Below are 144179 nucleotides of genomic sequence, written 5' to 3'. Positions count from 1 at the left end.
GTTAAAACAACATAAATACAATTTAATAAAGCATAGGATAAAACAACATAAATACAATTTAATAAAGCATAGGATAAAACAACATAAATACAATTTAATAAAGCATAGGATAAAACAACATAAATACAATTTAATAGAGCATAGGATAAAACAACATAAATACAATTTATAAAGCATAGGATAAAACAACATAAATACAATGTAATAAAGCATAGGATAAAACAACATAAATACAATTTAATAAAGCATAGGATAAAACATCATAAATACAATTTAATAAAGCATAGGATTAAACAACGTAAATACTATTTAAAAAAGCATAGGATAAAACCACATAAATACAATTTAATAAAGCACAGGATAAAACAACATAAATACAATTTAATAAAGCATAGGATACAACAACATAAATACAATTTAGTGAAGCATAGGTCAAAATAACATAAATACAATTTAATAAAGCATAGGATAAAACAACATGAATAAAATTTAATAAAGCATTGGATAAAACAACATAAATAAAATTTAATAAAGCATAGGATAAAACAACATAAATTCAATTTAATAAAGCATATTATAAAACAACATAAATACAATTTAATAAAGCATAGGATAAAACAACATGAATACAATTTAATAAAGCATAGGTTAAAACAACATAAATACAATTTAATAAAGCATAGGTTAAAACAACATAAATAAAAGTTAATAAAGCATAGGATAAAACAACATAAATACAATTTAATAAAGCATAGGATAAAACAACATAAATACAATTTATAAAGCATAGGATAAAACAACATAAATACAATTTAATAAAGCATAGGATAAAACAACATAAATACAATTTAATAAAGCATAGGATAAAACAACATAAATACAATTTAATAAAGCATAGGCTAAAACTACATAAATACAATTTAATAAAGCATAGGATAAAACAAATTAAATACAATTTAATAAAGCATAGGATAAAACAACATAAATTCAATTTAATAAAGCATAGGATAAAACAACATAAATACAATTTAATAAAGCATAGGTTAAAACAACATAAATACAATTTAATAAAGCATAGGATAAAACAACATAAATACAATTTAATAAAGCATAGGATAAAACAACATAAATAAAATTTAATAAAGCATAGGATAAAACAACATAAATACAATTTAATAAAGCATAGGATAAAACAACATAAATAAAATTTAATAAAGCATAGGATAAAACAACATAAATACAATTTATAAAGCATAGGTTAAAACAACATAAATACAAGTTAATAAAGCATAGGATAAAACAACATAAATACAATTTAATAAAGCATAGGATAAAACAACATAAATACAATTTAATAAAGCATAGGATAAAACAACATAAATACAATTTAATAAAGCATAGGTTAAAACAACATAAATACAATTTAATAAATCATAGGTTAAAACAACATAAATACAATTTAATAAAGCATAGGATAAAACAACATAAATTCAATTTAATAAAGCATAGGATAAAACAACATAAATACAATTTAATAAAGCACAGGATAAAAAAACATAAATAAATTTTAAAAAAGCATAGGATAAAACAAGATAAATAAAATTTAATAAAGCATAGGATAAAACAACATAAATACAATTTAATAAAGCATAGGATAAAACAACATAAATACAATTTAATAAAGCATAGGATAAAACAACATAAATACAATTTAATAAAGCATAGGATAAAACAACATAAATACAATTTAATAAAGCATAGGTTAAAACAACATAAATACAATTTAATAAAGCATAGGAAAAAACAACATAAATTCAATTTAATAAAGCATAGGATAAAACAACATAAATACAATTGAATAAAGCACAGGATAAAACAACATAAATAAAATTTAATAAAGCATAGGATAAAACAAGAAAAATAAAATTTAATAAAGCATAGGATAAAACAACATAAATACAATTTAATAAAGCATAGGATAAAACAACATAAATACAATTTAATAAAGCATAGGATAAAACAACATAAATACAACTTAATAAAGCATAGGTTAAAACAACATAAATACAATTTAATAAAGCATAGGATAAAACAACATAAATACAATTTAATAAAGCATAGGATAAAACAACATAAATAAAATTTAATAAAGCATAGGATAAAACAACATAAATACAATTTAATAAAGCATAGGATAAAACAACATACATAAAATTTAATAAAGCATAGGATAAAACAACATAAATACAATTTAATAAAGCATAGGAGAAAACAACATAAATCAAATTTAATAAAGCATAGGTTAAAACAACATAAATACAATTTAATAAAGCATAGGACAAAACAACATAAATACAATTTAATAAAGCATAGGATAAAACAACATAAATACAATTTAATAAAGCATAGGATAAAACAACATAAATACAATTTAATAAAGCATAGGATAAAACAACATAAATACAATTTATAAAGCATAGGATAAAACAACATAAATACAATTTAATAAAGCATAGGATAAAACAACATAAATACAATTTAATAAAGCATAGGATAAAACATCATAAATACAATTTAATAAAGCATAGGATTAAACAACGTAAATACTATTTAAAAAAGCATAGGATAAAACCACATAAATACAATTTAATAAAGCACAGGATAAAACAACATAAATACAATTTAATAAAGCATAGGATAAAACAAATTAAATACAATTTAATAAAGCATAGCATAAAACAACATAAATTCAATTTAATAAAGCATAGGATAAAACAACATAAATACAATTTAATAAAGCATATGATAAAACAACATAAATACAATTTAATAAAGCATAAGATAAAACAACATGAATACAATTTAATAAAGCATAGGTTAAAACAACATAAATATAATTTAATAAAGCATAGGATAAAACAACATAAATACAATTTAATAAAGCATAGGTTAAAACAACATAAATACAATTTAATAAAGCATAGGATAAAACAACATAAATACAATTTAATAAAGCATAGGACAAAACAACATAAATACAATTTAATAAAGCATAGGTTAAAGCAACATAAATACAATTTAATAAAGCATAGGTTAAAACAACATAAATACAATTTAATAAAGCATAGGATAAAACAACATAAATACAATTTAATAAAGCATAGGATAAAACAACATAAATACAATTTAATAAAGCATAGGATAAAACAACATAAATACAATTTAATAGAGCATAGGATAAAACAACATAAATACAATTTATAAAGCATAGGATAAAACAACATAAATACAATTTAATAAAGCATAGGATAAAACAACATAAATACAATTTAATAAAGCATAGGATAAAACATCATAAATACAATTTAATAAAGCATAGGATTAAACAACGTAAATACTATTTAAAAAAGCATAGGATAAAACCACATAAATACAATTTAATAAAGCACAGGATAAAACAACATAAATACAATTTAATAAAGCATAGGATAAAACAACATGAATAAAATTTAATAAAGCATAGGATAAAACAACATAAATAAAATTTAATAAAGCATAGGATAAAACAACATAAATTCAATTTAATAAAGCATATCATAAAACAACATAAATACAATTTAATAAAGCATAGGATAAAACAACATGAATACAATTTAATAAAGCATAGGTTAAAACAACATAAATACAATTTAATAAAGCATAGGTTAAAACAACATAAATAAAAGTTAATAAAGCATAGGATAAAACAACATAAATACAATTTAATAAAGCATAGGATAAAACAACATAAATACAATTGAATAAAGCACAGGATAAAACAACATAAATAAAATTTAATAAAGCATAGGATAAAACAAGATAAATAAAATTTAATAAAGCATAGGATAAAACAACATAAATACAATTTAATAAAGCATAGGATAAAACAACATAAATACAATTTAATAAAGCATAGGATAAAACAACATAAATACAACTTAATAAAGCATAGGTTAAAACAACATAAATACAATTTAATAAAGCATAGGATAAAACAACATAAATACAATTTAATAAAGCATAGGATAAAACAACATAAATAAAATTTAATAAAGCATAGGATAAAACAACATAAATACAATTTAATAAAGCATAGGATAAAACAACATACATAAAATTTAATAAAGCATAGGATAAAACAACATAAATACAATTTAATAAAGCATAGGAGAAAACAACATAAATCAAATTTAATAAAGCATAGGTTAAAACAACATAAATACAATTTAATAAAGCATAGGACAAAACAACATAAATACAATTTAATAAAGCATAGGATAAAACAACATAAATACAATTTAATAAAGCATAGGATAAAACAACATAAATACAATTTAATAAAGCATAGGATAAAACAACATAAATACAATTTATAAAGCATAGGATAAAACAACATAAATACAATTTAATAAAGCATAGGATAAAACAACATAAATACAATTTAATAAAGCATAGGACAAAACAACATAAATACAATTTAATAAAGCATAGGTTAAAGCAACATAAATACAATTTAATAAAGCATAGGTTAAAACAACATAAATACAATTTAATAAAGCATAGGACAAAACAACATAAATACAATTTAATAAAGCATAGGATAAAACAACATAAATACAATTTAATAAAGCATAGGATAAAACAACATAAATACAATTTAATAAAGCATAGGATAAAACAACATAAATACAATTTATAAAGCATAGGATAAAACAACATAAATACAATTTAATAAAGCATAGGATAAAACAACATAAATACAATTTAATAAAGCATAGGACAAAACAACATAAATACAATTTAATAAAGCATAGGTTAAAGCAACATAAATACAATTTAATAAAGCATAGGTTAAAACAACATAAATACAATTTAATAAAGCATAGGATAAAACAACATAAATACAATTTAATAAAGCATAGGATAAAACAACATAAATACAATTTAATAAAGCATAGGATAAAACAACATAAATACAATTTAATAGAGCATAGGATAAAACAACATAAATACAATTTATAAAGCATAGGATAAAACAACATAAATACAATTTAATAAAGCATAGGATAAAACAACATAAATACAATTTAATAAAGCATAGGATAAAACAACATAAATACAATTTAATAAAGCATAGGATAAAACAACATAAATAAAATTTAATAAAGCATAGGATAAAACAACATAAATACAATTTAATAAAGCATAGGATAAAACAACATAAATACAATTTAATAAAGCATAGGTTAAAACAACATAAATACAATTTAATAAAGCATAGGAAAAAACAACATAAATTCAATTTAATAAAGCATAGGATAAAACAACATAAATACAATTAAATAAAGCACAGGGTAAAACAACATAAATAAAATTTAATAAAGCATAGGATAAAACAAGATAAATAAAATTTAATAAAGCATAGGATAAAACAACATAAATACAATTTAATAAAGCATAGGATAAAACAACATAAATACAATTTAATAAAGCATAGGATAAAACAACATAAATACAACTTAATAAAGCATAGGTTAAAACAACATAAATACAATTTAATAAAGCATAGGATAAAACAACATAAATACAATTTAATAAAGCATAGGATAAAACAACATAAATAAAATTTAATAAAGCATAGGATAAAACAACATAAATACAATTTAATAAAGCATAGGATAAAACAACATACATAAAATTTAATAAAGCATAGGATAAAACAACATAAATACAATTTAATAAAGCATAGGAGAAAACAACATAAATCAAATTTAATAAAGCATAGGTTAAAACAACATAAATACAATTTAATAAAGCATAGGACAAAACAACATAAATACAATTTAATAAAGCATAGGATAAAACAACATAAATACAATTTAATAAAGCATAGGATAAAACAACATAAATACAATTTAATAAAGCATAGGATAAAACAACATAAATACAATTTATAAAGCATAGGATAAAACAACATAAATACAATTTAATAAAGCATAGGATAAAACAACATAAATACAATTTAATAAAGCATAGGATAAAACATCATAAATACAATTTAATAAAGCATAGGATTAAACAACGTAAATAATATTTAAAAAAGCATAGGATAAAACCACATAAATACAATTTAATAAAGCACAGGATAAAACAACATAAATACAATTTAATAAAGCATAGGATAAAACAAATTAAATACAATTTAATAAAGCATAGCATAAAACAACATAAATTCAATTTAATAAAGCATAAGATAAAACAACATAAATACAATTTAATAAAGCATAGGATAAAACAACATAAATACAATTTAATAAAGCATAAGATAAAACAACATGAATACAATTTAATAAAGCATAGGTTAAAACAACATAAATATAATTTAATAAAGCATAGGATAAAACAACATAAATACAATTTAATAAAGCATAGGTTAAAACAACATAAATACAATTTAATAAAGCATAGGATAAAACAACATAAATACAATTTAATAAAGCATAGGACAAAACAACATAAATACAATTTAATAAAGCATAGGTTAAAGCAACATAAATACAATTTAATAAAGCATAGGTTAAAACAACATAAATACAATTTAATAAAGCATAGGATAAAACAACATAAATACAATTTAATAAAGCATAGGATAAAACAACATAAATAAAATTTAATAAAGCATAGGATAAAACAACATAAATACAATTTAATAAAGCATAGGATAAAACAACATAAATCAAATTTAATAAAGCATAGGTTAAAACAACATAAATACAATTTAATAAAGCATAGGACAAAACAACATAAATAGAATTTAATAAAGCATAGCACAAAACAACATAAATTCAATTTAATAAAGCATAGGATAAAACAACATGAATACAATTTAATAAAGCATAGGATAAAACAACATAAATACAATTTAATAAAGCATAAGATAAAACAACATGAATACAATTTAATAAAGCATAGGTTAAAACAACATAAATATAATTTAATAAAGCATAGGATAAAACAACATAAATACAATTTAATAAAGCATAGGACAAAACAACATAAATACAATTTAATAAAGCATAGGTTAAAGCAACATAAATACAATTTAATAAAGCATAGGTTAAAACAACATAAATACAATTTAATAAAGCATAGGATAAAACAACATAAATACAATTTAATAAAGCATAGGATAAAACAACATAAATACAATTTAATAAAGCATAGGATAAAACAACATAAATACAATTTAATAGAGCATAGGATAAAACAACATAAATACAATTTAATAAAGCATAGGATAAAACAACATAAATACAATTTAATAAAGCATAGGATAAAACATCATAAATACAATTTAATAAAGCATAGGATTAAACAACGTAAATACTATTTAAAAAAGCATAGGATAAAACCACATAAATACAATTTAATAAAGCACAGGATAAAACAACATAAATACAATTTAATAAAGCATAGGATAAAACAAATTAAATACAATTTAATAAAGCATAGCATAAAACAACATAAATTCAATTTAATAAAGCATAGGATAAAACAACATAAATACAATTTAATAAAGCATAGGATAAAACAACATAAATACAATTTAATAAAGCATAAGATAAAACAACATGAATACAATTTAATAAAGCATATTTTAAAACAACATAAATATAATTTAATAAAGCATAGGATAAAACAACATAAATACAATTTAATAAAGCATAGGTTAAAACAACATAAATACAATTTAATAAAGCATAGGATAAAACAACATAAATACAATTTAATAAAGCATAGGACAAAACAACATAAATACAATTTAATAAAGCATAGGTTAAAGCAACATAAATACAATTTAATAAAGCATAGGTTAAAACAACATAAATACAATTTAATAAAGCATAGGATAAAACAACATAAATACAATTTAATAAAGCATAGGATAAAACAACATAAATACAATTTAATAAAGCATAGGATAAAACAACATAAATACAATTTAATAGAGCATAGGATAAAACAACATAAATACAATTTATAAAGCATAGGATAAAACAACATAAATACAATGTAATAAAGCATAGGATAAAACAACATAAATACAATTTAATAAAGCATAGGATAAAACATCATAAATACAATTTAATAAAGCATAGGATTAAACAACGTAAATACTATTTAAAAAAGCATAGGATAAAACCACATAAATACAATTTAATAAAGCACAGGATAAAACAACATAAATACAATTTAATAAAGCATAGGATACAACAACATAAATACAATTTAGTAAAGCATAGGTCAAAATAACATAAATACAATTTAATAAAGCATAGGATAAAACAACATGAATAAAATTTAATAAAGCATTGGATAAAACAACATAAATAAAATTTAATAAAGCATAGGATAAAACAACATAAATTCAATTTAATAAAGCATATTATAAAACAACATAAATACAATTTAATAAAGCATAGGATAAAACAACATGAATACAATTTAATAAAGCATAGGTTAAAACAACATAAATACAATTTAATAAAGCATAGGTTAAAACAACATAAATAAAAGTTAATAAAGCATAGGATAAAACAACATAAATACAATTTAATAAAGCATAGGATAAAACAACATAAATACAATTTATAAAGCATAGGATAAAACAACATAAATACAATTTAATAAAGCATAGGATAAAACAACATAAATACAATTTAATAAAGCATAGGATAAAACAACATAAATACAATTTAATAAAGCATAGGCTAAAACTACATAAATACAATTTAATAAAGCATAGGATAAAACAAATTAAATACAATTTAATAAAGCATAGGATAAAACAACATAAATTCAATTTAATAAAGCATAGGATAAAACAACATAAATACAATTTAATAAAGCATAGGTTAAAACAACATAAATACAATTTAATAAAGCATAGGATAAAACAACATAAATACAATTTAATAAAGCATAGGATAAAACAACATAAATAAAATTTAATAAAGCATAGGATAAAACAACATAAATACAATTTAATAAAGCATAGGATAAAACAACATAAATAAAATTTAATAAAGCATAGGATAAAACAACATAAATACAATTTATAAAGCATAGGTTAAAACAACATAAATACAAGTTAATAAAGCATAGGATAAAACAACATAAATACAATTTAATAAAGCATAGGATAAAACAACATAAATACAATTTAATAAAGCATAGGATAAAACAACATAAATACAATTTAATAAAGCATAGGTTAAAACAACATAAATACAATTTAATAAATCATAGGTTAAAACAACATAAATACAATTTAATAAAGCATAGGATAAAACAACATAAATTCAATTTAATAAAGCATAGGATAAAACAACATAAATACAATTTAATAAAGCACAGGATAAAACAACATAAATAAATTTTAAAAAAGCATAGGATAAAACAAGATAAATAAAATTTAAAAAAGCATAGGATAAAACAACATAAATACAATTGAATAAAGCACAGGATAAAACAACATAAATAAAATTTAATAAAGCATAGGATAAAACAAGATAAATAAAATTTAATAAAGCATAGGATAAAACAACATAAATACAATTTAATAAAGCATAGGATAAAACAACATAAATACAATTTAATAAAGCATAGGATAAAACAACATAAATACAACTTAATAAAGCATAGGTTAAAACAACATAAATACAATTTAATAAAGCATAGGATAAAACAACATAAATACAATTTAATAAAGCATAGGATAAAACAACATAAATAAAATTTAAAAAAGCATAGGATAAAACAAGATAAATAAAATTTAATAAAGCATAGGATAAAACAACATAAATACAATTGAATAAAGCACAGGATAAAACAACATAAATAAAATTTAATAAAGCATAGGATAAAACAAGATAAATAAAATTTAATAAAGCATAGGATAAAACAACATAAATACAATTTAATAAAGCATAGGATAAAACAACATAAATACAATTGAATAAAGCATAGGATAAAACAACATAAATACAACTTAATAAAGCATAGGTTAAAACAACATAAATACAATTTAATAAAGCATAGGATAAAACAACATAAATACAATTTAATAAAGCATAGGATAAAACAACATAAATAAAATTTAATAAAGCATAGGATAAAACAACATAAATACAATTTAATAAAGCATAGGATAAAACAACATACATAAAATTTAATAAAGCATAGGATAAAACAACATAAATACAATTTAATAAAGCATAGGAGAAAACAACATAAATCAAATTTAATAAAGCATAGGTTAAAACAACATAAATACAATTTAATAAAGCATAGGACAAAACAACATAAATACAATTTAATAAAGCATAGGATAAAACAACATAAATACAATTTAATAAAGCATAGGATAAAACAACATAAATACAATTTAATAAAGCATAGGATAAAACAAAATACATAAAATTTAATAAAGCATAGGATAAAACAACATAAATACAATTTAATAAAGCATAGGATAAAACAACATACATAAAATTTAATAAAGCATAGGATAAAACAACATAAATACAATTTAATAAAGCATAGGAGAAAACAACATAAATCAAATTTAATAAAGCATAGGTTAAAACAACATAAATACAATTTAATAAAGCATAGGACAAAACAACATAAATACAATTTAATAAAGCATAGGATAAAACAACATAAATACAATTTAATAAAGCATAGGATAAAACAACATAAATACAATTTAATAAAGCATAGGATAAAACAACATAAATACAATTTATAAAGCATAGGATAAAACAACATAAATACAATTTAATAAAGCATAGGATAAAACAACATAAATACAATTTAATAAAGCATAGGATAAAACATCATAAATACAATTTAATAAAGCATAGGATTAAACAACGTAAATACTATTTAAAAAAGCATAGGATAAAACCACATAAATACAATTTAATAAAGCACAGGATAAAACAACATAAATACAATTTAATAAAGCATAGGATAAAACAAATTAAATACAATTTAATAAAGCATAGCATAAAACAACATAAATTCAATTTAATAAAGCATAGGATAAAACAACATAAATACAATTTAATAAAGCATAGGATAAAACAACATAAATACAATTTAATAAAGCATAAGATAAAAAAACATGAATACAATTTAATAAAGCATAGGTTAAAACAACATAAATATAATTTAATAAAGCATAGGATAAAACAACATAAATACAATTTAATAAAGCATAGGTTAAAACAACATAAATACAATTTAATAAAGCATAGGATAAAACAACATAAATACAATTTAATAAAGCATAGGACAAAACAACATAAATACAATTTAATAAAGCATAGGTTAAAGCAACATAAATACAATTTAATAAAGCATAGGTTAAAACAACATAAATACAATTTAATAAAGCATAGGATAAAACAACATAAATACAATTTAATAAAGCATAGGATAAAACAACATAAATACAATTTAATAAAGCATAGGATAAAACAACATAAATACAATTTAATAGAGCATAGGATAAAACAACATAAATACAATTTATAAAGCATAGGATAAAACAACATAAATACAATTTAATAAAGCATAGGATAAAACAACATAAATACAATTTAATAAAGCATAGGATAAAACATCATAAATACAATTTAATAAAGCATAGGATTAAACAACGTAAATACTATTTAAAAAAGCATAGGATAAAACCACATAAATACAATTTAATAAAGCACAGGATAAAACAACATAAATACAATTTAATAAAGCATAGGATAAAACAACATGAATAAAATTTAATAAAGCATAGGATAAAACAACATAAATAAAATTTAATAAAGCATAGGATAAAACAACATAAATTCAATTTAATAAAGCATATCATAAAACAACATAAATACAATTTAATAAAGCATAGGATAAAACAACATGAATACAATTTAATAAAGCATAGGTTAAAACAACATAAATACAATTTAATAAAGCATAGGTTAAAACAACATAAATAAAAGTTAATAAAGCATAGGATAAAACAACATAAATACAATTTAATAAAGCATAGGATAAAACAACATAAATAAAATTTAATAAAGCATAGGATAAAACAACATAAATACAATTTAATAAAGCATAGGATAAAACAACATAAATACAATTTAATAAAGCATAGGTTAAAACAACATAAATACAATTTAATAAAGCATAGGAAAAAACAACATAAATTCAATTTAATAAAGCATAGGATAAAACAACATAAATACAATTGAATAAAGCACAGGATAAAACAACATAAATAAAATTTAATAAAGCATAGGATAAAACAAGATAAATAAAATTTAATAAAGCATAGGATAAAACAACATAAATACAATTTAATAAAGCATAGGATAAAACAACATAAATACAATTTAATAAAGCATAGGATAAAGCAACATAAATACAACTTAATAAAGCATAGGTTAAAACAACATAAATACAATTTAATAAAGCATAGGATAAAACAACATAAATACAATTTAATAAAGCATAGGATAAAACAACATAAATAAAATTTAATAAAGCATAGGATAAAACAACATAAATACAATTTAATAAAGCATAGGATAAAACAACATACATAAAATTTAATAAAGCATAGGATAAAACAACATAAATACAATTTAATAAAGCATAGGAGAAAACAACATAAATCAAATTTAATAAAGCATAGGTTAAAACAACATAAATACAATTTAATAAAGCATAGGACAAAACAACATAAATACAATTTAATAAAGCATAGGATAAAACAACATAAATACAATTTAATAAAGCATAGGATAAAACAACATAAATACAATTTAATAAAGCATAGGATAAAACAACATAAATACAATTTATAAAGCATAGGATAAAACAACATAAATACAATTTAATAAAGCATAGGATAAAACAACATAAATACAATTTAATAAAGCATAGGACAAAACAACATAAATACAATTTAATAAAGCATAGGTTAAAGCAACATAAATACAATTTAATAAAGCATAGGTTAAAACAACATAAATACAATTTAATAAAGCATAGGACAAAACAACATAAATACAATTTAATAAAGCATAGGATAAAACAACATAAATACAATTTAATAAAGCATAGGATAAAACAACATAAATACAATTTAATAAAGCATAGGATAAAACAACATAAATACAATTTATAAAGCATAGGATAAAACAACATAAATACAATTTAATAAAGCATAGGATAAAACAACATAAATACAATTTAATAAAGCATAGGACAAAACAACATAAATACAATTTAATAAAGCATAGGTTAAAGCAACATAAATACAATTTAATAAAGCATAGGTTAAAACAACATAAATACAATTTAATAAAGCATAGGATAAAACAACATAAATACAATTTAATAAAGCATAGGATAAAACAACATAAATACAATTTAATAAAGCATAGGATAAAACAACATAAATACAATTTAATAGAGCATAGGATAAAACAACATAAATACAATTTATAAAGCATAGGATAAAACAACATAAATACAATTTAATAAAGCATAGGATAAAACAACATAAATACAATTTAATAAAGCATAGGATAAAACATCATAAATACAATTTAATAAAGCATAGGATTAAACAACGTAAATACTATTTAAAAAAGCATAGGATAAAACCACATAAATACAATTTAATAAAGCACAGGATAAAACAACATAAATACAATTTAATAAAGCATAGGATAAAACAAATTAAATACAATTTAATAAAGCATAGCATAAAACAACATAAATTCAATTTAATAAAGCATAGGATAAAACAACATAAATACAATTTAATAAAGCATAGGATAAAACAACATAAATACAATTTAATAAAGCATAAGATAAAACAACATGAATACAATTTAATAAAGCATATTTTAAAACAACATAAATATAATTTAATAAAGCATAGGATAAAACAACATAAATACAATTTAATAAAGCATAGGATAAAACAACATAAATACAATTTAATAAAGCATAGGATAAAACAACATAAATACAATTTAATAAAGCATAGGCTAAAACTACATAAATACAATTTAATAAAGCATAGGATAAAACAACATAAATACAATTTAATAAAGCATAGGATAAAACAACATAAATACAATTTAATAAAGCATAGGTTAAAACAACATAAATACAATTTAATAAAGCATAGGAAAAAACAACATAAATTCAATTTAATAAAGCATAGGATAAAACAACATAAATACAATTGAATAAAGCACAGGATAAAACAACATAAATAAAATTTAATAAAGCATAGGATAAAACAAGATAAATAAAATTTAATAAAGCATAGGATAAAACAACATAAATACAATTTAATAAAGCATAGGATAAAACAACATAAATACAATTTAATAAAGCATAGGATAAAACAACATAAATACAACTTAATAAAGCATAGGTTAAAACAACATAAATACAATTTAATAAAGCATAGGATAAAACAACATAAATACAATTTAATAAAGCATAGGATAAAACAACATAAATAAAATTTAATAAAGCATAGGATAAAACAACATAAATACAATTTAATAAAGCATAGGATAAAACAACATACATAAAATTTAATAAAGCATAGGATAAAACAACATAAATACAATTTAATAAAGCATAGGAGAAAACAACATAAATCAAATTTAATAAAGCATAGGTTAAAACAACATAAATACAATTTAATAAAGCATAGGACAAAACAACATAAATACAATTTAGTAAAGCATAGGATAAAACAACATAAATACAATTTAATAAAGCATAGGATAAAACAACATAAATACAATTTAATAAAGCATAGGATAAAACAACATAAATACAATTTATAAAGCATAGGATAAAACAACATAAATACAATTTAATAAAGCATAGGATAAAACAACATAAATACAATTTAATAAAGCATAGGACAAAACAACATAAATACAATTTAATAAAGCATAGGTTAAAGCAACATAAATACAATTTAATAAAGCATAGGTTAAAACAACATAAATACAATTTAATAAAGCATAGGACAAAACAACATAAATACAATTTAATAAAGCATAGGATAAAACAACATAAATACAATTTAATAAAGCATAGGATAAAACAACATAAATACAATTTAATAAAGCATAGGATAAAACAACATAAATACAATTTATAAAGCATAGGATAAAACAACATAAATACAATTTAATAAAGCATAGGATAAAACAACATAAATACAATTTAATAAAGCATAGGACAAAACAACATAAATACAATTTAATAAAGCATAGGTTAAAGCAACATAAATACAATTTAATAAAGCATAGGTTAAAACAACATAAATACAATTTAATAAAGCATAGGATAAAACAACATAAATACAATTTAATAAAGCATAGGATAAAACAACATAAATACAATTTAATAAAGCATAGGATAAAACAACATAAATACAATTTAATAGAGCATAGGATAAAACAACATAAATACAATTTATAAAGCATAGGATAAAACAACATAAATACAATTTAATAAAGCATAGGATAAAACAACATAAATACAATTTAATAAAGCATAGGATAAAACATCATAAATACAATTTAATAAAGCATAGGATTAAACAACGTAAATACTATTTAAAAAAGCATAGGATAAAACCACATAAATACAATTTAATAAAGCACAGGATAAAACAACATAAATACAATTTAATAAAGCATAGGATAAAACAAATTAAATACAATTTAATAAAGCATAGCATAAAACAACATAAATTCAATTTAATAAAGCATAGGATAAAACAACATAAATACAATTTAATAAAGCATAGGATAAAACAACATAAATACAATTTAATAAAGCATAAGATAAAACAACATGAATACAATTTAATAAAGCATATTTTAAAACAACATAAATACAATTTAATAAAGCATAGGACAAAACAACATAAATACAATTTAATAAAGCATAGGATAAAACAACATAAATACAATTTAATAAAGCATAGGATAAAACAACATAAATACAATTTAATAAAGCATAGGATAAAACAACATAAATACAATTTATAAAGCATAGGATAAAACAACATAAATACAATTTAATAAAGCATAGGATAAAACAACATAAATACAATTTAATAAAGCATAGGACAAAACAACATAAATACAATTTAATAAAGCATAGGTTAAAGCAACATAAATACAATTTAATAAAGCATAGGTTAAAACAACATAAATACAATTTAATAAAGCATAGGACAAAACAACATAAATACAATTTAATAAAGCATAGGATAAAACAACATAAATACAATTTAATAAAGCATAGGATAAAACAACATAAATACAATTTAATAAAGCATAGGATAAAACAACATAAATACAATTTATAAAGCATAGGATAAAACAACATAAATACAATTTAATAAAGCATAGGATAAAACAACATAAATACAATTTAATAAAGCATAGGACAAAACAACATAAATACAATTTAATAAAGCATAGGTTAAAGCAACATAAATACAATTTAATAAAGCATAGGTTAAAACAACATAAATACAATTTAATAAAGCATAGGATAAAACAACATAAATACAATTTAATAAAGCATAGGATAAAACAACATAAATACAATTTAATAAAGCATAGGATAAAACAACATAAATACAATTTAATAGAGCATAGGATAAAACAACATAAATACAATTTATAAAGCATAGGATAAAACAACATAAATACAATTTAATAAAGCATAGGATAAAACAACATAAATACAATTTAATAAAGCATAGGATAAAACATCATAAATACAATTTAATAAAGCATAGGATTAAACAACGTAAATACTATTTAAAAAAGCATAGGATAAAACCACATAAATACAATTTAATAAAGCACAGGATAAAACAACATAAATACAATTTAATAAAGCATAGGATAAAACAAATTAAATACAATTTAATAAAGCATAGCATAAAACAACATAAATTCAATTTAATAAAGCATAGGATAAAACAACATAAATACAATTTAATAAAGCATAGGATAAAACAACATAAATACAATTTAATAAAGCATAAGATAAAACAACATGAATACAATTTAATAAAGCATATTTTAAAACAACATAAATATAATTTAATAAAGCATAGGATAAAACAACATAAATACAATTTAATAAAGCATAGGATAAAACAACATAAATACAATTTAATAAAGCATAGGATAAAACAACATAAATACAATTTAATAAAGCATAGGCTAAAACTACATAAATACAATTTAATAAAGCATAGGATAAAACAACATAAATACAATTTAATAAAGCATAGGATAAAACAACATAAATACAATTTAATAAAGCATAGGTTAAAACAACATAAATACAATTTAATAAAGCATAGGAAAAAACAACATAAATTCAATTTAATAAAGCATAGGATAAAACAACATAAATACAATTGAATAAAGCACAGGATAAAACAACATAAATAAAATTTAATAAAGCATAGGATAAAACAAGATAAATAAAATTTAATAAAGCATAGGATAAAACAACATAAATACAATTTAATAAAGCATAGGATAAAACAACATAAATACAATTTAATAAAGCATAGGATAAAACAACATAAATACAACTTAATAAAGCATAGGTTAAAACAACATAAATACAATTTAATAAAGCATAGGATAAAACAACATAAATACAATTTAATAAAGCATAGGATAAAACAACATAAATAAAATTTAATAAAGCATAGGATAAAACAACATAAATACAATTTAATAAAGCATAGGATAAAACAACATACATAAAATTTAATAAAGCATAGGATAAAACAACATAAATACAATTTAATAAAGCATAGGATAAAACAACATACATAAAATTTAATAAAGCATAGGATAAAACAACATAAATACAATTTAATAAAGCATAGGAGAAAACAACATAAATCAAATTTAATAAAGCATAGGTTAAAACAACATAAATACAATTTAATAAAGCATAGGACAAAACAACATAAATACAATTTAATAAAGCATAGGATAAAACAACATAAATACAATTTAATAAAGCATAGGATAAAACAACATAAATACAATTTAATAAAGCATAGGATAAAACAACATAAATACAATTTATAAAGCATAGGATAAAACAACATAAATACAATTTAATAAAGCATAGGATAAAACAACATAAATACAATTTAATAAAGCATAGGATAAAACATCATAAATACAATTTAATAAAGCATAGGATTAAACAACGTAAATACTATTTAAAAAAGCATAGGATAAAACCACATAAATACAATTTAATAAAGCACAGGATAAAACAACATAAATACAATTTAATAAAGCATAGGATAAAACAAATTAAATACAATTTAATAAAGCATAGCATAAAACAACATAAATTCAATTTAATAAAGCATAGGATAAAACAACATAAATACAATTTAATAAAGCATAGGATAAAACAACATAAATACAATTTAATAAAGCATAAGATAAAAAAACATGAATACAATTTAATAAAGCATAGGTTAAAACAACATAAATATAATTTAATAAAGCATAGGATAAAACAACATAAATACAATTTAATAAAGCATAGGTTAAAACAACATAAATACAATTTAATAAAGCATAGGATAAAACAACATAAATACAATTTAATAAAGCATAGGACAAAACAACATAAATACAATTTAATAAAGCATAGGTTAAAGCAACATAAATACAATTTAATAAAGCATAGGTTAAAACAACATAAATACAATTTAATAAAGCATAGGATAAAACAACATAAATACAATTTAATAAAGCATAGGATAAAACAACATAAATACAATTTAATAAAGCATAGGATAAAACAACATAAATACAATTTAATAGAGCATAGGATAAAACAACATAAATACAATTTATAAAGCATAGGATAAAACAACATAAATACAATTTAATAAAGCATAGGATAAAACAACATAAATACAATTTAATAAAGCATAGGATAAAACATCATAAATACAATTTAATAAAGCATAGGATTAAACAACGTAAATACTATTTAAAAAAGCATAGGATAAAACCACATAAATACAATTTAATAAAGCACAGGATAAAACAACATAAATACAATTTAATAAAGCATAGGATAAAACAACATGAATAAAATTTAATAAAGCATAGGATAAAACAACATAAATAAAATTTAATAAAGCATAGGATAAAACAACATAAATTCAATTTAATAAAGCATATCATAAAACAACATAAATACAATTTAATAAAGCATAGGATAAAACAACATGAATACAATTTAATAAAGCATAGGTTAAAACAACATAAATACAATTTAATAAAGCATAGGTTAAAACAACATAAATAAAAGTTAATAAAGCATAGGATAAAACAACATAAATACAATTTAATAAAGCATAGGATAAAACAACATAAATAAAATTTAATAAAGCATAGGATAAAACAACATAAATACAATTTAATAAAGCATAGGATAAAACAACATAAATACAATTTAATAAAGCATAGGTTAAAACAACATAAATACAATTTAATAAAGCATAGGAAAAAACAACATAAATTCAATTTAATAAAGCATAGGATAAAACAACATAAATACAATTGAATAAAGCACAGGATAAAACAACATAAATAAAATTTAATAAAGCATAGGATAAAACAAGATAAATAAAATTTAATAAAGCATAGGATAAAACAACATAAATACAATTTAATAAAGCATAGGATAAAACAACATAAATACAATTTAATAAAGCATAGGATAAAGCAACATAAATACAACTTAATAAAGCATAGGTTAAAACAACATAAATACAATTTAATAAAGCATAGGATAAAACAACATAAATACAATTTAATAAAGCATAGGATAAAACAACATAAATAAAATTTAATAAAGCATAGGATAAAACAACATAAATACAATTTAATAAAGCATAGGATAAAACAACATACATAAAATTTAATAAAGCATAGGATAAAACAACATAAATACAATTTAATAAAGCATAGGAGAAAACAACATAAATCAAATTTAATAAAGCATAGGTTAAAACAACATAAATACAATTTAATAAAGCATAGGACAAAACAACATAAATACAATTTAATAAAGCATAGGATAAAACAACATAAATACAATTTAATAAAGCATAGGATAAAACAACATAAATACAATTTAATAAAGCATAGGATAAAACAACATAAATACAATTTATAAAGCATAGGATAAAACAACATAAATACAATTTAATAAAGCATAGGATAAAACAACATAAATACAATTTAATAAAGCATAGGACAAAACAACATAAATACAATTTAATAAAGCATAGGTTAAAGCAACATAAATACAATTTAATAAAGCATAGGTTAAAACAACATAAATACAATTTAATAAAGCATAGGACAAAACAACATAAATACAATTTAATAAAGCATAGGATAAAACAACATAAATACAATTTAATAAAGCATAGGATAAAACAACATAAATACAATTTAATAAAGCATAGGATAAAACAACATAAATACAATTTATAAAGCATAGGATAAAACAACATAAATACAATTTAATAAAGCATAGGATAAAACAACATAAATACAATTTAATAAAGCATAGGACAAAACAACATAAATACAATTTAATAAAGCATAGGTTAAAGCAACATAAATACAATTTAATAAAGCATAGGTTAAAACAACATAAATACAATTTAATAAAGCATAGGATAAAACAACATAAATACAATTTAATAAAGCATAGGATAAAACAACATAAATACAATTTAATAAAGCATAGGATAAAACAACATAAATACAATTTAATAGAGCATAGGATAAAACAACATAAATACAATTTATAAAGCATAGGATAAAACAACATAAATACAATTTAATAAAGCATAGGATAAAACAACATAAATACAATTTAATAAAGCATAGGATAAAACATCATAAATACAATTTAATAAAGCATAGGATTAAACAACGTAAATACTATTTAAAAAAGCATAGGATAAAACCACATAAATACAATTTAATAAAGCACAGGATAAAACAACATAAATACAATTTAATAAAGCATAGGATAAAACAAATTAAATACAATTTAATAAAGCATAGCATAAAACAACATAAATTCAATTTAATAAAGCATAGGATAAAACAACATAAATACAATTTAATAAAGCATAGGATAAAACAACATAAATACAATTTAATAAAGCATAAGATAAAACAACATGAATACAATTTAATAAAGCATATTTTAAAACAACATAAATATAATTTAATAAAGCATAGGATAAAACAACATAAATACAATTTAATAAAGCATAGGATAAAACAACATAAATACAATTTAATAAAGCATAGGATAAAACAACATAAATACAATTTAATAAAGCATAGGCTAAAACTACATAAATACAATTTAATAAAGCATAGGATAAAACAACATAAATACAATTTAATAAAGCATAGGATAAAACAACATAAATACAATTTAATAAAGCATAGGTTAAAACAACATAAATACAATTTAATAAAGCATAGGAAAAAACAACATAAATTCAATTTAATAAAGCATAGGATAAAACAACATAAATACAATTGAATAAAGCACAGGATAAAACAACATAAATAAAATTTAATAAAGCATAGGATAAAACAAGATAAATAAAATTTAATAAAGCATAGGATAAAACAACATAAATACAATTTAATAAAGCATAGGATAAAACAACATAAATACAATTTAATAAAGCATAGGATAAAACAACATAAATACAACTTAATAAAGCATAGGTTAAAACAACATAAATACAATTTAATAAAGCATAGGATAAAACAACATAAATACAATTTAATAAAGCATAGGATAAAACAACATAAATAAAATTTAATAAAGCATAGGATAAAACAACATAAATACAATTTAATAAAGCATAGGATAAAACAACATACATAAAATTTAATAAAGCATAGGATAAAACAACATAAATACAATTTAATAAAGCATAGGAGAAAACAACATAAATCAAATTTAATAAAGCATAGGTTAAAACAACATAAATACAATTTAATAAAGCATAGGACAAAACAACATAAATACAATTTAGTAAAGCATAGGATAAAACAACATAAATACAATTTAATAAAGCATAGGATAAAACAACATAAATACAATTTAATAAAGCATAGGATAAAACAACATAAATACAATTTATAAAGCATAGGATAAAACAACATAAATACAATTTAATAAAGCATAGGATAAAACAACATAAATACAATTTAATAAAGCATAGGACAAAACAACATAAATACAATTTAATAAAGCATAGGTTAAAGCAACATAAATACAATTTAATAAAGCATAGGTTAAAACAACATAAATACAATTTAATAAAGCATAGGACAAAACAACATAAATACAATTTAATAAAGCATAGGATAAAACAACATAAATACAATTTAATAAAGCATAGGATAAAACAACATAAATACAATTTAATAAAGCATAGGATAAAACAACATAAATACAATTTATAAAGCATAGGATAAAACAACATAAATACAATTTAATAAAGCATAGGATAAAACAACATAAATACAATTTAATAAAGCATAGGACAAAACAACATAAATACAATTTAATAAAGCATAGGTTAAAGCAACATAAATACAATTTAATAAAGCATAGGTTAAAACAACATAAATACAATTTAATAAAGCATAGGATAAAACAACATAAATACAATTTAATAAAGCATAGGATAAAACAACATAAATACAATTTAATAAAGCATAGGATAAAACAACATAAATACAATTTAATAGAGCATAGGATAAAACAACATAAATACAATTTATAAAGCATAGGATAAAACAACATAAATACAATTTAATAAAGCATAGGATAAAACAACATAAATACAATTTAATAAAGCATAGGATAAAACATCATAAATACAATTTAATAAAGCATAGGATTAAACAACGTAAATACTATTTAAAAAAGCATAGGATAAAACCACATAAATACAATTTAATAAAGCACAGGATAAAACAACATAAATACAATTTAATAAAGCATAGGATAAAACAAATTAAATACAATTTAATAAAGCATAGCATAAAACAACATAAATTCAATTTAATAAAGCATAGGATAAAACAACATAAATACAATTTAATAAAGCATAGGATAAAACAACATAAATACAATTTAATAAAGCATAAGATAAAACAACATGAATACAATTTAATAAAGCATATTTTAAAACAACATAAATACAATTTAATAAAGCATAGGACAAAACAACATAAATACAATTTAATAAAGCATAGGATAAAACAACATAAATACAATTTAATAAAGCATAGGATAAAACAACATAAATACAATTTAATAAAGCATAGGATAAAACAACATAAATACAATTTATAAAGCATAGGATAAAACAACATAAATACAATTTAATAAAGCATAGGATAAAACAACATAAATACAATTTAATAAAGCATAGGACAAAACAACATAAATACAATTTAATAAAGCATAGGTTAAAGCAACATAAATACAATTTAATAAAGCATAGGTTAAAACAACATAAATACAATTTAATAAAGCATAGGACAAAACAACATAAATACAATTTAATAAAGCATAGGATAAAACAACATAAATACAATTTAATAAAGCATAGGATAAAACAACATAAATACAATTTAATAAAGCATAGGATAAAACAACATAAATACAATTTATAAAGCATAGGATAAAACAACATAAATACAATTTAATAAAGCATAGGATAAAACAACATAAATACAATTTAATAAAGCATAGGACAAAACAACATAAATACAATTTAATAAAGCATAGGTTAAAGCAACATAAATACAATTTAATAAAGCATAGGTTAAAACAACATAAATACAATTTAATAAAGCATAGGATAAAACAACATAAATACAATTTAATAAAGCATAGGATAAAACAACATAAATACAATTTAATAAAGCATAGGATAAAACAACATAAATACAATTTAATAGAGCATAGGATAAAACAACATAAATACAATTTATAAAGCATAGGATAAAACAACATAAATACAATTTAATAAAGCATAGGATAAAACAACATAAATACAATTTAATAAAGCATAGGATAAAACATCATAAATACAATTTAATAAAGCATAGGATTAAACAACGTAAATACTATTTAAAAAAGCATAGGATAAAACCACATAAATACAATTTAATAAAGCACAGGATAAAACAACATAAATACAATTTAATAAAGCATAGGATAAAACAAATTAAATACAATTTAATAAAGCATAGCATAAAACAACATAAATTCAATTTAATAAAGCATAGGATAAAACAACATAAATACAATTTAATAAAGCATAGGATAAAACAACATAAATACAATTTAATAAAGCATAAGATAAAACAACATGAATACAATTTAATAAAGCATATTTTAAAACAACATAAATATAATTTAATAAAGCATAGGATAAAACAACATAAATACAATTTAATAAAGCATAGGATAAAACAACATAAATACAATTTAATAAAGCATAGGATAAAACAACATAAATACAATTTAATAAAGCATAGGCTAAAACTACATAAATACAATTTAATAAAGCATAGGATAAAACAACATAAATACAATTTAATAAAGCATAGGATAAAACAACATAAATACAATTTAATAAAGCATAGGTTAAAACAACATAAATACAATTTAATAAAGCATAGGAAAAAACAACATAAATTCAATTTAATAAAGCATAGGATAAAACAACATAAATACAATTGAATAAAGCACAGGATAAAACAACATAAATAAAATTTAATAAAGCATAGGATAAAACAAGATAAATAAAATTTAATAAAGCATAGGATAAAACAACATAAATACAATTTAATAAAGCATAGGATAAAACAACATAAATACAATTTAATAAAGCATAGGATAAAACAACATAAATACAACTTAATAAAGCATAGGTTAAAACAACATAAATACAATTTAATAAAGCATAGGATAAAACAACATAAATACAATTTAATAAAGCATAGGATAAAACAACATAAATAAAATTTAATAAAGCATAGGATAAAACAACATAAATACAATTTAATAAAGCATAGGATAAAACAACATACATAAAATTTAATAAAGCATAGGATAAAACAACATGAATACAATTTAATAAAGCATAGGAGAAAACAACATAAATCAAATTTAATAAAGCATAGGTTAAAACAACATAAATACAATTTAATAAAGCATAGGACAAAACAACATAAATACAATTTAGTAAAGCATAGGATAAAACAACATAAATACAATTTAATAAAGCATAGGATAAAACAACATAAATACAATTTAATAAAGCATAGGATAAAACAACATAAATACAATTTATAAAGCATAGGATAAAACAACATAAATACAATTTAATAAAGCATAGGATAAAACAACATAAATACAATTTAATAAAGCATAGGACAAAACAACATAAATACAATTTAATAAAGCATAGGTTAAAGCAACATAAATACAATTTAATAAAGCATAGGTTAAAACAACATAAATACAATTTAATAAAGCATAGGACAAAACAACATAAATACAATTTAATAAAGCATAGGATAAAACAACATAAATACAATTTAATAAAGCATAGGATAAAACAACATAAATACAATTTAATAAAGCATAGGATAAAACAACATAAATACAATTTATAAAGCATAGGATAAAACAACATAAATACAATTTAATAAAGCATAGGATAAAACAACATAAATACAATTTAATAAAGCATAGGACAAAACAACATAAATACAATTTAATAAAGCATAGGTTAAAGCAACATAAATACAATTTAATAAAGCATAGGTTAAAACAACATAAATACAATTTAATAAAGCATAGGATAAAACAACATAAATACAATTTAATAAAGCATAGGATAAAACAACATAAATACAATTTAATAAAGCATAGGATAAAACAACATAAATACAATTTAATAGAGCATAGGATAAAACAACATAAATACAATTTATAAAGCATAGGATAAAACAACATAAATACAATTTAATAAAGCATAGGATAAAACAACATAAATACAATTTAATAAAGCATAGGATAAAACATCATAAATACAATTTAATAAAGCATAGGATTAAACAACGTAAATACTATTTAAAAAAGCATAGGATAAAACCACATAAATACAATTTAATAAAGCACAGGATAAAACAACATAAATACAATTTAATAAAGCATAGGATAAAACAAATTAAATACAATTTAATAAAGCATAGCATAAAACAACATAAATTCAATTTAATAAAGCATAGGATAAAACAACATAAATACAATTTAATAAAGCATAGGATAAAACAACATAAATACAATTTAATAAAGCATAAGATAAAACAACATGAATACAATTTAATAAAGCATATTTTAAAACAACATAAATATAATTTAATAAAGCATAGGATAAAACAACATAAATACAATTTAATAAAGCATAGGTTAAAACAACATAAATACAATTTAATAAAGCATAGGATAAAACAACATAAATACAATTTAATAAAGCATAGGACAAAACAACATAAATACAATTTAATAAAGCATAGGTTAAAGCAACATAAATACAATTTAATAAAGCATAGGTTAATACAACATAAATACAATTTAATAAAGCATAGGATAAAACAACATAAATACAATTTAATAAAGCATAGGATAAAACAACATAAATACAATTTACTAAAGCATAGGATAAAACAACATAAATACAATTTAATAGAGCATAGGATAAAACAACATAAATACAATTTATAAAGCATAGGATAAAACAACATAAATACAATTTAATAAAGCATAGGATAAAACAACATAAATACAATTTAATAAAGCATAGGATAAAACATCATAAATACAATTTAATAAAGCATAGGATTAAACAACGTAAATACTATTTAAAAAAGCATAGGATAAAACCACATAAATACAATTTAATAAAGCACAGGATAAAACAACATAAATACAATTTAATAAAGCATAGGATACAACAACATAAATACAATTTAGTAAAGCATAGGTCAAAATAACATAAATACAATTTAATAAAGCATAGGATAAAACAACATGAATAAAATTTAATAAAGCATTGGATAAAACAACATAAATAAAATTTAATAAAGCATAGGATAAAACAACATAAATTCAATTTAATAAAGCATATTATAAAACAACATAAATACAATTTAATAAAGCATAGGATAAAACAACATGAATACAATTTAATAAAGCGTAGGTTAAAACAACATAAATACAATTTAATAAAGCATAGGATAAAACAACATAAATACAATTTAATAAAGCATAGGCTAAAACTACATAAATACAATTTAATAAAGCATAGGATAAAACAAATTAAATACAATTTAATAAAGCATAGGATAAAACAACATAAATTCAATTTAATAAAGCATAGGATAAAACAACATAAATACAATTTAATAAAGCATAGGTTAAAACAACATAAATACAATTTAATAAAGCATAGGATAAAACAACATAAATACAATTTAATAAAGCATAGGATAAAACAACATAAATAAAATTTAATAAAGCATAGGATAAAACAACATAAATACAATTTAATAAAGCATAGGATAAAACAACATAAATAAAATTTAATAAAGCATAGGATAAAACAACATAAATACAATTTATAAAGCATAGGTTAAAACAACATAAATACAAGTTAATAAAGCATAGGATAAAACAACATAAATACAATTTAATAAAGCATAGGATAAAACAACATAAATACAATTTAATAAAGCATAGGATAAAACAACATAAATACAATTTAATAAAGCATAGGTTAAAACAACATAAATACAATTTAATAAATCATAGGTTAAAACAACATAAATACAATTTAATAAAGCATAGGATAAAACAACATAAATTCAATTTAATAAAGCATAGGATAAAACAACATAAATACAATTTAATAAAGCACAGGATAAAACAACATAAATAAATTTTAAAAAAGCATAGGATAAAACAAGATAAATAAAATTTAATAAAGCATAGGATAAAACAACATAAATACAATTTAATAAAGCATAGGATAAAACAACATAAATAAAATTTAATAAAGCATAGGATAAAACAACATAAATACAATTTAATAAAGCATAGGATAAAACAACATAAATACAATTTAATAAAGCATAGGTTAAAACAACATAAATACAATTTAATAAAGCATAGGAAAAAACAACATAAATTCAATTTAATAAAGCATAGGATAAAACAACATAAATACAATTGAATAAAGCACAGGATAAAACAACATAAATAAAATTTAATAAAGCATAGGATAAAACAAGATAAATAAAATTTAATAAAGCATAGGATAAAACAACATAAATACAATTTAATAAAGCATAGGATAAAACAACATAAATACAATTTAATAAAGCATAGGATAAAACAACATAAATACAATTTAATAAAGCATAGGATAAAACAACATAAATAAAATTTAATAAAGCATAGGATAAAACAACATAAATTCAATTTAATAAAGCATAGGATAAAACAACATAAATACAATTTAATAAAGCATAGGATAAAACAACATAAATACAATTTAATAAAGCATAGGATAAAACAACATAAATACAACTTAATAAAGCATAGGTTAAAACAACATAAATACAATTTAATAAAGCATAGGATAAAACAACATAAATACAATTTAATAAAGCATAGGATAAAACAACATAAATAAAATTTAATAAAGCATAGGATAAAACAACATAAATTCAATTTAATAAAGCATAGGATAAAACAACATACATAAAATTTAATAAAGCATAGGTTAAAACAACATAAATACAATTTAATAAAGCATAGGAGAAAACAACATAAATCAAATTTAATAAAGCATAGGTTAAAACAACATAAATACAATTTAATAAAGCATAGGACAAAACAACATAAATACAATTTAATAAAGCATAGGATAAAACAACATAAATACAATTTAATAAAGCATAGGATAAAACAACATAAATACAATTTAATAAAGCATAGGATAAAACAACATAAATACAATTTATAAAGCATAGGATAAAACAACATAAATACAATTTAATAAAGCATAGGATAAAACAACATAAATACAATTTAATAAAGCATAGGATAAAACATCATAAATACAATTTAATAAAGCATAGGATTAAACAACGTAAATACTATTTAAAAAAGCATAGGATAAAACCACATAAATACAATTTAATAAAGCACAGGATAAAACAACATAAATACAATTTAATAAAGCATAGGATAAAACAAATTAAATACAATTTAATAAAGCATAGCATAAAACAACATAAATTCAATTTAATAAAGCATAGGATAAAACAACATAAATACAATTTAATAAAGCATAGGATAAAACAACATAAATACAATTTAATAAAGCATAAGATAAAACAACATGAATACAATTTAATAAAGCATAGGTTAAAACAACATAAATATAATTTAATAAAGCATAGGATAAAACAACATAAATACAATTTAATAAAGCATAGGTTAAAACAACATAAATACAATTTAATAAAGCATAGGATAAAACAACATAAATACAATTTAATAAAGCATAGGACAAAACAACATAAATACAATTTAATAAAGCATAGGTTAAAGCAACATAAATACAATTTAATAAAGCATAGGTTAAAACAACATAAATACAATTTAATAAAGCATAGGATAAAACAACATAAATACAATTTAATAAAGCATAGGATAAAACAACATAAATACAATTTAATAAAGCATAGGATAAAACAACATAAATACAATTTAATAAAGCATAGGATAAAACAACATAAATACAATTTAATAAAGCATAGGATAAAACAACATAAATACAATTTAATAGAGCATAGGATAAAACAACATAAATACAATTTATAAAGCATAGGATAAAACAACATAAATACAATTTAATAAAGCATAGGATAAAACAACATAAATACAATTTAATAAAGCATAGGATAAAACATCATAAATACAATTTAATAAAGCATAGGATTAAACAACGTAAATACTATTTAAAAAAGCATAGGATAAAACCACATAAATACAATTTAATAAAGCACAGGATAAAACAACATAAATACAATTTAATAAAGCATAGGATAAAACAACATGAATAAAATTTAATAAAGCATAGGATAAAACAACATAAATAAAATTTAATAAAGCATAGGATAAAACAACATAAATTCAATTTAATAAAGCATATCATAAAACAACATAAATACAATTTAATAAAGCATAGGATAAAACAACATGAATACAATTTAATAAAGCATAGGTTAAAACAACATAAATACAATTTAATAAAGCATAGGTTAAAACAACATAAATAAAAGTTAATAAAGCATAGGATAAAACAACATAAATACAATTTAATAAAGCATAGGATAAAACAACATAAATACAATTTATAAAGCATAGGATAAAACAACATAAATACAATTTAATAAAGCATAGGATAAAACAACATAAATACAATTTAATAAAGCATAGGATAAAACAACATAAATACAATTTAATAAAGCATAGGCTAAAACTACATAAATACAATTTAATAAAGCATAGGATAAAACAAATTAAATACAATTTAATAAAGCATAGGATAAAACAACATAAATTCAATTTAATAAAGTATAGGATAAAACAACATAAATACAATTTAATAAAGCATAGGTTAAAACAACATAAATACAATTTAATAAAGCATAGGATAAAACAACATAAATACAATTTAATAAAGCATAGGATAAAACAACATAAATAAAATTTAATAAAGCATAGGATAAAACAACATAAATACAATTTAATAAAGCATAGGATAAAACAACATAAATAAAATTTAATAAAGCATAGGATAAAACAACATAAATACAATTTATAAAGCATAGGTTAAAACAACATAAATACAAGTTAATAAAGCATAGGATAAAACAACATAAATACAATTTAATAAAGCATAGGATAAAACAACATAAATACAATTTAATAAAGCATAGGATAAAACAACATAAATACAATTTAATAAAGCATAGGTTAAAACAACATAAATACAATTTAATAAATCATAGGTTAAAACAACATAAATACAATTTAATAAAGCATAGGATAAAACAACATAAATTCAATTTAATAAAGCATAGGATAAAACAACATAAATACAATTTAATAAAGCACAGGATAAAACAACATAAATAAATTTTAAAAAAGCATAGGATAAAACAAGATAAATAAAATGTAATAAAGCATAGGATAAAACAACATAAATACAATTTAATAAAGCACAGGATAAAACAACATAAATAAATTTTAAAAAAGCATAGGATAAAACAAGATAAATAAAATGTAATAAAGCATAGGTTAAAACAACATAAATACAATTTAATAAAGCATAGGTTAAAACAACATAAATAAAAGTTAATAAAGCATAGGATAAAACAACATAAATACAATTTAATAAAGCATAGGATAAAACAACATAAATAAAATTTAATAAAGCATAGGATAAAACAACATAAATACAATTTAATAAAGCATAGGCTAAAACTACATAAATACAATTTAATAAAGCATAGGATAAAACAACATAAATACAATTTAATAAAGCATAGGATAAAACAACATAAATACAATTTAATAAAGCATAGGTTAAAACAACATAAATACAATTTAATAAAGCATAGGAAAAAACAACATAAATTCAATTTAATAAAGCATAGGATAAAACAACATAAATACAATTGAATAAAGCACAGGATAAAACAACATAAATAAAATTTAATAAAGCATAGGATAAAACAAGATAAATAAAATTTAATAAAGCATAGGATAAAACAACATAAATACAATTTAATAAAGCATAGGATAAAACAACATAAATACAATTTAATAAAGCATAGGATAAAACAACATAAATACAACTTAATAAAGCATAGGTTAAAACAACATAAATACAATTTAATAAAGCATAGGATAAAACAACATAAATACAATTTAATAAAGCATAGGATAAAACAACATAAATAAAATTTAATAAAGCATAGGATAAAACAACATAAATACAATTTAATAAAGCATAGGATAAAACAACATACATAAAATTTAATAAAGCATAGGATAAAACAACATAAATACAATTTAATAAAGCATAGGAGAAAACAACATAAATCAAATTTAATAAAGCATAGGTTAAAACAACATAAATACAATTTAATAAAGCATAGGACAAAACAACATAAATACAATTTAATAAAGCATAGGATAAAACAACATAAATACAATTTAATAAAGCATAGGATAAAACAACATAAATACAATTTATAAAGCATAGGATAAAACAACATAAATACAATTTAATAAAGCATAGGATAAAACAACATAAATACAATTTAATAAAGCATAGGACAAAACAACATAAATACAATTTAATAAAGCATAGGTTAAAGCAACATAAATACAATTTAATAAAGCATAGGTTAAAACAACATAAATACAATTTAATAAAGCATAGGACAAAACAACATAAATACAATTTAATAAAGCATAGGATAAAACAACATAAATACAATTTAATAAAGCATAGGATAAAACAACATAAATACAATTTAATAAAGCATAGGCTAAAACTACATAAATACAATTTAATAAAGCATAGGATAAAACAAATTAAATACAATTTAATAAAGCATAGGATAAAACAACATAAATTCAATTTAATAAAGTATAGGATAAAACAACATAAATACAATTTAATAAAGCATAGGTTAAAACAACATAAATACAATTTAATAAAGCATAGGATAAAACAACATAAATACAATTTAATAAAGCATAGGATAAAACAACATAAATAAAATTTAATAAAGCATAGGATAAAACAACATAAATACAATTTAATAAAGCATAGGATAAAACAACATAAATAAAATTTAATAAAGCATAGGATAAAACAACATAAATACAATTTATAAAGCATAGGTTAAAACAACATAAATACAAGTTAATAAAGCATAGGATAAAACAACATAAATACAATTTAATAAAGCATAGGATAAAACAACATAAATACAATTTAATAAAGCATAGGATAAAACAACATAAATACAATTTAATAAAGCATAGGTTAAAACAACATAAATACAATTTAATAAATCATAGGTTAAAACAACATAAATACAATTTAATAAAGCATAGGATAAAACAACATAAATTCAATTTAATAAAGCATAGGATAAAACAACATAAATACAATTTAATAAAGCACAGGATAAAACAACATAAATAAATTTTAAAAAAGCATAGGATAAAACAAGATAAATAAAATGTAATAAAGCATAGGATAAAACAACATAAATACAATTTAATAAAGCATAGGATAAAACAACATAAATAAAATTTAATAAAGCATAGGATAAAACAACATAAATACAATTTAATAAAGCATAGGATAAAACAACATAAATACAATTTAATAAAGCATAGGTTAAAACAACATAAATACAATTTAATAAAGCATAGGAAAAAACAACATAAATTCAATTTAATAAAGCATAGGATAAAACAACATAAATACAATTGAATAAAGCACAGGATAAAACAACATAAATAAAATTTAATAAAGCATAGGATAAAACAAGTTAAATAAAATTTAATAAAGCATAGGATAAAACAACATAAATACAATTTAATAAAGCATAGGATAAAACAACATAAATACAATTTAATAAAGCATAGGATAAAACAACATAAATACAATTTAATAAAGCATAGGTTAAAACAACATAAATACAATTTAATAAAGCATAGGATAAAACAACATAAATACAATTTAATAAAGCATAGGATAAAACAACATAAATAAAATTTAATAAAGCATAGGATAAAACAACATAAATACAATTTAATAAAGCATAGGATAAAACAACATACATAAAATTTAATAAAGCATAGGATAAAACAACATAAATACAATTTAATAAAGCATAGGAGAAAACAACATAATTCAAATTTAATAAAGCATAGGTTAAAACAACATAAATACAATTTAATAAAGCATAGGACAAAACAACATAAATACAATTTAATAAAGCATAGTTTAAAACAACATAAATACAATTTAATAAAGCATAGGATAAAACCACAGAAATACAATTTAATAAAGCATAGGATAAAACCACAGAAATACAATTTAATAAAGCATAGGATAAAACAACATAAATACAATTTAATAAAGCATAGGACAAAACAACATAAATACAATTTAATAAAGCATAGGACAAAACAACATCAATACAATTTAATGAAACATAGGATAAACAACATAAATACAATTTAATAAAGCATAGGACAAAACAACATAAATACAATTTAATAAAGCATATGTTATAACAACATAAATACAATTTAATAAAGCATAGGTTAAAACAACATAAATACAATTTAAGAAAGCATAGGATAAAACTACATAAATACATTTTAATAAAGCATAGGATAAAACAACATAAATACAATTTAATAAAGCATAGGATAAAACAACATAAATACAATTTAATAAAGCATAGGATAAAACAACATAAATACAATTTAATAAAGCATAGGCTAAAACTACATAAATACAATTTAATAAAGCATAGGATAAAACAAATTAAATACAATTTAATAAAGCATAGCATAAAACAACATAAATTCAATTTAATAAAGCATAGGATAAAACAACATAAATACAATTTAATAAAGCATAGGATAAAACAACATAAATACAATTTAATAAAGCATAAGATAAAACAACATGAATACAATTTAATAAAGCATAGGTTAAAACAACATAAATATAATTTAATAAAGCATAGGATAAAACAACATAAATACAAGTTAATAAAGCATAGGATAAAACAACATAAATACAATTTAATAAAGCATAGGATAAAACAACATAAATACAATTTAATAAAGCATAGGATAAAACAACATAAATACAATTTAATAAAGCATAGGTTAAAACAACATAAATACAATTTAATAAATCATAGGTTAAAACAACATAAATACAATTTAATAAAGCATAGGATAAAACAACATAAATTCAATTTAATAAAGCATAGGATAAAACAACATAAATACAATTTAATAAAGCACAGGATAAAACAACATAAATAAATTTTAAAAAAGCATAGGATAAAACAAGATAAATAAAATTTAATAAAGCATAGGATAAAACAACATAAATACAATTTAATAAAGCATAGGATAAAACAACATAAATAAAATTTAATAAAGCATAGGCTAAAACTACATAAATACAATTTAATAAAGCATAGGATAAAACAAATTAAATACAATTTAATAAAGCATAGAATAAAACAACATAAATTCAATTTAATAAAGCATAGGATAAAACAACATAAATACAAGTTAATAAAGCATAGGATAAAACAACATAAATACAATTTAATAAAGCATAAGATAAAACAACATGAATACAATTTAATAAAGCATAGGTTAAAACAACATAAATATAATTTAATAAAGCATAGGATAAAACAACATAAATACAAGTTAATAAAGCATAGGATAAAACAACATAAATACAATTTAATAAAGCATAGGATAAAACAACATAAATACAATTTAATAAAGCATAGGATAAAACAACATAAATACAATTTAATAAAGCATAGGATAAAACAACATAAATACAATTTAATAAAGCACAGGATAAAACAACATAAATAAATTTTAAAAAAGCATAGGATAAAACAAGATAAATAAAATTTAATAAAGCATAGGATAAAACAACATAAATACAATTTAATAAAGCATAGGATAAAACAACATAAATAAAATTTAATAAAGCATAGGCTAAAACTACATAAATACAATTTAATAAAGCATAGGATAAAACAAATTAAATACAATTTAATAAAGCATAGAATAAAACAACATAAATTCAATTTAATAAAGCATAGGATAAAACAACATAAATACAAGTTAATAAAGCATAGGATAAAACAACATAAATACAATTTAATAAAGCATAAGATAAAACAACATGAATACAATTTAATAAAGCATAGGTTAAAACAACATAAATATAATTTAATAAAGCATAGGATAAAACAACATAAATACAAGTTAATAAAGCATAGGATAAAACAACATAAATACAATTTAATAAAGCATAGGATAAAACAACATAAATACAATTTAATAAAGCATAGGATAAAACAACATAAATACAATTTAATAAAGCATAGGTTAAAACAACATAAATACAATTTAATAAATCATAGGTTAAAACAACATAAATACAATTTAATAAAGCATAGGATAAAACAACATAAATTCAATTTAATAAAGCATATCATAAAACAACATAAATACAATTTAATAAAGCATAGGATAAAACAACATGAATACAATTTAATAAAGCATAGGTTAAAACAACATAAATACAATTTAATAAAGCATAGGTTAAAACAACATAAATAAAAGTTAATAAAGCATAGGATAAAACAACATAAATACAATTTAATAAAGCATAGGATAAAACAACATAAATACAATTTATAAAGCATAGGATAAAACAACATAAATACAATTTAATAAAGCATAGGATAAAACAACATAAATACAATTTAATAAAGCATAGGATAAAACAACATAAATACAATTTAATAAAGCATAGGCTAAAACTACATAAATACAATTTAATAAAGCATAGGATAAAACAAATTAAATACAATTTAATAAAGCATAGGATAAAACAACATAAATACAACTTAATAAAGCATAGGTTAAAACAACATAAATACAATTTAATAAAGCATAGGATAAAACAACATAAATACAATTTAATAAAGCATAGGATAAAACAACATAAATAAAATTTAATAAAGCATAGGATAAAACAACATAAATACAATTTAATAAAGCATAGGATAAAACAACATACATAAAATTTAATAAAGCATAGGATAAAACAACATAAATACAATTTAATAAAGCATAGGAGAAAACAACATAAATCAAATTTAATAAAGCATAGGTTAAAACAACATAAATACAATTTAATAAAGCATAGGATAAAACAACATAAATACAATTTAATAAAGCATAGGATAAAACATCATAAATACAATTTAATAAAGCATAGGATTAAACAACGTAAATACTATTTAAAAAAGCATAGGATAAAACCACATAAATACAATTTAATAAAGCACAGGATAAAACAACATAAATACAATTTAATAAAGCATAGGATAAAACAAATTAAATACAATTTAATAAAGCATAGCATAAAACAACATAAATTCAATTTAATAAAGCATAGGATAAAACAACATAAATACAATTTAATAAAGCATAGGATAAAACAACATAAATACAATTTAATAAAGCATAAGATAAAACAACATGAATACAATTTAATAAAGCATAGGTTAAAACAACATAAATATAATTTAATAAAGCATAGGATAAAACAACATCAATACAATTTAATAAAGCATAGGTTAAAACAACATAAATACAATTTAGTAAAGCATAGGATAAAACAACATAAATACAATTTAATAAAGCATAGGATAAAACAACATAAATACAATTTAATAAAGCATAGGATAAAACAACATAAATACAATTTAATAGAGCATAGGATAAAACAACATAAATACAATTTATAAAGCATAGGATAAAACAACATAAATACAATTTAATAAAGCATAGGATAAAACAACATAAATACAATTTAATAAAGCATAGGATAAAACATCATAAATACAATTTAATAAAGCATATCATAAAACAACATAAATACAATTTAATAGAGCATAGGATTAAACAACGTAAATACTATTTAAAAAAGCATAGGATAAAACCACATAAATACAATTTAATAAAGCACAGGATAAAACAACATAAATACAATTTAATAAAGCATAGGATAAAACAACATGAATAAAATTTAATAAAGCATAGGATAAAACAACATAAATAAAATTTAATAAAGCATAGGATAAAACAACATAAATTCAATTTAATAAAGCATATCATAAAACAACATAAATACAATTTAATAAAGCATAGGATAAAACAACATGAATACAATTTAATAAAGCATAGGTTAAAACAACATAAATACAATTTAATAAAGCATAGGTTAAAACAACATAAATAAAAGTTAATAAAGCATAGGATAAAACAACATAAATACAATTTAATAAAGCATAGGATAAAACAACATAAATACAATTTATAAAGCATAGGATAAAACAACATAAATACAATTTAATAAAGCATAGGATAAAACAACATAAATACAATTTAATAAAGCATAGGATAAAACAACATAAATACAATTTAATAAAGCATAGGCTAAAACTACATAAATACAATTTAATAAAGCATAGGATAAAACAAATTAAATACAATTTAATAAAGCATAGGATAAAACAACATAAATTCAATTTAATAAAGTATAGGATAAAACAACATAAATACAATTTATAAAGCATAGGATAAAACAACATAAATACAATTTAATAAAGCATAGGATAAAACAACATAAATACAATTTAATAAAGCATAGGATAAAACATCATAAATACAATTTAATAAAGCATAGGATTAAACAACGTAAATACTATTTAAAAAAGCATAGGATAAAACCACATAAATACAATTTAATAAAGCACAGGATAAAACAACATAAATACAATTTAATAAAGCATAGGATAAAACAACATGAATAAAATTTAATAAAGCATAGGATAAAACAACATAAATAAAATTTAATAAAGCATAGGATAAAACAACATAAATTCAATTTAATAAAGCATATCATAAAACAACATAAATACAATTTAATAAAGCATAGGATAAAACAACATGAATACAATTTAATAAAGCATAGGTTAAAACAACATAAATACAATTTAATAAAGCATAGGTTAAAACAACATAAATAAAAGTTAATAAAGCATAGGATAAAACAACATAAATACAATTTAATAAAGCATAGGATAAAACAACATAAATACAATTTATAAAGCATAGGATAAAACAACATAAATACAATTTAATAAAGCATAGGATAAAACAACATAAATACAATTTAATAAAGCATAGGATAAAACAACATAAATACAATTTAATAAAGCATAGGCTAAAACTACATAAATACAATTTAATAAAGCATAGGATAAAACAAATTAAATACAATTTAATAAAGCATAGGATAAAACAACATAAATTCAATTTAATAAAGTATAGGATAAAACAACATAAATACAATTTAATAAAGCATAGGTTAAAACAACATAAATACAATTTAATAAAGCATAGGATAAAACAACATAAATACAATTTAATAAAGCATAGGATAAAACAACATAAATAAAATTTAATAAAGCATAGGATAAAACAACATAAATACAATTTAATAAAGCATAGGATAAAACAACATAAATAAAATTTAATAAAGCATAGGATAAAACAACATAAATACAATTTATAAAGCATAGGTTAAAACAACATAAATACAAGTTAATAAAGCATAGGATAAAACAACATAAATACAATTTAATAAAGCATAGGATAAAACAACATAAATACAATTTAATAAAGCATAGGATAAAACAACATAAATACAATTTAATAAAGCATAGGTTAAAACAACATAAATACAATTTAATAAATCATAGGTTAAAACAACATAAATACAATTTAATAAAGCATAGGATAAAACAACATAAATTCAATTTAATAAAGCATAGGATAAAACAACATAAATACAATTTAATAAAGCACAGGATAAAACAACATAAATAAATTTTAAAAAAGCATAGGATAAAACAAGATAAATAAAATGTAATAAAGCATAGGATAAAACAACATAAATACAATTTAATAAAGCATAGGATAAAACAACATAAATAAAATTTAATAAAGCATAGGATAAAACAACATAAATACAATTTAATAAAGCATAGGATAAAACAACATAAATACAATTTAATAAAGCATAGGTTAAAACAACATAAATACAATTTAATAAAGCATAGGAAAAAACAACATAAATTCAATTTAATAAAGCATAGGATAAAACAACATAAATACAATTGAATAAAGCACAGGATAAAACAACATAAATAAAATTTAATAAAGCATAGGATAAAACAAGTTAAATAAAATTTAATAAAGCATAGGATAAAACAACATAAATACAATTTAATAAAGCATAGGATAAAACAACATAAATACAATTTAATAAAGCATAGGATAAAACAACATAAATACAATTTAATAAAGCATAGGTTAAAACAACATAAATACAATTTAATAAAGCATAGGATAAAACAACATAAATACAATTTAATAAAGCATAGGATAAAACAACATAAATAAAATTTAATAAAGCATAGGATAAAACAACATAAATACAATTTAATAAAGCATAGGATAAAACAACATACATAAAATTTAATAAAGCATAGGATAAAACAACATAAATACAATTTAATAAAGCATAGGAGAAAACAACATAATTCAAATTTAATAAAGCATAGGTTAAAACAACATAAATACAATTTAATAAAGCATAGGATAAAACAACATAAATACAATTTAATAAAGCATAGTTTAAAACAACATAAATACAATTTAATAAAGCATAGGATAAAACCACAGAAATACAATTTAATAAAGCATAGGATAAAACAACATAAATACAATTTAATAAAGCATAGGACAAAACAACATAAATACAATTTAATAAAGCATAGGACAAAACAACATCAATACAATTTAATGAAACATAGGATAAACAACATAAATACAATTTAATAAAGCATAGGACAAAACAACATAAATACAATTTAATAAAGCATATGTTATAACAACATAAATACAATTTAATAAAGCATAGGTTAAAACAACATAAATACAATTTAAGAAAGCATAGGATAAAACTACATAAATACATTTTAATAAAGCATAGGATAAAACAACATAAATACAATTTAATAAAGCATAGGATAAAACAACATAAATACAATTTAATAAAGCATAGGATAAAACAACATAAATACAATTTAATAAAGCATAGGCTAAAACTACATAAATACAATTTAATAAAGCATAGGATAAAACAACATAAATAAAATTTAATAAAGCATAGGATAAAACAACATAAATACAATTTAATAAAGCATAGGATAAAACAACATACATAAAATTTAATAAAGCATAGGATAAAACAACATAAATACAATTTAATAAAGCATAGGAGAAAACAACATAATTCAAATTTAATAAAGCATAGGTTAAAACAACATAAATACAATTTAATAAAGCATAGGACAAAACAACATAAATACAATTTAATAAAGCATAGTTTAAAACAACATAAATACAATTTAATAAAGCATAGGATAAAACCACAGAAATACAATTTAATAAAGCATAGGATAAAACAACATAAATACAATTTAATAAAGCATAGGACAAAACAACATAAATACAATTTAATAAAGCATAGGACAAAACAACATCAATACAATTTAATGAAACATAGGATAAACAACATAAATACAATTTAATAAAGCATAGGACAAAACAACATAAATACAATTTAATAAAGCATATGTTATAACAACATAAATACAATTTAATAAAGCATAGGTTAAAACAACATAAATACAATTTAAGAAAGCATAGGATAAAACTACATAAATACATTTTAATAAAGCATAGGATAAAACAACATAAATACAATTTAATAAAGCATAGGATAAAACAACATAAATACAATTTAATAAAGCATAGGATAAAACAACATAAATACAATTTAATAAAGCATAGGCTAAAACTACATAAATACAATTTAATAAAGCATAGGATAAAACAAATTAAATACAATTTAATAAAGCATAGCATAAAACAACATAAATTCAATTTAATAAAGCATAGGATAAAACAACATAAATACAATTTAATAAAGCATAGGATAAAACAACATAAATACAATTTAATAAAGCATAAGATAAAACAACATGAATACAATTTAATAAAGCATAGGTTAAAACAACATAAATATAATTTAATAAAGCATAGGATAAAACAACATAAATACAAGTTAATAAAGCATAGGATAAAACAACATAAATACAATTTAATAAAGCATAGGATAAAACAACATAAATACAATTTAATAAAGCATAGGATAAAACAACATAAATACAATTTAATAAAGCATAGGTTAAAACAACATAAATACAATTTAATAAATCATAGGTTAAAACAACATAAATACAATTTAATAAAGCATAGGATAAAACAACATAAATTCAATTTAATAAAGCATAGGATAAAACAACATAAATACAATTTAATAAAGCACAGGATAAAACAACATAAATAAATTTTAAAAAAGCATAGGATAAAACAAGATAAATAAAATTTAATAAAGCATAGGATAAAACAACATAAATACAATTTAATAAAGCATAGGATAAAACAACATAAATAAAATTTAATAAAGCATAGGCTAAAACTACATAAATACAATTTAATAAAGCATAGGATAAAACAAATTAAATACAATTTAATAAAGCATAGAATAAAACAACATAAATACAATTTAATAAAGCATAGGATAAAACAACATAAATACAATTTAATAGAGCATAGGATAAAACAACATAAATACAATTTATAAAGCATAGGATAAAACAACATAAATACAATTTAATAAAGCATAGGATAAAACATCATAAATACAATTTAATAAAGCATATCATAAAACAACATAAATACAATTTAATAGAGCATAGGATTAAACAACGTAAATACTATTTAAAAAAGCATAGGATAAAACCACATAAATACAATTTAATAAAGCACAGGATAAAACAACATAAATAAAATTTAATAAAGCATAGGATAAAACAACATAAATACAATTTAATAAAGCATAGGATAAAACAACATAAATAAAATTTAATAAAGCATAGGATAAAACAACATAAATACAATTGAATAAAGCACAGGATAAAACAACATAAATAAAATTTAATAAAGCATAGGATAAAACAAGTTAAATAAAATTTAATAAAGCATAGGATAAAACAACATAAATACAATTTAATAAAGCATAGGATAAAACAACATAAATACAATTTAATAAAGCATAGGATAAAACAACATAAATACAATTTAATAAAGCATAGGTTAAAACAACATAAATACAATTTAATAAAGCATAGGATAAAACAACATAAATACAATTTAATAAAGCATAGGATAAAACAACATAAATAAAATTTAATAAAGCATAGGATAAAACAACATAAATACAATTTAATAAAGCATAGGATAAAACAACATACATAAAATTTAATAAAGCATAGGATAAAACAACATAAATACAATTTAATAAAGCATAGGAGAAAACAACATAATTCAAATTTAATAAAGCATAGGTTAAAACAACATAAATACAATTTAATAAAGCATAGGATAAAACAACATAAATACAATTTAATAAAGCATAGTTTAAAACAACATAAATACAATTTAATAAAGCATAGGATAAAACCACAGAAATACAATTTAATAAAGCATAGGATAAAACAACATAAATACAATTTAATAAAGCATAGGACAAAACAACATAAATACAATTTAATAAAGCATAGGACAAAACAACATCAATACAATTTAATGAAACATAGGATAAACAACATAAATACAATTTAATAAAGCATAGGACAAAACAACATAAATACAATTTAATAAAGCATATGTTATAACAACATAAATACAATTTAATAAAGCATAGGTTAAAACAACATAAATACAATTTAAGAAAGCATAGGATAAAACTACATAAATACATTTTAATAAAGCATAGGATAAAACAACATAAATACAATTTAATAAAGCATAGGATAAAACAACATAAATACAATTTAATAAAGCATAGGATAAAACAACATAAATACAATTTAATAAAGCATAGGAGAAAACAACATAATTCAAATTTAATAAAGCATAGGTTAAAACAACATAAATACAATTTAATAAAGCATAGGATAAAACAACATAAATACAATTTAATAAAGCATAGTTTAAAACAACATAAATACAATTTAATAAAGCATAGGATAAAACCACAGAAATACAATTTAATAAAGCATAGGATAAAACAACATAAATACAATTTAATAAAGCATAGGACAAAACAACATAAATACAATTTAATAAAGCATAGGACAAAACAACATCAATACAATTTAATGAAACATAGGATAAACAACATAAATACAATTTAATAAAGCATAGGACAAAACAACATAAATACAATTTAATAAAGCATATGTTATAACAACATAAATACAATTTAATAAAGCATAGGTTAAAACAACATAAATACAATTTAAGAAAGCATAGGATAAAACTACATAAATACATTTTAATAAAGCATAGGATAAAACAACATAAATACAATTTAATAAAGCATAGGATAAAACAACATAAATACAATTTAATAAAGCATAGGATAAAACAACATAAATACAATTTAATAAAGCATAGGCTAAAACTACATAAATACAATTGAATAAAGCATAGGATAAAACAACATAAATAAAATTTAATAAAGCATAGGATAAAACAAGATAAATAAAATTTAATAAAGCATAGGATAAAACAACATAAATACAACTTAATAAAGCATAGGTTAAAACAACATAAATACAATTTAATAAAGCATAGGATAAAACAACATAAATACAATTTAATAAAGCATAGGATAAAACAACATAAATAAAATTTAATAAAGCATATTATAAAACAACATAAAAACAATTTAATAAAGCATAGGATAAAACAACATACATAAAATTTAATAAAGCATAGGATAAAACAACATAAATACAATTTAATAAAGCATAGGAGAAAACAACATAAATCAAATTTAATAAAGCATAGGTTAAAACAACATAAATACAATTTAATAAAGCATAGGACAAAACAACATAAATACAATTTAATAAAGCATAGGATAAAACAACATAAATACAATTTAATAAAGCATAGGATAAAACAACATAAATACAATTTAATAAAGCATAGGATAAAACAACATAAATACAATTTATAAAGCATAGGATAAAACAACATAAATACAATTTAATAAAGCATAGGATAAAACAACATAAATACAATTTAATAAAGCATAGGATAAAACATCATAAATACAATTTAATAAAGCATAGGATTAAACAACGTAAATACTATTTAAAAAAGCATAGGATAAAACCACATAAATACAATTTAATAAAGCACAGGATAAAACAACATAAATACAATTTAATAAAGCATAGGATAAAACAAATTAAATACAATTTAATAAAGCATAGCATAAAACAACATAAATTCAATTTAATAAAGCATAGGATAAAACAACATAAATACAATTTAATAAAGCATAAGATAAAACAACATGAATACAATTTAATAAAGCACAGGATAAAACAACATAAATAAATTTTAAAAAAGCATAGGATAAAACAAGATAAATAAAATTTAATAAAGCATAGGATAAAACAACATAAATACAATTTAATAAAGCATAGGATAAAACAACATAAATAAAATTTAATAAAGCATAGGTTAAAACAACATAAATACAATTTAATAAAGCATAGGACAAAACAACATAAATACAATTTAATAAAGCATATGTTATAACAACATAAATACAATTTAATAAAGCATAGGTTAAAACAACATAAATACAATTTAAGAAAGCATAGGATAAAACTACATAAATACATTTTAATAAAGCATAGGATAAAACAACATAAATACAATTTAATAAAGCATAGGATAAAACAACATAAATACAATTTAATAAAGCATAGCATAAAACAACATAAATTCAATTTAATAAAGCATAGGATAAAACAACATAAATACAATTTAATAAAGCATAGGATAAAACAACATAAATACAATTTAATAAAGCATAAGATAAAACAACATGAATACAATTTAATAAAGCATAGGTTAAAACAACATAAATATAATTTAATAAAGCATAGGATAAAACAACATAAATACAAGTTAATAAAGCATAGGATAAAACAACATAAATACAATTTAATAAAGCATAGGATAAAACAACATAAATACAATTTAATAAAGCATAGGATAAAACAACATAAATACAATTTAATAAAGCATAGGTTAAAACAACATAAATACAATTTAATAAATCATAGGTTAAAACAACATAAATACAATTTAATAAAGCATAGGATAAAACAACATAAATTCAATTTAATAAAGCATAGGATAAAACAACATAAATACAATTTAATAAAGCACAGGATAAAACAACATAAATAAATTTTAAAAAAGCATAGGATAAAACAAGATAAATAAAATTTAATAAAGCATAGGATAAAACAACATAAATACAATTTAATAAAGCATAGGATAAAACAACATAAATAAAATTTAATAAAGCATAGGCTAAAACTACATAAATACAATTTAATAAAGCATAGGATAAAACAAATTAAATACAATTTAATAAAGCATAGAATAAAACAACATAAATACAATTTAATAAAGCATAGGATAAAACAACATAAATACAATTTAATAGAGCATAGGATAAAACAACATAAATACAATTTATAAAGCATAGGATAAAACAACATAAATACAATTTAATAAAGCATAGGATAAAACAACATAAATACAATTTAATAAAGCATAGGATAAAACATCATAAATACAATTTAATAAAGCATATCATAAAACAACATAAATACAATTTAATAGAGCATAGGATTAAACAACGTAAATACTATTTAAAAAAGCATAGGATAAAACCACATAAATACAATTTAATAAAGCACAGGATAAAACAACATAAATAGAATTTAATAAAGCATAGGATAAAACAACATGAATAAAATTTAATAAAGCATAGGATAAAACAACATAAATAAAATTTAATAAAGCATAGGATAAAACAACATAAATTCAATTTAATAAAGCATATCATAAAACAACATAAATACAATTTAATAAAGCATAGGATAAAACAACATGAATACAATTTAATAAAGCATAGGTTAAAACAACATAAATACAATTTAATAAAGCATAGGTTAAAACAACATAAATAAAAGTTAATAAAGCATAGGATAAAACAACATAAATACAATTTAATAAAGCATAGGATAAAACAACATAAATACAATTTATAAAGCATAGGATAAAACAACATAAATACAATTTAATAAAGCATAGGATAAAACAACATAAATACAATTTAATAAAGCATAGGATAAAACAACATAAATACAATTTAATAAAGCATAGGCTAAAACTACATAAATACAATTTAATAAAGCATAGGATAAAACAAATTAAATACAATTTAATAAAGCATAGGATAAAACAACATAAATTCAATTTAATAAAGTATAGGATAAAACAACATAAATACAATTTATAAAGCATAGGATAAAACAACATAAATACAATTTAATAAAGCATAGGATAAAACAACATAAATACAATTTAATAAAGCATAGGATAAAACATCATAAATACAATTTAATAAAGCATAGGATTAAACAACGTAAATACTATTTAAAAAAGCATAGGATAAAACCACATAAATACAATTTAATAAAGCACAGGATAAAACAACATAAATACAATTTAATAAAGCATAGGATAAAACAACATGAATAAAATTTAATAAAGCATAGGATAAAACAACATAAATAAAATTTAATAAAGCATAGGATAAAACAACATAAATTCAATTTAATAAAGCATATCATAAAACAACATAAATACAATTTAATAAAGCATAGGATAAAACAACATGAATACAATTTAATAAAGCATAGGTTAAAACAACATAAATACAATTTAATAAAGCATAGGTTAAAACAACATAAATAAAAGTTAATAAAGCATAGGATAAAACAACATAAATACAATTTAATAAAGCATAGGATAAAACAACATAAATACAATTTATAAAGCATAGGATAAAACAACATAAATACAATTTAATAAAGCATAGGATAAAACAACATAAATACAATTTAATAAAGCATAGGATAAAACAACATAAATACAATTTAATAAAGCATAGGCTAAAACTACATAAATACAATTTAATAAAGCATAGGATAAAACAAATTAAATACAATTTAATAAAGCATAGGATAAAACAACATAAATTCAATTTAATAAAGTATAGGATAAAACAACATAAATACAATTTAATAAAGCATAGGTTAAAACAACATAAATACAATTTAATAAAGCATAGGATAAAACAACATAAATACAATTTAATAAAGCATAGGATAAAACAACATAAATAAAATTTAATAAAGCATAGGATAAAACAACATAAATACAATTTAATAAAGCATAGGATAAAACAACATAAATAAAATTTAATAAAGCATAGGATAAAACAACATAAATACAATTTATAAAGCATAGGTTAAAACAACATAAATACAAGTTAATAAAGCATAGGATAAAACAACATAAATACAATTTAATAAAGCATAGGATAAAACAACATAAATACAATTTAATAAAGCATAGGATAAAACAACATAAATACAATTTAATAAAGCATAGGTTAAAACAACATCAATACAATTTAATAAATCATAGGTTAAAACAACATAAATACAATTTAATAAAGCATAGGATAAAACAACATAAATACAATTTAATAAAGCATAGGTTAAAACAACATAAATACAATTTAATAAATCATAGGTTAAAACAACATAAATACAATTTAATAAAGCACAGGATAAAACAACATAAATAAATTTTAAAAAAGCATAGGATAAAACAAGATAAATAAAATGTAATAAAGCATAGGATAAAACAACATAAATTCAATTTAATAAAGCATAGGATAAAACAACATAAATACAATTGAATAAAGCACAGGATAAAACAACATAAATAAAATTTAATAAAGCATAGGATAAAACAAGTTAAATAAAATTTAATAAAGCATAGGATAAAACAACATAAATACAATTTAATAAAGCATAGGATAAAACAACATAAATACAATTTAATAAAGCATAGGATAAAACAACATAAATACAATTTAATAAAGCATAGGTTAAAACAACATAAATACAATTTAATAAAGCATAGGATAAAACAACATAAATACAATTTAATAAAGCATAGGATAAAACAACATAAATAAAATTTAATAAAGCATAGGATAAAACAACATAAATACAATTTAATAAAGCATAGGATAAAACAACATACATAAAATTTAATAAAGCATAGGATAAAACAACATAAATACAATTTAATAAAGCATAGGAGAAAACAACATAATTCAAATTTAATAAAGCATAGGTTAAAACAACATAAATACAATTTAATAAAGCATAGGACAAAACAACATAAATACAATTTAATAAAGCATAGTTTAAAACAACATAAATACAATTTAATAAAGCATAGGATAAAACCACAGAAATACAATTTAATAAAGCATAGGATAAAACAACATAAATACAATTTAATAAAGCATAGGACAAAACAACATAAATACAATTTAATAAAGCATAGGACAAAACAACATCAATACAATTTAATGAAACATAGGATAAACAACATAAATACAATTTAATAAAGCATAGGACAAAACAACATAAATACAATTTAATAAAGCATATGTTATAACAACATAAATACAATTTAATAAAGCATAGGTTAAAACAACATAAATACAATTTAAGAAAGCATAGGATAAAACTACATAAATACATTTTAATAAAGCATAGGATAAAACAACATAAATACAATTTAATAAAGCATAGGATAAAACAACATAAATACAATTTAATAAAGCATAGGATAAAACAACATAAATACAATTTAATAAAGCATAGGCTAAAACTACATAAATACAATTTAATAAAGCATAGGATAAAACAAATTAAATACAATTTAATAAAGCATAGCATAAAACAACATAAATTCAATTTAATAAAGCATAGGATAAAACAACATAAATACAATTTAATAAAGCATAGGATAAAACAACATAAATACAATTTAATAAAGCATAAGATAAAACAACATGAATACAATTTAATAAAGCATAGGTTAAAACAACATAAATATAATTTAATAAAGCATAGGATAAAACAACATAAATACAATTTAATAAAGCATAAGATAAAACAACATGAATACAATTTAATAAAGCACAGGATAAAACAACATAAATAAATTTTAAAAAAGCATAGGATAAAACAAGATAAATAAAATTTAATAAAGCATAGGATAAAACAACATAAATACAATTTAATAAAGCATAGGATAAAACAACATAAATAAAATTTAATAAAGCATAGGATAAAACAACATAAATACAATTTAATAAAGCATAGGATAAAACAACATAAATACAATTTAATAAAGCATAGGTTAAAACAACATAAATACAATTTAATAAAGCATAGGAAAAAACAACATAAATTCAATTTAATAAAGCATAGGATAAAACAACATAAATACAATTGAATAAAGCACAGGATAAAACAACATAAATAAAATTTAATAAAGCATAGGATAAAACAAGATAAATAAAATTTAATAAAGCATAGGATAAAACAACATAAATACAACTTAATAAAGCATAGGTTAAAACAACATAAATACAATTTAATAAAGCATAGGATAAAACAACATAAATACAATTTAATAAAGCATAGGATAAAACAACATAAATAAAATTTAATAAAGCATATTATAAAACAACATAAAAACAATTTAATAAAGCATAGGATAAAACAACATACATAAAATTTAATAAAGCATAGGATAAAACAACATAAATACAATTTAATAAAGCATAGGAGAAAACAACATAAATCAAATTTAATAAAGCATAGGTTAAAACAACATAAATACAATTTAATAAAGCATAGGACAAAACAACATAAATACAATTTAATAAAGCATAGGATAAAACAACATAAATACAATTTAATAAAGCATAGGATAAAACAACATAAATACAATTTAATAAAGCATAGGATAAAACAACATAAATACAATTTATAAAGCATAGGATAAAACAACATAAATACAATTTAATAAAGCATAGGATAAAACAACATAAATACAATTTAATAAAGCATAGGATAAAACATCATAAATACAATTTAATAAAGCATAGGATTAAACAACGTAAATACTATTTAAAAAAGCATAGGATAAAACCACATAAATACAATTTAATAAAGCACAGGATAAAACAACATAAATACAATTTAATAAAGCATAGGATAAAACAAATTAAATACAATTTAATAAAGCATAGCATAAAACAACATAAATTCAATTTAATAAAGCATAGGATAAAACAACATAAATACAATTTAATAAAGCATAGGATAAAACAACATAAATACAATTTAATAAAGCATAGGATAAAACCACAGAAATACAATTTAATAAAGCATAGGATAAAACAACATAAATACAATTTAATAAAGCATAGGACAAAACAACATAAATACAATTTAATAAAGCATAGGACAAAACAACATCAATACAATTTAATGAAACATAGGATAAACAACATAAATACAATTTAATAAAGCATAGGACAAAACAACATAAATACAATTTAATAAAGCATATGTTATAACAACATAAATACAATTTAATAAAGCATAGGTTAAAACAACATAAATACAATTTAAGAAAGCATAGGATAAAACTACATAAATACATTTTAATAAAGCATAGGATAAAACAACATAAATACAATTTAATAAAGCATAGGATAAAACAACATAAATACAATTTAATAAAGCATAGGATAAAACAACATAAATACAATTTAATAAAGCATAGGCTAAAACTACATAAATACAATTTAATAAAGCATAGGATAAAACAAATTAAATACAATTTAATAAAGCATAGCATAAAACAACATAAATTCAATTTAATAAAGCATAGGATAAAACAACATAAATACAATTTAATAAAGCATAGGATAAAACAACATAAATACAATTTAATAAAGCATAAGATAAAACAACATGAATACAATTTAATAAAGCATAGGTTAAAACAACATAAATATAATTTAATAAAGCATAGGATAAAACAACATAAATACAATTTAATAAAGCATAAGATAAAACAACATGAATACAATTTAATAAAGCACAGGATAAAACAACATAAATAAATTTTAAAAAAGCATAGGATAAAACAAGATAAATAAAATTTAATAAAGCATAGGATAAAACAACATAAATACAATTTAATAAAGCATAGGATAAAACAACATAAATAAAATTTAATAAAGCATAGGATAAAACAACATAAATACAATTTAATAAAGCATAGGATAAAACAACATAAATACAATTTAATAAAGCATAGGTTAAAACAACATAAATACAATTTAATAAAGCATAGGAAAAAACAACATAAATTCAATTTAATAAAGCATAGGATAAAACAACATAAATACAATTGAATAAAGCACAGGATAAAACAACATAAATAAAATTTAATAAAGCATAGGATAAAACAAGATAAATAAAATTTAATAAAGCATAGGATAAAACAACATAAATACAACTTAATAAAGCATAGGTTAAAACAACATAAATACAATTTAATAAAGCATAGGATAAAACAACATAAATACAATTTAATAAAGCATAGGATAAAACAACATAAATAAAATTTAATAAAGCATAGGATAAAACAACATAAAAACAATTTAATAAAGCATAGGATAAAACAACATACATAAAATTTAATAAAGCATAGGATAAAACAACATAAATACAATTTAATAAAGCATAGGAGAAAACAACATAAATCAAATTTAATAAAGCATAGGTTAAAACAACATAAATACAATTTAATAAAGCATAGGACAAAACAACATAAATACAATTTAATAAAGCATAGGATAAAACAACATAAATACAATTTAATAAAGCATAGGATAAAACAACATAAATACAATTTAATAAAGCATAGGATAAAACAACATAAATACAATTTATAAAGCATAGGATAAAACAACATAAATACAATTTAATAAAGCATAGGATAAAACAACATAAATACAATTTAATAAAGCATAGGATAAAACATCATAAATACAATTTAATAAAGCATAGGATTAAACAACGTAAATACTATTTAAAAAAGCATAGGATAAAACCACATAAATACAATTTAATAAAGCACAGGATAAAACAACATAAATACAATTTAATAAAGCATAGGATAAAACAAATTAAATACAATTTAATAAAGCATAGCATAAAACAACATAAATTCAATTTAATAAAGCATAGGATAAAACAACATAAATACAATTTAATAAAGCATAGGATAAAACAACATAAATACAATTTAATAAAGCATAAGATAAAACAACATGAATACAATTTAATAAAGCATAGGTTAAAACAACATAAATATAATTTAATAAAGCATAGGATAAAACAACATAAATACAATTTAATAAAGCATAGGATAAAACAACATAAATACAATTTAATAGAGCATAGGATAAAACAACATAAATACAATTTATAAAGCATAGGATAAAACAACATAAATACAATTTAATAAAGCATAGGATAAAACAACATAAATACAATTTAATAAAGCATAGGATAAAACATCATAAATACAATTTAATAAAGCATATCATAAAACAACATAAATACAATTTAATAGAGCATAGGATTAAACAACGTAAATACTATTTAAAAAAGCATAGGATAAAACCACATAAATACAATTTAATAAAGCACAGGATAAAACAACATAAATACAATTTAATAAAGCATAGGATAAAACAACATGAATAAAATTTAATAAAGCATAGGATAAAACAACATAAATAAAATTTAATAAAGCTTAGGATAAAACAACATAAATTCAATTTAATAAAGCATATCATAAAACAACATAAATACAATTTAATAAAGCATAGGATAAAACAACATGAATACAATTTAATAAAGCATAGGTTAAAACAACATAAATACAATTTAATAAAGCATAGGTTAAAACAACATAAATAAAAGTTAATAAAGCATAGGATAAAACAACATAAATACAATTTAATAAAGCATAGGTTAAAACAACATAAATAAAAGTTAATAAAGCATAGGATAAAACAACATAAATACAATTTAATAAAGCATAGGATAAAACAACATAAATACAATTTATAAAGCATAGGATAAAACAACATAAATACAATTTAATAAAGCATAGGATAAAACAACATAAATACAATTTAATAAAGCATAGGATAAAACATCATAAATACAATTTAATAAAGCATAGGATTAAACAACGTAAATACTATTTAAAAAAGCATAGGATAAAACCACATAAATACAATTTAATAAAGCACAGGATAAAACAACATAAATACAATTTAATAAAGCATAGGATAAAACAAATTAAATACAATTTAATAAAGCATAGCATAAAACAACATAAATTCAATTTAATAAAGCATAGGATAAAACAACATAAATACAATTTAATAAAGCATAGGATAAAACAACATAAATACAATTTAATAAAGCATAAGATAAAACAACATGAATACAATTTAATAAAGCATAGGTTAAAACAACATAAATATAATTTAATAAAGCATAGGATAAAACAACATAAATACAATTTAATAAAGCATAGGATAAAACAACATAAATACAATTTAATAGAGCATAGGATAAAACAACATAAATACAATTTATAAAGCATAGGATAAAACAACATAAATACAATTTAATAAAGCATAGGATAAAACAACATAAATACAATTTAATAAAGCATAGGATAAAACATCATAAATACAATTTAATAAAGCATATCATAAAACAACATAAATACAATTTAATAGAGCATAGGATTAAACAACGTAAATACTATTTAAAAAAGCATAGGATAAAACCACATAAATACAATTTAATAAAGCACAGGATAAAACAACATAAATACAATTTAATAAAGCATAGGATAAAACAACATGAATAAAATTTAATAAAGCATAGGATAAAACAACATAAATAAAATTTAATAAAGCTTAGGATAAAACAACATAAATTCAATTTAATAAAGCATATCATAAAACAACATAAATACAATTTAATAAAGCATAGGATAAAACAACATGAATACAATTTAATAAAGCATAGGTTAAAACAACATAAATACAATTTAATAAAGCATAGGTTAAAACAACATAAATAAAAGTTAATAAAGCATAGGATAAAACAACATAAATACAATTTAATAAAGCATAGGTTAAAACAACATAAATAAAAGTTAATAAAGCATAGGATAAAACAACATAAATACAATTTAATAAAGCATAGGATAAAACAACATAAATACAATTTATAAAGCATAGGATAAAACAACATAAATACAATTTAATAAAGCATAGGATAAAACAACATAAATACAATTTAATAAAGCATAGGATAAAACAACATAAATACAATTTATAAAGCATAGGATAAAACAACATAAATACAATTTAATAAAGCATAGGATAAAACAACATAAATACAATTTAATAAAGCATAGGATAAAACATCATAAATACAATTTAATAAAGCATAGGATTAAACAACGTAAATACTATTTAAAAAAGCATAGGATAAAACCACATAAATACAATTTAATAAAGCACAGGATAAAACAACATAAATACAATTTAATAAAGCATAGGATAAAACAAATTAAATACAATTTAATAAAGCATAGCATAAAACAACATAAATTCAATTTAATAAAGCATAGGATAAAACAACATAAATACAATTTAATAAAGCATAGGATAAAACAACATAAATACAATTTAATAAAGCATAAGATAAAACAACATGAATACAATTTAATAAAGCATAGGTTAAAACAACATAAATATAATTTAATAAAGCATAGGATAAAACAACATAAATACAATTTAATAAAGCATAGGTTAAAACAACATAAATACAATTTAGTAAAGCATAGGATAAAACAACATAAATACAATTTAATAAAGCATAGGACAAAACAACATAAATACAATTTAATAAAGCATAGGTTAAAGCAACATAAATACAATTTAATAAAGCATAGGTTAAAACAACATAAATACAATTTAATAAAGCATAGGATAAAACAACATAAATACAATTTAATAAAGCATAGGATAAAACAACATAAATACAATTTAATAAAGCATAGGATAAAACAACATAAATACAATTTAATAGAGCATAGGATAAAACAACATAAATACAATTTATAAAGCATAGGATAAAACAACATAAATACAATTTAATAAAGCATAGGATAAAACAACATAAATACAATTGAATAAAGCACAGGATAAAACAACATAAATAAAATTTAATAAAGCATAGGATAAAACAAGTTAAATAAAATTTAATAAAGCATAGGATAAAACAACATAAATACAATTTAATAAAGCATAGGATAAAACAACATAAATACAATTTAATAAAGCATAGGATAAAACAACATAAATACAATTTAATAAAGCATAGGTTAAAACAACATAAATACAATTTAATAAAGCATAGGATAAAACAACATAAATACAATTTAATAAAGCATAGGATAAAACAACATAAATAAAATTTAATAAAGCATAGGATAAAACAACATAAATACAATTTAATAAAGCATAGGATAAAACAACATACATAAAATTTAATAAAGCATAGGATAAAACAACATAAATACAATTTAATAAAGCATAGGAGAAAACAACATAATTCAAATTTAATAAAGCATAGGTTAAAACAACATAAATACAATTTAATAAAGCATAGGACAAAACAACATAAATACAATTTAATAAAGCATAGTTTAAAACAACATAAATACAATTTAATAAAGCATAGGATAAAACCACAGAAATACAATTTAATAAAGCATAGGATAAAACAACATAAATACAATTTAATAAAGCATAGGACAAAACAACATAAATACAATTTAATAAAGCATAGGACAAAACAACATCAATACAATTTAATGAAACATAGGATAAACAACATAAATACAATTTAATAAAGCATAGGACAAAACAACATAAATACAATTTAATAAAGCATATGTTATAACAACATAAATACAATTTAATAAAGCATAGGTTAAAACAACATAAATACAATTTAAGAAAGCATAGGATAAAACTACATAAATACATTTTAATAAAGCATAGGATAAAACAACATAAATACAATTTAATAAAGCATAGGATAAAACAACATAAATACAATTTAATAAAGCATAGGATAAAACAACATAAATACAATTTAATAAAGCATAGGCTAAAACTACATAAATACAATTTAATAAAGCATAGGATAAAACAAATTAAATACAATTTAATAAAGCATAGCATAAAACAACATAAATTCAATTTAATAAAGCATAGGATAAAACAACATAAATACAATTTAATAAAGCATAGGATAAAACAACATAAATACAATTTAATAAAGCATAAGATAAAACAACATGAATACAATTTAATAAAGCATAGGTTAAAACAACATAAATATAATTTAATAAAGCATAGGATAAAACAACATAAATACAATTTAATAAAGCATAAGATAAAACAACATGAATACAATTTAATAAAGCACAGGATAAAACAACATAAATAAATTTTAAAAAAGCATAGGATAAAACAAGATAAATAAAATTTAATAAAGCATAGGATAAAACAACATAAATACAATTTAATAAAGCATAGGATAAAACAACATAAATAAAATTTAATAAAGCATAGGATAAAACAACATAAATACAATTTAATAAAGCATAGGATAAAACAACATAAATACAATTTAATAAAGCATAGGTTAAAACAACATAAATACAATTTAATAAAGCATAGGAAAAAACAACATAAATTCAATTTAATAAAGCATAGGATAAAACAACATAAATACAATTGAATAAAGCACAGGATAAAACAACATAAATAAAATTTAATAAAGCATAGGATAAAACAAGATAAATAAAATTTAATAAAGCATAGGATAAAACAACATAAATACAACTTAATAAAGCATAGGTTAAAACAACATAAATACAATTTAATAAAGCATAGGATAAAACAACATAAATACAATTTAATAAAGCATAGGATAAAACAACATAAATAAAATTTAATAAAGCATAGGATAAAACAACATAAAAACAATTTAATAAAGCATAGGATAAAACAACATACATAAAATTTAATAAAGCATAGGATAAAACAACATAAATACAATTTAATAAAGCATAGGAGAAAACAACATAAATCAAATTTAATAAAGCATAGGTTAAAACAACATAAATACAATTTAATAAAGCATAGGACAAAACAACATAAATACAATTTAATAAAGCATAGGATAAAACAACATAAATACAATTTAATAAAGCATAGGATAAAACAACATAAATACAATTTAATAAAGCATAGGATAAAACAACATAAATACAATTTATAAAGCATAGGATAAAACAACATAAATACAATTTAATAAAGCATAGGATAAAACAACATAAATACAATTTAATAAAGCATAGGATAAAACATCATAAATACAATTTAATAAAGCATAGGATTAAACAACGTAAATACTATTTAAAAAAGCATAGGATAAAACCACATAAATACAATTTAATAAAGCACAGGATAAAACAACATAAATACAATTTAATAAAGCATAGGATAAAACAAATTAAATACAATTTAATAAAGCATAGCATAAAACAACATAAATTCAATTTAATAAAGCATAGGATAAAACAACATAAATACAATTTAATAAAGCATAGGATAAAACAACATAAATACAATTTAATAAAGCATAAGATAAAACAACATGAATACAATTTAATAAAGCATAGGTTAAAACAACATAAATATAATTTAATAAAGCATAGGATAAAACAACATAAATACAATTTAATAAAGCATAGGTTAAAACAACATAAATACAATTTAGTAAAGCATAGGATAAAACAACATAAATACAATTTAATAAAGCATAGGACAAAACAACATAAATACAATTTAATAAAGCATAGGTTAAAGCAACATAAATACAATTTAATAAAGCATAGGTTAAAACAACATAAATACAATTTAATAAAGCATAGGATAAAACAACATAAATACAATTTAATAAAGCATAGGATAAAACAACATAAATACAATTTAATAAAGCATAGGATAAAACAACATAAATACAATTTAATAGAGCATAGGATAAAACAACATAAATACAATTTATAAAGCATAGGATAAAACAACATAAATACAATTTAATAAAGCATAGGATAAAACAACATAAATACAATTTAATAAAGCATAGGATAAAACATCATAAATACAATTTAATAAAGCATATCATAAAACAACATAAATACAATTTAATAGAGCATAGGATTAAACAACGTAAATACTATTTAAAAAAGCATAGGATAAAACCACATAAATACAATTTAATAAAGCACAGGATAAAACAACATAAATACAATTTAATAAAGCATAGGATAAAACAACATGAATAAAATTTAATAAAGCATAGGATAAAACAACATAAATAAAATTTAATAAAGCATAGGATAAAACAACATAAATTCAATTTAATAAAGCATATCATAAAACAACATAAATACAATTTAATAAAGCATAGGATAAAACAACATGAATACAATTTAATAAAGCATAGGTTAAAACAACATAAATACAATTTAATAAAGCATAGGTTAAAACAACATAAATAAAAGTTAATAAAGCATAGGATAAAACAACATAAATACAATTTAATAAAGCATAGGATAAAACAACATAAATACAATTTATAAAGCATAGGATAAAACAACATAAATACAATTTAATAAAGCATAGGATAAAACAACATAAATACAATTTAATAAAGCATAGGATAAAACAACATAAATACAATTTAATAAAGCATAAGATAAAACAACATGAATACAATTTAATAAAGCATAGGTTAAAACAACATAAATATAATTTAATAAAGCATAGGATAAAACAACATAAATACAATTTAATAAAGCATAGGTTAAAACAACATAAATACAATTTAGTAAAGCATAGGATAAAACAACATAAATACAATTTAATAAAGCATAGGACAAAACAACATAAATACAATTTAATAAAGCATAGGATAAAACAACATAAATACAATTTAATAAAGCATAGGATAAAACAACATAAATACAATTTAATAGAGCATAGGATAAAACAACATAAATACAATTTATAAAGCATAGGATAAAACAACATAAATACAATTTAATAAAGCATAGGATAAAACAACATAAATACAATTTAATAAAGCATAGGATAAAACATCATAAATACAATTTAATAAAGCATATCATAAAACAACATAAATACAATTTAATAGAGCATAGGATTAAACAACGTAAATACTATTTAAAAAAGCATAGGATAAAACCACATAAATACAATTTAATAAAGCACAGGATAAAACAACATAAATACAATTTAATAAAGCATAGGATAAAACAACATGAATAAAATTTAATAAAGCATAGGATAAAACAACATAAATAAAATTTAATAAAGCATAGGATAAAACAACATAAATTCAATTTAATAAAGCATATCATAAAACAACATAAATACAATTTAATAAAGCATAGGATAAAACAACATGAATACAATTTAATAAAGCATAGGTTAAAACAACATAAATACAATTTAATAAAGCATAGGTTAAAACAACATAAATAAAAGTTAATAAAGCATAGGATAAAACAACATAAATACAATTTAATAAAGCATAGGATAAAACAACATAAATACAATTTATAAAGCATAGGATAAAACAACATAAATACAATTTAATAAAGCATAGGATAAAACAACATAAATACAATTTAATAAAGCATAGGATTAAACAACATAAATACAATTTAATAAAGCATAGGCTAAAACTACATAAATACAATTTAATAAAGCATAGGATAAAACAAATTAAATACAATTTAATAAAGCATAGGATAAAACAACATAAATTCAATTTAATAAAGTATAGGATAAAACAACATAAATACAATTTATAAAGCATTGGATAAAACAACATAAATACAATTTAATAAAGCATAGGATAAAACAACATAAATACAATTTAATAAAGCATAGGATAAAACATCATAAATACAATTTAATAAAGCATAGGATTAAACAACGTAAATACTATTTAAAAAAGCATAGGATAAAACCACATAAATACAATTTAATAAAGCACAGGATAAAACAACATAAATACAATTTAATAAAGCATAGGATAAAACAACATGAATAAAATTTAATAAAGCATAGGATAAAACAACATAAATAAAATTTAATAAAGCATAGGATAAAACAACATAAATTCAATTTAATAAAGCATATCATAAAACAACATAAATACAATTTAATAAAGCATAGGATAAAACAACATAAATAAAATTTAATAAAGCATAGGATAAAACAACATAAATACAATTTATAAAGCATAGGTTAAAACAACATAAATACAAGTTAATAAAGCATAGGATAAAACAACATAAATACAATTTAATAAAGCATAGGATAAAACAACATAAATACAATTTAATAAAGCATAGGATAAAACAACATAAATACAATTTAATAAAGCATAGGTTAAAACAACATAAATACAATTTAATAAAGCATAGGATAAAACAACATAAATACAATTTAATAAAGCATAGGATAAAACAACATAAATACAATTTAATAAAGCATAGGATAAAACAACATAAATACAATTTAATAAAGCATAGGATAAAACAACATAAATACAATTTAATAAAGCATAGGTTAAAACAACATAAATACAATTTAATAAAGCATAGGAAAAAACAACATAAATTCAATTTAATAAAGCATAGGATAAAACAACATAAATACAATTGAATAAAGCACAGGATAAAACAACATAAATAAAATTTAATAAAGCATAGGATAAAACAAGTTAAATAAAATTTAATAAAGCATAGGATAAAACAACATAAATACAATTTAATAAAGCATAGGATAAAACAACATAAATACAATTTAATAAAGCATAGGTTAAAACAACATAAATACAATTTAATAAAGCATAGGATAAAACAACATAAATACAATTTAATAAAGCATAGGATAAAACAACATAAATAAAATTTAATAAAGCATAGGATAAAACAACATAAATACAATTTAATAAAGCATAGGATAAAACAACATACATAAAATTTAATAAAGCATAGGATAAAACAACATAAATACAATTTAATAAAGCATAGGATAAAACAACATAAATACAAGTTAATAAAGCATAGGATAAAACAACATAAATACAATTTAATAAAGCATAGGATAAAACAACACAAATACAATTTAATAAAGCATAGGTTAAAACAACATAAATACAATTTAATAAATCATAGGTTAAAACAACATAAATACAATTTAATAAAGCATAGGATAAAACAACATAAATTCAATTTAATAAAGCATAGGATAAAACAACATAAATACAATTTAATAAAGCACAGGATAAAACAACATAAATAAATTTTAAAAAAGCATAGGATAAAACAAGATAAATAAAATTTAATAAAGCATAGGATAAAACAACATAAATACAATTTAATAAAGCATAGGATAAAACAACATAAATAAAATTTAATAAAGCATAGGCTAAAACTACATAAATACAATTTAATAAAGCATAGGATAAAACAAATTAAATACAATTTAATAAAGCATAGAATAAAACAACATAAATTCAATTTAATAAAGCATAGGATAAAACAACATAAATACAATTTAATAAAGCATAGGATAAAACAACATAAATACAATTTAATAAAGCATAAGATAAAACAACATGAATACAATTTAATAAAGCATAGGTTAAAACAACATAAATATAATTTAATAAAGCATAGGATAAAACAACATAAATACAAGTTAATAAAGCATAGGATAAAACAACATAAATACAATTTAATAAAGCATAGGATAAAACAACACAAATACAATTTAATAAAGCATAGGTTAAAACAACATAAATACAATTTAATAAATCATAGGTTAAAACAACATAAATACAATTTAATAAAGCATAGGATAAAACAACATAAATTCAATTTAATAAAGCATAGGATAAAACAACATAAATACAATTTAATAAAGCACAGGATAAAACAACATAAATAAATTTAAAAAAAGCATAGGATAAAACAAGATAAATAAAATTTAATAAAGCATAGGATAAAACAACATAAATACAATTTAATAAAGCATAGGATAAAACAACATAAATAAAATTTAATAAAGCATAGGCTAAAACTACATAAATACAATTTAATAAAGCATAGGATAAAACAAATTAAATACAATTTAATAAAGCATAGAATAAAACAACATAAATTCAATTTAATAAAGCATAGGATAAAACAACATAAATACAATTTAATAAAGCATAGGATAAAACAACATAAATACAATTTAATAAAGCATAAGATAAAACAACATGAATACAATTTAATAAAGCATAGGTTAAAACAACATAAATATAATTTAATAAAGCATAGGATAAAACAACATAAATACAAGTTAATAAAGCATAGGATAAAACAACATAAATACAATTTAATAAAGCATAGGATAAAACAACATAAATACAATTTAATAAAGCATAGGATAAAACAACATAAATACAATTTAATAAAGCATAGGTTAAAACAACATAAATACAATTTAATAAATCATAGGTTAAAACAACATAAATACAATTTAATAAAGCATAGGATAAAACAACATAAATTCAATTTAATAAAGCATAGGATAAAACAACATAAATACAATTTAATAAAGCACAGGATAAAACAACATAAATAAATTTTAAAAAAGCATAGGATAAAACAACATAAATACAACTTAATAAAGCATAGGTTAAAACAACATAAATACAATTTAATAAAGCATAGGATAAAACAACATAAATACAATTTAATAAAGCATAGGATAAAACAACATAAATAAAATTTAATAAAGCATAGGATAAAACAACATAAATACAATTTAATAAAGCATAGGATAAAACAACATACATAAAATTTAATAAAGCATAGGATAAAACAACATAAATACAATTTAATAAAGCATAGGAGAAAACAACATAAATCAAATTTAATAAAGCATAGGTTAAAACAACATAAATACAATTTAATAAAGCATAGGACAAAACAACATAAATACAATTTAATAAAGCATAGGATAAAACAACATAAATACAATTTAATAAAGCATAGGATAAAACAACATAAATACAATTTAATAAAGCATAGGCTAAAACTACATAAATACAATTTAATAAAGCATAGGATAAAACAAATTAAATACAATTTAATAAAGCATAGGATAAAACAACATAAATTCAATTTAATAAAGTATAGGATAAAACAACATAAATACAATTTATAAAGCATTGGATAAAACAACATAAATACAATTTAATAAAGCATAGGATAAAACAACATAAATACAATTTAATAAAGCATAGGATAAAACATCATAAATACAATTTAATAAAGCATAGGATTAAACAACGTAAATACTATTTAAAAAAGCATAGGATAAAACCACATAAATACAATTTAATAAAGCACAGGATAAAACAACATAAATACAATTTAATAAAGCATAGGATAAAACAACATGAATAAAATTTAATAAAGCATAGGATAAAACAACATAAATAAAATTTAATAAAGCATAGGATAAAACAACATAAATTCAATTTAATAAAGCATATCATAAAACAACATAAATACAATTTAATAAAGCATAGGATAAAACAACATAAATAAAATTTAATAAAGCATAGGATAAAACAACATAAATACAATTTATAAAGCATAGGTTAAAACAACATAAATACAAGTTAATAAAGCATAGGATAAAACAACATAAATACAATTTAATAAAGCATAGGATAAAACAACATAAATACAATTTAATAAAGCATAGGATAAAACAACATAAATACAATTTAATAAAGCATAGGTTAAAACAACATAAATACAATTTAATAAAGCATAGGATAAAACAACATAAATACAATTTAATAAAGCATAGGATAAAACAACATAAATAAAATTTAATAAAGCATAGGATAAAACAACATAAATACAATTTAATAAAGCATAGGATAAAACAACATAAATACAATTTAATAAAGCATAGGTTAAAACAACATAAATACAATTTAATAAAGCATAGGAAAAAACAACATAAATTCAATTTAATAAAGCATAGGATAAAACAACATAAATACAATTGAATAAAGCACAGGATAAAACAACATAAATAAAATTTAATAAAGCATAGGATAAAACAAGTTAAATAAAATTTAATAAAGCATAGGATAAAACAACATAAATACAATTTAATAAAGCATAGGATAAAACAACATAAATACAATTTAATAAAGCATAGGTTAAAACAACATAAATACAATTTAATAAAGCATAGGATAAAACAACATAAATACAATTTAATAAAGCATAGGATAAAACAACATAAATAAAATTTAATAAAGCATAGGATAAAACAACATAAATACAATTTAATAAAGCATAGGATAAAACAACATACATAAAATTTAATAAAGCATAGGATAAAACAACATAAATACAATTTAATAAAGCATAGGATAAAACAACATAAATACAAGTTAATAAAGCATAGGATAAAACAACATAAATACAATTTAATAAAGCATAGGATAAAACAACACAAATACAATTTAATAAAGCATAGGTTAAAACAACATAAATACAATTTAATAAATCATAGGTTAAAACAACATAAATACAATTTAATAAAGCATAGGATAAAACAACATAAATTCAATTTAATAAAGCATAGGATAAAACAACATAAATACAATTTAATAAAGCACAGGATAAAACAACATAAATAAATTTTAAAAAAGCATAGGATAAAACAAGATAAATAAAATTTAATAAAGCATAGGATAAAACAACATAAATACAATTTAATAAAGCATAGGATAAAACAACATAAATAAAATTTAATAAAGCATAGGCTAAAACTACATAAATACAATTTAATAAAGCATAGGATAAAACAAATTAAATACAATTTAATAAAGCATAGAATAAAACAACATAAATTCAATTTAATAAAGCATAGGATAAAACAACATAAATACAATTTAATAAAGCATAGGATAAAACAACATAAATACAATTTAATAAAGCATAAGATAAAACAACATGAATACAATTTAATAAAGCATAGGTTAAAACAACATAAATATAATTTAATAAAGCATAGGATAAAACAACATAAATACAAGTTAATAAAGCATAGGATAAAACAACATAAATACAATTTAATAAAGCATAGGATAAAACAACACAAATACAATTTAATAAAGCATAGGTTAAAACAACATAAATACAATTTAATAAATCATAGGTTAAAACAACATAAATACAATTTAATAAAGCATAGGATAAAACAACATAAATTCAATTTAATAAAGCATAGGATAAAACAACATAAATACAATTTAATAAAGCACAGGATAAAACAACATAAATAAATTTAAAAAAAGCATAGGATAAAACAAGATAAATAAAATTTAATAAAGCATAGGATAAAACAACATAAATACAATTTAATAAAGCATAGGATAAAACAACATAAATAAAATTTAATAAAGCATAGGCTAAAACTACATAAATACAATTTAATAAAGCATAGGATAAAACAAATTAAATACAATTTAATAAAGCATAGAATAAAACAACATAAATTCAATTTAATAAAGCATAGGATAAAACAACATAAATACAATTTAATAAAGCATAGGATAAAACAACATAAATACAATTTAATAAAGCATAAGATAAAACAACATGAATACAATTTAATAAAGCATAGGTTAAAACAACATAAATATAATTTAATAAAGCATAGGATAAAACAACATAAATACAAGTTAATAAAGCATAGGATAAAACAACATAAATACAATTTAATAAAGCATAGGATAAAACAACATAAATACAATTTAATAAAGCATAGGATAAAACAACATAAATACAATTTAATAAAGCATAGGTTAAAACAACATAAATACAATTTAATAAATCATAGGTTAAAACAACATAAATACAATTTAATAAAGCATAGGATAAAACAACATAAATTCAATTTAATAAAGCATAGGATAAAACAACATAAATACAATTTAATAAAGCACAGGATAAAACAACATAAATAAATTTTAAAAAAGCATAGGATAAAACAACATAAATACAACTTAATAAAGCATAGGTTAAAACAACATAAATACAATTTAATAAAGCATAGGATAAAACAACATAAATACAATTTAATAAAGCATAGGATAAAACAACATAAATAAAATTTAATAAAGCATAGGATAAAACAACATAAATACAATTTAATAAAGCATAGGATAAAACAACATACATAAAATTTAATAAAGCATAGGATAAAACAACATAAATACAATTGAATAAAGCATAGGAGAAAACAACATAAATCAAATTTAATAAAGCATAGGTTAAAACAACATAAATACAATTTAATAAAGCATAGGACAAAACAACATAAATACAATTTAATAAAGCATAGGATAAAACAACATAAATACAATTTAATAAAGCATAGGATAAAACAACATAAATACAATTTAATAAAGCATAGGATAAAACAACATAAATACAATTTATAAAGCATAGGATAAAACAACATAAATACAATTTAATAAAGCATAGGATAAAACAACATAAATACAATTTAATAAAGCATAGGATAAAACATCATAAATACAATTTAATAAAGCATAGGATTAAACAACGTAAATACTATTTAAAAAAGCATAGGATAAAACCACATAAATACAATTTAATAAAGCACAGGATAAAACAACATAAATACAATTTAATAAAGCATAGGATAAAACAAATTAAATACAATTTAATAAAGCATAGCATAAAACAACATAAATTCAATTTAATAAAGCATAGGATAAAACAACATAAATACAATTTAATAAAGCATAGGATAAAACAACATAAATACAATTTAATAAAGCATAAGATAAAACAACATGAATACAATTTAATAAAGCATAGGTTAAAACAACATAAATATAATTTAATAAAGCATAGGATAAAACAACATAAATACAATTTAATAAAGCATAGGTTAAAACAACATAAATACAATTTAATAAAGCATAGGTTAAAACAACATAAATACAATTTAGTAAAGCATAGGATAAAACAACATGAATAAAATTTAATAAAGCATAGGATAAAACAACATAAATAAAATTTAATAAAGCATAGGATAAAACAACATAAATTCAATTTAATAAAGCATATCATAAAACAACATAAATACAATTTAATAAAGCATAGGATAAAACAACATGAATACAATTTAATAAAGCATAGGTTAAAACAACATAAATACAATTTAATAAAGCATAGGTTAAAACAACATAAATAAAAGTTAATAAAGCATAGGATAAAACAACATAAATACAATTTAATAAAGCATAGGATAAAACCACATAAATACAATTTATAAAGCATAGGATAAAACAACATAAATACAATTTAATAAAGCATAGGATAAAACAACATAAATACAATTTAATAAAGCATAGGATAAAACAACATAAATACAATTTAATAAAGCATAGGCTAAAACTACATAAATACAATTTAATAAAGCATAGGTTAAAACAACATAAATACAATTTAATAAAGCATAGGATAAAACAACATAAATACAATTTAATAAAGCATAGTTTAAAACAACATAAATACAATTTAATAAAGCATAGGACAAAACAACATAAATACAATTTAATAAAGCATAGTTTAAAACAACATAAATACAATTTAATAAAGCATAGCATAAAACAACATAAATTCAATTTAATAAAGCATAGGATAAAACAACATAAATACAATTTAATAAAGCATAGGATAAAACAACATAAATACAATTTAATAAAGCATAAGATAAAACAACATGAATACAATTTAATAAAGCATAGGTTAAAACAACATAAATACAATTTAATAAAGCATAGGATAAAACAACATAAATAAAATTTAATAAAGCATAGGATAAAACAACATAAATACAATTTAATAAAGCATAGGATAAAACAACATACATAAAATTTAATAAAGCATAGGATAAAACAACATAAATACAATTTAATAAAGCATAGGAGAAAACAACATAAATCAAATTTAATAAAGCATAGGTTAAAACAACATAAATACAATTTAATAAAGCATAGGACAAAACAACATAAATACAATTTAATAAAGCATAGGATAAAACAACATAAATACAATTTAATAAAGCATAGGATAAAACAACATAAATTCAATTTAATAAAGCATATCATAAAACAACATAAATACAATTTAATAAAGCATAGGATAAAACAACATGAATACAATTTAATAAAGCATAGGTTAAAACAACATAAATACAATTTAATAAAGCATAGGTTAAAACAACATAAATAAAAGTTAATAAAGCATAGGATAAAACAACATAAATACAATTTAATAAAGTATAGGTTAAAACAACATAAATACAATTTAATAAAGCATAGGATAAAACAACATAAATACAATTTAATAAAGCATAGGATAAAACAACATAAATAAAATTTAATAAAGCATAGGATAAAACAACATAAATACAATTTAATAAAGCATAGGATAAAACAACATAAATAAAATTTAATAAAGCATAGGATAAAACAACATAAATACAATTTATAAAGCATAGGTTAAAACAACATAAATACAAGTTAATAAAGCATAGGATAAAACAACATAAATACAATTTAATAAAGCATAGGATAAAACAACATAAATACAATTTAATAAAGCATAGGATAAAACAACATAAATACAATTTAATAAAGCATAGGTTAAAACAACATAAATACAATTTAATAAATCATAGGTTAAAACAACATAAATACAATTTAATAAAGCATAGGATAAAACAACATAAATTCAATTTAATAAAGCATAGGATAAAACAACATAAATACAATTTAATAAAGCACAGGATAAAACAACATAAATAAATTTTAAAAAAGCATAGGATAAAACAAGATAAATAAAATGTAATAAAGCATAGGATAAAACAACATAAATACAATTTAATAAAGCATAGGATAAAACAACATAAATAAAATTTAATAAAGCATAGGATAAAACAACATAAATACAATTTAATAAAGCATAGGATAAAACAACATAAATACAATTTAATAAAGCATAGGTTAAAACAACATAAATACAATTTAATAAAGCATAGGAAAAAACAACATAAATTCAATTTAATAAAGCATAGGATAAAACAACATAAATACAATTGAATAAAGCACAGGATAAAACAACATAAATAAAATTTAATAAAGCATAGGATAAAACAAGTTAAATAAAATTTAATAAAGCATAGGATAAAACAACATAAATACAATTTAATAAAGCATAGGATAAAACAACATAAATACAATTTAATAAAGCATAGGATAAAACAACATAAATACAATTTAATAAAGCATAGGTTAAAACAACATAAATACAATTTAATAAAGCATAGGATAAAACAACATAAATACAATTTAATAAAGCATAGGATAAAACAACATAAATAAAATTTAATAAAGCATAGGATAAAACAACATAAATACAATTTAATAAAGCATAGGATAAAACAACATACATAAAATTTAATAAAGCATAGGATAAAACAACATAAATACAATTTAATAGAGCATAGGATAAAACAACATAAATACAATTTATAAAGCATAGGATAAAACAACATAAATACAATTTAATAAAGCATAGGATAAAACAACATAAATACAATTTAATAAAGCATAGGATAAAACATCATAAATACAATTTAATAAAGCATAGGATTAAACAACGTAAATACTATTTAAAAAAGCATAGGATAAAACCACATAAATACAATTTAATAAAGCACAGGATAAAACAACATAAATACAATTTAATAAAGCATAGGATAAAACAACATGAATAAAATTTAATAAAGCATAGGATAAAACAACATAAATAAAATTTAATAAAGCATAGGATAAAACAACATAAATTCAATTTAATAAAGCATATCATAAAACAACATAAATACAATTTAATAAAGCATAGGATAAAACAACATGAATACAATTTAATAAAGCATAGGTTAAAACAACATAAATACAATTTAATAAAGCATAGGTTAAAACAACATAAATAAAAGTTAATAAAGCATAGGATAAAACAACATAAATACAATTTAATAAAGCATAGGATAAAACAACATAAATACAATTTATAAAGCATAGGATAAAACAACATAAATGCAATTTAATAAAGCATAGGATAAAACAACATAAATACAATTTAATAAAGCATAGGATAAAACAACATAAATACAATTTAATAAAGCATAGGCTAAAACTACATAAATACAATTTAATAAAGCATAGGATAAAACAAATTAAATACAATTTAATAAAGCATAGGATAAAACAACATAAATTCAATTTAATAAAGTATAGGTTAAAACAACATAAATACAATTTAATAAAGCATAGGACAAAACAACATAAATACAATTTAATAAAGCATAGTTTAAAACAACATAAATACAATTTAATAAAGCATAGGATAAAACCACAGAAATACAATTTAATAAAGCATAGGATAAAACAACATAAATACAATTTAATAAAGCATAGGACAAAACAACATAAATACAATTTAATAAAGCATAGGACAAAACAACATCAATACAATTTAATGAAACATAGGATAAACAACATAAATACAATTTAATAAAGCATAGGAAAAAACAACATAAATTCAATTTAATAAAGCATAGGATAAAACAACATAAATACAATTGAATAAAGCACAGGATAAAACAACATAAATAAAATTTAATAAAGCATAGGATAAAACAAGATAAATAAAATTTAATAAAGCATAGGATAAAACAACATAAATACAACTTAATAAAGCATAGGTTAAAACAACATAAATACAATTTAATAAAGCATAGGATAAAACAACATAAATACAATTTAATAAAGCATAGGATAAAACAACATAAATAAAATTTAATAAAGCATAGGATAAAACAACATAAAAACAATTTAATAAAGCATAGGATAAAACAACATACATAAAATTTAATAAAGCATAGGATAAAACAACATAAATACAATTTAATAAAGCATAGGAGAAAACAACATAAATCAAATTTAATAAAGCATAGGTTAAAACAACATAAATACAATTTAATAAAGCATAGGACAAAACAACATAAATACAATTTAATAAAGCATAGGATAAAACAACATAAATACAATTTAATAAAGCATAGGATAAAACAACATAAATACAATTTAATAAAGCATAGGATAAAACAACATAAATACAATTTATAAAGCATAGGATAAAACAACATAAATACAATTTAATAAAGCATAGGATAAAACAACATAAATACAATTTAATAAAGCATAGGATAAAACATCATAAATACAATTTAATAAAGCATAGGATTAAACAACGTAAATACTATTTAAAAAAGCATAGGATAAAACCACATAAATACAATTTAATAAAGCACAGGATAAAACAACATAAATACAATTTAATAAAGCATAGGATAAAACAAATTAAATACAATTTAATAAAGCATAGCATAAAACAACATAAATTCAATTTAATAAAGCATAGGATAAAACAACATAAATACAATTTAATAAAGCATAGGATAAAACAACATAAATACAATTTAATAAAGCATAAGATAAAACAACATGAATACAATTTAATAAAGCATAGGTTAAAACAACATAAATATAATTTAATAAAGCATAGGATAAAACAACATAAATACAATTTAATAAAGCATAGGTTAAAACAACATAAATACAATTTAGTAAAGCATAGGATAAAACAACATAAATACAATTTAATAAAGCATAGGACAAAACAACATAAATACAATTTAATAAAGCATAGGTTAAAGCAACATAAATACAATTTAATAAAGCATAGGTTAAAACAACATAAATACAATTTAATAAAGCATAGGATAAAACAACATAAATACAATTTAATAAAGCATAGGATAAAACAACATAAATACAATTTAATAAAGCATAGGATAAAACAACATAAATACAATTTAATAGAGCATAGGATAAAACAACATAAATACAATTTATAAAGCATAGGATAAAACAACATAAATACAATTTAATAAAGCATAGGATAAAACAACATAAATACAATTTAATAAAGCATAGGATAAAACATCATAAATACAATTTAATAAAGCATATCATAAAACAACATAAATACAATTTAATAGAGCATAGGATTAAACAACGTAAATACTATTTAAAAAAGCATAGGATAAAACCACATAAATACAATTTAATAAAGCACAGGATAAAACAACATAAATACAATTTAATAAAGCATAGGATAAAACAACATGAATAAAATTTAATAAAGCATAGGATAAAACAACATAAATAAAATTTAATAAAGCATAGGATAAAACAACATAAATTCAATTTAATAAAGCATATCATAAAACAACATAAATACAATTTAATAAAGCATAGGATAAAACAACATGAATACAATTTAATAAAGCATAGGTTAAAACAACATAAATACAATTTAATAAAGCATAGGTTAAAACAACATAAATAAAAGTTAATAAAGCATAGGATAAAACAACATAAATACAATTTAATAAAGCATAGGATAAAACAACATAAATACAATTTATAAAGCATAGGATAAAACAACATAAATACAATTTAATAAAGCATAGGATAAAACAACATAAATACAATTTAATAAAGCATAGGATTAAACAACATAAATACAATTTAATAAAGCATAGGCTAAAACTACATAAATACAATTTAATAAAGCATAGGATAAAACAAATTAAATACAATTTAATAAAGCATAGGATAAAACAACATAAATTCAATTTAATAAAGTATAGGATAAAACAACATAAATACAATTTATAAAGCATAGGATAAAACAACATAAATACAATTTAATAAAGCATAGGATAAAACAACATAAATACAATTTAATAAAGCATAGGATAAAACATCATAAATACAATTTAATAAAGCATAGGATTAAACAACGTAAATACTATTTAAAAAAGCATAGGATAAAACCACATAAATACAATTTAATAAAGCACAGGATAAAACAACATAAATACAATTTAATAAAGCATAGGATAAAACAACATGAATAAAATTTAATAAAGCATAGGATAAAACAACATAAATAAAATTTAATAAAGCATAGGATAAAACAACATAAATTCAATTTAATAAAGCATATCATAAAACAACATAAATACAATTTAATAAAGCATAGGATAAAACAACATAAATAAAATTTAATAAAGCATAGGATAAAACAACATAAATACAATTTATAAAGCATAGGTTAAAACAACATAAATACAAGTTAATAAAGCATAGGATAAAACAACATAAATACAATTTAATAAAGCATAGGATAAAACAACATAAATACAATTTAATAAAGCATAGGATAAAACAACATAAATACAATTTAATAAAGCATAGGTTAAAACAACATAAATACAATTTAATAAAGCATAGGATAAAACAACATAAATACAATTTAATAAAGCATAGGATAAAACAACATAAATAAAATTTAATAAAGCATAGGATAAAACAACATAAATACAATTTAATAAAGCATAGGATAAAACAACATAAATACAATTTAATAAAGCATAGGTTAAAACAACATAAATACAATTTAATAAAGCATAGGAAAAAACAACATAAATTCAATTTAATAAAGCATAGGATAAAACAACATAAATACAATTGAATAAAGCACAGGATAAAACAACATAAATAAAATTTAATAAAGCATAGGATAAAACAAGTTAAATAAAATTAAATAAAGCATAGGATAAAACAACATAAATACAATTTAATAAAGCATAGGATAAAACAACATAAATACAATTTAATAAAGCATAGGTTAAAACAACATAAATACAATTTAATAAAGCATAGGATAAAACAACATAAATACAATTTAATAAAGCATAGGATAAAACAACATAAATAAAATTTAATAAAGCATAGGATAAAACAACATAAATACAATTTAATAAAGCATAGGATAAAACAACATACATAAAATTTAATAAAGCATAGGATAAAACAACATAAATACAATTTAATAAAGCATAGGATAAAACAACATAAATACAAGTTAATAAAGCATAGGATAAAACAACATAAATACAATTTAATAAAGCATAGGATAAAACAACACAAATACAATTTAATAAAGCATAGGTTAAAACAACATAAATACAATTTAATAAATCATAGGTTAAAACAACATAAATACAATTTAATAAAGCATAGGATAAAACAACATAAATTCAATTTAATAAAGCATAGGATAAAACAACATAAATACAATTTAATAAAGCACAGGATAAAACAACATAAATAAATTTTAAAAAAGCATAGGATAAAACAAGATAAATAAAATTTAATAAAGCATAGGATAAAACAACATAAATACAATTTAATAAAGCATAGGATAAAACAACATAAATAAAATTTAATAAAGCATAGGCTAAAACTACATAAATACAATTTAATAAAGCATAGGATAAAACAAATTAAATACAATTTAATAAAGCATAGAATAAAACAACATAAATTCAATTTAATAAAGCATAGGATAAAACAACATAAATACAATTTAATAAAGCATAGGATAAAACAACATAAATACAATTTAATAAAGCATAAGATAAAACAACATGAATACAATTTAATAAAGCATAGGTTAAAACAACATAAATATAATTTAATAAAGCATAGGATAAAACAACATAAATACAAGTTAATAAAGCATAGGATAAAACAACATAAATACAATTTAATAAAGCATAGGATAAAACAACACAAATACAATTTAATAAAGCATAGGTTAAAACAACATAAATACAATTTAATAAATCATAGGTTAAAACAACATAAATACAATTTAATAAAGCATAGGATAAAACAACATAAATTCAATTTAATAAAGCATAGGATAAAACAACATAAATACAATTTAATAAAGCACAGGATAAAACAACATAAATAAATTTAAAAAAAGCATAGGATAAAACAAGATAAATAAAATTTAATAAAGCATAGGATAAAACAACATAAATACAATTTAATAAAGCATAGGATAAAACAACATAAATAAAATTTAATAAAGCATAGGCTAAAACTACATAAATACAATTTAATAAAGCATAGGATAAAACAAATTAAATACAATTTAATAAAGCATAGAATAAAACAACATAAATTCAATTTAATAAAGCATAGGATAAAACAACATAAATACAATTTAATAAAGCATAGGATAAAACAACATAAATACAATTTAATAAAGCATAAGATAAAACAACATGAATACAATTTAATAAAGCATAGGTTAAAACAACATAAATATAATTTAATAAAGCATAGGATAAAACAACATAAATACAAGTTAATAAAGCATAGGATAAAACAACATAAATACAATTTAATAAAGCATAGGATAAAACAACATAAATACAATTTAATAAAGCATAGGATAAAACAACATAAATACAATTTAATAAAGCATAGGTTAAAACAACATAAATACAATTTAATAAATCATAGGTTAAAACAACATAAATACAATTTAATAAAGCATAGGATAAAACAACATAAATTCAATTTAATAAAGCATAGGATAAAACAACATAAATACAATTTAATAAAGCACAGGATAAAACAACATAAATAAATTTTAAAAAAGCATAGGATAAAACAACATAAATACAACTTAATAAAGCATAGGTTAAAACAACATAAATACAATTTAATAAAGCATAGGATAAAACAACATAAATACAATTTAATAAAGCATAGGATAAAACAACATAAATAAAATTTAATAAAGCATAGGATAAAACAACATAAATACAATTTAATAAAGCATAGGATAAAACAACATACATAAAATTTAATAAAGCATAGGATAAAACAACATAAATACAATTTAATAAAGCATAGGAGAAAACAACATAAATCAAATTTAATAAAGCATAGGTTAAAACAACATAAATACAATTTAATAAAGCATAGGACAAAACAACATAAATACAATTTAATAAAGCATAGGATAAAACAACATAAATACAATTTAATAAAGCATAGGATAAAACAACATAAATACAATTTAATAAAGCATAGGATAAAACAACATAAATACAATTTATAAAGCATAGGATAAAACAACATAAATACAATTTAATAAAGCATAGGATAAAACAACATAAATACAATTTAATAAAGCATAGGATAAAACATCATAAATACAATTTAATAAAGCATAGGATTAAACAACGTAAATACTATTTAAAAAAGCATAGGATAAAACCACATAAATACAATTTAATAAAGCACAGGATAAAACAACATAAATACAATTTAATAAAGCATAGGATAAAACAAATTAAATACAATTTAATAAAGCATAGCATAAAACAACATAAATTCAATTTAATAAAGCATAGGATAAAACAACATAAATACAATTTAATAAAGCATAGGATAAAACAACATAAATACAATTTAATAAAGCATAAGATAAAACAACATGAATACAATTTAATAAAGCATAGGTTAAAACAACATAAATATAATTTAATAAAGCATAGGATAAAACAACATAAATACAATTTAATAAAGCATAGGTTAAAACAACATAAATACAATTTAATAAAGCATAGGTTAAAACAACATAAATACAATTTAGTAAAGCATAGGATAAAACAACATGAATAAAATTTAATAAAGCATAGGATAAAACAACATAAATAAAATTTAATAAAGCATAGGATAAAACAACATAAATTCAATTTAATAAAGCATATCATAAAACAACATAAATACAATTTAATAAAGCATAGGATAAAACAACATGAATACAATTTAATAAAGCATAGGTTAAAACAACATAAATACAATTTAATAAAGCATAGGTTAAAACAACATAAATAAAAGTTAATAAAGCATAGGATAAAACAACATAAATACAATTTAATAAAGCATAGGATAAAACCACATAAATACAATTTATAAAGCATAGGATAAAACAACATAAATACAATTTAATAAAGCATAGGATAAAACAACATAAATACAATTTAATAAAGCATAGGATAAAACAACATAAATACAATTTAATAAAGCATAGGCTAAAACTACATAAATACAATTTAATAAAGCATAGGTTAAAACAACATAAATACAATTTAATAAAGCATAGGATAAAACAACATAAATACAATTTAATAAAGCATAGTTTAAAACAACATAAATACAATTTAATAAAGCATAGGACAAAACAACATAAATACAATTTAATAAAGCATAGTTTAAAACAACATAAATACAATTTAATAAAGCATAGCATAAAACAACATAAATTCAATTTAATAAAGCATAGGATAAAACAACATAAATACAATTTAATAAAGCATAGGATAAAACAACATAAATACAATTTAATAAAGCATAAGATAAAACAACATGAATACAATTTAATAAAGCATAGGTTAAAACAACATAAATACAATTTAATAAAGCATAGGATAAAACAACATAAATAAAATTTAATAAAGCATAGGATAAAACAACATAAATACAATTTAATAAAGCATAGGATAAAACAACATACATAAAATTTAATAAAGCATAGGATAAAACAACATAAATACAATTTAATAAAGCATAGGAGAAAACAACATAAATCAAATTTAATAAAGCATAGGTTAAAACAACATAAATACAATTTAATAAAGCATAGGACAAAACAACATAAATACAATTTAATAAAGCATAGGATAAAACAACATAAATACAATTTAATAAAGCATAGGATAAAACAACATAAATTCAATTTAATAAAGCATATCATAAAACAACATAAATACAATTTAATAAAGCATAGGATAAAACAACATGAATACAATTTAATAAAGCATAGGTTAAAACAACATAAATACAATTTAATAAAGCATAGGTTAAAACAACATAAATAAAAGTTAATAAAGCATAGGATAAAACAACATAAATACAATTTAATAAAGTATAGGTTAAAACAACATAAATACAATTTAATAAAGCATAGGATAAAACAACATAAATACAATTTAATAAAGCATAGGATAAAACAACATAAATAAAATTTAATAAAGCATAGGATAAAACAACATAAATACAATTTAATAAAGCATAGGATAAAACAACATAAATAAAATTTAATAAAGCATAGGATAAAACAACATAAATACAATTTATAAAGCATAGGTTAAAACAACATAAATACAAGTTAATAAAGCATAGGATAAAACAACATAAATACAATTTAATAAAGCATAGGATAAAACAACATAAATACAATTTAATAAAGCATAGGATAAAACAACATAAATACAATTTAATAAAGCATAGGTTAAAACAACATAAATACAATTTAATAAATCATAGGTTAAAACAACATAAATACAATTTAATAAAGCATAGGATAAAACAACATAAATTCAATTTAATAAAGCATAGGATAAAACAACATAAATACAATTTAATAAAGCACAGGATAAAACAACATAAATAAATTTTAAAAAAGCATAGGATAAAACAAGATAAATAAAATGTAATAAAGCATAGGATAAAACAACATAAATACAATTTAATAAAGCATAGGATAAAACAACATAAATAAAATTTAATAAAGCATAGGATAAAACAACATAAATACAATTTAATAAAGCATAGGATAAAACAACATAAATACAATTTAATAAAGCATAGGTTAAAACAACATAAATACAATTTAATAAAGCATAGGAAAAAACAACATAAATTCAATTTAATAAAGCATAGGATAAAACAACATAAATACAATTGAATAAAGCACAGGATAAAACAACATAAATAAAATTTAATAAAGCATAGGATAAAACAAGTTAAATAAAATTTAATAAAGCATAGGATAAAACAACATAAATACAATTTAATAAAGCATAGGATAAAACAACATAAATACAATTTAATAAAGCATAGGATAAAACAACATAAATACAATTTAATAAAGCATAGGTTAAAACAACATAAATACAATTTAATAAAGCATAGGATAAAACAACATAAATACAATTTAATAAAGCATAGGATAAAACAACATAAATAAAATTTAATAAAGCATAGGATAAAACAACATAAATACAATTTAATAAAGCATAGGATAAAACAACATACATAAAATTTAATAAAGCATAGGATAAAACAACATAAATACAATTTAATAGAGCATAGGATAAAACAACATAAATACAATTTATAAAGCATAGGATAAAACAACATAAATACAATTTAATAAAGCATAGGATAAAACAACATAAATACAATTTAATAAAGCATAGGATAAAACATCATAAATACAATTTAATAAAGCATAGGATTAAACAACGTAAATACTATTTAAAAAAGCATAGGATAAAACCACATAAATACAATTTAATAAAGCACAGGATAAAACAACATAAATACAATTTAATAAAGCATAGGATAAAACAACATGAATAAAATTTAATAAAGCATAGGATAAAACAACATAAATAAAATTTAATAAAGCATAGGATAAAACAACATAAATTCAATTTAATAAAGCATATCATAAAACAACATAAATACAATTTAATAAAGCATAGGATAAAACAACATGAATACAATTTAATAAAGCATAGGTTAAAACAACATAAATACAATTTAATAAAGCATAGGTTAAAACAACATAAATAAAAGTTAATAAAGCATAGGATAAAACAACATAAATACAATTTAATAAAGCATAGGATAAAACAACATAAATACAATTTATAAAGCATAGGATAAAACAACATAAATGCAATTTAATAAAGCATAGGATAAAACAACATAAATACAATTTAATAAAGCATAGGATAAAACAACATAAATACAATTTAATAAAGCATAGGCTAAAACTACATAAATACAATTTAATAAAGCATAGGATAAAACAAATTAAATACAATTTAATAAAGCATAGGATAAAACAACATAAATTCAATTTAATAAAGTATAGGTTAAAACAACATAAATACAATTTAATAAAGCATAGGATAAAACAACATAAATACAATTTAATAAAGCATAGGATAAAACAACATAAATAAAATTTAATAAAGCATAGGATAAAACAACATAAATACAATTTAATAAAGCATAGGATAAAACAACATAAATACAATTTAATAAAGCATAGGATAAAACAACATAAATACAATTTAATAAAGCATAGGATAAAACAACATAAATACAATTTAATAAAGCATAGGATAAAACAACATAAATACAATTTAATAAAGCATAGGATAAAACAACATAAATACAATTTATAAAGCATAGGATAAAACAACATAAATACAATTTAATAAAGCATAGGATAAAACAACATAAATACAATTTAATAAAGCATAGGATAAAACATCATAAATACAATTTAATAAAGCATAGGATTAAACAACGTAAATACTATTTAAAAAAGCATAGGATAAAACCACATAAATACAATTTAATAAAGCACAGGATAAAACAACACAAATACAATTTAATAAAGCATAGGATAAAACAAATTAAATACAATTTAATAAAGCATAGCATAAAACAACATAAATTCAATTTAATAAAGCATAGGATAAAACAACATAAATACAATTTAATAAAGCATAGGATAAAACAACATAAATACAATTTAATAAAGCATAAGATAAAACAACATGAATACAATTTAATAAAGCATAGGTTAAAACAACATAAATATAATTTAATAAAGCATAGGATAAAACAACATAAATACAATTTAATAAAGCATAGGTTAAAACAACATAAATACAATTTAATAAAGCATAGGATAAAACAACATAAATACAATTTAATAAAGCATAGGACAAAACAACATAAATACAATTTAATAAAGCATAGGTTAAAGCAACATAAATACAATTTAATAAAGCATAGGTTAAAACAACATAAATACAATTTAATAAAGCATAGGATAAAACAACATAAATACAATTTAATAAAGCATAGGATAAAACAACATAAATACAATTTAATAAAGCATAGGATAAAACAACATAAATACAATTTAATAGAGCATAGGATAAAACAACATAAATACAATTTATAAAGCATAGGATAAAACAACATAAATACAATTTAATAAAGCATAGGATAAAACAAAATAAATACAATTTAATAAAGCATAGGATAAAACATCATAAATACAATTTAATAAAGCATAGGATTAAACAACGTAAATACTATTTAAAAAAGCATAGGATAAAACCACATAAATACAATTTAATAAAGCACAGGATAAAACAACATAAATACAATTTAATAAAGCATAGGATAAAACAAATTAAATACAATTTAATAAAGCATAGCATAAAACAACATAAATTCAATTTAATAAAGCATAGGATAAAACAACATAAATACAATTTAATAAAGCATAGGATAAAACAACATAAATACAATTTAATAAAGCATAAGATAAAACAACATGAATACAATTTAATAAAGCATAGGTTAAAACAACATAAATATAATTTAATAAAGCATAGGATAAAACAACATAAATACAATTTAATAAAGCATAGGTTAAAACAACATAAATACAATTTAATAAAGCATAGGTTAAAACAACATAAATACAATTTAGTAAAGCATAGGATAAAACAACATGAATAAAATTTAATAAAGCATAGGATAAAACAACATAAATAAAATTTAATAAAGCATAGGATAAAACAACATAAATTCAATTTAATAAAGCATATCATAAAACAACATAAATACAATTTAATAAAGCATAGGATAAAACAACATGAATACAATTTAATAAAGCATAGGTTAAAACAACATAAATACAATTTAATAAAGCATAGGTTAAAACAACATAAATAAAAGTTAATAAAGCATAGGATAAAACAACATAAATACAATTTAATAAAGCATAGGATAAAACAACATAAATACAATTTATAAAGCATAGGATAAAACAACATAAATACAATTTAATAAAGCATAGGATAAAACAACATAAATACAATTTAATAAAGCATAGGATAAAACAACATAAATACAATTTAATAAAGCATAGGCTAAAACTACATAAATACAATTTAATAAAGCATAGGTTAAAACAACATAAATACAATTTAATAAAGCATAGGATAAAACAACATAAATACAATTTAATAAAGCATAGGATAAAACAACATAAATAAAATTTAATAAAGCATAGGATAAAACAACATAAATACAATTTAATAAAGCATAGGATAAAACAACATAAATAAAATTTAATAAAGCATAGGATAAAACAACATAAATACAATTTAATAAAGCATAGTTTAAAACAACATAAATACAATTTAATAAAGCATAGGACAAAACAACATAAATACAATTTAATAAAGCATAGTTTAAAACAACATAAATACAATTTAATAAAGCATAGCATAAAACAACATAAATTCAATTTAATAAAGCATAGGATAAAACAACATAAATACAATTTAATAAAGCATAGGATAAAACAACATAAATACAATTTAATAAAGCATAATATAAAACAACATGAATACAATTTAATAAAGCATAGGTTAAAACAACATAAATACAATTTAATAAAGCATAGGATAAAACAACATAAATAAAATTTAATAAAGCATAGGATAAAACAACATAAATACAATTTAATAAAGCATAGGATAAAACAACATACATAAAATTTAATAAAGCATAGGATAAAACAACATAAATACAATTTAATAAAGCATAGGAGAAAACAACATAAATCAAATTTAATAAAGCATAGGTTAAAACAACATAAATACAATTTAATAAAGCATAGGACAAAACAACATAAATACAATTTAATAAAGCATAGGATAAAACAACATAAATACAATTTAATAAAGCATAGGATAAAACAACATAAATTCAATTTAATAAAGCATATCATAAAACAACATAAATACAATTTAATAAAGCATAGGATAAAACAACATGAATACAATTTAATAAAGCATAGGTTAAAACAACATAAATACAATTTAATAAAGCATAGGTTAAAACAACATAAATAAAAGTTAATAAAGCATAGGATAAAACAACATAAATACAATTTAATAAAGCATAGGATAAAACAACATAAATACAATTTATAAAGCATAGGATAAAACAACATAAATACAATTTAATAAAGCATAGGATAAAACAACATAAATTCAATTTAATAAAGCATAGGATAAAACAACATAAATACAATTTAATAAAGCATAGGATAAAACAACATAAATACAATTTAATAAAGCATAGGATAAAACAACATAAATACAATTTAATAAAGCATAGGATAAAACAACATAAATACAATTTAATAAAGCATAGGATAAAACAACATAAATACAATTTAATAAAGCATAGGATAAAACAACATAAATACAATTTATAAAGCATAGGATAAAACAACATAAATACAATTTAATAAAGCATAGGATAAAACAACATAAATACAATTTAATAAAGCATAGGATAAAACATCATAAATACAATTTAATAAAGCATAGGATTAAACAACGTAAATACTATTTAAAAAAGCATAGGATAAAACCACATAAATACAATTTAATAAAGCACAGGATAAAACAACACAAATACAATTTAATAAAGCATAGGATAAAACAAATTAAATACAATTTAATAAAGCATAGCATAAAACAACATAAATTCAATTTAATAAAGCATAGGATAAAACAACATAAATACAATTTAATAAAGCATAGGATAAAACAACATAAATACAATTTAATAAAGCATAGGATAAAACAACATAAATACAATTTAATAAAGCATAGGATAAAACAACATAAATACAATTTAATAGAGCATAGGATAAAACAACATAAATACAATTTATAAAGCATAGGATAAAACAACATAAATACAATTTAATAAAGCATAGGATAAAACAACATAAATACAATTTAATAAAGCATAGGATAAAACATCATAAATACAATTTAATAAAGCATAGGATTAAACAACGTAAATACTATTTAAAAAAGCATAGGATAAAACCACATAAATACAATTTAATAAAGCACAGGATAAAACAACATAAATACAATTTAATAAAGCATAGGATAAAACAAATTAAATACAATTTAATAAAGCATAGCATAAAACAACATAAATTCAATTTAATAAAGCATAGGATAAAACAACATAAATACAATTTAATAAAGCATAGGATAAAACAACATAAATACAATTTAATAAAGCATAAGATAAAACAACATGAATACAATTTAATAAAGCATAGGTTAAAACAACATAAATATAATTTAATAAAGCATAGGATAAAACAACATAAATACAATTTAATAAAGCATAGGTTAAAACAACATAAATACAATTTAATAAAGCATAGGTTAAAACAACATAAATACAATTTAGTAAAGCATAGGATAAAACAACATGAATAAAATTTAATAAAGCATAGGATAAAACAACATAAATAAAATTTAATAAAGCATAGGATAAAACAACATAAATTCAATTTAATAAAGCATATCATAAAACAACATAAATACAATTTAATAAAGCATAGGATAAAACAACATGAATACAATTTAATAAAGCATAGGTTAAAACAACATAAATACAATTTAATAAAGCATAGGTTAAAACAACATAAATAAAAGTTAATAAAGCATAGGATAAAACAACATAAATACAATTTAATAAAGCATAGGATAAAACAACATAAATACAATTTATAAAGCATAGGATAAAACAACATAAATACAATTTAATAAAGCATAGGATAAAACAACATAAATACAATTTAATAAAGCATAGGATAAAACAACATAAATACAATTTAATAAAGCATAGGCTAAAACTACATAAATACAATTTAATAAAGCATAGGTTAAAACAACATAAATACAATTTAATAAAGCATAGGATAAAACAACATAAATACAATTTAATAAAGCATAGGATAAAACAACATAAATAAAATTTAATAAAGCATAGGATAAAACAACATAAATACAATTTAATAAAGCATAGGATAAAACAACATAAATAAAATTTAATAAAGCATAGGATAAAACAACATAAATACAATTTAATAAAGCATAGTTTAAAACAACATAAATACAATTTAATAAAGCATAGGACAAAACAACATAAATACAATTTAATAAAGCATAGTTTAAAACAACATAAATACAATTTAATAAAGCATAGCATAAAACAACATAAATTCAATTTAATAAAGCATAGGATAAAACAACATAAATACAATTTAATAAAGCATAGGATAAAACAACATAAATACAATTTAATAAAGCATAAGATAAAACAACATGAATACAATTTAATAAAGCATAGGTTAAAACAACATAAATACAATTTAATAAAGCATAGGATAAAACAACATAAATAAAATTTAATAAAGCATAGGATAAAACAACATAAATACAATTTAATAAAGCATAGGATAAAACAACATACATAAAATTTAATAAAGCATAGGATAAAACAACATAAATACAATTTAATAAAGCATAGGAGAAAACAACATAAATCAAATTTAATAAAGCATAGGTTAAAACAACATAAATACAATTTAATAAAGCATAGGACAAAACAACATAAATACAATTTAATAAAGCATAGGATAAAACAACATAAATACAATTTAATAAAGCATAGGATAAAACAACATAAATTCAATTTAATAAAGCATATCATAAAACAACATAAATACAATTTAATAAAGCATAGGATAAAACAACATGAATACAATTTAATAAAGCATAGGTTAAAACAACATAAATACAATTTAATAAAGCATAGGTTAAAACAACATAAATAAAAGTTAATAAAGCATAGGATAAAACAACATAAATACAATTTAATAAAGCATAGGATAAAACAACATAAATACAATTTATAAAGCATAGGATAAAACAACATAAATACAATTTAATAAAGCATAGGATAAAACAACATAAATTCAATTTAATAAAGCATAGGATAAAACAACATAAATACAATTTAATAAAGCATAGGATAAAACAACATAAATACAATTTAATAAAGCATAGGATAAAACAACATAAATACAATTTAATAAAGCATAGGATAAAACAACATAAATACAATTTAATAAAGCATAGGATAAAACAACATAAATACAATTTAATAAAGCATAGGATAAAACAACATAAATACAATTTATAAAGCATAGGATAAAACAACATAAATACAATTTAATAAAGCATAGGATAAAACAACATAAATACAATTTAATAAAGCATAGGATAAAACATCATAAATACAATTTAATAAAGCATAGGATTAAACAACGTAAATACTATTTAAAAAAGCATAGGATAAAACCACATAAATACAATTTAATAAAGCACAGGATAAAACAACACAAATACAATTTAATAAAGCATAGGATAAAACAAATTAAATACAATTTAATAAAGCATAGCATAAAACAACATAAATTCAATTTAATAAAGCATAGGATAAAACAACATAAATACAATTTAATAAAGCATAGGATAAAACAACATAAATACAATTTAATAAAGCATAAGATAAAACAACATGAATACAATTTAATAAAGCATAGGTTAAAACAACATAAATATAATTTAATAAAGCATAGGATAAAACAACATAAATACAATTTAATAAAGCATAGGTTAAAACAACATAAATACAATTTAATAAAGCATAGGATAAAACAACATAAATACAATTTAATAAAGCATAGGACAAAACAACATAAATACAATTTAATAAAGCATGGGTTAAAGCAACATAAATACAATTTAATAAAGCATAGGTTAAAACAACATAAATACAATTTAATAAAGCATAGGATAAAACAACATAAATACAATTTAATAAAGCATAGGATAAAACAACATAAATACAATTTAATAAAGCATAGGATAAAACAACATAAATACAATTTAATAGAGCATAGGATAAAACAACATAAATACAATTTATAAAGCATAGGATAAAACAACATAAATACAATTTAATAAAGCATAGGATAAAACAACATAAATACAATTTAATAAAGCATAGGATAAAACATCATAAATACAATTTAATAAAGCATAGGATTAAACAACGTAAATACTATTTAAAAAAGCATAGGATAAAACCACATAAATACAATTTAATAAAGCACAGGATAAAACAACATAAATACAATTTAATAAAGCATAGGATAAAACAAATTAAATACAATTTAATAAAGCATAGCATAAAACAACATAAATTCAATTTAATAAAGCATAGGATAAAACAACATGAATACAATTTAATAAAGCATAGGATAAAACAACATAAATACAATTTAATAAAGCATAAGATAAAACAACATGAATACAATTTAATAAAGCATAGGTTAAAACAACATAAATATAATTTAATAAAGCATAGGATAAAACAACATAAATACAATTTAATAAAGCATAGGTTAAAACAACATAAATACAATTTAATAAAGCATAGGTTAAAACAACATAAATACAATTTAGTAAAGCATAGGATAAAACAACATGAATAAAATTTAATAAAGCATAGGATAAAACAACATAAATAAAATTTAATAAAGCATAGGATAAAACAACATAAATTCAATTTAATAAAGCATATCATAAAAGAACATAAATACAATTTAATAAAGCATAGGATAAAACAACATGAATACAATTTAATAAAGCATAGGTTAAAACAACATAAATACAATTTAATAAAGCATAGGTTAAAACAACATAAATAAAAGTTAATAAAGCATAGGATAAAACAACATAAATACAATTTAATAAAGCATAGGATAAAACAACATAAATACAATTTATAAAGCATAGGATAAAACAACATAAATACAATTTAATAAAGCATAGGATAAAACAACATAAATACAATTTAATAAAGCATAGGATAAAACAACATAAATACAATTTAATAAAGCATAGGCTAAAACTACATAAATACAATTTAATAAAGCATAGGTTAAAACAACATAAATACAATTTAATAAAGCATAGGATAAAACAACATAAATACAATTTAATAAAGCATAGGATAAAACAACATAAATAAAATTTAATAAAGCATAGGATAAAACAACATAAATACAATTTAATAAAGCATAGGATAAAACAACATAAATAAAATTTAATAAAGCATAGGATAAAACAACATAAATACAATTTAATAAAGCATAGTTTAAAACAACATAAATACAATTTAATAAAGCATAGGACAAAACAACATAAATACAATTTAATAAAGCATAGTTTAAAACAACATAAATAAAATTTAATAAAGCATAGGATAAAACAACATAAATACAATTTAATAAAGCATAGGAGAAAACAACATAAATCAAATTTAATAAAGCATAGGTTAAAACAACATAAATACAATTTAATAAAGCATAGGACAAAACAACATAAATACAATTTAATAAAGCATAGGATAAAACAACATAAATACAATTTAATAAAGCATAGGATAAAACAACATAAATTCAATTTAATAAAGCATATCATAAAACAACATAAATACAATTTAATAAAGCATAGGATAAAACAACATGAATACAATTTAATAAAGCATAGGTTAAAACAACATAAATACAATTTAATAAAGCATAGGTTAAAACAACATAAATAAAAGTTAATAAAGCATAGGATAAAACAACATAAATACAATTTAATAAAGCATAGGATAAAACAACATAAATACAATTTATAAAGCATAGGATAAAACAACATAAATACAATTTAATAAAGCATAGGATAAAACAACATAAATACAATTTAATAAAGCATAGGATAAAACAACATAAATACAATTTAATAAAGCATAGGCTAAAACTACATAAATACAATTTAATAAAGCATAGGATAAAACAAATTAAATACAATTTAATAAAGCATAGGATAAAACAACATAAATTCAATTTAATAAAGTATAGGTTAAAACAACATAAATACAATTTAATAAAGCATAGGATAAAACAACATAAATACAATTTAATAAAGCATAGGATAAAACAACATAAATAAAATTTAATAAAGCATAGGATAAAACAACATAAATACAATTTAATAAAGCATAGGATAAAACAACATAAATAAAATTTAATAAAGCATAGGATAAAACAACATAAATACAATTTAATAAAGCATAGGATAAAACAACATAAATAAAATTTAATAAAGCATAGGATAAAACAACATAAATACAATTTAATAAAGCATAGGACAAAACAACATAAATACAATTTAATAAAGCATAGGATAAAACAACATACATAAAATTTAATAAAGCATAGGATAAAACAACATAAATACAATTTAATAAAGCATAGGAGAAAACAACATAAATCAAATTTAATAAAGCATAGGTTAAAACAACATAAATACAATTTAATAAAGCATAGGACAAAACAACATAAATACAATTTAATAAAGCATAGGATAAAACAACATAAATACAATTTAATAAAGCATAGGATAAAACAACATAAATTCAATTTAATAAAGCATATCATAAAACAACATAAATACAATTTAATAAAGCATAGGATAAAACAACATAAATACAATTTAATAAAGCATAGGATAAAACAACATAAATAAAATTTAATAAAGCATAGGATAAAACAACATAAATACAATTTAATAAAGCATAGGATAAAACAACATAAATAAAATTTAATAAAGCATAGGATAAAACAACATAAATACAATTTAATAAAGCATAGGATAAAACAACATAAATAAAATTTAATAAAGCATAGGATAAAACAACATAAATACAATTTAATAAAGCATAGGACAAAACAACATAAATACAATTTAATAAAGCATAGGATAAAACAACATACATAAAATTTAATAAAGCATAGGATAAAACAACATAAATACAATTTAATAAAGCATAGGAGAAAACAACATAAATCAAATTTAATAAAGCATAGGTTAAAACAACATAAATACAATTTAATAAAGCATAGGACAAAACAACATAAATACAATTTAATAAAGCATAGGATAAAACAACATAAATACAATTTAATAAAGCATAGGATAAAACAACATAAATTCAATTTAATAAAGCATATCATAAAACAACATAAATACAATTTAATAAAGCATAGGATAAAACAACATGAATACAATTTAATAAAGCATAGGTTAAAACAACATAAATACAATTTAATAAAGCATAGGTTAAAACAACATAAATAAAAGTTAATAAAGCATAGGATAAAACAACATAAATACAATTTAATAAAGCATAGGATAAAACAACATAAATACAATTTATAAAGCATAGGATAAAACAACATAAATACAATTTAATAAAGCATAGGATAAAACAACATAAATACAATTTAATAAAGCATAGGATAAAACAACATAAATACAATTTAATAAAGCATAGGCTAAAACTACATAAATACAATTTAATAAAGCATAGGATAAAACAAATTAAATACAATTTAATAAAGCATAGGATAAAACAACATAAATTCAATTTAATAAAGTATAGGTTAAAACAACATAAATACAATTTAATAAAGCATAGGATAAAACAACATAAATACAATTTAATAAAGCATAGGATAAAACAACATAAATAAAATTTAATAAAGCATAGGATAAAACAACATAAATACAATTTAATAAAGCATAGGATAAAACAACATAAATAAAATTTAATAAAGCATAGGATAAAACAACATAAATACAATTTAATAAAGCATAGGATAAAACAACATAAATAAAATTTAATAAAGCATAGGATAAAACAACATAAATAAAATTTAATAAAGCATAGGATAAAACAACATAAATTCAATTTAATAAAGCATATCATAAAACAACATAAATACAATTTAATAAAGCATAGGATAAAACAACATGAATACAATTTAATAAAGCATAGGTTAAAACAACATAAATACAATTTAATAAAGCATAGGTTAAAACAACATAAATAAAATTTAATAAAGCATAGGATAAAACAACATAAATACAATTTAATAAAGCATAGGATAAAACAACATACATAAAATTTAATAAAGCATAGGATAAAACAACATAAATACAATTTAATAAAGCATAGGAGAAAACAACATAAATCAAATTTAATAAAGCATAGGTTAAAACAACATAAATACAATTTAATAAAGCATAGGACAAAACAACATAAATACAATTTAATAAAGCATAGGATAAAACAACATAAATACAATTTAATAAAGCATAGGATAAAACAACATAAATTCAGTTTAATAAAGCATATCATAAAACAACATAAATACAATTTAATAAAGCATAGGATAAAACAACATGAATACAATTTAATAAAGCATAGGTTAAAACAACATAAATACAATTTAATAAAGCATAGGTTAAAACAACATAAATAAAAGTTAATAAAGCATAGGATAAAACAACATAAATACAATTTAATAAAGCATAGGATAAAACAACATAAATACAATTTATAAAGCATAGGATAAAACAACATAAATACAATTTAATAAAGCATAGGATAAAACAACATAAATACAATTTAATAAAGCATAGGATAAAACAACATAAATACAATTTAATAAAGCATAGGCTAAAACTACATAAATACAATTTAATAAAGCATAGGATAAAACAAATTAAATACAATTTAATAAAGCATAGGATAAAACAACATAAATTCAATTTAATAAAGTATAGGTTAAAACAACATAAATACAATTTAATAAAGCATAGGATAAAACAACATAAATACAATTTAATAAAGCATAGGATAAAACAACATAAATAAAATTTAATAAAGCATAGGATAAAACAACATAAATACAATTTAATAAAGCATAGGATAAAACAACATAAATAAAATTTAATAAAGCATAGGATAAAACAACATAAATACAATTTATAAAGCATAGGTTAAAACAACATAAATACAAGTTAATAAAGCATAGGATAAAACAACATAAATACAATTTAATAAAGCATAGGATAAAACAACATAAATACAATTTAATAAAGCATAGGATAAAACAACATAAATACAATTTAATAAAGCATAGGTTAAAACAACATAAATACAATTTAATAAATCATAGGTTAAAACAACATAAATACAATTTAATAAAGCATAGGATAAAACAACATAAATTCAATTTAATAAAGCATAGGATAAAACAACATAAATACAATTTAATAAAGCACAGGATAAAACAACATAAATAAATTTTAAAAAAGCATAGGATAAAACAAGATAAATAAAATGTAATAAAGCATAGGATAAAACAACATAAATACAATTTAATAAAGCATAGGATAAAACAACATAAATAAAATTTAATAAAGCATAGGATAAAACAACATAAATACAATTTAATAAAGCATAGGATAAAACAACATAAATACAATTTAATAAAGCATAGGTTAAAACAACATAAATACAATTTAATAAAGCATAGGAAAAAACAACATAAATTCAATTTAATAAAGCATAGGATAAAACAACATAAATACAATTGAATAAAGCACAGGATAAAACAACATAAATAAAATTTAATAAAGCATAGGATAAAACAAGTTAAATAAAATTTAATAAAGCATAGGATAAAACAACATAAATACAATTTAATAAAGCATAGGATAAAACAACATAAATACAATTTAATAAAGCATAGGATAAAACAACATAAATACAATTTAATAAAGCATAGGTTAAAACAACATAAATACAATTTAATAAAGCATAGGATAAAACAACATAAATACAATTTAATAAAGCATAGGATAAAACAACATAAATAAAATTTAATAAAGCATAGGATAAAACAACATAAATACAATTTAATAAAGCATAGGATAAAACAACATACATAAAATTTAATAAAGCATAGGATAAAACAACATAAATACAATTTAATAGAGCATAGGATAAAACAACATAAATACAATTTATAAAGCATAGGATAAAACAACATAAATACAATTTAATAAAGCATAGGATAAAACAACATAAATACAATTTAATAAAGCATAGGATAAAACATCATAAATACAATTTAATAAAGCATAGGATTAAACAACGTAAATACTATTTAAAAAAGCATAGGATAAAACCACATAAATACAATTTAATAAAGCACAGGATAAAACAACATAAATACAATTTAATAAAGCATAGGATAAAACAACATGAATAAAATTTAATAAAGCATAGGATAAAACAACATAAATAAAATTTAATAAAGCATAGGATAAAACAACATAAATTCAATTTAATAAAGCATATCATAAAACAACATAAATACAATTTAATAAAGCATAGGATAAAACAACATGAATACAATTTAATAAAGCATAGGTTAAAACAACATAAATACAATTTAATAAAGCATAGGTTAAAACAACATAAATAAAAGTTAATAAAGCATAGGATAAAACAACATAAATACAATTTAATAAAGCATAGGATAAAACAACATAAATACAATTTATAAAGCATAGGATAAAACAACATAAATACAATTTAATAAAGCATAGGATAAAACAACATAAATACAATTTAATAAAGCATAGGATAAAACAACATAAATACAATTTAATAAAGCATAGGCTAAAACTACATAAATACAATTTAATAAAGCATAGGATAAAACAAATTAAATACAATTTAATAAAGCATAGGATAAAACAACATAAATTCAATTTAATAAAGTATAGGTTAAAACAACATAAATACAATTTAATAAAGCATAGGATAAAACAACATAAATACAATTTAATAAAGCATAGGATAAAACAACATAAATAAAATTTAATAAAGCATAGGATAAAACAACATAAATACAATTTAATAAAGCATAGGATAAAACAACATAAATAAAATTTAATAAAGCATAGGATAAAACAACATAAATACAATTTATAAAGCATAGGTTAAAACAACATAAATACAAGTTAATAAAGCATAGGATAAAACAACATAAATACAATTTAATAAAGCATAGGATAAAACAACATAAATACAATTTAATAAAGCATAGGATAAAACAACATAAATACAATTTAATAAAGCATAGGTTAAAACAACATAAATACAATTTAATAAATCATAGGTTAAAACAACATAAATACAATTTAATAAAGCATAGGATAAAACAACATAAATTCAATTTAATAAAGCATAGGATAAAACAACATAAATACAATTTAATAAAGCATAGGATAAAACAACATAAATACAATTTAATAAAGCATAGGATAAAACAACATAAATACAATTTAATAAAGCATAGGATAAAACAACATAAATACAATTTAATAAAGCATAGGATAAAACAACATAAATACAATTTAATAAAGCATAGGATAAAACAACATAAATACAATTTATAAAGCATAGGATAAAACAACATAAATACAATTTAATAAAGCATAGGATAAAACAACATAAATACAATTTAATAAAGCATAGGATAAAACATCATAAATACAATTTAATAAAGCATAGGATTAAACAACGTAAATACTATTTAAAAAAGCATAGGATAAAACCACATAAATACAATTTAATAAAGCACAGGATAAAACAACACAAATACAATTTAATAAAGCATAGGATAAAACAAATTAAATACAATTTAATAAAGCATAGCATAAAACAACATAAATTCAATTTAATAAAGCATAGGATAAAACAACATAAATACAATTTAATAAAGCATAGGATAAAACAACATAAATACAATTTAATAAAGCATAGGATAAAACAACATAAATACTATTTAATAAAGCATAGGATAAAACAACATAAATAAAATTTAATAAAGCATAGGATAAAACAACATAAATACAATTTAATAAAGCATAGGATAAAACAACATAAATAAAATTTAATAAAGCATAGGATAAAACAACATAAATACAATTTAATAAAGCATAGTTTAAAACAACATAAATACAATTTAATAAAGCATAGGATAAAACAACATGAATACAATTTAATAAAGCATAGGATAAAACAACATAAATACAATTTATAAAGCATAGGATAAAACAACATAAATACAATTTAATAAAGCATAGGATAAAACAACATAAATACAATTTAATAAAGCATAGGATAAAACATCATAAATACAATTTAATAAAGCATAGGATTAAACAACGTAAATACTATTTAAAAAAGCATAGGATAAAACCACATAAATACAATTTAATAAAGCACAGGATAAAACAACACAAATACAATTTAATAAAGCATAGGATAAAACAAATTAAATACAATTTAATAAAGCATAGCATAAAACAACATAAATTCAATTTAATAAAGCATAGGATAAAACAACATAAATACAATTTAATAAAGCATAGGATAAAACAACATAAATACAATTTAATAAAGCATAGGATAAAACAACATAAATACTATTTAATAAAGCATAGGATAAAACAACATAAATAAAATTTAATAAAGCATAGGATAAAACAACATAAATACAATTTAATAAAGCATAGGATAAAACAACATAAATAAAATTTAATAAAGCATAGGATAAAACAACATAAATACAATTTAATAAAGCATAGTTTAAAACAACATAAATACAATTTAATAAAGCATAGGACAAAACAACATAAATACAATTTAATAAAGCATAGTTTAAAACAACATAAATACAATTTAATAAAGCATAGCATAAAACAACATAAATTCAATTTAATAAAGCATAGGATAAAACAACATAAATACAATTTAATAAAGCATAGGATAAAACAACATAAATACAATTTAATAAAGCATAAGATAAAACAACATGAATACAATTTAATAAAGCATAGGTTAAAACAACATAAATACAATTTAATAAAGCATAGGATAAAACAACATAAATAAAATTTAATAAAGCATAGGATAAAACAACATAAATACAATTTAATAAAGCATAGGATAAAACAACATACATAAAATTTAATAAAGCATAGGATAAAACAACATAAATACAATTTAATAAAGCATAGGAGAAAACAACATAAATCAAATTTAATAAAGCATAGGTTAAAACAACATAAATACAATTTAATAAAGCATAGGACAAAACAACATAAATACAATTTAATAAAGCATAGGATAAAACAACATAAATACAATTTAATAAAGCATAGGATAAAACAACATAAATTCAATTTAATAAAGCATATCATAAAACAACATAAATACAATTTAATAAAGCATAGGATAAAACAACATGAATACAATTTAATAAAGCATAGGTTAAAACAACATAAATACAATTTAATAAAGCATAGGTTAAAACAACATAAATAAAAGTTAATAAAGCATAGGATAAAACAACATAAATACAATTTAATAAAGCATAGGATAAAACAACATAAATACAATTTATAAAGCATAGGATAAAACAACATAAATACAATTTAATAAAGCATAGGATAAAACAACATAAATACAATTTAATAAAGCATAGGATAAAACAACATAAATACAATTTAATAAAGCATAGGCTAAAACTACATAAATACAATTTAATAAAGCATAGGATAAAACAAATTAAATACAATTTAATAAAGCATAGGATAAAACAACATAAATTCAATTTAATAAAGTATAGGTTAAAACAACATAAATACAATTTAATAAAGCATAGGATAAAACAACATAAATACAATTTAATAAAGCATAGGATAAAACAACATAAATAAAATTTAATAAAGCATAGGATAAAACAACATAAATACAATTTAATAAAGCATAGGATAAAACAACATAAATAAAATTTAATAAAGCATAGGATAAAACAACATAAATACAATTTAATAAAGCATAGGATAAAACAACATAAATAAAATTTAATAAAGCATAGGATAAAACAACATAAATAAAATTTAATAAAGCATAGGATAAAACAACATAAATTCAATTTAATAAAGCATATCATAAAACAACATAAATACAATTTAATAAAGCATAGGATAAAACAACATGAATACAATTTAATAAAGCATAGGTTAAAACAACATAAATACAATTTAATAAAGCATAGGTTAAAACAACATAAATAAAAGTTAATAAAGCATAGGATAAAACAACATAAATACAATTTAATAAAGCATAGGATAAAACAACATAAATACAATTTATAAAGCATAGGATAAAACAACATAAATACAATTTAATAAAGCATAGGATAAAACAACATAAATACAATTTAATAAAGCATAGGATAAAACAACATAAATACAATTTAATAAAGCATAGGCTAAAACTACATAAATACAATTTAATAAAGCATAGGTTAAAACAACATAAATACAATTTAATAAAGCATAGGATAAAACAACATAAATACAATTTAATAAAGCATAGGATAAAACAACATAAATAAAATTTAATAAAGCATAGGATAAAACAACATAAATACAATTTAATAAAGCATAGGATAAAACAACATAAATAAAATTTAATAAAGCATAGGATAAAACAACATAAATACAATTTAATAAAGCATAGTTTAAAACAACATAAATACAATTTAATAAAGCATAGGACAAAACAACATAAATACAATTTAATAAAGCATAGTTTAAAACAACATAAATACAATTTAATAAAGCATAGCATAAAACAACATAAATTCAATTTAATAAAGCATAGGATAAAACAACATAAATACAATTTAATAAAGCATAGGATAAAACAACATAAATACAATTTAATAAAGCATAAGATAAAACAACATGAATACAATTTAATAAAGCATAGGTTAAAACAACATAAATACAATTTAATAAAGCATAGGATAAAACAACATAAATAAAATTTAATAAAGCATAGGATAAAACAACATAAATACAATTTAATAAAGCATAGGATAAAACAACATACATAAAATTTAATAAAGCATAGGATAAAACAACATAAATACAATTTAATAAAGCATAGGAGAAAACAACATAAATCAAATTTAATAAAGCATAGGTTAAAACAACATAAATACAATTTAATAAAGCATAGGACAAAACAACATAAATACAATTTAATAAAGCATAGGATAAAACAACATAAATACAATTTAATAAAGCATAGGATAAAACAACATAAATTCAGTTTAATAAAGCATATCATAAAACAACATAAATACAATTTAATAAAGCATAGGATAAAACAACATGAATACAATTTAATAAAGCATAGGTTAAAACAACATAAATACAATTTAATAAAGCATAGGTTAAAACAACATAAATAAAAGTTAATAAAGCATAGGATAAAACAACATAAATACAATTTAATAAAGCATAGGATAAAACAACATAAATACAATTTATAAAGCATAGGATAAAACAACATAAATACAATTTAATAAAGCATAGGATAAAACAACATAAATACAATTTAATAAAGCATAGGATAAAACAACATAAATACAATTTAATAAAGCATAGGCTAAAACTACATAAATACAATTTAATAAAGCATAGGATAAAACAAATTAAATACAATTTAATAAAGCATAGGATAAAACAACATAAATTCAATTTAATAAAGTATAGGTTAAAACAACATAAATACAATTTAATAAAGCATAGGATAAAACAACATAAATACAATTTAATAAAGCATAGGATAAAACAACATAAATAAAATTTAATAAAGCATAGGATAAAACAACATAAATACAATTTAATAAAGCATAGGATAAAACAACATAAATAAAATTTAATAAAGCATAGGATAAAACAACATAAATACAATTTATAAAGCATAGGTTAAAACAACATAAATACAAGTTAATAAAGCATAGGATAAAACAACATAAATACAATTTAATAAAGCATAGGATAAAACAACATAAATACAATTTAATAAAGCATAGGATAAAACAACATAAATACAATTTAATAAAGCATAGGTTAAAACAACATAAATACAATTTAATAAATCATAGGTTAAAACAACATAAATACAATTTAATAAAGCATAGGATAAAACAACATAAATTCAATTTAATAAAGCATAGGATAAAACAACATAAATACAATTTAATAAAGCACAGGATAAAACAACATAAATAAATTTTAAAAAAGCATAGGATAAAACAAGATAAATAAAATGTAATAAAGCATAGGATAAAACAACATAAATACAATTTAATAAAGCATAGGATAAAACAACATAAATAAAATTTAATAAAGCATAGGATAAAACAACATAAATACAATTTAATAAAGCATAGGATAAAACAACATAAATACAATTTAATAAAGCATAGGTTAAAACAACATAAATACAATTTAATAAAGCATAGGAAAAAACAACATAAATTCAATTTAATAAAGCATAGGATAAAACAACATAAATACAATTGAATAAAGCACAGGATAAAACAACATAAATAAAATTTAATAAAGCATAGGATAAAACAAGTTAAATAAAATTTAATAAAGCATAGGATAAAACAACATAAATACAATTTAATAAAGCATAGGATAAAACAACATAAATACAATTTAATAAAGCATAGGATAAAACAACATAAATACAATTTAATAAAGCATAGGTTAAAACAACATAAATACAATTTAATAAAGCATAGGATAAAACAACATAAATACAATTTAATAAAGCATAGGATAAAACAACATAAATAAAATTTAATAAAGCATAGGATAAAACAACATAAATACAATTTAATAAAGCATAGGATAAAACAACATACATAAAATTTAATAAAGCATAGGATAAAACAACATAAATACAATTTAATAGAGCATAGGATAAAACAACATAAATACAATTTATAAAGCATAGGATAAAACAACATAAATACAATTTAATAAAGCATAGGATAAAACAACATAAATACAATTTAATAAAGCATAGGATAAAACAACATAAATACAATTTAATAAAGCATAGGATAAAACAACATAAATACAATTTAATAAAGCATAGGCTAAAACTACATAAATACAATTTAATAAAGCATAGGATAAAACAAATTAAATACAATTTAATAAAGCATAGGATAAAACAACATAAATTCAATTTAATAAAGTATAGGTTAAAACAACATAAATACAATTTAATAAAGCATAGGATAAAACAACATAAATACAATTTAATAAAGCATAGGATAAAACAACATAAATAAAATTTAATAAAGCATAGGATAAAACAACATAAATACAATTTAATAAAGCATAGGATAAAACAACATAAATAAAATTTAATAAAGCATAGGATAAAACAACATAAATACAATTTATAAAGCATAGGTTAAAACAACATAAATACAAGTTAATAAAGCATAGGATAAAACAACATAAATACAATTTAATAAAGCATAGGATAAAACAACATAAATACAATTTAATAAAGCATAGGATAAAACAACATAAATACAATTTAATAAAGCATAGGTTAAAACAACATAAATACAATTTAATAAATCATAGGTTAAAACAACATAAATACAATTTAATAAAGCATAGGATAAAACAACATAAATTCAATTTAATAAAGCATAGGATAAAACAACATAAATACAATTTAATAAAGCACAGGATAAAACAACATAAATAAATTTTAAAAAAGCATAGGATAAAACAAGATAAATAAAATGTAATAAAGCATAGGATAAAACAACATAAATACAATTTAATAAAGCATAGGATAAAACAACATAAATAAAATTTAATAAAGCATAGGATAAAACAACATAAATACAATTTAATAAAGCATAGGATAAAACAACATAAATACAATTTAATAAAGCATAGGTTAAAACAACATAAATACAATTTAATAAAGCATAGGAAAAAACAACATAAATTCAATTTAATAAAGCATAGGATAAAACAACATAAATACAATTGAATAAAGCACAGGATAAAACAACATAAATAAAATTTAATAAAGCATAGGATAAAACAAGTTAAATAAAATTTAATAAAGCATAGGATAAAACAACATAAATACAATTTAATAAAGCATAGGATAAAACAACATAAATACAATTTAATAAAGCATAGGATAAAACAACATAAATACAATTTAATAAAGCATAGGTTAAAACAACATAAATACAATTTAATAAAGCATAGGATAAAACAACATAAATACAATTTAATAAAGCATAGGATAAAACAACATAAATAAAATTTAATAAAGCATAGGATAAAACAACATAAATACAATTTAATAAAGCATAGGATAAAACAACATACATAAAATTTAATAAAGCATAGGATAAAACAACATAAATACAATTTAATAGAGCATAGGATAAAACAACATAAATACAATTTATAAAGCATAGGATAAAACAACATAAATACAATTTAATAAAGCATAGGATAAAACAACATAAATACAATTTAATAAAGCATAGGATAAAACATCATAAATACAATTTAATAAAGCATAGGATTAAACAACGTAAATACTATTTAAAAAAGCATAGGATAAAACCACATAAATACAATTTAATAAAGCACAGGATAAAACAACATAAATACAATTTAATAAAGCATAGGATAAAACAACATGAATAAAATTTAATAAAGCATAGGATAAAACAACATAAATAAAATTTAATAAAGCATAGGATAAAACAACATAAATTCAATTTAATAAAGCATATCATAAAACAACATAAATACAATTTAATAAAGCATAGGATAAAACAACATGAATACAATTTAATAAAGCATAGGTTAAAACAACATAAATACAATTTAATAAAGCATAGGTTAAAACAACATAAATAAAAGTTAATAAAGCATAGGATAAAACAACATAAATACAATTTAATAAAGCATAGGATAAAACAACATAAATACAATTTATAAAGCATAGGATAAAACAACATAAATACAATTTAATAAAGCATAGGATAAAACAACATAAATACAATTTAATAAAGCATAGGATAAAACAACATAAATACAATTTAATAAAGCATAGGCTAAAACTACATAAATACAATTTAATAAAGCATAGGATAAAACAAATTAAATACAATTTAATAAAGCATAGGATAAAACAACATAAATTCAATTTAATAAAGTATAGGTTAAAACAACATAAATACAATTTAATAAAGCATAGGATAAAACAACATAAATACAATTTAATAAAGCATAGGATAAAACAACATAAATAAAATTTAATAAAGCATAGGATAAAACAACATAAATACAATTTAATAAAGCATAGGATAAAACAACATAAATAAAATTTAATAAAGCATAGGATAAAACAACATAAATACAATTTATAAAGCATAGGTTAAAACAACAAAAATACAAGTTAATAAAGCATAGGATAAAACAACATAAATACAATTTAATAAAGCATAGGATAAAACAACATAAATACAATTTAATAAAGCATAGGATAAAACAACATAAATACAATTTAATAAAGCATAGGTTAAAACAACATAAATACAATTTAATAAATCATAGGTTAAAACAACATAAATACAATTTAATAAAGCATAGGATAAAACAACATAAATTCAATTTAATAAAGCATAGGATAAAACAACATAAATACAATTTAATAAAGCATAGGATAAAACAACATAAATACAATTTAATAAAGCATAGGATAAAACAACATAAATACAATTTAATAAAGCATAGGTTAAAACAACATAAATACAATTTAATAAATCATAGGTTAAAACAACATAAATACAATTTAATAAAGCATAGGATAAAACAACATAAATTCAATTTAATAAAGCATAGGATAAAACAACATAAATACAATTTAATAAAGCATAGGATAAAACAACATAAATACAATTTAATAAAGCATAGGATAAAACAACATAAATACAATTTAATAAAGCATAGGATAAAACAACATAAATACAATTTATAAAGCATAGGATAAAACAACATAAATACAATTTAATAAAGCATAGGATAAAACAACATAAATACAATTTAATAAAGCATAGGATAAAACAACATAAATACAATTTATAAAGCATAGGATAAAACAACATAAATACAATTTAATAAAGCATAGGATAAAACAACATAAATACAATTTAATAAAGCATAGGATAAAACATCATAAATACAATTTAATAAAGCATAGGATTAAACAACGTAAATACTATTTAAAAAAGCATAGGATAAAACCACATAAATACAATTTAATAAAGCACAGGATAAAACAACACAAATACAATTTAATAAAGCATAGGATAAAACAAATTAAATACAATTTAATAAAGCATAGCATAAAACAACATAAATTCAATTTAATAAAGCATAGGATAAAACAACATAAATACAATTTAATAAAGCATAGGATAAAACAACATAAATACAATTTAATAAAGCATAAGATAAAACAACATGAATACAATTTAATAAAGCATAGGTTAAAACAACATAAATATAATTTAATAAAGCATAGGATAAAACAACATAAATACAATTTAATAAAGCATAGGTTAAAACAACATAAATACAATTTAATAAAGCATAGGATAAAACAACATAAATACAATTTAATAAAGCATAGGACAAAACAACATAAATACAATTTAATAAAGCATAGGTTAAAGCAACATAAATACAATTTAATAAAGCATAGGTTAAAACAACATAAATACAATTTAATAAAGCATAGGATAAAACAACATAAATACAATTTAATAAAGCATAGGATAAAACAACATAAATACAATTTAATAAAGCATAGGATAAAACAACATAAATACAATTTAATAGAGCATAGGATAAAACAACATAAATACAATTTATAAAGCATAGGATAAAACAACATAAATACAATTTAATAAAGCATAGGATAAAACAACATAAATACAATTTAATAAAGCATAGGATAAAACATCATAAATACAATTTAATAAAGCATAGGATTAAACAACGTAAATACTATTTAAAAAAGCATAGGATAAAACCACATAAATACAATTCAATAAAGCACAGGATAAAACAACATAAATACAATTTAATAAAGCATAGGATAAAACAACATGAATAAAATTTAATAAAGCATAGGATAAAACAACATAAATAAAATTTAATAAAGCATAGGATAAAACAACATAAATTCAATTTAATAAAGCATATCATAAAACAACATAAATACAATTTAATAAAGCATAGGATAAAACAACATGAATACAATTTAATAAAGCATAGGTTAAAACAACATAAATACAATTTAATAAAGCATAGGTTAAAACAACATAAATAAAAGTTAATAAAGCATAGGATAAAACAACATAAATACAATTTAATAAAGCATAGGATAAAACAACATAAATACAATTTATAAAGCATAGGATAAAACAACATAAATACAATTTAATAAAGCATAGGATAAAACAACATAAATACAATTTAATAAAGCATAGGATAAAACAACATAAATACAATTTAATAAAGCATAGGCTAAAACTACATAAATACAATTTAATAAAGCATAGGATAAAACAAATTAAATACAATTTAATAAAGCATAGGATAAAACAACATAAATTCAATTTAATAAAGTATAGGATAAAACAACATAAATACAATTTAATAAAGCATAGGTTAAAACAACATAAATACAATTTAATAAAGCATAGGATAAAACAACATAAATACAATTTAATAAAGCATAGGATAAAACAACATAAATAAAATTTAATAAAGCATAGGATAAAACAACATAAATACAATTTAATAAAGCATAGGATAAAACAACATAAATAAAATTTAATAAAGCATAGGATAAAACAACATAAATACAATTTATAAAGCATAGGTTAAAACAACATAAATACAAGTTAATAAAGCATAGGATAAAACAACATAAATACAATTTAATAAAGCATAGGATAAAACAACATAAATACAATTTAATAAAGCATAGGATAAAACAACATAAATACAATTTAATAAAGCATAGGTTAAAACAACATAAATACAATTTAATAAATCATAGGTTAAAACAACATAAATACAATTTAATAAAGCATAGGATAAAACAACATAAATTCAATTTAATAAAGCATAGGATAAAACAACATAAATACAATTTAATAAAGCACAGGATAAAACAACATAAATAAATTTTAAAAAAGCATAGGATAAAACAAGATAAATAAAATGTAATAAAGCATAGGATAAAACAACATAAATACAATTTAATAAAGCATAGGATAAAACAACATAAATAAAATTTAATAAAGCATAGGATAAAACAACATAAATACAATTTAATAAAGCATAGGATAAAACAACATAAATAAAATTTAATAAAGCATAGGTTAAAACAACATAAATACAATTTAATAAAGCATAGGAAAAAACAACATAAATTCAATTTAATAAAGCATAGGATAAAACAACATAAATACAATTGAATAAAGCACAGGATAAAACAACATAAATAAAATTTAATAAAGCATAGGATAAAACAAGTTAAATAAAATTTAATAAAGCATAGGATAAAACAACATAAATACAATTTAATAAAGCATAGGATAAAACAACATAAATACAATTTAATAAAGCATAGGATAAAACAACATAAATACAATTTAATAAAGCATAGGTTAAAACAACATAAATACAATTTAATAAAGCATAGGATAAAACAACATAAATACAATTTAATAAAGCATAGGATAAAACAACATAAATAAAATTTAATAAAGCATAGGATAAAACAACATAAATACAATTTAATAAAGCATAGGATAAAACAACATACATAAAATTTAATAAAGCATAGGATAAAACAACATAAATACAATTTAATAAAGCATAGGAGAAAACAACATAATTCAAATTTAATAAAGCATAGGTTAAAACAACATAAATACAATTTAATAAAGCATAGGACAAAACAACATAAATACAATTTAATAAAGCATAGTTTAAAACAACATAAATACAATTTAATAAAGCATAGGATAAAACCACAGAAATACAATTTAATAAAGCATAGGATAAAACAACATAAATACAATTTAATAAAGCATAGGACAAAACAACATAAATACAATTTAATAAAGCATAGGACAAAACAACATAAATACAATTTAATGAAACATAGGATAAACAACATAAATACAATTTAATAAAGCATAGGACAAAACAACATAAATACAATTTAATAAAGCATATGTTATAACAACATAAATACAATTTAATAAAGCATAGGTCTAAACAACATAAATACAATTTAAGAAAGCATAGGATAAAACTACATAAATACATTTTAATAAAGCATAGGATAAAACAACATAAATACAATTTAATAAAGCATAGGATAAAACAACATAAATACAATTTAATAAAGCATAGGATAAAACAACATAAATACAATTTAATAAAGCATAGGCTAAAACTACATAAATACAATTTAATAAAGCATAGGATAAAACAAATTAAATACAATTTAATAAAGCATAGCATAAAACAACATAAATTCAATTTAATAAAGCATAGGATAAAACAACATAAATACAATTTAATAAAGCATAGGATAAAACAACATAAATACAATTTAATAAAGCATAAGATAAAACAACATGAATACAATTTAATAAAGCATAGGTTAAAACAACATAAATATAATTTAATAAAGCATAGGATAAAACAACATAAATACAATTTAATAAAGCATAGGTTAAAACAACATAAATACAATTTAATAAAGCATAGGATAAAACAACATAAATACAATTTAATAAAGCATAGGACAAAACAACATAAATACAATTTAATAAAGCATAGGTTAAAGCAACATAAATACAATTTAATAAAGCATAGGAAAAAACAACATAAATTCAATTTAATAAAGCATAGGATAAAACAACATAAATACAATTGAATAAAGCACAGGATAAAACAACATAAATAAAATTTAATAAAGCATAGGATAAAACAAGTTAAATAAAATTTAATAAAGCATAGGATAAAACAACATAAATACAATTTAATAAAGCATAGGATAAAACAACATAAATACAATTTAATAAAGCATAGGATAAAACAACATAAATACAATTTAATAAAGCATAGGTTAAAACAACATAAATACAATTTAATAAAGCATAGGATAAAACAACATAAATACAATTTAATAAAGCATAGGATAAAACAACATAAATAAAATTTAATAAAGCATAGGATAAAACAACATAAATACAATTTAATAAAGCATAGGATAAAACAACATACATAAAATTTAATAAAGCATAGGATAAAACAACATAAATACAATTTAATAAAGCATAGGAAAAAACAACATAAATTCAATTTAATAAAGCATAGGATAAAACAACATGAATACAATTGAATAAAGCACAGGATAAAACAACAAAAATAAAATTTAATAAAGCATAGGATAAAACAAGTTAAATAAAATTTAATAAAGCATAGGATAAAACAACATAAATACAATTTAATAAAGCATAGGATAAAACAACATAAATACAATTTAATAAAGCATAGGATAAAACAACATAAATACAATTTAATAAAGCATAGGTTAAAACAACATAAATACAATTTAATAAAGCATAGGATAAAACAACATAAATACAATTTAATAAAGCATAGGATAAAACAACATAAATAAAATTTAATAAAGCATAGGATAAAACAACATAAATACAATTTAATAAAGCATAGGATAAAACAACATACATAAAATTTAATAAAGCATAGGATAAAACAACATAAATACAATTTAATAAAGCATAGGAGAAAACAACATAATTCAAATTTAATAAAGCATAGGTTAAAACAACATAAATACAATTTAATAAAGCATAGGACAAAACAACATAAATACAATTTAATAAAGCATAGTTTAAAACAACATAAATACAATTTAATAAAGCATAGGACAAAACAACATAAATACAATTTAATAAAGCATAGTTTAAAACAACATAAATACAATTTAATAAAGCATAGCATAAAACAACATAAATTCAATTTAATAAAGCATAGGATAAAACAACATAAATACAATTTAATAAAGCATAGGATAAAACAACATAAATACAATTTAATAAAGCATAAGATAAAACAACATGAATACAATTTAATAAAGCATAGGTTAAAACAACATAAATACAATTTAATAAAGCATAGGATAAAACAACATAAATAAAATTTAATAAAGCATAGGATAAAACAACATAAATACAATTTAATAAAGCATAGGATAAAACAACATACATAAAATTTAATAAAGCATAGGATAAAACAACATAAATACAATTTAATAAAGCATAGGAGAAAACAACATAAATCAAATTTAATAAAGCATAGGTTAAAACAACATAAATACAATTTAATAAAGCATAGGACAAAACAACATAAATACAATTTAATAAAGCATAGGATAAAACAACATAAATACAATTTAATAAAGCATAGGATAAAACAACATAAATACAATTTAATAAAGCATAGGATAAAACAACATAAATACAATTTATAAAGCATAGGATAAAACAACATAAATACAATTTAATAAAGCATAGGATAAAACAACATAAATACAATTTAATAAAGCATAGGATAAAACATCATAAATACAATTTAATAAAGCATAGGATTAAACAACGTAAATACTATTTAAAAAAGCATAGGATAAAACCACATAAATACAATTTAATAAAGCACAGGATAAAACAACATAAATACAATTTAATAAAGCATAGGATAAAACAAATTAAATACAATTTAATAAAGCATAGCATAAAACAACATAAATTCAATTTAATAAAGCATAGAATAAAACAACATAAATACAATTTAATAAAGCATAGGATAAAACAACATAAATACAATTTAATAAAGCATAAGATAAAACAACATGAATACAATTTAATAAAGCATAGGTTAAAACAACATAAATATAATTTAATAAATCATAGGATAAAACAACATAAATACAATTTAATAAAGCATAGGTTAAAACAACATAAATACAATTTAATAAAGCATAGGATAAAACAACATAAATACAATTTAATAAAGCATAGGACAAAACAACATAAATACAATTTAATAAAGCATAGGTTAAAGCAACATAAATGCAATTTAATAAAGCATAGGTTAAAACAACATAAATACAATTTAATAAAGCATAGGATAAAACAACATAAATACAATTTAATAAAGCATAGGATAAAACAACATAAATACAATTTAATAAAGCATAGGATAAAACAACATAAATACAATTTAATAGAGCATAGGATAAAACAACATAAATACAATTTATAAAGCATAGGATAAAACAACATAAATACAATTTAATAAAGCATAGGATAAAACAACATAAATACAATTTAATAAAGCATAGGATAAAACATCATAAATACAATTTAATAAAGCATAGGATTAAACAACGTAAATACTATTTAAAAAAGCATAGGATAAAACCACATAAATACAATTTAATAAAGCACAGGATAAAACAACATAAATACAATTTAATAAAGCATAGGATAAAACAACATGAATAAAATTTAATAAAGCATAGGATAAAACAACATAAATAAAATTTAATAAAGCATAGGATAAAACAACATAAATTCAATTTAATAAAGCATATCATAAAACAACATAAATACAATTTAATAAAGCATAGGATAAAACAACATGAATACAATTTAATAAAGCATAGGTTAAAACAACATAAATACAATTTAATAAAGCATAGGTTAAAACAACATAAATAAAAGTTAATAAAGCATAGGATAAAACAACATAAATACAATTTAATAAAGCATAGGATAAAACAACATAAATACAATTTAATAAAGCATAGGATAAAACAACATAAATAAAATTTAATAAAGCATAGGATAAAACAACATAAATACAATTTAATAAAGCATAGGATAAAACAACATACATAAAATTTAATAAAGCATAGGATAAAACAACATAAATACAATTTAATAAAGCATAGGAAAAAACAACATAAATTCAATTTAATAAAGCATAGGATAAAACAACATAAATACAATTGAATAAAGCACAGGATAAAACAACATAAATAAAATTTAATAAAGCATAGGATAAAACAAGTTAAATAAAATTTAATAAAGCATAGGATAAAACAACATAAATACAATTTAATAAAGCATAGGATAAAACAACATAAATACAATTTAATAAAGCATAGGATAAAACAACATAAATACAATTTAATAAAGCATAGGATAAAACAACATAAATACAATTTAATAAAGCATAAGATAAAACAACATGAATACAATTTAATAAAGCATAGGTTAAAACAACATAAATATAATTTAATAAATCATAGGATAAAACAACATAAATACAATTTAATAAAGCATAGGTTAAAACAACATAAATACAATTTAATAAAGCATAGGATAAAACAACATAAATACAATTTAATAAAGCATAGGACAAAACAACATAAATACAATTTAATAAAGCATAGGTTAAAGCAACATAAATGCAATTTAATAAAGCATAGGTTAAAACAACATAAATACAATTTAATAAAGCATAGGATAAAACAACATAAATACAATTTAATAAAGCATAGGATAAAACAACATAAATACAATTTAATAAAGCATAGAATAAAACAACATAAATACAATTTAATAGAGCATAGGATAAAACAACATAAATACAATTTATAAAGCATAGGATAAAACAACATAAATACAATTTAATAAAGCATAGGATAAAACAACATAAATACAATTTAATAAAGCATAGGATAAAACATCATAAATACAATTTAATAAAGCATAGGATTAAACAACGTAAATACTATTTAAAAAAGCATAGGATAAAACCACATAAATACAATTTAATAAAGCACAGGATAAAACAACATAAATACAATTTAATAAAGCATAGGATAAAACAACATGAATAAAATTTAATAAAGCATAGGATAAAACAACATAAATAAAATTTAATAAAGCATAGGATAAAACAACATAAATTCAATTTAATAAAGCATATCATAAAACAACATAAATACAATTTAATAAAGCATAGGATAAAACAACATGAATACAATTTAATAAAGCATAGGTTAAAACAACATAAATACAATTTAATAAAGCATAGGTTAAAACAACATAAATAAAAGTTAATAAAGCATAGGATAAAACAACATAAATACAATTTAATAAAGCATAGGATAAAACAACATAAATACAATTTAATAAAGCATAGGATAAAACAACATAAATAAAATTTAATAAAGCATAGGATAAAACAACATAAATACAATTTAATAAAGCATAGGATAAAACAACATACATAAAATTTAATAAAGCATAGGATAAAACAACATAAATACAATTTAATAAAGCATAGGAAAAAACAACATAAATTCAATTTAATAAAGCATAGGATAAAACAACATAAATACAATTGAATAAAGCACAGGATAAAACAACATAAATAAAATTTAATAAAGCATAGGATAAAACAAGTTAAATAAAATTTAATAAAGCATAGGATAAAACAACATAAATACAATTTAATAAAGCATAGGATAAAACAACATAAATACAATTTAATAAAGCATAGGATAAAACAACATAAATACAATTTAATAAAGCATAGGTTAAAACAACATAAATACAATTTAATAAAGCATATGATAAAACAACATAAATACAATTTAATAAAGCATAGGATAAAACAACATAAATAAAATTTAATAAAGCATAGGATAAAACAACATAAATACAATTTAATAAAGCATAGGATAAAACAACATACATAAAATTTAATAAAGCATAGGATAAAACAACATAAATACAATTTAATAAAGCATAGGAGAAAACAACATAATTCAAATTTAATAAAGCATAGGTTAAAACAACATAAATACAATTTAATAAAGCATAGGACAAAACAACATAAATACAATTTAATAAAGCATAGTTTAAAACAACATAAATACAATTTAATAAAGCATAGGACAAAACAACATAAATACAATTTAATAAAGCATAGTTTAAAACAACATAAATACAATTTAATAAAGCATAGCATAAAACAACATAAATTCAATTTAATAAAGCATAGGATAAAACAACATAAATACAATTTAATAAAGCATAGGATAAAACAACATAAATACAATTTAATAAAGCATAAGATAAAACAACATGAATACAATTTAATAAAGCATAGGTTAAAACAACATAAATACAATTTAATAAAGCATAGGATAAAACAACATAAATAAAATTTAATAAAGCATAGGATAAAACAACATAAATACAATTTAATAAAGCATAGGATAAAACAACATACATAAAATTTAATAAAGCATAGGATAAAACAACATAAATACAATTTAATAAAGCATAGGAGAAAACAACATAAATCAAATTTAATAAAGCATAGGTTAAAACAACATAAATACAATTTAATAAAGCATAGGACAAAACAACATAAATACAATTTAATAAAGCATAGGATAAAACAACATAAATACAATTTAATAAAGCATAGGATAAAACAACATAAATACAATTTAATAAAGCATAGGATAAAACAACATAAATACAATTTATAAAGCATAGGATAAAACAACATAAATACAATTTAATAAAGCATAGGATAAAACAACATAAATACAATTTAATAAAGCATAGGATAAAACATCATAAATACAATTTAATAAAGCATAGGATTAAACAACGTAAATACTATTTAAAAAAGCATAGGATAAAACCACATAAATACAATTTAATAAAGCACAGGATAAAACAACACAAATACAATTTAATAAAGCATAGGATAAAACAAATTAAATACAATTTAATAAAGCATAGCATAAAACAACATAAATTCAATTTAATAAAGCATAGGATAAAACAACATAAATACAATTTAATAAAGCATAGGATAAAACAACATAAATACAATTTAATAAAGCATAAGATAAAACAACATGAATACAATTTAATAAAGCATAGGTTAAAACAACATAAATATAATTTAATAAAGCATAGGATAAAACAACATAAATACAATTTAATAAAGCATAGGTTAAAACAACATAAATACAATTTAATAAAGCATAGGATAAAACAACATAAATACAATTTAATAAAGCATAGGACAAAACAACATAAATACAATTTAATAAAGCATAGGTTAAAGCAACATAAATACAATTTAATAAAGCATAGGTTAAAACAACATAAATACAATTTAATAAAGCATAGGATAAAACAACATAAATACAATTTAATAAAGCATAGGATAAAACAACATAAATACAATTTAATAAAGCATAGGATAAAACAACATAAATACAATTTAATAGAGCATAGGATAAAACAACATAAATACAATTTATAAAGCATAGGATAAAACAACATAAATACAATTTAATAAAGCATAGGATAAAACAACATAAATACAATTTAATAAAGCATAGGATAAAACATCATAAATACAATTTAATAAAGCATAGGATTAAACAACGTAAATACTATTTAAAAAAGCATAGGATAAAACCACATAAATACAATTCAATAAAGCACAGGATAAAACAACATAAATACAATTTAATAAAGCATAGGATAAAACAACATGAATAAAATTTAATAAAGCATAGGATAAAACAACATAAATAAAATTTAATAAAGCATAGGATAAAACAACATAAATACAATTTAATAAAGCATAGGACAAAACAACATAAATACAATTTAATAAAGCATAGTTTAAAACAACATAAATACAATTTAATAAAGCATAGGATAAAACCACAGAAATACAATTTAATAAAGCATAGGATAAAACAACATAAATACAATTTAATAAAGCATAGGACAAAACAACATAAATACAATTTAATAAAGCATAGGACAAAACAACATAAATACAATTTAATGAAACATAGGATAAACAACATAAATACAATTTAATAAAGCATAGGACAAAACAACATAAATACAATTTAATAAAGCATATGTTATAACAACATAAATACAATTTAATAAAGCATAGGTCTAAACAACATAAATACAATTTAAGAAAGCATAGGATAAAACTACATAAATACATTTTAATAAAGCATAGGATAAAACAACATAAATACAATTTAATAAAGCATAGGATAAAACAACATAAATACAATTTAATAAAGCATAGGATAAAACAACATAAATACAATTTAATAAAGCATAGGCTAAAACTACATAAATACAATTTAATAAAGCATAGGATAAAACAAATTAAATACAATTTAATAAAGCATAGCATAAAACAACATAAATTCAATTTAATAAAGCATAGGATAAAACAACATAAATACAATTTAATAAAGCATAGGATAAAACAACATAAATACAATTTAATAAAGCATAAGATAAAACAACATGAATACAATTTAATAAAGCATAGGTTAAAACAACATAAATATAATTTAATAAAGCATAGGATAAAACAACATAAATACAATTTAATAAAGCATAGGTTAAAACAACATAAATACAATTTAATAAAGCATAGGATAAAACAACATAAATACAATTTAATAAAGCATAGGACAAAACAACATAAATACAATTTAATAAAGCATAGGTTAAAGCAACATAAATACAATTTAATAAAGCATAGGTTAAAACAACATAAATACAATTTAATAAAGCATAGGAAAAAACAACATAAATTCAATTTAATAAAGCATAGGATAAAACAACATAAATACAATTGAATAAAGCACAGGATAAAACAACATAAATAAAATTTAATAAAGCATAGGATAAAACAAGTTAAATAAAATTTAATAAAGCATAGGATAAAACAACATAAATACAATTTAATAAAACATAGGATAAAACAACATAAATACAATTTAATAAAGCATAGGATAAAACAACATAAATACAATTTAATAAAGCATAGGTTAAAACAACATAAATACAATTTAATAAAGCATAGGATAAAACAACATAAATACAATTTAATAAAGCATAGGATAAAACAACATAAATAAAATTTAATAAAGCATAGGATAAAACAACATAAATACAATTTAATAAAGCATAGGATAAAACAACATACATAAAATTTAATAAAGCATAGGATAAAACAACATAAATACAATTTAATAAAGCATAGGAAAAAACAACATAAATTCAATTTAATAAAGCATAGGATAAAACAACATAAATACAATTGAATAAAGCACAGGATAAAACAACAAAAATAAAATTTAATAAAGCATAGGATAAAACAAGTTAAATAAAATTTAATAAAGCATAGGATAAAACAACATAAATACAATTTAATAAAGCATAGGATAAAACAACATAAATACAATTTAATAAAGCATAGGATAAAACAACATAAATACAATTTAATAAAGCATAGGTTAAAACAACATAAATACAATTTAATAAAGCATAGGATAAAACAACATAAATACAATTTAATAAAGCATAGGATAAAACAACATAAATACAATTTAATAAAGCATAGGATAAAACAACATAAATAAAATTTAATAAAGCATAGGATAAAACAACATAAATACAATTTAATAAAGCATAGGATAAAACAACATACATAAAATTTAATAAAGCATAGGATAAAACAACATAAATACAATTTAATAAAGCATAGGAGAAAACAACATAATTCAAATTTAATAAAGCATAGGTTAAAACAACATAAATACAATTTAATAAAGCATAGGACAAAACAACATAAATACAATTTAATAAAGCATAGTTTAAAACAACATAAATACAATTTAATAAAGCATAGGACAAAACAACATAAATACAATTTAATAAAGCATAGTTTAAAACAACATAAATACAATTTAATAAAGCATAGCATAAAACAACATAAATTCAATTTAATAAAGCATAGGATAAAACAACATAAATACAATTTAATAAAGCATAGGATAAAACAACATAAATACAATTTAATAAAGCATAAGATAAAACAACATGAATACAATTTAATAAAGCATAGGTTAAAACAACATAAATACAATTTAATAAAGCATAGGATAAAACAACATAAATAAAATTTAATAAAGCATAGGATAAAACAACATAAATACAATTTAATAAAGCATAGGATAAAACAACATACATAAAATTTAATAAAGCATAGGATAAAACAACATAAATACAATTTAATAAAGCATAGGAGAAAACAACATAAATCAAATTTAATAAAGCATAGGTTAAAACAACATAAATACAATTTAATAAAGCATAGGACAAAACAACATAAATACAATTTAATAAAGCATAGGATAAAACAACATAAATACAATTTAATAAAGCATAGGATAAAACAACATAAATACAATTTAATAAAGCATAGGATAAAACAACATAAATACAATTTATAAAGCATAGGATAAAACAACATAAATACAATTTAATAAAGCATAGGATAAAACAACATAAATACAATTTAATAAAGCATAGGATAAAACATCATAAATACAATTTAATAAAGCATAGGATTAAACAACGTAAATACTATTTAAAAAAGCATAGGATAAAACCACATAAATACAATTTAATAAAGCACAGGATAAAACAACATAAATACAATTTAATAAAGCATAGGATAAAACAAATTAAATACAATTTAATAAAGCATAGCATAAAACAACATAAATTCAATTTAATAAAGCATAGAATAAAACAACATAAATACAATTTAATAAAGCATAGGATAAAACAACATAAATACAATTTAATAAAGCATAAGATAAAACAACATGAATACAATTTAATAAAGCATAGGTTAAAACAACATAAATATAATTTAATAAATCATAGGATAAAACAACATAAATACAATTTAATAAAGCATAGGTTAAAACAACATAAATACAATTTAATAAAGCATAGGATAAAACAACATAAATACAATTTAATAAAGCATAGGACAAAACAACATAAATACAATTTAATAAAGCATAGGTTAAAGCAACATAAATGCAATTTAATAAAGCATAGGTTAAAACAACATAAATACAATTTAATAAAGCATAGGATAAAACAACATAAATACAATTTAATAAAGCATAGGATAAAACAACATAAATACAATTTAATAAAGCATAGGATAAAACAACATAAATACAATTGAATAGAGCATAGGATAAAACAACATAAATACAATTTATAAAGCATAGGATAAAACAACATAAATACAATTTAATAAAGCATAGGATAAAACAACATAAATACAATTTAATAAAGCATAGGATAAAACATCATAAATACAATTTAATAAAGCATAGGATTAAACAACGTAAATACTATTTAAAAAAGCATAGGATAAAACCACATAAATACAATTTAATAAAGCACAGGATAAAACAACATAAATACAATTTAATAAAGCATAGGATAAAACAACATGAATAAAATTTAATAAAGCATAGGATAAAACAACATAAATAAAATTTAATAAAGCATAGGATAAAACAACATAAATTCAATTTAATAAAGCATATCATAAAACAACATAAATACAATTTAATAAAGCATAGGATAAAACAACATGAATACAATTTAATAAAGCATAGGTTAAAACAACATAAATACAATTTAATAAAGCATAGGTTAAAACAACATAAATAAAAGTTAATAAAGCATAGGATAAAACAACATAAATACAATTTAATAAAGCATAGGATAAAACAACATAAATACAATTTAATAAAGCATAGGATAAAACAACATAAATAAAATTTAATAAAGCATAGGATAAAACAACATAAATACAATTTAATAAAGCATAGGATAAAACAACATACATAAAATTTAATAAAGCATAGGATAAAACAACATAAATACAATTTAATAAAGCATAGGAAAAAACAACATAAATTCAATTTAATAAAGCATAGGATAAAACAACATAAATACAATTGAATAAAGCACAGGATAAAACAACATAAATAAAATTTAATAAAGCATAGGATAAAACAAGTTAAATAAAATTTAATAAAGCATAGGATAAAACAACATAAATACAATTTAATAAAGCATAGGATAAAACAACATAAATACAATTTAATAAAGCATAGGATAAAACAACATAAATACAATTTAATAAAGCATAGGATAAAACAACATAAATACAATTTAATAAAGCATAAGATAAAACAACATGAATACAATTTAATAAAGCATAGGTTAAAACAACATAAATATAATTTAATAAATCATAGGATAAAACAACATAAATACAATTTAATAAAGCATAGGTTAAAACAACATAAATACAATTTAATAAAGCATAGGATAAAACAACATAAATACAATTTAATAAAGCATAGGACAAAACAACATAAATACAATTTAATAAAGCATAGGTTAAAGCAACATAAATGCAATTTAATAAAGCATAGGTTAAAACAACATAAATACAATTTAATAAAGCATAGGATAAAACAACATAAATACAATTTAATAAAGCATAGGATAAAACAACATAAATACAATTTAATAAAGCATAGAATAAAACAACATAAATACAATTTAATAGAGCATAGGATAAAACAACATAAATACAATTTATAAAGCATAGGATAAAACAACATAAATACAATTTAATAAAGCATAGGATAAAACAACATAAATACAATTTAATAAAGCATAGGATAAAACATCATAAATACAATTTAATAAAGCATAGGATTAAACAACGTAAATACTATTTAAAAAAGCATAGGATAAAACCACATAAATACAATTTAATAAAGCACAGGATAAAACAACATAAATACAATTTAATAAAGCATAGGATAAAACAACATGAATAAAATTTAATAAAGCATAGGATAAAACAACATAAATAAAATTTAATAAAGCATAGGATAAAACAACATAAATTCAATTTAATAAAGCATATCATAAAACAACATAAATACAATTTAATAAAGCATAGGATAAAACAACATGAATACAATTTAATAAAGCATAGGTTAAAACAACATAAATACAATTTAATAAAGCATAGGTTAAAACAACATAAATAAAAGTTAATAAAGCATAGGATAAAACAACATAAATACAATTTAATAAAGCATAGGATAAAACAACATAAATACAATTTAATAAAGCATAGGATAAAACAACATAAATAAAATTTAATAAAGCATAGGATAAAACAACATAAATACAATTTAATAAAGCATAGGATAAAACAACATACATAAAATTTAATAAAGCATAGGATAAAACAACATAAATACAATTTAATAAAGCATAGGAAAAAACAACATAAATTCAATTTAATAAAGCATAGGATAAAACAACATAAATACAATTGAATAAAGCACAGGATAAAACAACATAAATAAAATTTAATAAAGCATAGGATAAAACAAGTTAAATAAAATTTAATAAAGCATAGGATAAAACAACATAAATACAATTTAATAAAGCATAGGATAAAACAACATAAATACAATTTAATAAAGCATAGGATAAAACAACATAAATACAATTTAATAAAGCATAGGTTAAAACAACATAAATACAATTTAATAAAGCATATGATAAAACAACATAAATACAATTTAATAAAGCATAGGATAAAACAACATAAATAAAATTTAATAAAGCATAGGATAAAACAACATAAATACAATTTAATAAAGCATAGGATAAAACAACATACATAAAATTTAATAAAGCATAGGATAAAACAACATAAATACAATTTAATAAAGCATAGGAGAAAACAACATAATTCAAATTTAATAAAGCATAGGTTAAAACAACATAAATACAATTTAATAAAGCATAGGACAAAACAACATAAATACAATTTAATAAAGCATAGTTTAAAACAACATAAATACAATTTAATAAAGCATAGGACAAAACAACATAAATACAATTTAATAAAGCATAGTTTAAAACAACATAAATACAATTTAATAAAGCATAGCATAAAACAACATAAATTCAATTTAATAAAGCATAGGATAAAACAACATAAATACAATTTAATAAAGCATAGGATAAAACAACATAAATACAATTTAATAAAGCATAAGATAAAACAACATGAATACAATTTAATAAAGCATAGGTTAAAACAACATAAATACAATTTAATAAAGCATAGGATAAAACAACATAAATAAAATTTAATAAAGCATAGGATAAAACAACATAAATACAATTTAATAAAGCATAGGATAAAACAACATACATAAAATTTAATAAAGCATAGGATAAAACAACATAAATACAATTTAATAAAGCATAGGAGAAAACAACATAAATCAAATTTAATAAAGCATAGGTTAAAACAACATAAATACAATTTAATAAAGCATAGGACAAAACAACATAAATACAATTTAATAAAGCATAGGATAAAACAACATAAATACAATTTAATAAAGCATAGGATAAAACAACATAAATACAATTTAATAAAGCATAGGATAAAACAACATAAATACAATTTATAAAGCATAGGATAAAACAACATAAATACAATTTAATAAAGCATAGGATAAAACAACATAAATACAATTTAATAAAGCATAGGATAAAACATCATAAATACAATTTAATAAAGCATAGGATTAAACAACGTAAATACTATTTAAAAAAGCATAGGATAAAACCACATAAATACAATTTAATAAAGCACAGGATAAAACAACACAAATACAATTTAATAAAGCATAGGATAAAACAAATTAAATACAATTTAATAAAGCATAGCATAAAACAACATAAATTCAATTTAATAAAGCATAGGATAAAACAACATAAATACAATTTAATAAAGCATAGGATAAAACAACATAAATACAATTTAATAAAGCATAAGATAAAACAACATGAATACAATTTAATAAAGCATAGGTTAAAACAACATAAATATAATTTAATAAAGCATAGGATAAAACAACATAAATACAATTTAATAAAGCATAGGTTAAAACAACATAAATACAATTTAATAAAGCATAGGATAAAACAACATAAATACAATTTAATAAAGCATAGGACAAAACAACATAAATACAATTTAATAAAGCATAGGTTAAAGCAACATAAATACAATTTAATAAAGCATAGGTTAAAACAACATAAATACAATTTAATAAAGCATAGGATAAAACAACATAAATACAATTTAATAAAGCATAGGATAAAACAACATAAATACAATTTAATAAAGCATAGGATAAAACAACATAAATACAATTTAATAGAGCATAGGATAAAACAACATAAATACAATTTATAAAGCATAGGATAAAACAACATAAATACAATTTAATAAAGCATAGGATAAAACAACATAAATACAATTTAATAAAGCATAGGATAAAACATCATAAATACAATTTAATAAAGCATAGGATTAAACAACGTAAATACTATTTAAAAAAGCATAGGATAAAACCACATAAATACAATTCAATATAGCACAGGATAAAACAACATAAATACAATTTAATAAAGCATAGGATAAAACAACATGAATAAAATTTAATAAAGCATAGGATAAAACAACATAAATAAAATTTAATAAAGCATAGGATAAAACAACATAAATTCAATTTAATAAAGCATATCATAAAACAACATAAATACAATTTAATAAAGCATAGGATAAAACAACATGAATACAATTTAATAAAGCATAGGTTAAAACAACATAAATACAATTTAATAAAGCATAGGTTAAAACAACATAAATAAAAGTTAATAAAGCATAGGATAAAACAACATAAATACAATTTAATAAAGCATAGGATAAAACAACATAAATACAATTTAATAAAGCATAGGATAAAACATCATAAATAAAATTTAATAAAGCATAGGATAAAACAACATAAATACAATTTATAAAGCATAGGTTAAAACAACATAAATACAAGTTAATAAAGCATAGGATAAAACAACATAAATACAATTTAATAAAGCATAGGATAAAACAACATAAATACAATTTAATAAAGCATAGGATAAAACAACATAAATACAATTTAATAAATCATAGGTTAAAACAACATAAATACAATTTAATAAATCATAGGTTAAAACAACATAAATACAATTTAATAAAGCATAGGATAAAACAACATAAATTCAATTTAATAAAGCATAGGATAAAACAACATAAATACAATTTAATAAAGCACAGGATAAAACAACATAAATAAATTTTAAAAAAGCATAGGATAAAACAAGATAAATAAAATGTAATAAAGCATAGGATAAAACAACATAAATACAATTTAATAAAGCATAGGATAAAACAACATAAATAAAATTTAATAAAGCATAGGATAAAACAACATAAATACAATTTAATAAAGCATAGGATAAAACAACATAAATACAATTTAATAAAGCATAGGTTAAAACAACATAAATACAATTTAATAAAGCATAGGAAAAAACAACATAAATTCAATTTAATAAAGCATAGGATAAAACAACATAAATACAATTGAATAAAGCACAGGATAAAACAACATAAATAAAATTTAATAAAGCATAGGATAAAACAAGTTAAATAAAATTTAATAAAGCATAGGATAAAACAACATAAATACAATTTAATAAAGCACAGGATAAAACAACATAAATACAATTTAATAAAGCATAGGATAAAACAACATAAATACAATTTAATAAAGCATAGGTTAAAACAACATAAATACAATTTAATAAAGCATAGGATAAAACAACATAAATACAATTTAATAAAGCATAGGATAAAACAACATAAATAAAATTTAATAAAGCATAGGATAAAACAACATAAATACAATTTAATAAAGCATAGGATAAAACAACATACATAAAATTTAATAAAGCATAGGATAAAACAACATAAATACAATTTAATAAAGCATAGGAGAAAACAACATAATTCAAATTTAATAAAGCATAGGTTAAAACAACATAAATACAATTTAATAAAGCATAGGACAAAACAACATAAATACAATTTAATAAAGCATAGTTTAAAACAACATAAATACAATTTAATAAAGCATAGGATAAAACCACAGAAATACAATTTAATAAAGCATAGGATAAAACAACATAAATACAATTTAATAAAGCATAGGACAAAACAACATAAATACAATTTAATAAAGCATAGGATAAAACCACAGAAATACAATTTAATAAAGCATAGGCTAAAACTACATAAATACAATTTAATAAAGCATAGGATAAAACAAATTAAATACAATTTAATAAAGCATAGCATAAAACAACATAAATTCAATTTAATAAAGCATAGGATAAAACAACATAAATACAATTTAATAAAGCATATGTTATAACAACATAAATACAATTTAATAAAGCATAGGTTAAAACAACATAAATACAATTTAAGAAAGCATAGGATAAAACTACATAAATACATTTTAATAAAGCATAGGATAAAACAACATAAATACAATTTAATAAAGCATAGGATAAAACAACATAAATACAATTTAATAAAGAATAGGATAAAACAACATAAATACAATTTAATAAAGCATAGGCTAAAACTACATAAATACAATTTAATAAAGCATAGGATAAAACAAATTAAATACAATTTAATAAAGCATAGCATAAAACAACATAAATTCAATTTAATAAAGCATAGGATAAAACAACATAAATACAATTTAATAAAGCATAGGATAAAACAACATAAATACAATTTAATAAAGCATAAGATAAAACAACATGAATACAATTTAATAAAGCATAGGTTAAAACAACATAAATATAATTTAATAAAGCATAGGATAAAACAACATAAATACAATTTAATAAAGCATAGGTTAAAACAACATAAATACAATTTAATAAAGCATAGGATAAAACAACATAAATACAATTTAATAAAGCATAGGACAAAACAACATAAATACAATTTAATAAAGCATAGGTTAAAGCAACATAAATACAATTTAATAAAGCATAGGTTAAAACAACATAAATACAATTTAATAAAGCATAGGAAAAAACAACATAAATTCAATTTAATAAAGCATAGGATAAAACAACATAAATACAATTGAATAAAGCACAGGATAAAACAACATAAATAAAATTTAATAAAGCATAGGATAAAACAAGTTAAATAAAATTTAATAAAGCATAGGATAAAACAACATAAATACAATTTAATAAAGCATAGGATAAAACAACATAAATACAATTTAATAAAGCATAGGTTAAAACAACATAAATACAATTTAATAAAGCATAGGATAAAACAACATAAATACAATTTAATAAAGCATAGGATAAAACAACATAAATAAAATTTAATAAAGCATAGGATAAAACAACATAAATACAATTTAATAAAGCATAGGATAAAACAACATACATAAAATTTAATAAAGCATAGGATAAAACAACATAAATACAATTTAATAAAGCATAGGAAAAAACAACATAAATTCAATTTAATAAAGCATAGGATAAAACAACATAAATACAATTGAATAAAGCACAGGATAAAACAACAAAAATAAAATTTAATAAAGCATAGGATAAAACAAGTTAAATAAAATTTAATAAAGCATAGGATAAAACAACATAAATACAATTTAATAAAGCATAGGATAAAACAACATAAATACAATTTAATAAAGCATAGGATAAAACAACATAAATACAATTTAATAAAGCATAGGTTAAAACAACATAAATACAATTTAATAAAGCATAGGATAAAACAACATAAATACAATTTAATAAAGCATAGGATAAAACAACATAAATAAAATTTAATAAAGCATAGGATAAAACAACATAAATACAATTTAATAAAGCATAGGATAAAACAACATACATAAAATTTAATAAAGCATAGGATAAAACAACATAAATACAATTTAATAAAGCATAGGAGAAAACAACATAATTCAAATTTAATAAAGCATAGGTTAAAACAACATAAATACAATTTAATAAAGCATAGGACAAAACAACATAAATACAATTTAATAAAGCATAGTTTAAAACAACATAAATACAATTTAATAAAGCATAGGACAAAACAACATAAATACAATTTAATAAAGCATAGTTTAAAACAACATAAATACAATTTAATAAAGCATAGCATAAAACAACATAAATTCAATTTAATAAAGCATAGGATAAAACAACATAAATACAATTTAATAAAGCATAGGATAAAACAACATAAATACAATTTAATAAAGCATAAGATAAAACAACATGAATACAATTTAATAAAGCATAGGTTAAAACAACATAAATACAATTTAATAAAGCATAGGATAAAACAACATAAATAAAATTTAATAAAGCATAGGATAAAACAACATAAATACAATTTAATAAAGCATAGGATAAAACAACATACATAAAATTTAATAAAGCATAGGATAAAACAACATAAATACAATTTAATAAAGCATAGGAGAAAACAACATAAATCAAATTTAATAAAGCATAGGTTAAAACAACATAAATACAATTTAATAAAGCATAGGACAAAACAACATAAATACAATTTAATAAAGCATAGGATAAAACAACATAAATACAATTTAATAAAGCATAGGATAAAACAACATAAATACAATTTAATAAAGCATAGGATAAAACAACATAAATACAATTTATAAAGCATAGGATAAAACAACATAAATACAATTTAATAAAGCATAGGATAAAACAACATAAATACAATTTAATAAAGCATAGGATAAAACATCATAAATACAATTTAATAAAGCATAGGATTAAACAACGTAAATACTATTTAAAAAAGCATAGGATAAAACCACATAAATACAATTTAATAAAGCACAGGATAAAACAACATAAATACAATTTAATAAAGCATAGGATAAAACAAATTAAATACAATTTAATAAAGCATAGCATAAAACAACATAAATTCAATTTAATAAAGCATAGAATAAAACAACATAAATACAATTTAATAAAGCATAGGATAAAACAACATAAATACAATTTAATAAAGCATAGGATAAAACAACATAAATTCAATTTAATAAAGCATAGGATAAAACAACATAAATACAATTTAATAAAGCACAGGATAAAACAACATAAATAAATTTTAAAAAAGCATAGGATAAAACAAGATAAATAAAATGTAATAAAGCATAGGATAAAACAACATAAATACAATTTAATAAAGCATAGGATAAAACAACATAAATACAATTTAATAAAGCATAAGATAAAACAACATGAATACAATTTAATAAAGCATAGGTTAAAACAACATAAATACAATTTAATAAAGCATAGGATAAAACAACATAAATAAAATTTAATAAAGCATAGGATAAAACAACATAAATACAATTTAATAAAGCATAGGATAAAACAACATACATAAAATTTAATAAAGCATAGGATAAAACAACATAAATACAATTTAATAAAGCATAGGAGAAAACAACATAAATCAAATTTAATAAAGCATAGGTTAAAACAACATAAATACAATTTAATAAAGCATAGGACAAAACAACATAAATACAATTTAATAAAGCATAGGATAAAACAACATAAATACAATTTAATAAAGCATAGGATAAAACAACATAAATACAATTTAATAAAGCATAGGATAAAACAACATAAATACAATTTATAAAGCATAGGATAAAACAACATAAATACAATTTAATAAAGCATAGGATAAAACAACATAAATACAATTTAATAAAGCATAGGATAAAACATCATAAATACAATTTAATAAAGCATAGGATTAAACAACGTAAATACTATTTAAAAAAGCATAGGATAAAACCACATAAATACAATTTAATAAAGCACAGGATAAAACAACATAAATACAATTTAATAAAGCATAGGATAAAACAAATTAAATACAATTTAATAAAGCATAGCATAAAACAACATAAATTCAATTTAATAAAGCATAGAATAAAACAACATAAATACAATTTAATAAAGCATAGGATAAAACAACATAAATACAATTTAATAAAGCATAAGATAAAACAACATGAATACAATTTAATAAAGCATAGGTTAAAACAACATAAATATAATTTAATAAATCATAGGATAAAACAACATAAATACAATTTAATAAAGCATAGGTTAAAACAACATAAATACAATTTAATAAAGCATAGGATAAAACAACATAAATACAATTTAATAAAGCATAGGACAAAACAACATAAATACAATTTAATAAAGCATAGGTTAAAGCAACATAAATGCAATTTAATAAAGCATAGGTTAAAACAACATAAATACAATTTAATAAAGCATAGGATAAAACAACATAAATACAATTTAATAAAGCATAGGATAAAACAACATAAATACAATTTAATAAAGCATAGGATAAAACAACATAAATACAATTTAATAGAGCATAGGATAAAACAACATAAATACAATTTATAAAGCATAGGATAAAACAACATAAATACAATTTAATAAAGCATAGGATAAAACAACATAAATACAATTTAATAAAGCATAGGATAAAACATCATAAATACAATTTAATAAAGCATAGGATTAAACAACGTAAATACTATTTAAAAAAGCATAGGATAAAACCACATAAATACAATTTAATAAAGCACAGGATAAAACAACATAAATACAATTTAATAAAGCATAGGATAAAACAACATGAATAAAATTTAATAAAGCATAGGATAAAACAACATAAATAAAATTTAATAAAGCATAGGATAAAACAACATAAATTCAATTTAATAAAGCATATCATAAAACAACATAAATACAATTTAATAAAGCATAGGATAAAACAACATGAATACAATTTAATAAAGCATAGGTTAAAACAACATAAATACAATTTAATAAAGCATAGGTTAAAACAACATAAATAAAAGTTAATAAAGCATAGGATAAAACAACATAAATACAATTTAATAAAGCATAGGATAAAACAACATAAATACAATTTAATAAAGCATAGGATAAAACAACATAAATAAAATTTAATAAAGCATAGGATAAAACAACATAAATACAATTTAATAAAGCATAGGATAAAACAACATACATAAAATTTAATAAAGCATAGGATAAAACAACATAAATACAATTTAATAAAGCATAGGAAAAAACAACATAAATTCAATTTAATAAAGCATAGGATAAAACAACATAAATACAATTGAATAAAGCACAGGATAAAACAACATAAATAAAATTTAATAAAGCATAGGATAAAACAAGTTAAATAAAATTTAATAAAGCATAGGATAAAACAACATAAATACAATTTAATAAAGCATAGGATAAAACAACATAAATACAATTTAATAAAGCATAGGATAAAACAACATAAATACAATTTAATAAAGCATAGGATAAAACAACATAAATACAATTTAATAAAGCATAAGATAAAACAACATGAATACAATTTAATAAAGCATAGGTTAAAACAACATAAATATAATTTAATAAATCATAGGATAAAACAACATAAATACAATTTAATAAAGCATAGGTTAAAACAACATAAATACAATTTAATAAAGCATAGGATAAAACAACATAAATACAATTTAATAAAGCATAGGACAAAACAACATAAATACAATTTAATAAAGCATAGGTTAAAGCAACATAAATGCAATTTAATAAAGCATAGGTTAAAACAACATAAATACAATTTAATAAAGCATAGGATAAAACAACATAAATACAATTTAATAAAGCATAGGATAAAACAACATAAATACAATTTAATAAAGCATAGGATAAAACAACATAAATACAATTTAATAGAGCATAGGATAAAACAACATAAATACAATTTATAAAGCATAGGATAAAACAACATAAATACAATTTAATAAAGCATAGGATAAAACAACATAAATACAATTTAATAAAGCATAGGATAAAACATCATAAATACAATTTAATAAAGCATAGGATTAAACAACGTAAATACTATTTAAAAAAGCATAGGATAAAACCACATAAATACAATTTAATAAAGCACAGGATAAAACAACATAAATACAATTTAATAAAGCATAGGATAAAACAACATGAATAAAATTTAATAAAGCATAGGATAAAACAACATAAATAAAATTTAATAAAGCATAGGATAAAACAACATAAATTCAATTTAATAAAGCATATCATAAAACAACATAAATACAATTTAATAAAGCATAGGATAAAACAACATGAATACAATTTAATAAAGCATAGGTTAAAACAACATAAATACAATTTAATAAAGCATAGGTTAAAACAACATAAATAAAAGTTAATAAAGCATAGGATAAAACAACATAAATACAATTTAATAAAGCATAGGATAAAACAACATAAATACAATTTAATAAAGCATAGGATAAAACAACATAAATAAAATTTAATAAAGCATAGGATAAAACAACATAAATACAATTTAATAAAGCATAGGATAAAACAACATACATAAAATTTAATAAAGCATAGGATAAAACAACATAAATACAATTTAATAAAGCATAGGAAAAAACAACATAAATTCAATTTAATAAAGCATAGGATAAAACAACATAAATACAATTGAATAAAGCACAGGATAAAACAACATAAATAAAATTTAATAAAGCATAGGATAAAACAAGTTAAATAAAATTTAATAAAGCATAGGATAAAACAACATAAATACAATTTAATAAAGCATAGGATAAAACAACATAAATACAATTTAATAAAGCATAGGATAAAACAACATAAATACAATTTAATAAAGCATAGGTTAAAACAACATAAATACAATTTAATAAAGCATATGATAAAACAACATAAATACAATTTAATAAAGCATAGGATAAAACAACATAAATAAAATTTAATAAAGCATAGGATAAAACAACATAAATACAATTTAATAAAGCATAGGATAAAACAACATACATAAAATTTAATAAAGCATAGGATAAAACAACATAAATACAATTTAATAAAGCATAGGAGAAAACAACATAATTCAAATTTAATAAAGCATAGGTTAAAACAACATAAATACAATTTAATAAAGCATAGGACAAAACAACATAAATACAATTTAATAAAGCATAGTTTAAAACAACATAAATACAATTTAATAAAGCATAGGACAAAACAACATAAATACAATTTAATAAAGCATAGTTTAAAACAACATAAATACAATTTAATAAAGCATAGCATAAAACAACATAAATTCAATTTAATAAAGCATAGGATAAAACAACATAAATACAATTTAATAAAGCATAGGATAAAACAACATAAATACAATTTAATAAAGCATAAGATAAAACAACATGAATACAATTTAATAAAGCATAGGTTAAAACAACATAAATACAATTTAATAAAGCATAGGATAAAACAACATAAATAAAATTTAATAAAGCATAGGATAAAACAACATAAATACAATTTAATAAAGCATAGGATAAAACAACATACATAAAATTTAATAAAGCATAGGATAAAACAACATAAATACAATTTAATAAAGCATAGGAGAAAACAACATAAATCAAATTTAATAAAGCATAGGTTAAAACAACATAAATACAATTTAATAAAGCATAGGACAAAACAACATAAATACAATTTAATAAAGCATAGGATAAAACAACATAAATACAATTTAATAAAGCATAGGATAAAACAACATAAATACAATTTAATAAAGCATAGGATAAAACAACATAAATACAATTTATAAAGCATAGGATAAAACAACATAAATACAATTTAATAAAGCATAGGATAAAACAACATAAATACAATTTAATAAAGCATAGGATAAAACATCATAAATACAATTTAATAAAGCATAGGATTAAACAACGTAAATACTATTTAAAAAAGCATAGGATAAAACCACATAAATACAATTTAATAAAGCACAGGATAAAACAACACAAATACAATTTAATAAAGCATAGGATAAAACAAATTAAATACAATTTAATAAAGCATAGCATAAAACAACATAAATTCAATTTAATAAAGCATAGGATAAAACAACATAAATACAATTTAATAAAGCATAGGATAAAACAACATAAATACAATTTAATAAAGCATAAGATAAAACAACATGAATACAATTTAATAAAGCATAGGTTAAAACAACATAAATATAATTTAATAAAGCATAGGATAAAACAACATAAATACAATTTAATAAAGCATAGGTTAAAACAACATAAATACAATTTAATAAAGCATAGGATAAAACAACATAAATACAATTTAATAAAGCATAGGACAAAACAACATAAATACAATTTAATAAAGCATAGGTTAAAGCAACATAAATACAATTTAATAAAGCATAGGTTAAAACAACATAAATACAATTTAATAAAGCATAGGATAAAACAACATAAATACAATTTAATAAAGCATAGGATAAAACAACATAAATACAATTTAATAAAGCATAGGATAAAACAACATAAATACAATTTAATAGAGCATAGGATAAAACAACATAAATACAATTTATAAAGCATAGGATAAAACAACATAAATACAATTTAATAAAGCATAGGATAAAACAACATAAATACAATTTAATAAAGCATAGGATAAAACATCATAAATACAATTTAATAAAGCATAGGATTAAACAACGTAAATACTATTTAAAAAAGCATAGGATAAAACCACATAAATACAATTCAATAAAGCACAGGATAAAACAACATAAATACAATTTAATAAAGCATAGGATAAAACAACATGAATAAAATTTAATAAAGCATAGGATAAAACAACATAAATAAAATTTAATAAAGCATAGGATAAAACAACATAAATTCAATTTAATAAAGCATATCATAAAACAACATAAATACAATTTAATAAAGCATAGGATAAAACAACATGAATACAATTTAATAAAGCATAGGTTAAAACAACATAAATACAATTTAATAAAGCATAGGTTAAAACAACATAAATAAAAGTTAATAAAGCATAGGATAAAACAACATAAATACAATTTAATAAAGCATAGGATAAAACAACATAAATACAATTTAATAAAGCATAGGATAAAACATCATAAATAAAATTTAATAAAGCATAGGATAAAACAACATAAATACAATTTAATAAAGCATAGGATAAAACAACATAAATACAATTTAATAAAGCATAGGATAAAACATCATAAATACAATTTAATAAAGCATAGGATTAAACAACGTAAATACTATTTAAAAAAGCATAGGATAAAACCACATAAATACAATTTAATAAAGCACAGGATAAAACAACATAAATACAATTTAATAAAGCATAGGATAAAACAAATTAAATACAATTTAATAAAGCATAGCATAAAACAACATAAATTCAATTTAATAAAGCATAGAATAAAACAACATAAATACAATTTAATAAAGCATAGGATAAAACAACATAAATACAATTTAATAAAGCATAAGATAAAACAACATGAATACAATTTAATAAAGCATAGGTTAAAACAACATAAATATAATTTAATAAATCATAGGATAAAACAACATAAATACAATTTAATAAAGCATAGGTTAAAACAACATAAATACAATTTAATAAAGCATAGGATAAAACAACATAAATACAATTTAATAAAGCATAGGACAAAACAACATAAATACAATTTAATAAAGCATAGGTTAAAGCAACATAAATGCAATTTAATAAAGCATAGGTTAAAACAACATAAATACAATTTAATAAAGCATAGGATAAAACAACATAAATACAATTTAATAAAGCATAGGATAAAACAACATAAATACAATTTAATAAAGCATAGGATAAAACAACATAAATACAATTTAATAGAGCATAGGATAAAACAACATAAATACAATTTATAAAGCATAGGATAAAACAACATAAATACAATTTAATAAAGCATAGGATAAAACAACATAAATACAATTTAATAAAGCATAGGATAAAACATCATAAATACAATTTAATAAAGCATAGGATTAAACAACGTAAATACTATTTAAAAAAGCATAGGATAAAACCACATAAATACAATTTAATAAAGCACAGGATAAAACAACATAAATACAATTTAATAAAGCATAGGATAAAACAACATGAATAAAATTTAATAAAGCATAGGATAAAACAACATAAATAAAATTTAATAAAGCATAGGATAAAACAACATAAATTCAATTTAATAAAGCATATCATAAAACAACATAAATACAATTTAATAAAGCATAGGATAAAACAACATGAATACAATTTAATAAAGCATAGGTTAAAACAACATAAATACAATTTAATAAAGCATAGGTTAAAACAACATAAATAAAAGTTAATAAAGCATAGGATAAAACAACATAAATACAATTTAATAAAGCATAGGATAAAACAACATAAATACAATTTAATAAAGCATAGGATAAAACAACATAAATAAAATTTAATAAAGCATAGGATAAAACAACATAAATACAATTTAATAAAGCATAGGATAAAACAACATACATAAAATTTAATAAAGCATAGGATAAAACAACATAAATACAATTTAATAAAGCATAGGAAAAAACAACATAAATTCAATTTAATAAAGCATAGGATAAAACAACATAAATACAATTGAATAAAGCACAGGATAAAACAACATAAATAAAATTTAATAAAGCATAGGATAAAACAAGTTAAATAAAATTTAATAAAGCATAGGATAAAACAACATAAATACAATTTAATAAAGCATAGGATAAAACAACATAAATACAATTTAATAAAGCATAGGATAAAACAACATAAATACAATTTAATAAAGCATAGGATAAAACAACATAAATACAATTTAATAAAGCATAAGATAAAACAACATGAATACAATTTAATAAAGCATAGGTTAAAACAACATAAATATAATTTAATAAATCATAGGATAAAACAACATAAATACAATTTAATAAAGCATAGGTTAAAACAACATAAATACAATTTAATAAAGCATAGGATAAAACAACATAAATACAATTTAATAAAGCATAGGACAAAACAACATAAATACAATTTAATAAAGCATAGGTTAAAGCAACATAAATGCAATTTAATAAAGCATAGGTTAAAACAACATAAATACAATTTAATAAAGCATAGGATAAAACAACATAAATACAATTTAATAAAGCATAGGATAAAACAACATAAATACAATTTAATAAAGCATAGGATAAAACAACATAAATACAATTTAATAGAGCATAGGATAAAACAACATAAATACAATTTATAAAGCATAGGATAAAACAACATAAATACAATTTAATAAAGCATAGGATAAAACAACATAAATACAATTTAATAAAGCATAGGATAAAACATCATAAATACAATTTAATAAAGCATAGGATTAAACAACGTAAATACTATTTAAAAAAGCATAGGATAAAACCACATAAATACAATTTAATAAAGCACAGGATAAAACAACATAAATACAATTTAATAAAGCATAGGATAAAACAACATGAATAAAATTTAATAAAGCATAGGATAAAACAACATAAATAAAATTTAATAAAGCATAGGATAAAACAACATAAATTCAATTTAATAAAGCATATCATAAAACAACATAAATACAATTTAATAAAGCATAGGATAAAACAACATGAATACAATTTAATAAAGCATAGGTTAAAACAACATAAATACAATTTAATAAAGCATAGGTTAAAACAACATAAATAAAAGTTAATAAAGCATAGGATAAAACAACATAAATACAATTTAATAAAGCATAGGATAAAACAACATAAATACAATTTAATAAAGCATAGGATAAAACAACATAAATAAAATTTAATAAAGCATAGGATAAAACAACATAAATACAATTTAATAAAGCATAGGATAAAACAACATACATAAAATTTAATAAAGCATAGGATAAAACAACATAAATACAATTTAATAAAGCATAGGAAAAAACAACATAAATTCAATTTAATAAAGCATAGGATAAAACAACATAAATACAATTGAATAAAGCACAGGATAAAACAACATAAATAAAATTTAATAAAGCATAGGATAAAACAAGTTAAATAAAATTTAATAAAGCATAGGATAAAACAACATAAATACAATTTAATAAAGCATAGGATAAAACAACATAAATACAATTTAATAAAGCATAGGATAAAACAACATAAATACAATTTAATAAAGCATAGGTTAAAACAACATAAATACAATTTAATAAAGCATATGATAAAACAACATAAATACAATTTAATAAAGCATAGGATAAAACAACATAAATAAAATTTAATAAAGCATAGGATAAAACAACATAAATACAATTTAATAAAGCATAGGATAAAACAACATACATAAAATTTAATAAAGCATAGGATAAAACAACATAAATACAATTTAATAAAGCATAGGAGAAAACAACATAATTCAAATTTAATAAAGCATAGGTTAAAACAACATAAATACAATTTAATAAAGCATAGGACAAAACAACATAAATACAATTTAATAAAGCATAGTTTAAAACAACATAAATACAATTTAATAAAGCATAGGACAAAACAACATAAATACAATTTAATAAAGCATAGTTTAAAACAACATAAATACAATTTAATAAAGCATAGCATAAAACAACATAAATTCAATTTAATAAAGCATAGGATAAAACAACATAAATACAATTTAATAAAGCATAGGATAAAACAACATAAATACAATTTAATAAAGCATAAGATAAAACAACATGAATACAATTTAATAAAGCATAGGTTAAAACAACATAAATACAATTTAATAAAGCATAGGATAAAACAACATAAATAAAATTTAATAAAGCATAGGATAAAACAACATAAATACAATTTAATAAAGCATAGGATAAAACAACATACATAAAATTTAATAAAGCATAGGATAAAACAACATAAATACAATTTAATAAAGCATAGGAGAAAACAACATAAATCAAATTTAATAAAGCATAGGTTAAAACAACATAAATACAATTTAATAAAGCATAGGACAAAACAACATAAATACAATTTAATAAAGCATAGGATAAAACAACATAAATACAATTTAATAAAGCATAGGATAAAACAACATAAATACAATTTAATAAAGCATAGGATAAAACAACATAAATACAATTTATAAAGCATAGGATAAAACAACATAAATACAATTTAATAAAGCATAGGATAAAACAACATAAATACAATTTAATAAAGCATAGGATAAAACATCATAAATACAATTTAATAAAGCATAGGATTAAACAACGTAAATACTATTTAAAAAAGCATAGGATAAAACCACATAAATACAATTTAATAAAGCACAGGATAAAACAACACAAATACAATTTAATAAAGCATAGGATAAAACAAATTAAATACAATTTAATAAAGCATAGCATAAAACAACATAAATTCAATTTAATAAAGCATATCATAAAACAACATAAATACAATTTAATAAAGCATAGGATAAAACAACATGAATACAATTTAATAAAGCATAGGTTAAAACAACATAAATACAATTTAATAAAGCATAGGTTAAAACAACATAAATAAAAGTTAATAAAGCATAGGATAAAACAACATAAATACAATTTAATAAAGCATAGGATAAAACAACATAAATACAATTTAATAAAGCATAGGATAAAACATCATAAATAAAATTTAATAAAGCATAGGATAAAACAACATAAATACAATTTATAAAGCATAGGTTAAAACAACATAAATACAAGTTAATAAAGCATAGGATAAAACAACATAAATACAATTTTATAAAGCATAGGATAAAACAACATAAATACAATTTAATAAAGCATAGGATAAAACAACATAAATACAATTTTATAAAGCATAGGATAAAACAACATAAATACAATTTAATAAAGCATAGGATAAAACAACATAAATACAATTTAATAAATCATAGGTTAAAACAACATAAATACAATTTAATAAATCATAGGTTAAAACAACATAAATACAATTTAATAAAGCATAGGATAAAACAACATAAATTCAATTTAATAAAGCATAGGATAAAACAACATAAATACAATTTAATAAAGCACAGGATAAAACAACATAAATAAATTTTAAAAAAGCATAGGATAAAACAAGATAAATAAAATGTAATAAAGCATAGGATAAAACAACATAAATACAATTTAATAAAGCATAGGATAAAACAACATAAATAAAATTTAATAAAGCATAGGATAAAACAACATAAATACAATTTAATAAAGCATAGGATAAAACAACATAAATACAATTTAATAAAGCATAGGTTAAAACAACATAAATACAATTTAATAAAGCATAGGAAAAAACAACATAAATTCAATTTAATAAAGCATAGGATAAAACAACATAAATACAATTGAATAAAGCACAGGATAAAACAACATAAATAAAATTTAATAAAGCATAGGATAAAACAAGTTAAATAAAATTTAATAAAGCATAGGATAAAACAACATAAATACAATTTAATAAAGCACAGGATAAAACAACATAAATACAATTTAATAAAGCATAGGATAAAACAACATAAATACAATTTAATAAAGCATAGGTTAAAACAACATAAATACAATTTAATAAAGCATAGGATAAAACAACATAAATACAATTTAATAAAGCATAGGATAAAACAACATAAATAAAATTTAATAAAGCATAGGATAAAACAACATAAATACAATTTAATAAAGCATAGGATAAAACAACATACATAAAATTTAATAAAGCATAGGATAAAACAACATAAATACAATTTAATAAAGCATAGGAGAAAACAACATAATTCAAATTTAATAAAGCATAGGTTAAAACAACATAAATACAATTTAATAAAGCATAGGACAAAACAACATAAATACAATTTAATAAAGCATAGTTTAAAACAACATAAATACAATTTAATAAAGCATAGGATAAAACCACAGAAATACAATTTAATAAAGCATAGGATAAAACAACATAAATACAATTTAATAAAGCATAGGACAAAACAACATAAATACAATTTAATAAAGCATAGGACAAAACAACATAAATACAATTTAATGAAACATAGGATAAACAACATAAATACAATTTAATAAAGCATAGGACAAAACAACATAAATACAATTTAATAAAGCATATGTTATAACAACATAAATACAATTTAATAAAGCATAGGTTAAAACAACATAAATACAATTTAAGAAAGCATAGGATAAAACTACATAAATACATTTTAATAAAGCATAGGATAAAACAACATAAATACAATTTAATAAAGCATAGGATAAAACAACATAAATACAATTTAATAAAGAATAGGATAAAACAACATAAATACAATTTAATAAAGCATAGGCTAAAACTACATAAATACAATTTAATAAAGCATAGGATAAAACAAATTAAATACAATTTAATAAAGCATAGCATAAAACAACATAAATTCAATTTAATAAAGCATAGGATAAAACAACATAAATACAATTTAATAAAGCATAGGATAAAACAACATAAATACAATTTAATAAAGCATAAGATAAAACAACATGAATACAATTTAATAAAGCATAGGTTAAAACAACATAAATATAATTTAATAAAGCATAGGATAAAACAACATAAATACAATTTAATAAAGCATAAGATAAAACAACATGAATACAATTTAATAAAGCATAGGTTAAAACAACATAAATATAATTTAATAAAGCATAGGATAAAACAACATAAATACAATTTAATAAAGCATAGGTTAAAACAACATAAATACAATTTAATAATGCATAGGATAAAACAACATAAATACAATTTAATAAAGCATAGGACAAAACAACATAAATACAATTTAATAAAGCATAGGTTAAAGCAACATAAATACAATTTAATAAAGCATAGGTTAAAACAACATAAATACAATTTAATAAAGCATAGGATAAAACAACATACATAAAATTTAATAAAGCATAGGATAAAACAACATAAATACAATTTAATAAAGCATAGGAGAAAACAACATAAATCAAATTTAATAAAGCATAGGTTAAAACAACATAAATACAATTTAATAAAGCATAGGACAAAACAACATAAATACAATTTAATAAAGCATAGGATAAAACAACATAAATACAATTTAATAAAGCATAGGATAAAACAACATAAATACAATTTAATAAAGCATAGGATAAAACAACATAAATACAATTTATAAAGCATAGGATAAAACAACATAAATACAATTTAATAAAGCATAGGATAAAACAACATAAATACAATTTAATAAAGCATAGGATAAAACATCATAAATACAATTTAATAAAGCATAGGATTAAACAACGTAAATACTATTTAAAAAAGCATAGGATAAAACCACATAAATACAATTTAATAAAGCACAGGATAAAACAACACAAATACAATTTAATAAAGCATAGGATAAAACAAATTAAATACAATTTAATAAAGCATAGCATAAAACAACATAAATTCAATTTAATAAAGCATAGGATAAAACAACATAAATACAATTTAATAAAGCATAGGATAAAACAACATAAATACAATTTAATAAAGCATAAGATAAAACAACATGAATACAATTTAATAAAGCATAGGTTAAAACAACATAAATATAATTTAATAAAGCATAGGATAAAACAACATAAATACAATTTAATAAAGCATAGGTTAAAACAACATAAATACAATTTAATAAAGCATAGGATAAAACAACATAAATACAATTTAATAAAGCATAGGACAAAACAACATAAATACAATTTAATAAAGCATAGGTTAAAGCAACATAAATACAATTTAATAAAGCATAGGTTAAAACAACATAAATACAATTTAATAAAGCATAGGATAAAACAACATAAATACAATTTAATAAAGCATAGGATAAAACAACATAAATACAATTTAATAAAGCATAGGATAAAACAACATAAATACAATTTAATAGAGCATAGGATAAAACAACATAAATACAATTTATAAAGCATAGGATAAAACAACATAAATACAATTTAATAAAGCATAGGATAAAACAACATAAATACAATTTAATAAAGCATAGGATAAAACATCATAAATACAATTTAATAAAGCATAGGATTAAACAACGTAAATACTATTTAAAAAAGCATAGGATAAAACCACATAAATACAATTCAATAAAGCACAGGATAAAACAACATAAATACAATTTAATAAAGCATAGGATAAAACAACATGAATAAAATTTAATAAAGCATAGGATAAAACAACATAAATAAAATTTAATAAAGCATAGGATAAAACAACATAAATTCAATTTAATAAAGCATATCATAAAACAACATAAATACAATTTAATAAAGCATAGGATAAAACAACATGAATACAATTTAATAAAGCATAGGTTAAAACAACATAAATACAATTTAATAAAGCATAGGTTAAAACAACATAAATAAAAGTTAATAAAGCATAGGATAAAACAACATAAATACAATTTAATAAAGCATAGGATAAAACAACATAAATACAATTTAATAAAGCATAGGATAAAACATCATAAATAAAATTTAATAAAGCATAGGATAAAACAACATAAATACAATTTATAAAGCATAGGTTAAAACAACATAAATACAAGTTAATAAAGCATAGGATAAAACAACATAAATACAATTTTATAAAGCATAGGATAAAACAACATAAATACAATTTAATAAAGCATAGGATAAAACAACATAAATACAATTTTATAAAGCATAGGATAAAACAACATAAATACAATTTAATAAAGCATAGGATAAAACAACATAAATACAATTTAATAAATCATAGGTTAAAACAACATAAATACAATTTAATAAATCATAGGTTAAAACAACATAAATACAATTTAATAAAGCATAGGATAAAACAACATAAATTCAATTTAATAAAGCATAGGATAAAACAACATAAATACAATTTAATAAAGCACAGGATAAAACAACATAAATAAATTTTAAAAAAGCATAGGATAAAACAAGATAAATAAAATGTAATAAAGCATAGGATAAAACAACATAAATACAATTTAATAAAGCATAGGATAAAACAACATAAATAAAATTTAATAAAGCATAGGATAAAACAACATAAATACAATTTAATAAAGCATAGGATAAAACAACATAAATACAATTTAATAAAGCATAGGTTAAAACAACATAAATACAATTTAATAAAGCATAGGAAAAAACAACATAAATTCAATTTAATAAAGCATAGGATAAAACAACATAAATACAATTGAATAAAGCACAGGATAAAACAACATAAATAAAATTTAATAAAGCATAGGATAAAACAAGTTAAATAAAATTTAATAAAGCATAGGATAAAACAACATAAATACAATTTAATAAAGCACAGGATAAAACAACATAAATACAATTTAATAAAGCATAGGATAAAACAACATAAATACAATTTAATAAAGCATAGGTTAAAACAACATAAATACAATTTAATAAAGCATAGGATAAAACAACATAAATACAATTTAATAAAGCATAGGATAAAACAACATAAATAAAATTTAATAAAGCATAGGATAAAACAACATAAATACAATTTAATAAAGCATAGGATAAAACAACATACATAAAATTTAATAAAGCATAGGATAAAACAACATAAATACAATTTAATAAAGCATAGGAGAAAACAACATAATTCAAATTTAATAAAGCATAGGTTAAAACAACATAAATACAATTTAATAAAGCATAGGACAAAACAACATAAATACAATTTAATAAAGCATAGTTTAAAACAACATAAATACAATTTAATAAAGCATAGGATAAAACCACAGAAATACAATTTAATAAAGCATAGGATAAAACAACATAAATACAATTTAATAAAGCATAGGACAAAACAACATAA

Source organism: Phyllobates terribilis, unplaced genomic scaffold, assembly GCF_046119375.1.
Source record: "Phyllobates terribilis strain yellow unplaced genomic scaffold, ASM4611937v1 Scaffold_20__1_contigs__length_20440879, whole genome shotgun sequence".
Taxonomy (NCBI): Eukaryota; Metazoa; Chordata; class Amphibia; order Anura; family Dendrobatidae; genus Phyllobates; species Phyllobates terribilis.
The sequence above is the reverse complement of the archived record's forward strand: the minus strand, read 5'-3'. Positions refer to the sequence as shown.